Source organism: Chiloscyllium plagiosum, unplaced genomic scaffold, assembly GCF_037043375.1.
Source record: "Chiloscyllium plagiosum isolate Xiang-an unplaced genomic scaffold, Cpla_swu_hap1 HiC_scaffold_1, whole genome shotgun sequence".
Taxonomy (NCBI): domain Eukaryota; kingdom Metazoa; phylum Chordata; class Chondrichthyes; order Orectolobiformes; family Hemiscylliidae; genus Chiloscyllium; species Chiloscyllium plagiosum.
Genome location: NW_028270139.1, coordinates 157,551,068 through 157,695,246, shown reverse-complemented (window position 1 = coordinate 157,695,246; position 144,179 = coordinate 157,551,068). Strand labels below are relative to the sequence as shown.

Here is a 144,179-nt window from a genome sequence, read left to right as displayed (position 1 = left end):
GGAACCTCCAACAACCATTCCTGTCCCTCTTCTATCCACGTTTCCGTGATGGCCACAACATCATAGTCCCAGGTACCGATCCACGCCTTATTTCTGATACTCCTTGTGTTGAAGTATACACACTTGAACCCATCTCTGTGTCCGCAAGTATTCCCTGTCAGTGCTACCTTCTTCACAGCCTCCCTACATTCTTGGACATCCTGACAAACAGCTAGCCTACTTGTCATCTGGACTACAAGTCCGAATCCCATCCCCCTGCCAAATTAGTTTTAACCCCCCCAAAGAGTGCTAGCAAACCTACCCTCCAGGATATTGGTGCCCTTCTGGTTCAGGTGCAACCCGTCCTGCTTGTACAGGTCCCACCTTCCCCAGAATGCAGTCCAATTGTCCAAATACCTGAAGCCCTCCCTCCTACATCATCCTTGCAGCCACGTGTTCAACTGCACTCTCTCCCTATTCCTTGCCTCACTGTCACGTGGCACCGGCAACAACCCAGAGATGACGACTCTGTCTGTCCTAGCTTTTAGCTTCCAGCCTAACTCCCTGAGCTCTTGAATTACCTCCCCACCCCTCTTCCTACCTATGTCGTTGGGGCCAACGTGCACTACGACTTCTGGCTGCACACCTCCCCCTTAAGGATTCTGAAGACACGGTCCGAGACGTCTCGGACCCTGGCATCCGGGAGGCAACAAACCATCCGAGAATCTCGCCCATGTCCACAGAACCGCCTGTCCGTCCCTCTAACTAGAGAGTCTCCTATAACTAGCGCTCTCCTCCTCTCCCCCTTTCCCTTCTGAGTCTCAGAGCCAGACCTTCTTCATTGTCCACTACACCACCTATTTTGGTGTCATCTGCAAACTTACTTACCATGCTGCCTATATTCATATCCAAATCATTTATATAAATGGTAAAAAGCGTTGGACCTAGCAGTGATCCTTGCTGCATATTGCCGGTTATAAGCCTCCAGTCTGAAAAACAACCTTTCACCACACCCTCTGTCTCCTACCTTAAAGCCAATTTTGTATCCAAATGGGTAGCTCTCCCTGGATTCCATGTGGTCTAACATTGCTAGCCAGGCTACCATGCAGAACCTTATCAAATGCCTAACTGAAGTCCATATAGACAACCTTTCACTGCAAATGGTGAAGTGCTCTGTGAACCAATCAACTGCTGTGTTTCCTATGTTTCAGCCAATTTGGCATGTTGATCATATTTGTTTGGCTAAAGATGACTTCAGGGTATTTTTTGAGAATGGGAAATAGACAAAGTCAGTGCACTTTTGTTCCTATTATTACTATTACTGCACATCAGTCCTGAAACGAAGTTTTTAAATTCCTAATCTGGATTTTCATACCTTCCCAAGGCTTGGTTGCACCTAGGCTGCAAGCAGACAACCCATCCTCCTTGAAAGATAAACTTGTGGGTTGAGTCAGTACTTAGGAAGGCCTTGAATATAAACGCTGAGATGTACTTCAAAGGCTCTATAAGGCCCTGGTCAGACCACATGTGGAGTATTGCGCTCAGGTTTGGGCCCCATATGGGGCAACAGTAGTAGACTTGCCAACTTTAAGTACATTTAAGTCGTCATTGGACAAGCATATGGACGTACATGGAATAGTGTAGGTTAGATGGGCTTCAGATTGGTATGACAGGTTGCGCTGTAATGTTCTATGTTCTATATCTTAGGAAGGATGTACTGGCCCTGCTGCATGTTCAGAGAAGCTTCACGAGAATGGTTCCAGGAATGAAAAGCTTAACGTATGAGGACTCTGGGTTAATAGTTGGTGTTTAGAAGGATGAGGGTGGATCTAATTGAAACATACAGAATACTGAATGGCCTGGTGAGTGGATATTGGGAAGATGTTTCCATTGGTATGAGAGACTAGGACCCAAGAGCATAGCCTTAGAGTAAAGGGAAGACCTTTTAGAACGGAGATAAGGAGAAATTTCTTCAGCCAGAGAATAATGAATCTATGGAATGCATTGCCACAGAAGGCTGTGGAGGCCAGGTCACTAATGTAGATAGGTTATTGATTGTCAAGGAGATCAAGGGTTACAGGGAGAAAGTGGGAAAATGGGGTTGAGAAACTTATCAGCCAAGATTGAATGGTGGAGCAGACTCGATGGGCTGAATGGCCTAATTTCTGCTCCTGTGTCTTATGGTCTTATGGCTAACCCTCCCTTCTTCAATCTACAGCTTCTGCAATCTCTAGAGCTCCCTCTTCTGCCTTGCCCCGTCACATCAACTTCATTCCTGCTGTAAGTTAAAAGCCACTGGATGAGATCGACCAATTCTTATATTATGGGACTCTCCTCTTAGGGCAGAATCCAGTGGTAAAATTCAGCATCACATCCAGTGGAACAGTCCAGCCTTTGGTGCTGTCTGAACAGCAATATGTTTGATGACAAAAACCTTAAGCTCAACACAAAGGTCATGGTCAACACTGTTCTCCTTGACCTCCAAGGTCATAAGAAGCAGAAGCCAATACATTAGTTTGTTGGTCAGTGTGTGTATAGGACCTATTGTAACCATGCAGCTTAGAGGGTACAATAGTTATATACAGGAGTAGGGGATGTCCTAGTGGTATTATCACTAGATTATTAATCCAGATACTCAGCTAATGTTCTGGGGACCCAAGTTTGAATTCTGCCACAGAAGATGGTGAAATTTGAATTCTATTTTTAAAAAATCTGCAATTAAGAATTTACTGACATTATTGTCAATTGTCAGAAAAACCCATCTGGTTCACTAATGTCCTTCAGGGGAGGAAATCTGCCATCCTCACCTGGTCTGGCCTACATGTGATTCCAGTCCCACAGCAATGTGGTTGACTCTCAATTGCTCTCTGAAATAGCCTAGCAAGCCATTCAGTTGTATCAATCACTATAAAGTCTCAAAGAATTGTAACCGGACGGATCACCTAGCATCAACCTAGGAAACAGGAAAAGAGAACAGCAGAAACAGACTTGCAAACTAACATCGGAGAGTTAGTGCTAAAGGTGGGAGAGCTGTCTCCCAGACTAAAAACATTCCTGATGAAGAGCTCATGCTCAAAATGTCAGTTCTCCTGCTCCTCGGATGCTGCCTGACCGGCTGTGCTTTTCTAGCACCATACCCTTCGACCATGATCTCCAGCATCTGTAGTGCTCACTTTCTCCCTGTCTCACAAACTAGGCAAGCAACAGCCTGACATAGTCATACTCACGGAATCATACTTACAGGCGATGCCCCAGACACCCCCATTAACATCCCTGGATATGACTGTCCCAGCAGAGTGGTATACTGTCAGGAGGGAGTATATTGACATTGACTCCAACCCCATGAAGTCTCATGGCTTCAGGTTAAACACGGGCAAGGAAACCTCCTGCTGATTACTACATATCATTCTCCTTCAGCTGATGAATCAGTACTCCTCCATGTTGAATAACGCTTAGAGGAAGCACTGAGTGGAGCCAGGGGCACAAAATGTACTTTGAGTGGGGGATTTCAATGTCCACCACCAAGAGTGGTTCGGCAGCAGCAGTATTATGGATTGAGCTGGTTGGGTCCTAAAGGACACAGCTGCTAGGCTGGGTCTGTGGCAGGTGGTGAAGCAACCAATAAGAGGGAAAAACAGACTCGACCTCATCCTTACCATTCTGCCAGCTGCAGATGCATTTGTCCATGACAGTATCGGTAAGACTGACCACCACACAATCCTTGTGGAGACGAACTCCTACCTTCATCGTGTTGTGCGGCACTATCACTATGCTAAATGGAACAGACTTCGAGCTGATTTAGCAACTCAAGATTGGACATCCATGAGACGCTATGGGTCATCAACAGCAGCAGAGTTGTACTCCAGCACAATCTGTAACCTCACGGCCCGGCATATCCCCCACTCAACCATTACCATCAAGCCTGGGAATCAACCCTGGTTCAATGGAGGGTGCAGGAGGGCATGCCAGGAGCAGCACCATACATACCTGAAAGTGAGATGCCAACCAGGTGAAGCCACCAAATAGGACTACATACATGCCAAACAGCATAAGCAGCAAGTGACAGGCAGAGCTAAGCGATCCCACGACCAACAGATCTAAGCTCTACAGTCCTGCCACATCCAGTCGTGAATGGTGGTGGATGATTAAACAACTCACTGGAGGAGGAGGCTCCACAAATATTCCCTCCTCAAAGATGGAAGAGTCCAGCACATCCGTGTGAAAGATAAGGCTGAAGCTTTTTCAGCAGGCTTCAGCCAGAAATACCAAATGGATGACACAGCTCGGCCTCCTCCAGTAGTCACCAGCATTACAGATATCAGCCTTCAGCCAATTCGATTCTCTCCATGTGATAATAATAAATACTTGGAGACACTAAATACTGTAAAGGCTATGGGCCCTGACAACATTCCAGCAATAGTACTGAAGTTTTCCAGAACTTGCCGCTCCCCTAGTCAAGCTGTTCCAGTACAGTTACAACACTGGCACCTACCCGACAATGTGGAAAGTTGCCCAGGTACATCCTGCACATAAAAAGCAGGACAAATCCAACCCAGCCAGTTACCGCCCCATCATAAAGTGATGGAAAGTGTCATCAACTGTGCTATCAAGCAGCACCTGTTCAGCAATAACCTGCTCAGTGACGCTCAGGTTGGGTTCCGCCAGGGCCACTCAGCTCCTGACCTCATTACAGCCTTGGTTCAAACATGGACAAAAGAGCTGAACTCCAGAGGGGAGGGGAGAGGGACAGCCAGGCTGCATCAAGGCTGCAATCAACCATGTGTGGCATCAAGGAGACCTAGCAAAACTGGAATTGATAGGTATCGGGGACAAACTCTCTGCTGGTTAGAGTCATAGCTGGCACATAGGAAGATGGTGATGGTTGTTGGAAGTCAGGCATCTCAGCTCCAGGACATCTCTGCAGGAGTTCCTCAGGGTATTGTCCTCGGTCTGACCATCTTCAGCTTCTTCATCAATGACCTTCCCTCCATCATAAGGTCAGAAGTGGGGATGTTCACCAATGATTGCATAATGTTCAGCACCATTTGCAACTCTTCAGATACTGAAGCAGTCCATGTTCAAATGCAACAAGATCTGGACAATAGCCAGGCTTGGGCTGTTGAGTAGCAAGTAACATTTGTGCCACATAAGTGCCAGGCTATGACCATTATGAGACAATCTAACCACCACCCCTTGGCATTCAATGGTATTACCATTACTGAATCCCCCACTATCAACATCCTCGGAGTTATCATTGACTAGAAATTCAACTGGACTCACCACATAAACACTATGGCTAAAACAGCAGGTCAGAAGCTAGGAATACTGCAGCAAGTAATGCACCTCCTGGCTCCTCAAAGCCTGTCCACCATCTACAAGGCACAAATCAGGAGTGTGATGGAACATTCCCCAATTTCCTGGATGGGAGCAGCTCCAACAACACTCAAGAAGCTTGACACCATCCAGGACAAAGCAGCCTGCTTGATTGGCATCATACCCACAAGCATCCACTCCCTCCACCACCGACGCTCAGTAGCAGCAGTGTGTACCATTTACAAGATCCACTGCAGAAATTCATCAAAGATCATTAGACAGCACCTTCTAAACCCATGACCATTTCCATCGAGAAGAACAAGGGCAGCAGATACATGAAAACACCACCACCTGCAAGCTACCATCATTCTGACTTGGAAATATATCACTGTTCCTTCACTGTTGCTGGGTCAAAGTCCTGGAATTCCAACCCTAATGGAATGTGGGTCTATGTACAGCATACGGACGAGAGCAGTTCAAGATGACAGCTCACCACCAACTTCTCAAGAGCAACTAGGGATAGGCAAGAACTGCTGGCTATCAAGCAATGCCCTTATCTCACAAGTGAATAAAAGGAAATATCTACTGCCATGATTTCCATCATATTATAGTCAGAGTACTGCATGCAAACTTTAAAAAGCATCCAACTATTCTGTAAACTATTCTGAAACACTAAAAACTATTGGAGCATGTGATGTACACTGTGCAATTTATATCCTCTTAAAATATCATTTATTGTACATTTTAGTTTTTGGTTTCTCAGTTAGTAACATGTGGGTTTTCTGTGTGCCTGGAATTGATAATTAATGTGTCTGCATTTCTATAGCCATGGTGATTAATTCTAAAATAGTTTTAGAGTCTTAGCTTTAGAACTAATAGTTTTTTTGTCTACATTGGTAGGATTTATGACTGAACAAGATGAACATTAGAAGGTCACGAGAGGATATATTAAGCTTAATGGAAACACCCATAGCTTAGAGAGGGAGTTTTTTTTAGGAGTTGAGACCTAATTCTGGTATGTCTGCAGTGCAAAATAGACTGGTAATAAACTGGCAGAGTGTCAAATGCCAACCATGTTATTATGTTCCATTCACTTGGAAAATATTGACAAGATCTTACATTTACAACCAAGTCATAGTCACAGGAGTGGCTGTGTCAGTCTCGAGTGCCAACAAACACCAAAGCAAAAGCAAAAGGTTTGTATTGTCATGGAACAGAAGAACAGAAGGAACAGGAGCAGGTCATTTGGCTCCTCAAGTCTGCCCCGTAAGTCAATAAGAGCTGATCTGATTTGGGTCTTACTTCCATCGCCCAGTCAGTCACCGAGTAACATTAACTCCCCTGATGATCAAAAATGTATTTATCTCGTGTTTAGTGTTCGATTCATGCAGCACGGAAAAGGCCCTTTGGCACATCGAATCTGCACCAAATTACCTACACCAACTACTCAATGACCCAGCCTCCACAGCTTGGCAAAGAAGAGAATTCCAAAGACGTGTGACCCTTTTGGTGCTACAGTCACCCAGTTGTTAGCACTGCTGCCTCACGGCGCGAGGGACCCAGGTTCGATTCCAGCCTCAGGCGACTCACTGTGTGGAGTTTTGCACATTCTCCCCTTATCTGCGTGGGTTTCCTCCGGGTTCTCCGGTTTCCTCCAAAAGTCCAAAGATGTGCAGGTTAGGTGGATTGTCCATAGTGTCCAGGAATGTGCAGGCTTGGTGGATTAGCCATGGAAAATACAGGGTTACAGAAGTGGGGTGTGTCTGGCTGAGATGCTCTTCGGAGGGTCGGCGTGGACTCAATGGGCCAAATGGTCTGCTTTCCACTGAAGGGATTCTATGAAAACAGGAATCAGTCTAATAAACTTTCTCTGAACTGATTCCAATGCAAACTTGTCTCTCCTTCAGTAACATGACCAAAACTGTACATCACATTCTGGTGCAGTCTCACTAATGGTCAAACACAGTTATTCCTAGCCCATTGCTAATTTCATCTTCAATGAGTGTCTTTCACTGCAAATAGGCTAGAAAGCTCAGCGTTTTGTAATTATCACACAAAATGATCAAAACAAGAGTGGAAAGTCCTGTTGAAGGCAAGGAGGGGGTCAGGAAAACCAAAAAAGGAGCCTGTGCAGTTTTGGTGTTAATCTCTGCCTGACAGAATGAAGCAGGTGAAATTATCAACATATTGATACTGTACTTGTAATGACAGTAGCTCAGAATGATATCGCACATTTGATGCAAAGAAGTGCCCCAAGACACTTCACATTATAAACCAAGACTTGGAACCAAGCCACCCAAAGCAATACTCAGCCGACAGACCAGCAAAGAGGTATGTGATAAGGAGTAAAACAAAAACAGAAGTTGCTGGAAAAGTTCAGCAGGCCTGGCAGCATCTGTGAAGAGAGATCTGAGTTAATATTGCGGGCTCAGCGACCCTTCTTTCAAAACCGATGGTTGGCAGGAAAATTATTTTTATGCAGAAAATAGGGTGGGGGAAGGGGTTAAGGAGTCAACAACAGGTGGGGATACAGCTCAACTGAGCTATGGAGAGAGGCTGAACAGGCTGGGGCTGTTTTCCCTGGAGTGTCAGAGGTTGAGGGGTGACCTTATAGAGGTTTACAAAATCATGAGAGGCATGTATAGGATAAATAGGCAAAGTCTTTTCCCTGGGGTGGGGAGTCCAGAACTAGAGGGCATAAGTTCAGGGTGAGAGGGGAAAGATATGAAAGGGACCTAAGGGACAACTTTTTCACACAGAGGGTGGTACGTGTATGGAATGAGTTCCCAGAGGAAGTGGCGGAGGCTGGTACAATTGCAACATTTAAAAGGCATTTGGATGGGTATATGAATAGGAAGGGTTTGGAGGGATATGGGCCGGGGTACTGGTAAGGTGGGACTAGATTGGGTTGGGATATCTGGTCATCATGGACAGGTTGAACTTAAGGGTCTGTTTCCATGCTGTACATCTCTATGACTCTAAGATAGACGGGAGCAGTTGGTCAGACAAAGGAGTGGATAATGGTCAGGCTGGGACAATTAAAGGCTGCTAATGGGGACAATTAGTGGCTAACAGTGGGTTCTGTGTAACAGCAGACCACATGATAACAAGGTGTGGGTGTTGGGGTAAGGATATGGGAGAAAGTACTTCAAGCCCTAAAATTGTCCAACTCAATGTTGAGTCCAGAAAGCTCCAGAATTCCCAAATGGAAAATGAGGTGCTGTTTTCCAGCTTGTGAGATTCATTAACACTACCCAGTGTTACCCTTTCCAAGCAGTCTCTTTGAGTTGATTTGCCAGGATACCAATACCAGCACTGTCCATATGAAGCCCGCCCCAATGGAGCAGTTCCACTTTTCCCAGTGATTAATGGCAGAACTGGGTTGTCCCACACTAACGATGAGTCCTGATCTCGTGTGGCCTCTGAGGAGTTAACAAAACCTCCTTCTGTTGCAAGGAGAGAGATCACCCTGTGTTCAGCAGCTGGCATTCATCCAACCATCTGGATTGGCTTCTCAGCCAAGGTCCTGTCCTGAGTCTGGTGCTGCTGCCCCTGTTCAGATTGGCCATAATACATAGTGCATTCAAAAACTAATAAAATTTCATTGCTTTTAACATCCTCTGCTTTGAATTAGCTCCTGCCATTACTTCCACCCAAACGTGGTTATAAAATAATAGCCATTTACTCGGCTCCAAGTTGACTGTGCGCTAATCCTGTTTCCCTGGCTGAAATCTCAACGCCTTCCGTTTTTCTATCATCCTCTGATCAGCTTATTAAATGATCTTGTTTTCCCAGTGCACAGCAGAACACAAGAAAGCGATCTCATATATGGAAAAAATATATATATATAAAGAGACAGAAAGGACCTAATGGATTTTTACAAAGCAGGGAAACTGAGACGAGGCCTAATAAAAACAGATGCCCCTGGGATGTGTGGAAAGGATGAGCTAAAAATGTATAATTTAATAGAGAGCACAACTCCGCTGAGTGATAGATGTGGAGATATATTTTTATATTAAAAAAAACTGCATTGAAAAAATATACAGTTCAGTGCTGGGGCTTCCTGAGTCAGCCATTTTGTTTTTCTGTTTACTTCATAATGTTTTTAAAAAAAAATAATGTGGTAATTGCAGTAATAAAGAAGCAGGAAATAGTGTCTTTCTGAATCTTGGCACTTTACAGCTAACCATGTTTTTTTTTTGCAGTCACTGTTACAATGGAGGGACTCCCTACAATGCCAGGGTGTGTCTCCTCAGTAAGGGAACCAAAACTGTTCTCAGTATTCCAGTTGTGGCTTGATTAGTGCTTTATACAGTTTTACCAAAATCTCCCCATGTTTACAAAAGGACAGTTGGGCTCCTTGTCTAAGGAAAACATATACCGTCATTCGAGGAAATCCAGAGAATGTTCACTAGAATGTTCCCAAGTGTGCTTTATGATGAAAGATTGAGCAGATTAGGCCTGTACTCGTTGGAATTTATAAGAATGAGAGGTGACCTTGTTGAAACATACAAGACTCTTACAGAACTTGTCAGGGTAGATGTGGACTGGTTGTTTCCCACCTGTGGGAGAGTCTAAGACCAGAGGGCATAATCTCAGAAAAAAGGGGTCATACATTTACGACAGAAATAAAGAGGAATTTCTTCCCTCAAAGGGTTGTAAATCCATTAAGTTTTTAAAACACAGAGGATGATCAAGGCTGGGGCATTAAGCTTATTCAACGCTGAGATACACAGATTTTTAATCTGGAAGGGAATAAAAGATTATAGGGAAAAGGCAGGAAAGCAGAGTTGTGGAATTATCAGATGAGCCATGATGTCATTGACAGGTGAAGCAGACTTGATGGGCTGAATGGCCTGAATCTATTCCTATACCTTTTGATGTATGCTGGTCTTTATATCTAGAAGACTGGAAGTTATACTGCAGTTATACAAAACCCCTAGTTAGACTCCACTTGGAATACAGTGAGCAGATCTGAGCACTACACGTTAGGAAGGAGCTATTGGCTTTGGAACAGTACACCCAAAGGATTGGAGAGATTTGGAACTCTCTTTCATAAACGGCAGTAATGTTGGGTCAATTGTTAATTTTAAATCTAAGATAGGTAGCTTTTGTTAAGCAAAGATATTAAGGGATGTCGTCCAAAGGCAAATATGGCCACAGATCAGCTATGATCTCATGGAATGGTGGAGTATTTTCGAGGGGCTGAATGGTCTATATCTGCTCCTTTGATCTTATGGTCTGGAGACACATGGCAGCCAAACTGTGCATAGAAAGCTCTTGTGAACAGCTTCTAAATTCGTGATCTGGTCTTTTTAATTGGTGTTATTTAAGGGTTAAATGTTGGGCAGGACATCTGGGAGAACTCCAGTTTTCTTCAAACTAGTGGGATGGGATCCATCTTCACTGAGATCGCAAGCGGGGCATTGATTTGATAATTGCATCTGGAAGATGGCATGAGAATACCAAGTAAAGGGAAACAAAATCAACAAAATAGTGAGGAAGGATATTAACAGGAAAATCATGATGTAGGATCTCTCTGGTTGGAAATAAGGAACACTAAAGGGCAGAAAACATTGATGGGGGCTGGCTATACACTCCCAACCAGTAGCTGAGAAGTAAAGGAAAACATTACATAGGAGATTCAAGACACATGCAATAATGGCACAACCAAAATCATGAGTGACTTTAATCTACCTGCAGATTGGATAAACTAGCAATTATACTGTGGAGGAAGATTCCCTGCAATATACATGTGGCAATTTTTTTAGATCATTACATGAGCTTCCCTAGATTGGGTACTGCGCAATGAGAAATGATCAATTATCAATCTTGTGTGGGGTTAATTTGGGAAGAGCAATCATAAAATGATAGATCATTTTCATTAAGATGGAAAATGAAATAAGTGAAGCTGGACTTATAGTCGTGAATCTTATTAAAGGGAACAATGTGAGTGTGAGGTATAATGATGGATTGTGGAATATTACCAAAAAGGGTTGTCATTGGAAAGGCAATGATTAATATTGATGGAACATATGCATGAATTATAACTTATTTATTTTTATTTTTGCAAAGCAGAACAGGGAAGGTGGCTCAATCATGTTTTACAAAATGATTTAGGGATAGTACAAGATCCAAAGAGGAGAGCTGTAAAGTTGCCAGAAACAGCAGCAAGCCTGAGGACTGGGAGCAGCCTAGAATTCAGCAAAAGAGGAAAAGAAGATTGATCAAAGTGGAACAGAATATGGGTAAACTTGACAGTTTATCACACAGAGAGTGGTAGGGGCCTGGAATGCACTGCCAGAAGAGGTGGGAGAAGCAGGCACATTGGCGACATTTAGGGGACATCATGAATGGGTTCATGAATAGGGTGGAATAGAGCGATACAGATAGAATAAGGGCCAAAGGTTTCTTTTTCAGTTTAATCAGGGCATGGTGATCAGCACAGGCAAACAATGTGATAATGGCCACCAATTAGGGGCTCAATGGTGCAGTAGTAGTGTCATTACCCCTTATCTAGGAGGCATGGGTTCAACTCCTGCCCTCCTCCAGAGGTGCATATGAACATCCCTGAACAGGTTGATCAATGGATATTTGTGATTTTGATTGGGGGGATAAATAGTGGTCTGGAAATCAGAGATAACTCTCCAGTTCTATTTCAAAATAATGCCACAGAATCTTTTAAATTTACTTGGGCAGCCAGCTGGGCTTAGTTTAACATCTGATCCAAGAGGCAGCACTGCACTCCTTTCGTTCTGCACTGGATGGTCAGCCCTGGTCTTAGTGCACTCAAGCCCCAGAGGAGAATCTTGAATCCTGGAGTGTGCGGTTCAGAGGTGGGTGTGCTATCAACTGAGCCGCAGCTGATATATAGATTAGATTCCCCTACAGTGTGGAAACAGGCCCTTCGGCCCAACAAGTCCACGCCGACCCTCCGAAGAGTCACCCACCCAGACCCATTTCCCTCTGACTAATGCACCTAACACTATGGGCAATTTAGCATGGGCAATTCAGCTGACCTGCACATCTTTGGACTGTGGGAGGAAACCGGAGCACCTGGAGGAAACCCACGCAGACACGAGGAGAATATGCAAACTCCAAACAGACAGTTGCCCGAGGTTAGAATCGAACCTGGGTCCCTGGCGCTGTGAGGCAACAGTGCTAACCACTGAGCCACCGTGCCACCCCAAATATTCAGTGAGGTGAGGTGATCCAGCACTGGACCAGTTGCGCGAATTCAGCCTTCTGTAAAATACAGTGGGGTGTGTTTGACAAAAAAAACTACCACAGCTCAACAAAGTTGTTGTTGTCATCACAGTCCTGTAGCGCAGTGGCACTAAGAGGCGCTAGAAAAATTCCACCAGAAATGATTCCACCACATTCACAGAACCACAGAACATGATTCCCTCCCAAAGGGTACTGCGGATCTACCTACAGAGGTGGACTGCAGCGGTTCAAGGTGGTAGCTCACCACTACCTTCTCAAGGGGCAACAAGGGATGGGCAATAAATGCTGGGCCCAGCCAGCGACACCCACTTCCCACAAGTGAATATAAAAAAAGCAACACCAAGCCAACAACCTTTCACTCCCTCCTTAGCCCCCAGCAGCTTCTTTCGAGCCTTAGCAGCTCCCATGGCTTCTCCTGAGGCCTAACCCTGATTCTTAGCTTCACTCGATAGTTTCCAGGGTTTCTCTCAGCCCTAATGACCCAGAGGTAGGGAGTGAATATTTGTGGTAGGTTAAAAACAATGACTGCAGATGCTGGAAACCAGATACTGGATTAGTGGTGCTGGAAGAGCACAGCAGTTCAGGCAGCATCCGAGGAGCAGTAAAATCGACGTTTCGGGCAAAAGCCCTTCATCAGGAATAAAGGCAGAGAGCCTGAAGCGTTTGTGGATGTGATGCTAACCAATCAGGCTGCTTCCTCATGGGTAGTGTCAAAGTTCTTGAGCTTTGTTCAACAGTGATGGCTCCTCTAATGGACTACCTGAGTGAGTTTCACATGGAGCTGGTGGATTGGGCTACTGTGGTGAGGAGCAGCAAAACGGAGGACTGCACATACTGACTGAGCCACAGGATGGAGCCAATGAACCATCAAGGCCATGTCAAACACACTCAGCCTGAGTCAGCCTTGGCTCAGTTGGTAACACCCGCAACATTCCATTATGAGGTTGTGGGGTTTGTCCACCACATGGAACAAAGCACAATCTCTAACCTGACTTTCCAGTTCAGTACTCAACAAATATGTTGTCTGACCTGCCGTGCATTTCCAGCAGCATTCTGATCTTGACTCTAATCTCCAGCATCTGCAGTCCTCACTTTCGCCAAATATGCCTCACACCAAGATTCACCCCCTCAACCAAATTCCTCCAAAACAGATTAACTCATAATTTCGCTCATTTATTGCTTGTAGGAGCTTGTTTTGTACAAATTGCTGCATTTCTCTAGACTGTAACAGTGATGAACTTCAAAAGTACTTCATATGGGATTTGGGATTTTTAAAATTCAGTTGTGGGACGTGGTCATTACTGGCTGGCCAGTATTGATTGCCAATCCCTTGAAAAGATGGTGGTGAGCTGCCTTTTTTTTTTAACCGTTGCTGTTCTTTTGGTGCAGATTCACCTACATTTCAGTTCGGGATGGAGTCTGATTGAGGTCATTCCTTATTCTTCTAAACATCAGATTTTACAGGCCCAGTTTATTTAATCTCTTCACCACCCCAGGAATTAGTTTGGCAAATCTTCCAGTGAAGTGCTGGTGGGAGATGGCATTACGTACTGGAACAGTGCTTGCATTTCTCCATCCAGCGCACTGTGTTCTTATTAAGAGTGAACTAATTTGCAGAAATAGCTCATTGCAGATTTGTGTCATTTAGCTCCCTTTAGTGCAGATGAGACTTATCGGCCGCCTCAGAAACCGTCGAACCCGACTGGAACAGCAGGTCATCCTCAATCTTGGAGGATTGAGTTTGGAAGGTGCTGTCTGAGGAACCTTGTGGAGCATCACTGGAGGAGATTTAGATTACTTACAGTGTGGAAACAGGCCCTTCAGCCCAACAAGTCCACACCAATCCTCCAAAGAGCAACCCACCCAGACCCATTCCCCTACATTTGCCCCTTCACCTAACACTATGGGCAGTTTAGCATGGCTATTCACCTAACCTGCACATCATTGGATTGTGGGAGGAAACCCACACAGACACAGTGAGAATGCGCAAACTCCACACAGACAGTTGCCCGAGGCAGGAATTGAACCCGGGTCTCTGGTGCTGTGAGACAGCAGTGCTAGCCACCGTGCCACCCACTAAGTGGATGTTTCTGAATGTGGCGCCAATCAAACAGACTTTCTCCTGACTGACGTCAAGCTTCTTGAGTGTTGTTGGAACTGCACTCATCCAGTCAAGCAGGGAGTATTCCATCACATTCCTGACTTGCAGTTGGTGGACAGGGAGTCAGGAGGTGAACAACTTGCTGCAGAATTCTGACCTGTTCTTGTCGTCATTGTATTTATATGGTTAGTCCAGTTCAATTTCTGATCAATGCTAACACCTAAGTTGTTGATGGTGGGTATTGTGTGATAGTAATGCCATTGAACAAGGGGTGATGGTCAAATTGTCTCTTGTTGGAGATGGTCACTGTTGGGTATTCATGCAGTGCCGTGTTACATGTCACTTATGAACCCAACCTGGATATTGGCTGGGACTTGCTCCATTTAAACATGGGCTGCTTCAATATCTGAGAAGTTGTGAATGAGTGTAAAGTGGCTTTGAATTTCCTCAGAGGCCAACCTGATACATGCAAAGTTTATTTGTAGAATCCCTACGGTGTGGAAACAGGCTATTTGGCCCAGCAAGTCCACACCGACCCTCCAAAGAGTAATCCACCCAGACCCATTCCCCTACCCTATTACTCTACATTTACCCCTAACCACTGCATCTAACCTACACATCCCTGAACAAAATGGACAATTTAGCACAGCCAATTCAACTAACCTGCACTTCTCGGATTGTGGGAGGAAACCGGAACACCCGAAGGGAACTCATGCAGACATGGGGAGAATGTGCAAACTCCACACAGTCGCCCCAGGCTGGAATTGAACACTGGCCCCAAACGCTGTGAGGCAGCAGTGCTAACCACTGAGGCACTGTGCCATCTTCAAGATCCAACTGCGCTGACATTGTGAAAGTCACTGACTCTTTCTCTTCAATCCCATGCATTATGACAAAAAACTACTATCTACAAGACATTGAATGTGATCATGCCAAATTTGTTTCTCCTCTATTTTAGTAGTGTTAACCAGTCTGATAGTACACCAGTCACTGAAAGTAACTATGCAGGCGGTGAAGAAGGTAAATGGCATGTGGACCCTCAGAGCCCATGGTATTGGAGATAGTACATAGGCTTGGATAGATAATTGGCTAGTGGGCAGGAAACAATGAATGTGCACAAACAAATCTTTTTCAGGTCGGTAACCCATGGTCAGTGGAGTTTCACAGGAATCACTGCCGTTTCACAGGAATCACTGCCGTGACTGCAGTTGCTTTATACTATACATTAATGATTTGGAGAGTAGAAGTGAATATACTGTAGTCAAATTTGCAGACAACACTAAAGTAGGTGGAAAGGCAGGTTCTGGGTAGGATACAAAAAGTTAACAGAGAGATATCGATAGGTACTCAGAGAGTGGTAAGGGCCTGGAATACCCTACCTGCCAATGTAGTTAACTCAGCCACATTAGAGAGATTTAAGAAATTCTTGGATAAGCACATGGACGATGATTAGATAGTGTAGGGGGACGAGCTGAGAATAGTTCACGGGTCGGCGCAACATTGAGGGATGAAGGACCTGTTTTGCGCTGTATTGTTCTATGTTGTGTAAGTGGCCAAAATTCTGGTAAATTGAATGAGTGGAAATGAAAAAAAGTTGTTTATTTCGGAAGAGAGAACAAAAGAAAATAATATGGTTTAAGTGGAGAAAAGCCGCAGAAATCTGCAACACAAAGGGACTTAGGGGGGCACTTGTGCACAAAACACAGCAAGCTAACACACAGGTGCAGCAGGTAATCAGGAAGATTAATGGAATGTTGGCTCTTACTTCAACGGAATTGGAGTATAATAGTAAGGAAGTCTTAATGCAGCTGTACAAGGTGCTGGTGAGACCACATCTGGAATACTGCGAGCTGTTTGGTTCTCTTATTTAAGGAAAGATATCATTTCATTGGAGGCAGTTCAGAAAAGGTTCAGTAGGATGATGCTTGGCCTGGAGGGATTGGCTTATTAGCAAGGCTAAACAGGTTGGGACTCTACGCACTGGAATTCAGAAGATTGAGAGGTGGTCTCAATAAAACATTTTGGCTTCTTAGGGGCTTGACAGGACAAATGCCAAGAGGATGTTTCACCTCACAAGAGCATCTAGAACCAGACGGCACAATCTCAGAATTAGTGGGGCGGGGGGGACAATTTATGACTACGATGAGGAATTTATTCTCTCAAGAGGGTAGGGAGTCTTTGGAATTCCTTGCCACAGAGAGCTGTGGGGACAGAGTCCTTATGTATAAGGCTGAGATAAACAGATTCTTAATCAGTCAAGGGTTACAGGGTACGGGTAGGAAAGTGAGGAACATTTGATCAATCATGATCCCATTGAATAGGGCAGAGCAGGCTTGAGAGGCTGAATGGCCTACCCCCGTTTCTATTTCTTGCGGTCTTAGAGAGAGAAGATTCGAGTACAGGAGCACGGGTGTCTTGCTGCAATTGCACAGACCTTGGTGAGACCACACCTGCAGTTTTGGTCTCCTTATCTGAGGAAGGATGCAATGAAGGTTTGCCAGACTGATTCCTGGGATGGCAGGACTGATGCAAGAAGTGAGTTTGGATTGGTTAGGATTGCATTCAGTGGATTTAGAAAAATGGGGGATGGGGGTGAGCAGAATTGTACAGAAACCTTTAAAATTCTAACAAGAATAGACAGGTAAACACAGGAGGAGTGTTCACTTTGACTGGGAAATCGAGAATCAGGGTTTACAGTCTAACACTAAATGAGGAGAAATTTCCTCGAGTGAGTGGTGAGTCCATGGAATTTTCCACCACAGAAAGTGGTTGAGCCCAAAACATTAAATATTTTCACAAAATAGTTAGTTACAGTTCTTGGGGCTAAAGGGATCAAAGGGAAAATGGGAGCAAAGTACTGAACTGGATGCTTGGCCATATGGAATGGTGCGGACCCGAAAGCCCTATTCCTGTCCCTATTTTCTACGTTTCTAATGAGAATTGAAACAGTCTTCCTGCAAGTTGGGAATTTGATGCAAACATTGATCATAACATTCCTGCCAGTCATTTAATCTCAGGGGGAAATATCAAGTTGCAAACAAAGCTTCAGTTTTCCACTGTTCTACCCCTTGCTGGCCAGCTGTTTGCACATCTCCCAGATCCCAGGCTCTGTAGCTCAGGTAGCCAAGCCTTGATACTAGTCATTCCAGTCAGTTCCCAGGAGAACAGTTTGGACCTAAAGTGAAGCAGGGTGGGCGGGTGTGTGTGTGTGTTTGGGGGGGGGGGGGGGGGTGGTTGTTGTCTGAAGAAAGGTTTTCACTCAAGGCTCCAAATTCTATTTACTGGAGTTAATGCAGCTACCAGTTGAGCAGAGGAATCGAATCTAATGCTGGACAGAGCGAGTGGAGCAGAGCTAATCATTGCTGCCTGATATGATTTGACTGCTTTGAGGAGGAGTAAATGGCAGTTAATGGAATGAGGATGATCTCAGGGAACACGATGGGGGGGAAGGACACACAATTCATTTCTGGCAGAGAGCGATCTGTTCGAGCAGTGCTAATGGAGTGCAGTTTCATTAGAGGCCTATGCTTAATGCCCGCTTGCCAGACAATGGATAGGAGCAGCTTGCGAGAAGCAATGTGGTCAATACATAACTGCATTACAGCCATCGTTCACCATGAACATTCCCACTGGGGAAGAATTCACTTTCACACATGCACATACAGAAGGAAAGAAACAACTTGAATTTACATAGCGCCCTTGCAACCTAAGGCCACCCCAAAATGTGACCAGACTAATTCCTGAGGTGGCAGATTGACGAATAACGAGGGACTGGATTGCTTAGGACTATATTAACTGGAGTTTACAATATGGTGAGGGTGGGGATCTTGTAGAACCTAAAAAAGAACTTCTAAAGATCTCATAGGACTTTATAATGTAGATGCAGGAAGGATGTTCCTGATACTCAGGGAGTCCAGATCCAGGGGTATCTAAAGATACAGGGTAAGCCAGTAAGGCTGAAGATAAAGAGAGACTGATGAGCTGTGGGATCCTCTGTCACAGAAAGCCGTTAAGGTCAGAGTCCTGAATGTTTTCAAGGAGGGGTTAGATACAGTTCCAAGGGCTAAAGGGATCAATGGGAATGGGGAGAAAGTGGGTACAGCAGGGTTAGGAGTTAGATGATCATCTGTGACCATATTGAATGGTAGAACAGGTTTGAAGGACTGAATGGCCTACTCCTGCCGCTATATTCCATGATTCTATGCCTCACAGCCAAACAGGTATTTGTCAAAGGCGTCACTATTGAAATGCAATCATGAATGTAATGTCCAGCAGCCAATTTCCACATAGCAAGATTAACAATCAGCAATGATGTGTGTTTGATGAGACAAAGTAAATACTATGGATATATTCAGCAGTGTGGTAGTATCAGTGAAGACAGAAATAGAGTTAACAATTCAACTCACTGACCTTTCATCAGCATTGTCCTGAAATGTTCACTGTTTCTCCTCCACAGATACTTCCAGATTGGCACAATTCTTCCAAAACTTTCTATTATTACGCCAATCTAGTTCGAGGAATAACTAATCACCAAGACTCCAGCAAGAAAACTGGCATTCCTCTTTGAAACAATGTCAGGCCAACAGTTATAACCATTTGAGAAAGGGCAAATGACATGCAAGATCTTTGCTCTCTCCACACACTTTTTCCCCTACTCTCCCTTCTCCCGTTATCTCTTCTTGACCTCCTACTCTCCCCTCACTCCTGTTCCCTCCATGCTTCTGTTCTCTCTTCTTGACTTCCAGTTCTCCCCCTTTTCCTACTCTCCCTGTGCTCCTGCGCTCTTCATGCTCTCCCTTCTTGTCCTCCTGCTCTTCCTCTTTGTGACCTTCTGCTCTCCTCCCCGTGCTCCAGCTCTCTTTGTGCTCCCTTTTTGACCTCCTGCTCTCTTCATGCTTCTGTTCTCTCTTCTTGACCTCCTGTTCTCCCCTCCGTGTTTCTGCTCTCTTTGTGCTCCCTTCTTGACCTCCAGCCCTCCCCTTGCTTCCGCTCTTCCTTTGCTGGAACATAGTTCCATGCCCGCATTGGTAATGAGTTGATGTACCATTTCAAAAGGAAATTGCATTGCATCCTGAGGGAAGTGTATTTGCAGGTCTGCAAGGATACGGCAGAGGAATGGGATAGATTCAATCACTCTGAAGAGGGCTGGCACAGACTGGATGGGCTAAATAGCTACCATCTGTGACAATATGACCTTAAGATTGAAACTGACATTTCCTAAAGGGGCTAGCTGAGGTCACTTTAAGGCCAATTGAACATTGAGAAAGAAAAATCACATCCTCGGCCACGATGACTGGAACTGGAAATGGAGTGTGTATTTCATTTTGAGAAATTCTTTGTTGGTGCTCCTTCCTATAGGAGCACATCACAGCCTTCATTATGAGAGGATTTAATAGGAATATTAATTAGGTTGCCTTCTACCCACAGTGAATGACCTCACCCTCTATCTCGGAGATGGTATTGGCCGCAGAGTTCTTATTTGAATAGATTAGTACTTCAGAGACTTAGCTGAACTGTTCATGTATAAAAGTTTAAACCTCATCAAAGGTGCTGGGTAATTTAAATTCTGTTAACAAATGTGGAATTAAAATCTAGTCTTAGGTTAAACATGCAAGTATATTCGAATAAAACAAATCAGGATGGAAATCCACCATCCTGTGATGGTCTGGCATACACGCGATTTCAGACCCACAGCAACGTGCTCTTAATTGCCTGTTGAAATGGTCTGGCAAGTCACTCATATGCAATAAAGGTAACAGTTCACCACCTTTTGAAAGGCACAAACAGAACACGCAGGAATACCCACATCCTGTAAATGAATTAAAACAGACCCTCTTCAGTTGTGAGACTTCTGGGATATTAGGGATTCTCTAATTCTGACCTTTTGAACATGTCTATCTTGACCACTGGCAGCCATGACCTCAACTGCTTAAGGCTTTACATTCTGGAATTCTCAACTTCACCAGCTCCATAACAGCTTCCTTGAAAACCACTGTTTTGAAACTACACACCTTATGTCTTTAAATCGTCTTTGTTTTTGCTTCTATCTACTGCTGTCTCATTAAACTCCTACAATGCGCCTTCAACATAGTAACTAGGAACAGGAGAATGACATTCCGCCCATTGAGAATATAATCCTCTACCTGAAAAGCCACATTCCCACTTCTTATCCACACCATTGATGCGTTTAATATCTAAACATTTATCAGTCTCTTTTTTATATATTCAGTGATTAGGCCTCCCTAGCCTTCTGTGATAGGAAATTCATTAGGCTGACTACCCTCTGAGTTAAGAAATGTTTTAGCCTTTATAAATTGCCTACCTTATATCATTCGACTGTGACCCTGGCTTTTTTTAGATTACTTAGTGTGGAAACAGGTCCTTCGGCCCAACAAGTCCACACCAACCTGCCGAAGCGCAACCTACATTTCACCCCTTCACTACGGGCAATTTAGCATGGCCAATTCACCTAACCTGCACATTTTTGGAGTGTGGGAGGAAACCGGATCTCCCGGAGGAAACCCACACAGTCAGTCGCCTGAGGCGGGAATTGAACCCGGGTCTCTGGCGCTGTGAGGCAACAGTGCTAACCACTGTGCCACCCAGGTTTCCCAACCAGCGGGGAAACATCCTCCTTGCATTGTCCATCTAGCCCTGTTAGAATTTTATTTAAGTTAATTAGATCCCCTCTCATCCTTCTAAACTCCAGTAATACTAGCCCAGTTGAACCAACACGTCCTCATACGACAGTCCTGCCATCCTCAGTATCAGCCCAGTGAACATTCACTGAATTCCCCCTATGATAGGTACAGCCTCTCCTAGGTAGGAATATCAAACTTGCAAGATTAGAGTGGTGCTGAAAAAGCATAGCAGGTCAGACAGCATCCGAGGAGCAGGAAAAATCGACGTTTCGGGCAGGAGCCCTTCATCAGGAAAGACCCCTGAACTGTCGATTTTCCTGCTCCTTGGATGCTACCTGGTCTGCTGTGCTTTTCCAGCACCATTCTAATCTTGACTCTAATCTTCAGCATCTGCAGTCCTTACTTTCGCCTAGATCAAACTTGCATGCAATACTCTGGCTGTGGTCTCACCAAGGCCATGCATAACTGCAGCAAGACATCAGAACTTCTGGCTCAAATCCTCTTGCAACGAAGGCCAATACACCACCTTCTCATTTGCTTGTTGCATCTGTCTGCTTTGTTCATTCACACTTGCATTTAAATAATTCATTTTTGTTTCCCACACTGAAAGTACGTAACTTCCCATTTATTCAAGTTACGGCCATGTTTGTCCGTGCATTTAATTCATCTAATCGTCCTGGTTGAATTCTCCTCACAACCCCACCTTGTTTTGTTTCTACAGCAAATTTGGAAAAAATGCATTTTTGTCTGTCATCCAAATTATTTATATATGTTAGAAATAGTTGGGGCCCCAAAACACCACCTGGGAAAAGACCAATTTCTTCTCACATTTTGTTTCCAATCTGTCGACCAATTTTCAATCCACATTAGTAAATGACACCCAATCCCAGGTGCCCATTAGTCTCTTTTGTGGGACTTTATCAAAACATGCCAATACTTTATGTGGGAAAGTTCACTAGACTTGAAATGTTAACTGTCTTTTCTTCACAACAGCCGGCAGACCTACTGAGTTTCTTCAACAATGTTTTTTTTTTGTTTCAGATCTCCAGCATCCACAGTTCTTTATTTCACCAGATCCATTGGTTCTTCTTTATCTATTCATGAAGGGGAGGTCATGCCTAATGAATTAGTTAGCATTCTTTGAGGAGGTAATGAGGAGGTTTTGATAGGTGCTGCAGAACAGTCTGCTAAAAATGAGCCCATGTTGTTAAGGCCAAGGTACTGGCATGAATAGAGATTTGGCTGACTGGAAGAAGGCAGAGAGTGGGGATAAGGGAGCCTTTTTCAGGATGGCAACCATTTGCTAGCACAGTATGCAGGCTCAGAACCAAGATTACAAACAAAGAACAAAATAAAGAACAAAGAAAAATTACAGCCCAGGAACAGGCCCGTCAGCCCTCCAAGTCTGAGCCGATCCAATGTACCGTCTAAACCTGTCGGTCAATTCCTAAACACCTTCATTCCTCTGCTCCCCACCTACTAATGCATCTGTCCAGACGCATCTTAAATGAATCTACCGTGCCTGCCTCTACCACCTCTGCTGGCAATGCATCTCAAACGCCCACCACCCTGTATGAAGTACTTGCCGCGTGTATCACCCTTAAACTTTCCACCTCTCACTATTCACGTTACACATTAGGGTCTGGATGAAGGGACTGAAGGTATTGTTGCTAAGTTAACAGATGACATAAAGATGGGTGTAGGGATAGGTAGTGTTGAGGAAGTATGAGGGTGCAGATGGACTTGGACAGGCTGGGAGAGTGGGCAAAGAAGTGGTAGGTAGAATATAATGTGGGCAAGCATGAGGTAGGAAAAATAGGAAGAACTTTGCTTGGAAGAATAGAGACATAAGAAAACTTTCTAAATGGGGAAAAACTTCAGAAATCTGAAGCACAGAGTTTGGAAGTCATAGTCCAGGAATCTCTTAAAGGTTAGCATGCAGCTTCAGTTGGCAGGGAGAAAGTGACAACTGCAGATCAGAGTTAAGAGTGTGATGCTGGAAAAGCACAGCAGGTCAAGCTGCATCCAAGGAGCAAGGGAGTCAACATTCCGGGCATAAGCTTCACCTGGTAGTAAGGAAAGGCAAATGTAATGTTAGCGTTCATTTCAAGAGAGCTAGAATAGCAAAGATGTACTACTGACATTGTACATTGATCTGGTCATACATTCAGAATATTAAGATTTATTTTGGACCCCATATTTCAGGGAGGTTGGCTTTGGGGGATTCAGAGTAGATTTACAAGCATGATCCCAGAAATGAAGGGCCTGTCACATGAGGAGCACTTGAGGACTCTGGATCTGTACTCTGAGTTTAGAAGGATGAGGTGGAATCTTGGAAAAGCGCAGCAGGTCAGGCAGCATCCAAGGAACAGGAGAATCGACGTTTCGGGCATGAGAGGGCTCATGCCCAAAACGTCGATTCTCCTGCTCCTTGGATGCTGCCTGACCTGCTGCGCTTTTCCAGCAACATATTTTCAGCTCTGATCTCCAGCATCTGCAGCCCTCACTTTCTCTTTGAGAAACATCAGCCAGGACTGAATGGTGGAGCAGACTTGATGGGCTGAAAAGCCTAATTCTGCTCCTATATCTTATCGTCTTATTATCTTGGTTACATCTTCTGAAAACTCCAGTAGATTAGTTAATAGTTTTCATTTCATAAACTTGTTGACTTGATCTAATTATGCTTTCCACCAAGTTTTGCATCATTTGCAAATTTGGTAATATTACAATTGTGCCCACACTCAAATCATTGATATAGATCGTGAGACTTTTACAAATTTAGACATAGCTGTGAATATGTCTTGAGTGTTGGCTTCCCACAGCTGAACTTGAGGCTGTCCAAACACTGATCTTTGTGGTACTGGTCACAGGTCACAGCCTGTGAACCTCAGAATGATGCAGAATGCTTATTAAATGGGAACCATTTTTCATTTGAGGCAGGGTCATATCAGATTTGAAACATTTCTTTCTGCACAGATGCTGCTAGTCCAAAATTTGTGCAGCATTCCCTTGTGTTTGATTTTTAAGAAAGTTATTTCCGTTCTCTGCTTTCAGCCTGTTAACCAATCCACAACCTATGTTAACATATCATCTGCAATCATTAAAGGCACTCACAAGTTGTTCAAACATATAAAAAGTGTCCTGTATAAAGTTGACATGAACTAAAGGGCGTACTATCATCCTTTGAGGGTGAGGCGGAAGCAGCATAGTTACAGAGAACAAAGGCTCGAGACCCATGTAATTGAAAGAGGAACAACAAACAGAGGAAAAGGATTGAGAATCTGCAGACTACGGAATTGGCTTGTGGCCATATTTGAACATCTAATAAACACACTTAGCTGCCTTTTCTGACCCTGCTTTATATTCATTGTAAGGATCTAAAGAAATTCAAAATTGCAAGCAAATAAAAGGCTTTCATTGGACACGACAATGAAGGCAGGACAGCAATCAGTTGTAAGATCTTTATAAAGACTCCAAAAAAGGGACACAATCTCTTTTCAGAATATTCGAAATATCCAACAGATGAACATGCATGATTGCCATGCAGACCACTCTGCACTCTCCATCCTCCCTCCCCTCGATTATTTTAGTTGTAAAGTTTACCCATGAAACATCTTAAAAATCAGACCCATATTGCTGGAGAAATTTTTTCAAACAAAATAAACCAAAAAAAAAGAAAAAAAATTGTTCCGGTGCCATTTACACAGAGCTATGAACAGGAAACGAAGGGTGACATCTTGAATGCTGAGTTCCCGCAGCTGAACTCAAGGCTCTTCTGCCTGGCTCTCTTCAGTGTCGAGCTGCAATCCGTGCTTCTCTATGTACTGTCTGTCTCAGGAAGGGAGAAGGTGGTCAGATTACACAAGAACAACACTTGGGCCAGGCCACTGATAGACAGGGCTGCTCTGAAAAATGAACTACTTTTTCTGATCTCCAGCAGCACAGCAATTTATACTGTAAACGTACCTACAAACCATCATACACTACGCCCAATCACTGCTGATTTATGTGCAGCAACTAATGCTATGCTTCCCACCATATTAAGCACTGAGGTTATTTCTGCCAGGTCGGCTGTTTAGCTAACAAGCTCACGCAGTTAACGGACAGTGAGAGCCTTTTTCCTCGGATAGTGATGGCTTGCATGAGGGGACTTAGCTTTAAATTGAAGGGTGATAGATATAGGGCAGATGGCAGAGGTAGTTTCTTTACTCGGAGTAGTAGGGGTGCAGAATGCGCTGCCTGCAACAGTAGTAGGCTCACCAACTTTAAGGTCATTTAAGTGGCCACTGGATAAACATTTGGATGAAAATGAAAGTGTAGGTTAGATAGGCTTCAGATTGGTTTCACAGGTGGGCGCAACATTGAGGGCCAAAGGACCTGTACTACGCTGTAAAGTTCAGTGTTCATTACCACAGCGAATTAGCCCAAAACCCAACTTTTTGGGAGATGGGTACACAGCAGGGCAAAATATTTTAACCAGACAACGGCATGACCTGAAATTAACAGTACTTTTTTTTAAACTCATGGGGTGTTGGTATTTAAAAGCAAATTACTGTGGATGCTGGAATCTGAAACCAAAAGAGAAAATGCTGGAAAATCTCAGCAGGTCTGGCAGCATCTGTAAGGAGAGAAAAGAGCTGACGTTTCGAGTCTAACTGACCCTTTGTCAAAGCTTGGTATTTATTGCCTGCATTGAACTGCTATTGGCAAGGTGATGGTGAGCTGCCTTCTTGAACCACTGCTGTACATGGGTTGTAGGCTGACCCATAGTGCCACTACGGAGGGAATTCCAGGATTTTGACCCAGCGACAATGTAGGAACGGCAATATATTTTCTGCATATATTTCCAAGTCAGGATGGTGAGTGGCTTGGAGGAGAACTTGCAGGTAGTGGTGTTCCCATGTATCTGCTGCTTTGAGATGGAATAGTCATGGGCTTGGTAGATAGTAATGTCATTGCTGAATTTCTGCGATGTCTCTAGACAGTACACACTGCTGTGACTGAGTGTCAGCGGTGGAAGCTGTGGACACTAGACAAATGGGCTGGATGGTTTCAAGCTCTGAATGTTGTTGGAGCTGCACCCATCCAATCAAGTGGGGAGTATTGCATTCCTGGCTTATACTTTGTAGATGGTTTATGGAGTCAGGAAGTGAGCTACTTGCTGCTGTATTCCAAGACTCTGACCTGTACTTGCATCCACTGTGTTGATGGGGTGAGACCAGCTGAGTTTCTGGTCAATTGTAACCCCAAGGGTGTTGATAGTGGGTGATTCAATGATGGTAATGCCATGAGAGTTTAAGTGCGACACTTAAAAACAGTGGCAAAAGATCATCCTGAGGTTTAATATCTGCTGTGGTGGGAACTGCAAAGTCCAGAGTTGGGTGGGGATGGTGATATAGCGACAATGTCATGGGGCTAATAATCTCGAGACCAAGATGATGCTTAGAGAATGTAAGTCCATAACGGCTGGTGAAGTCCTGGAATCAGAGAGGTCTACAGCACAGAGGAAGGTCATTTTGCCTGAGGAATTTAAATTCAATTCATAAATCTGGAACTGAAAGCTAATTTTAATGGTCACCATGACAACTATTGTTGTAAAAGCCCATCAATTCACTGATGTCCAATAGGAAAAGAAATCTGCCACCCTTAAGGAACCTGATTTACATGCGACTTCAGGTGTATTGTAATGTGGTTACCTTTGAAATGGTAGTACAGGGGGAATTAGAAATGGACAACAAATGTTGGCCATACCGGTCATGTCCACATCCTATGACTCCAAGACACATACTTTAATGTATACAGACTGGAGTGGAGAAAGGTTGTGAGGTTGTGTTTGGCTTTTTCAGTCAAGGGTGTCTTAAATAAAGTTTGTGAAAACGGATTTATTATTTTATCTGGTGATTTGGGGTGAAGGCTGGAATGCCCAAGTTCAAGAAGAAGTACCCATTACCCACAGCCACATGAAGTGTGCGATAGAAGGTGTGAACAAGCAAGCGAAGGCTATTGTACTTTATAAAACCGGTACTGACCTCCTTGCGTAGGCATATAGGGCTTCTTTCCTTTCCTGTAGGGATAGGTGTCTGTCAACTGGTGATTTCTCAAACCTCGTTTTAGCAACAGGCTTTGGAAAATACGACAAAAAAAATGACAATGAGACTCAGCGATGGGCATCACAGTTACCTTACCCTGCACAATCTAGATTCAACTCCAACTGCTATCACAGATTTCCTTACCTGCAAATGAAGTCAATATTGTTCTTTCTGAAATGTGGTAGTTCTTGAAATAGATGTGGTTTAAACATATAGATTAATAGGAACTGACAGATCCTTTCATACAATAACACAAATTGTGGAAAGGATACTGATGATACTAGGGTAGTTTGATGCAATTCTGGACTGTATTGATGGCCAAGGTGAAGCCTGTCCAAATTGCAATTTGCACTAAGTTTCTTTCGCCTTCATCCCTCCCATTGAGCTACTCCGAGATATTGCCAGGTCAAAGTCATTTTAAAAATTCTCATCCTTGTTTTTCAAATGCCTCTATTCTCCCATTTCTTTCAATTTTTACAATCTCTTCAAGTCCCTGAAGCATCTAAGATCTCTACACCCAGCTTCATGTACCCTCCCTGATTAACATCAATGACTTTGGCTGTTCAGTCTTAACTTTGGAATTCCTTCCATAAACCATGCTCTTCCTTTAAACCACCCCACCTCCCTGATTCCAATTCACCTCCATGGCCCAGCTTTCAGCACTTGTCTTAGTGTGACTCAGTGTCAAATTGGTCAAATCACATCCCCCTCTGAAGTGTAACTAGATGTTTTACCATTTCAAGGTTGCTGTACAAATGTACATTAACCATACTGTCATAGGTATGCTGATCTCTGATAAACATCAATGGGCTTGTTAAGCCTCAAGATCACTTCCTGGTGTGGAAACTCACACAGCAAATATGAGGAGGAATGGCATTCAACCCAACAAGTTTGTCCTGCCACAGTGGAAGAGGTCTGCAATCCACCTCCAGTCCCTTCCCCTTCTTTTTCAAGAGCCCTGAAAATATTTTGTTTTTCATGATTTAACCAACTCACTTTAAATGTTACAGTCCAGATTATAAACGGCTGCATAACAAATTTCACTGCCTTCTTGGATTCTTTTGCCAGTTATCTTAAACCTATCCATTCTGGTTACCAGCCTCGCTGCCAGTAGAAACACGTTTTGCTTATTTATTTGACCAATCCCTCATAATTACAACCCTCATTAATTAAACCTGCCCTTAGTCATCTCTGATCCAAAGCAAACAATCTCAGCTTCAGCAGACTTTCTGCAGAAAAGAAGCTCCTGAATCTTTGGTACCATTCTGGTAAATTTTGCCTTAGTCGTCTTTTTGAAATCATTGCACTGCCAAATCCAATTGTTTTTTTAAAGTGTTTCCAGAGTTTTTGGTTTCACAACTCTATCCAGGAATCCATTCCACTGTAAGTGTAAAGAGCTATTCTTGATATTTTATTATCAGGCCTAAAATAGTCTTTTACTGGTTTGAAACTCTTTCTCCTTGCTCCTTTCTTGCAATCTGAACAATAAAGAAGTCTTGTTGAAATTGTCAGGGACTTTGCTGAGATTCAAAGTGAGGTACTGTGGACAGTTTTGGTCTCTTTAGTTAGAGAAGGACATGCTTGCCTTGAGGGCAAGGTGGAGGTGAGGAGAATCCCTTGCCATCCATCAATGATCCATCCTTAACTCCTCTTGCTGTCAGTATGTTGCCTCTGACCATCAGCCAAAAATAGAGCCGGTTTCCAAAAGTACATTGATGAAACTGAGTTGCATCTCATCACCACCATGGGCAATCTTTCCATTACTTCAAAGTTGGTCTGAGATCATGTCATGGGGCAGTTGAAAGTTTGGGAAGATCAACATCTTTGGTCCCTGTCACAAACTGTTTCCTTGCCCGACAGCATTACCTCGCTTGTTGGCAATTGCCTAAGCCTGAACAGGCTCACTCCAATCTTGGTGAATCAGCTTCCAACCCCATACCTGCACCAAGTTTGTCTATATCCACATCTGGGACATGGTCAAAATCTACCCCATTTTGTCACATCTGCTACTGAAACCACGATCTTAGTACCTCCTTTTTTTCCCACCAACCTCATCACAACTTGCATTATCATAACACCTTGGATGTATTAAAACGTCCAAACTGACATCGCAGGAATGTTATCAAACCAGAATGGACATCAAGCCTTATATAGAGATATTACGACAGATGACAAATACTTGGTAAAGATTAAGGTTGAGAGAGAGGTAAAGAAGTGAATACGTTTAGCAGAGAATTCAAAACCTTAGGACCTCAGTAGCTGAAGATATAACAGTTAGAACTGAGAATACTCAAGAGGACAGAATGGCAGAGCTTTACATGCCTCTGTTAAGATCACCTTTTGGGGATGCATTGCCAGTCTGAAAATTCAGAAGTCAGGTGTTGACACTAAGAATCATCTTACAGCCATTTCATGTGGATATAGAAAGTCTCCAGTGAGGGTACACATTAGAAAATAACTTGATTACCCTGCTTTCCTCCTCAAGGCAAGTGAATGAAGAGATTACAGTCCCACAGGAAGCACTTAACTGTGGGATGAGAACACATCCATTTCTTTTTGTGAAAAAAGGTGAATTGATAAGCAAAGACAAATAAAAAGTTACATGACTTTTACCAATGCTACCTTTGATTTATGGGGTCCATTCAGTCTATCTTAAGGTGATGCAAAGATTCCAGAATAGCAACAGCTCTGGTCAACGGTAGAAGGAAACTGGGATTAGACTGCGGGTAGCGCGTCTGTGATATTAACAGACACAATGGACTGACTGCATCTTTCTACATTGGTTATGATTCTAAGAATGTTTTGTTTTAAATACATTCATGGGATCTGGGAGATAGAAGTTAGGTCAGCATTTATTGCCCATCCCTAATTGTCCTGGGGAAGGTAGTAATGACCTGCCTTCTTGTACAACTACAGTTCACGTTGTGTCGGTGCACCAAAACAGCCATTAGTGAGGCAGCACTAAGATTATGACCCAGCAAGTGTGAAGGAACAGCACATATTTCCATGTCAGGATGGTGTATTGCTTGGACAGAAACCTAAAGGTGTTCCAATGTATCTGCTGCCCTTTTCCTGCTGGGCCGTTGACATTCCAGGTGCTGTCTGAGGAGCCATGATGAGTTACTGCAGTGCATCTTGTAGATAGTACACATTGCTATTGTTAGTGGAGAGAGTGAATGCTGAAGGTGGTGTATTGGAGGCTAATCATGTTGGGTGCCCTGTTCTAGATAGTGTCAAACTTCTTCAGTATTGTTAGAGCTGCAAATAACCCATGCAAGTAGAGAGTATTCCATCACTTGACATATGCCTTGGAGGGAGATGGTGGCCAGGCATTAGGGAGATCTTTTGTTGACTTAGTAATCCTACTTGAATGGTATTTGAGAGATGGGTGTGCAATTGTAATCAGGAGCTGCCTAACTTAAAATGATTGGAGCCAGCACTGACGTTTACCTTGGCAGTAGATGCGTCCTTTGGTGCCTTCTTCAGAGAGGTAACTAATTTACAAGACGCCAGTTGAGGCTTATTTGATAATGATATGCTGGAAGGACTGACTGACACTTCTTCTGGCGTGAACTGTACCCTTCCCTCCAGCAGATTCGTGATGGTTGTGTCAACACACTTCGTATTAACTGAGGAAGTGGAAAGGAAAGCAAAGTCAATGGGCAAGCTTAGGACATGTAGGCTGGTCGCTCAAACTTCAAGTCAATCTTCAAAAGGTTGCATAAAAACTGTATCACATCGGGACTTCTAAAGAATATTTCAACAGAAGATACACACAACTTCCAAATTATCAAAGACAGTAAAATAAAGAACTGACATTTATGCTGCACCTAGAGTCATCCCACAGCACTTAACAGTTGTAATGAAGCAAATGAAACAATTGGGAACAGCAATCTCCTGCAAACAGCCATGCTGTAATGACCAGTTAACTGGCATTTTATTGATATTGGTGGAATAAATGTTACCAGGGAAGAAATCATTCTGCTCATTTTTAAAACAATGCAATAGAATTTTTTAAAGCTTCCAGAGAAGACAGACAGGGGCCCCATTTTAAATGTTAATTCAACGGACTGAACAACCACAAGTGCAGCATTCCTTTCAATATTGCATGGAGTGTCAACTGAGATTCAGGTCAATGCCAAACACTGAATTCTCTTCAAATTAAATATTTATCTTCACTCACCTAAGTTATAAACTAGAAGATTAGCTCACTCACCCTTCAAATAATCTAATATTTTCATCAGAACAAAAAAGGAACACGTTCTTTAAAGAATGGGCAATCTGTCCGACCATACTATCACCCAGACTCTGAAGGTAAGAATCAACACTGCGTGAACTAGTATTTTTCAGATGTCAAATTCTCTTTCACTTTTGGACTTTAGTTTCAGAATGGCAACCTGTAACTAGTGGAATGCCAAAAGGATCAGAGGTGGACCGCAATTATCTCTAACATGCATTAATGACTTGGATGTTGAAGGTACATAGTACTATAGCAAAATTTTGGATTACATAAAATAGGTGGGAAAGCAAAGGGTAAAGATGACACAAGTTTGCAGAGGGGCATAGACAAGTTAGGTGAGTGGGCAAAATCTTGACAAATTGAATAAAATGTGAAAATGTGAGGTCTGCACATAAACAGGATTAATTCATGAGCTGAATGAAAATGTAAATGGAGAAAAACTGGAGTAAGTTTCAGCACAGAGGGATTTCGGGTCGTCACAATCTAGCATTTTGATTCCATGAGTAAAAGGGAAGGCAAATGGACAGATGGCCTTTTTTAAAAAAAAGGTGGGGACAGAGTGCAAAAACAGGGAGGTCTAAATCTATATAAGACACTTGTTAGACTAAAGTTGGAATACTGTGGATAGCTTTGGTCCTCTCATCTAAGGAAAGATATCCTGGCATTGGAGACAGTCCAGAGAAGGTTCACCAAATTGAACCCAGGCACGGAAAGATTTTCTTTTGAGGAGAGGTTGTGTACATTGGGCCTGCACTTTTAACATTGGAGTTTAGAGGAATCAGAGGTGACCTCACCGAAACATACAAGATTCTTGGGGAGCGTGAATTGGGAAATGTTGACAAGTTGTTTCCTCTGGGGGAAGGCGGCATAATCTGAGTAAGGGGTCAACTATTTAAGAAAGAAATGAGGAAGATTTATTTGTCTCAGAGAGTAGTAAACCTGGAAATCTTACATGCAAAAGGCTTTAGATTTTGAGTTATTGAGTATATTCAAGGCTGAGACAGACAGATTTTTAATCAGCATGGGCATCAAGAGCAATGGATAATAGGTAGGAAAACTGGAACTGAGGGTGATCAGATTAGTTGTGATCTCACTGAATGGTGGAACAGACTCAAAGGACAGAATAGCCTACTTCTGCACCTACATCTTATGGTCTTCATGTTATTGTAATGGTTTAACAGGTTCGAGAACAGAATCTCATCTTCCACGCTTCATGAACTTAAGTGGAGGCAAAATTCTGCTGCCTGTGTCCTAACCTACACCAAATCCTGTTTACTTATCATTCACTGACATTGGAGGGCAGTTTGACTGAGGCTCGATTTAAAAAATATCTTGCTTTTCAAAGCCATCTATGGTATTGTCCATTCCTATTATTATAACCTTGGAGAAAGTGAGGACTGCAGATGCTGGAAATCTGAGTTGAGTGTAGGGTGCTGGAAAGGCACATGAGGTCAGGCAGCATCTGAGGAGGAGAGTCGATGCTTCAGGCATGAAGTGACGATAGGCCAATGCCCAAAACGTCAACTCTCCTGCTCCTTGAATGCTGCCTGACCCACTGTGCCTTTCCAACACCGCAGTCTCACTATTATTATAACCACCATCACCTACAATCCTCTGATATCTTTGCACTACTCCAATTCTGCCCGTTTTACATTTCCAATAGCTTCACTAAAACTTGCAGTAGCCGAGGTTCTCAGCTCTTCAATTCCCTCTCAAAACCTCTCAAAGATTTTGAGGGGGAATTGTCTCTCAGCTTCAGGATGCTCCTTAAAACTCATGCTTTTGATTAATGACCATGGCACTTAATATCTCCTTATGTATCTCCCAATGCCTGACAGTGTCGCTGTTAAGGATACCTTACTACATTGACGACCCATATAAGTACTGCAGTTGTTGGTATTGGAAAATGATGGCACAGTGGTAATATCACTCAACATAATCCAGTGGCAGGGAGGTGAATCCAAATCCTACCATGGAGTTTGAATTTAATTCATAATTTGGAATGGAAAGCTGGTCTCAGCAATAGTGGCTGTGAAACTAACAGCAATTGCTAGCTCACCAATGATCGTTTAGAAAGCAAATCTGCCACCTTTACCTGTTCTGGCGTAGATGTGACTTGCAATGAGATTGACTCAACTCTGAATAGACTCAGCAATCTGATCACTTCAAGGGCATGTAGAGATGGTAACAAAGGCCACATACCATGCAAACAAAAAAAAATGCCTCTTTCTATCTGCTTTGCATTCTTAAAAGAATGCGCTTCCTGAAAAATGCAGCCCAATTAAAGCATATAATATTCTCACTGGAGTTGACCTAGTGTTTCATGTATGTTGAGCATGACCTCCTTGCTTTTCTATCCTATGCCTTTCTTTACAAAGTCCACAATCTTATTTGCTTTTGTTAATCTATCCAGACGCCTTCAAATATGTGCGCATGAAAGAAAAAAAAAGTCAATGCTTGTGGACTGACTTTCAATGTTGTAGCCTGAGAGGGATCCCTGAGTAGCAATGTAATGAGCGAAGGACCTACATCGTTGAAGCAACACAGCCAGCCTCTTCTTTCCACTGATTTTCAAACCACATACGTAAATGTCACACTGCCCTCCAATGGCAGAAAATGGGCAGTGAACATTACCAATAAATGCTGGTCTTCCCAATGATAAACATTCCGCAAAAACATTTTCAGAAAGTATTGTACAACTAAAGAAGCACTGTTGTAATGAAGGAAATGTTGCAGTCAATCTGTGCACGGCAAAGCATTACAAAGAACAAGGTGACAAAAATAGACCATCTTTGGCTTTTTTGTGATGTTGACAGAGGCATAAATATTGACGAGAACCCTGGTAGAACTCCCCCACTCTTTGAGATTGTAGCACATAATCTTAAACCTTACTTCAGTGAGCAGGCAGGACTGTCATGTCTCACTTGAAAGATTGCACTGCCTGAATAGTACTCTGGACATAAGAGCCTGGATTATTTGTCCAGTGTCTGGATTGTAGGTGTGAACCTAACATCCAATGATGTTCACCACACCAGTGTTCCCTCTAATTTTCCTTCAGGGTATGCAGGACTCCAAGGCTTCTGGAAGTAGAAGTCAATGTCGCAATTAGTGGACTGACAAGTTTCGCTGTACACAATACCTAGACCTCACAGCTCAGAGGGAATGTTGTTCCTGACTCGTGCCTTTTAGATGATGAACAGATTTTGGGGAATTAGGAGGCAAGTTATTTGCGAATGCATTCCTGGCCTCTGACCTTCTCTTGTCGCACTGAGTTATGTGACTATGATGAGGTGGTGCTGGTGTTGGACTAGGGTGGAGTTTAATTAAAAATCACACAACACCAAGTTATAGTCCAACAGGTTTAGTTTAAAGTACAAGCTTTCGGAACCCTGCTCATTCGTCAGGTAGCTATTGGGGCAGGATCATCAGACAGAATTTATAGTAAATGTTCAAAATTCTGGGCTTTGCATATTAATCAATTAAAACCTGTATCCCCATTCTAAGTGATTAAAATCTCAGTGATCCAGGCTTGTTCAATACTTCACATCAGTTGTATGACAGCTTGATCTTTTACTATAAAGTCTTGGTCCTATGATCCTGCTTCATTAGCTTCCTGACAAAGGAGCAGCACTCAAAGCTTGTACTTTCAAATAAATCTGTTGGACGATAACCTAGCATTGTGCAATTTTTAACGTCATTTGACTAGTTCAGCTCAGTTCCTGGTCAATGGTATTGGGGAATTCAGTGATCATAACAATATTGAATGCCATGGGCGGTGATTAATTGTCTCTTTGTCAGAGATGGTCATTACCTGGCATTTGTGTGATGCAAATGTTACTTACCTTTTATCAACTCAAGCTTGGATATTGTCCAGATTTTGTTATATTTGAACTCAGGAACAGGAGCAGGTCATTTGGCTCTTCGAGACTGATTCACCATTCAATATCATCATGGGTGATCATCCAACTCAGTACTCTATTCTTGGTTTCTCCCACATCCTTTGATCCCTTTCATCCTAAGAACAATATCTACATCTTTCTTGAAAGTCTTCAGTGTTTTGGCTTCAACAGTTTTCTGTAGCAGAGAACTGCATAAGCCTCACCACTTGCTGCATAAAGACATTTCTCCTCATCTCTGACCTATCCTCTGATCCTTAGACTGCGACGCCTGATTCTGGAAACCTTGGTCATCAAGAACACCATTCCAGCATCTCCTCGGGCAAACCCTGTTGGAACTGGAAAGGTTTCTATGAGACCCTCACTTCATTAACCCTAGTGGATATAGTGCTGACCGATCCAGTTTCCTGGTACGTCAGTCCTGCCATACCAGGGATCATTGTCGACATGGACTTGAGGGAAGAGTATTTGAGGAGTCACAAATGGTGGTGCACATTAAGCAATATCAGCAACCATTCCCACTTTGCTGCTCACAATGTGGTCTCCTCTACATTAGGGGGATGAAGTGTTGACTGGACAACTGCAGAATATCAGTGTGCTGTCCACAAAACTGACCGAGCTTTCAGTTGCCAGCCATTTCAATACAGCATTATGTTCCCTTGCTGACATCTCTGTCTTGAGCTTGCTACAGTGCTCCAGAGAAGCTCAGTGCAAGCTGGAAGAATAAAACTTCATTCTCCACTTGGGAACCCCGCAGCATTCTGGACTCAATACTGAATTCAATAATTTTAGGGCCTGAGCACATTCGCCCACATCCTTACCCCAACTCTCACACTTCAGGCCTTGTCAGTACATGGGCTTCTCCAACAAATAACCCACTGTCAGCTTAATGGCCCCCATCAGCAGCTATTCATTCTCCCAGGCCCACCTTTACCCATTTCTTTGTCTGCTCAACTGTTGTCTTGCTCTCTCTGGGCTCCATCTCCACTTACTGTTTACTCCTCCTCCCTCCCCCACCATCTTCAGCACATACCAACATTTCCCTAGCTACAATCAGTTCAGGAAAAGGGTCACTGGACCTGAAAAGTTAACTCTACTTTCTCTCCACAGATGCTGCCAAACCTGCAGAGTTTTTCCAGAGATTTCTGTTCTTGCTTCTAACAAAAGTAAAACTGGGCATCAGTGAATAGGTTACTACTGAGCAGATGTTGCATGATTGAATTGATAATGACGCATTCTATCATTTTACTGGTGATCAAGAGTATACTGATGGCCTGGACTGGACCTCATTTTTGTGCACAAGACTTACCTGGACAATTTTCTACATTGTCGGGTAGATGCCAGTATTGTAGCCATACTAGTATAAATTGGTATCTATGAAGCTGGGAACCTCTGAAGAAGGCCAAAATTGATCATGCATTTGGCACTTCTGGCTAAAGTTAATTGAAAATGCTTTGATTTACCTTTTGCATTGATGTGCTAGGCTCTTTCATCACTGAGGATGGGGATGTGTGTGTGGGGCCTCCTCCACCAGTGAGTGTTTTCATCGTGTAACACCATTCGCAACTGGATACGGCAGGATAGCAGAGCTCGGATCTGATCTGTTGGTTATTGGATTGCTTAGCTCTGTCTATCACTTGCTGCTTATGCTGTTTGGCACACATGTAGTCCTTAGATTAGATTACTTACAGTGTGGAAACAGGCTCTTTGGCCCAACAAGTCCACACCGACCCGCCGAAGCACAACCCACCCATTCCCCTACATTTACCCCTTTACCTAACACTATGGGCAATTTAGCATGGCCAATTCACCTAACCTGCACAATCTTGGACTGTGGGAGGAAACCGGAGCACCCGGAGGAAACCCACGCAGACACGGGGAGAATGTGCAAACTCCACACAGTCAGTTGCCTGAGTCGGGAATTGAACCCAGGTCTCTGGCGCTGAGAAGCAGCAGTGCTAACCACTGTGCCACCGTGCCGCCCGGTTTGGTAGTTTCACCACATTGACACCTCATTTTCAGGTATGCCTGGAGCTGCTCCTGGCATGCTCTCCTGCACTCTCCAGTGAACCAGGGCCGAACCTCTGGATTGATGCTAGTGATTGACTGGGGAATATGCCTGGACAGGAGGATGCAGATTGTTTTGGTCTACAATTCCGCTGCTGTTGATGGCCCACATTGTTTCATGGGATGTCCATTCTGGAGTTGCTAGATCTGTTCAAAACACGGTGGTAGTGCCTACAACATGTAGGTTATTCTCAAAGGGTATGCAGGACTTCATCTCAAGGACTGTGCACTAGTACTGCATCAACAGCTGGCAGATTGGTGAGGATGAGGTCAAGTATGTTTTTCCCTCTTTTTGATTCTCTCACCATCGACAACAGATCCAGTATAGCAGCTGTGCCCTGTAGGACTTAACCAGTTCATTCAGTCGTGCTACTGGTTTTGACTGTTTGAAACTATTGAAATTCTGCATCCTTGCTGCCATCAGTGCTTTCTCCAAGTGTTGTTCAACAACAGGAGGTTGGTACGTGGCAATCAGGCGATGTGCTTTGAGACTCAGTGTCCAGAGTAAACATTAAGGACTCCCAGGGCAACTCCCTCCCAGCTGCATAGCACTATGCGGCCACCTCTGCTGGGTCATTCCTGCTGGTGTGACTATATATGCAGGGATGGTAATGATGGTGCATGGAACATAATGTATAACGTATCAGTCCATGAATAAGACTATGTCAGGCTGTTAGGAGAAAGTGAGGACTGCAGATGCTGGAGATCAGAGCTTAAAAATGTGTTGCTGGAAAAGCGCAGCAGGTCAGGCAGCATCAAAGGAGCAGGAGAATCGACGCTTCGGGCATTCCTGAAGAAGGGCTTATGCCCGAAATGTTGATTCTCCTGCTCCTTTCTTGCTGCCTGACCTGCTGCGCTTTTCCAGCAACACATTTTTAAGCTATGTCAGGCTGTTACTTGGCGAGTCTGTGAGACAACTCTCTCAATTTTAGATCTAGTCACCAGCTATTAGTAAGGAAGAGCCTGCAAGGTCAATAGGGCTATTATTGTTAGTTCTCAGTTCTGGTGCCTAGATAAATACCAGGTGGTCCATCTGGTATCATTTTTTTTGAGACTTTCTAGCAATTGTTATAGCTGAGTGACTTGCTGGCTATTTAGAGTCATAGAGCCCTACAGCACAGAAACAGGCCCTTTAGTCCAAACTGGTCGATGCTGACCAAAATGTCTGCCTACGCTAATCCCATTTCCCTGCATTTAGCCCATATCCTAAATTCCGCTGGCTGCAATGGTGGAATATGAACCCATGTAGCCAGACTACTAGCTTTGGTATCTGGATTATTCACACAGTGACATAAGCACTATCTCTCGTTTACTACATCCTCCCTTCTCACATGGGAGAATGATGGGAAATTTCAATATGGAAATGAGAAAAAATGGAAGAGAAAATGGGGCAAGGGAAAGAAAAATAAACTGATGTCCTACCTAAATCCATTTTAATGACACTGAGTGGGATGTGAGGCAGCACTTCTTTGACTTGCTTGGCCATTCCCGTGATCCGAACATCCTCTGCAGACAAACTGCTAATGCTGAGCCCTGGGAGGAAGGTCCGAGCTCGTGCTCCAGATGGGTGACTGTTGGCTGCTGAAATAAAATGATCAGATGTCTTAACTTAAGTCTCTCCTCCAGTTGTACCCAAACTCTCACACACTTCACTGTGCTCGGCATTAGCTCTACAACTAAGGCTTGTCACAGGCAGTCTGCTGGTCATAATGTGGCCTATCAAGTAGTTCTGAGTATACGTGATGTGGAGGTGCCTGTGGACTCAGATGGAGAAGGTCAGAAGTCACAGGATGCCAGTTTATAGCCCAACAGCTTTATTTGCTCCTTCAACGGTGAATTCATCAGTGCTCCGAAAGCTTGTGATTTCCAATAAACCTGGTTGACTATAACTTGGTGTCATGTGACTTCTGACCTATATATGCGAAGTAGAAGAGAAGCTTCAGCAAGGAGATGCTTTTCTGACAAGAGACTATTTTCCTCCTGATGCTGACACATACACTATGAAGCTTAGAGGTACTGAGGGAAGAGATTCTGAGCTGGACAGTAGGTCAAGCTGTAGACAAGGCTCTCTGTCTTTTCTGTATAGCTGCCAGGCCAGTAAATGAGGCAGTCAAAATGGCTGATCATGGTATCAGGACCCAGTCATTTCAGAGGTCATTTTTATTAATTACTCATTCATTCTTCTGAAATTGGTGTTTTCAGTTGTGTTACATGCAACATTTCTGAAATTTGCTCATTGGTCTCCCAGGTGAGAGAAAAATTTAAATGTGGCCCCACTCACAGAACTATTATATCAAAATCACAAAAATACAGCATTTGCATCAAGTTAGCTACTTTAAAGTAGCCCAAGCAACTTCATAAGGGGAAAAGCCAATATAGAGTCAGATCACAGATCAGCCACAATTGCAGTAAATGTGGAATAGTTTCAAGAGGCAAAATAGCTTTCCTTGGTCCTAAGTCCCAACGTCCGCTGATTAAATTGCCACTCTGCCTTTTACAAAAATTATTTTAATGCTGCAGCTTCATCTCTCAGGTATTGAACAACTGATTTTGCGAACTTATCAGAACCTAACGTGTTTTTTTGTGTACAAGGAATTCTCTTGCAGTATGAAAACAGCTACACATTATGTGCAAATTAATGCAAGCAGCAAGAACACAACCCTGACCTGAGCTGGCCGCTTGTGGTGCCGTGTGTTTCATCCTTTTGAGGTATTCCACTTTATCAGACTTGGTATGCTGAGTCGACACAACACCAAGCTCTGTCGCTAAATGCTAAGAAAAAAATTACAATTAGATTTAGCAGCATATAGATGGCGACGAGCTGAATGTTGTTTATAGAACCCGCATTAACTATATTGAATCAATTCTTTCCAGGAAACAAAACTGTAGAGCAATGAAGCTTGACTTTCTAGAGTCACAGAATGATAACCAACACAGAACAAAACCAGTCAACCTATAACGCTGGTACTGAGCTCTCCAGTCTCTTGTTGTTCCCCACAACTCTAATTTATTTCTCTTCAAGCATTTATCCAATTCTCTATCAAAATTGAATCAGCTTCAAGCCATCTTTCAGGTAGTGTGCTCCAGCAAGCAATTTGCTGCATTAATGCTTTTAGCTCCTTATGGTGCTTCAGGTTCTTTTGCCAATCACCTTCAGCGAAGAGTAAACAGAAGGTCAGAGTTGGAGGAACTAAGAAAGCTAGAGTGAAGGAGATTACAGAGATAGAAAAAAAACAAGGACTCTGGAGGATTTACAAGAAAAATAATCTTGTACATTAGCCACCTATAGGGGTGTATCTGGGCGAATGAAGGTCAGCAAGACACGTACAGCTAGCTATCGGAGGTATCAGCATTAAGTTAATGAAACGGCAAAAGCCTCAGTTTTATCTTCAGTCTGAGAGGAATGAGCTAACCTTATATCGTGGCAATATTTGGGGTCAAGACTTGGCTGTGGCAAGAAGAAAAAAAGAAAAATAACCCAAGGTCTGGCTTCCAATCAGCAGCCCCAGCTGGGTGGATGTTCAGCAATATAAGGATTGGACTGGTGTGTGATGTCATAGCGATGTATAGTACCCTTCAGCCCAAGTACATAATCTTCACGTGAATAAAGGCATGTTAGTCTTCACCTCAACTGCTTCAATGAATCTCTGCTTCAGTCAGAGCAGAGATTTATTAAAGTACTCTTTTTTTAAATCAATATGAAATACTTTTATTTCTAATATAGAATATGAAGCATTACAAAGTAATCTTAATAATGAAGGTGATCATTCCATTCAAATTAGGATACTGGAACTCCCTTTCTAACAGCACTGCAAGTGACCCTGTTCCTCAGTGACTGCAACAGTTCAAGAAGGCGACTCATCACCATCTACTCCAGGGTAACAAGAGATGGACAAAAACTAGACACACCCACATACAATGAATGAACTTGGAAAAAAAATCAAATTTGTGGTGTTTCAGATTTGTAGCTCAGGTTGAGGTTCTGGAGGTAGGTTTGCTTGCTGAGCTGGAAGGTTTGTTTTCAGGCATTTCATCACCATACTAAGTAACATCTTCAATGAGCCTCCGAATGAAGCACTGGTGATGTATCCCACTCTCACTAGTATCCATACATACGAATAAGGAAGGACACCACTTCGACTGGGACAACACATCCATTCTAGAACAAGTCAAACAGAGACACCCACGAGAATTCCTAGAAGCATGGCATTCCAACCAGAACTCAAACACATTGACTTCAATCCCATTTACCTCCCCCGAGAAAAAGAACAGGAAATGACATCACCATAGGAAAAGACATCACTAACCCTAGGAAATCAAACATACAAATAGAAAGTTGGCTACACTACCAGTGCTTCCTTCAGAGGCTCACTGAAGATATTATCTAGTATGGTGACGAAACATCTGAAAATGAACCTTCCAGCTTAGCGAGCAAACCTACATCCAGAGTAATGTCTTTTGCACTATTTACAATATCTCTAGGTCCTTTATATACAATGGAAATGAGAACTATGCAGTCACTAAGGTTCTGCACAAATTTACATTTTATCTTCCTGTATTAATTCTCTCTCCAGCAATGAACCCAGTACCTTGTTTGCTTAAGAAACAGAGAAAATAGCAGAAAAATCATTCAGTCCACTGAGCCTACTCCACCATTTCTCATGATCATGGTTCATGCTCTCAACATCATACTCCTGTTCTCTCCGCATATTCCTTGACACCATAAGCCTTTATAAATCTATTATTTTCTTAAATCCATTGTGTACCAGCTCCCACAACCCTCTATAGTATCAACAGGTTGTGTATGAAGAAATTTCTCCTAATTTTTTCCAAAAAGGCTCATCTTGTAACTTGAGAACACAAAGCCTTGTTCTGGAAATCTCTCCTGGCCGGGAAAGCATTACCTCAGCATGCAGTCTATCCTGCCCTGTTTTAGTTTTACCTGTTCTAACACGATCCCCTCTCAGTCTTCTAAATGCCAGTGAACAAGGGCCTACACAATCCAATCTCTTCTCATATAGACTTGTCATCCCAAGAATCAGGCTTGTGAATCTTTGCCGCACTCCCTCTGTGGCAAGTATACCTTTTCTCCGTAAGGTGACTAGAACTGCACACAGTAAGTATGGTCTTTAAATTAAGGGGGGGTAGATATAGGACTGAAGTTAGGGGTAGGTTCTTCACTCAGCGAGTCGTAAGTTCATGGAATGCCCTGCCAGTAGCAGTGGTGGACTCTCCCTCTTGATGGGCATTTAAGCGGGCATTGGATAGGTATATGGAGGATAGTGGGTTAGTATAGGTTAGGTGGGCTTGGATCGGCGCAACATCGAGGGCCGAAGGGCCTGTACTGCGCTGTATTCTTCTATGTTCTATGTTCTATGTCTCACCAAGGCCCTGCACAGTTGCATTAAGACTTCCTTGCTTCTGTTTGGACTGATTATTCTAAATCACTACCTCCAGTGAGCAGATAAAAATAGAACACCTAATTATGCTAAAAGTCAGACTTGACTTAATTGGCAATAGAAAACAGAAAATAAATAAAACAAAGCAAAACAAAACTCAAAGGAACTTCAGAAAGCTTCAAGGCACAGCACCACGAACAAACCTGGATAAATATCACCCATAACACACATGGACCAAATACTTAACTTCAGAAGCAATCATCCCAACATCCACAAACTGAGTTGCATCAAGACATTATTTCAATGAGCTACATCACACTGCAGCACCCAAGAACTACAAAAAGCAGAAGGAGAATATCTATACAATGATTTCAAGAAAAACGGGTACCCAATAAACATAATCCGCCGATTCATCATAAACAAACCCCATCAAGCAGACACAACGCAACCAAAAACTATAGCCACATTAGGCATATCAGAAATGACTTCCAGACTACTCAGACCCCATGGCATCATGGTACCCCATAAACCTACCAATGCACTTAAACAGCGACTAATGAACCTAAAGGATCCAATAGATACCACCAGCAAAACTAACGTCATTTACAAGATACCAACGGTAAAAAGCACTAAATTGGACCAACTAGCAGGAAACTTGCCACCAGGATACATGAACACCAACTGGCCACCAAAAGGCACTAACCACTATCACTAGTTTCTATACATACAGACAAAGAAGGATAACACACTCATCCTAGGACAAGCAAAACAAAGACATGCATAAGAATTCTTCGAGGCATGGCATTCTAACCAGAACTCCCGAAATAAACACATCGATTTAGACTCTATCCACTTTCCCTTGAAAAAAAACAGGAAATGACATCACCCACCATAAGAACCAAGACCTATTAATAGAGAGGTGGGACATTCCACCAGCATTTCACTGGAGACTCTCACTAGTCTCACACACCTAGTATAGTGACGAAATGTCTGTAAACAAACCTTCAAGCTCAGTGAACTAACTTACATACTTCTTATCACCCACAATTTTTGCAAACCTCTGGGTGCAGGATTGCATGAATTGCTTTATATGTAGCCTTAAGATGAATGGATGAGTATAGTGTCAGCAGTCTTTTTGAATCATAGAAAGGACACAGATTGATCCAATACTTTCTAATTTCTAAGTTTACATTGTAGGCACTGCTGAAAACAGAGCCATATTCTCAAGCAGCTCGTGGAAGATATTGATCACCAATCAACTCACCTCCTGAACTCTGACTGCAAAATCTTCCACTGATTCTTCATCCATTTGTGACATGCTGGGCAGCCACCTACAAAAAAACCAAGAAACACACAACCGTTAGGAAGGAAAGGAATGCAGCAACCAATTACAATGAAATTCATACCAAGTTTTGCTTTCCAACCCAAAATATTTTGATAGCTGATAATCCTAAAACTGGTTATTATCAAAGTCACTGTTAAGACAGCTGTGTAAAGCAAGATTAAATTGATAACTGATTTGCATATTGCCTAAGGGAGGTCCTTCGACAGGGAAGATCACAATTTTGACTGGTAGTGACTTAGCCAATCTCAGTTCAAGTGTTTATAATTGGCCTCGGTCCTGGGCAAAGGCAAAAAGTGGCAAGGTTCCAACTTCCAACAGCTCTATATCTAGCTTGGCAGCAAACTCTACACATGGGGCAGTGAGAGCTGAAATGCAACTGAAACCCACTCATACTTCTCATCATTCACTGTCAACAACCAACTTCTTAACATTGAAGTAATAGGAAGTCTATATTGGATTAGTGTGACAAGAGTACACATATGGAAATAAATACAATCAAAAGGCACTTAATGTAGTTGAAGAGAACTTTTTTTTATAATGACGTGGTTATTAAAACATTGCTCTTTATTGCTTAACATGAAGTCACCCAAACTAATCAGATAGTGCAGATGTGGAGTGACATGCAGGCTAGAAATGCTAGGAAATGGAGTTCCCTTCTCTAAAGGGCATAGTTGAACAGTTTTCAACAACCTGGCGTAGTCGTGGTCACTAATTAGCAGATTTATTGAATTAAATTGACCTCTTGCTTGCCAAGTCCAGGACTATAGCCAATCTGCTACTAGACCAAAAAGGGAGATAATGCAAAGCATGCTTGAATCATATAAACCTGGACATATGGTAATCAAGAGTAAGAAGTGATAACTTTGCATAAAACCTGCATCAGGCTATTAGTGAGCACTGGCTTTTCAGATGCTCAATTGGAGAAAAGATTGAAGGCATTGAGCCTGTTCTGTGGCTTGACAGGAAAACCAGAATTGGAAGAGATATTTTTAAACTTGCGAGCATTTTTAAATTGGGAAATGGCCAGAACATGAAGAGTGAATACAGAAGAAAGTCATCAGAAGAAATGCTCACAAACAGCACAGAATGTTTGCCTATAGGTGACAGTTGAGGCAGTGCCTACTGCATTTTTCAAAAGGAAAATTAAAGGTATTTGCAAAAAATTAAGGTAAATATGTTACCACAGGAACAGCACTGAGGATTAGCTTTGCTTTATTCTTACAAGTTGCTAGAACAGACAGTTAAAGATAGCTTCAATTCAAGCTAGCAATTAGTAGACATTAAAAGATTTTAAGAGACTGATGATGTGGTGCCTCAGCATAGTCAGTGTCTTCAGAAAAGGAAGGAGAAATTTAGAAATTTACAGGCACTTGTTTGTCATCTACAGAGAAATATGAAAATCCTTTAAATGTGTATTATTACATACTGAATGTCTATGGCTCTAAACTCATATCTGACTGAAGTAGGGAGAAATAATACAAATTCAGTTATTGATGATGGAAAAAACTTTTTAACAATTTAACTTTTTCCATGGCATCGCATAAGTGCTTAATTGAGTCAAAGTTTCACAAACAATGATGAGATGAGTGACAATCTGTCTTTGATGCATAAGGTAGAGGATTGATCAGGACTCCAAAAGACATCCTTGCTCTTTTCCATCTACTTGAGGGGGATGATAGAGCATCTAAAGATTATAGCTTTAATAGGCTAGTGTCAGATACAGATCATTCCCTGGTACGAGGCTTGAAGCCACAACACTAACTGTTACCACTGACACTTGATTAGTTGGACAATCCATTCTGACTAGACAGTACTGTATACTGCTCTATTTGAGATCCTCAAGAAACAACCACATAAAGTGGATAGTGGTGATTGGTTCCTTGCCCTAGAGGATATTTGGGAACAAGTTGCGGATTTACAATAACCTGACAGTTTTCACAGTAACTTCCTTGCACATGGCAACACATTACTGAACGGAATTGGAGTGGATGTCCTGATCAGCCGTGATCTCACTAAGTTGGCAAAACACGCCTGAGGAAATGAATGGCCCAAACCTCTTACAATGTACTAAATCAATGGTGCAGTGGGTTCAAGGGACTTAACTACATGTGATTGCAGCATTTAAAATTGCAACATCTGGCTTGCCAGGTCAGCATCATAAACAGCAAACTGACTTCTTCGAGGCCAAAATAAAACAAATAAGATGCAATTAGAACATTTGCATATAGGAGCCAAATTCAATCCCAAACACCCTCTTCCTATGCACTGATTTCCACATCATTAAGTTTTAGCTACAAATTAGTTAAGTGTAGGAAGATTCTCTGGAAAAGTAAGATTTGTCGACAAGATTAACCCTGTGAATAATGCAGTGTTGCCACACTTCCGGTTTCACCGACCAGTTACTGAAATGGATATTCCTGACCTCTGCCCAAACCTGGAGTATTTAGGAATACATCCTAAATGTTTGCAATGAAGCTGGGCCAACATTTGTTGGGATGGAGTATGGAGTTGCAAGTCAAGAGTGTGTTGCTGGAAAAGCACCAGTCAGGCAGCATCCAAGGAGCAGGACGATCGACGTTTTGGGCATAAACCCTTCATCAGGAATGAAGTTGCAAGTATGAGTGAAATATAGCTCTTAAGGCTAAAGGGTTCAAAGGATATGGGGTAAAAGGTACAGAATATAACAATCAGCCATGAATATCTCATGGTGGAGCAGGCCTGAGGGGTCGAATGGCCTACACTTGCTACCATTTTCTATGTAATTGTGGCTTGGCTGAATTACAAGGATATACATGGCGGAAGGAGTTGGATGGCTGGAATGGCCTCTTCACACTTAGATTTTTAGGTGATTACATTCAAGTTAGGACACTGGAACAGGCAGCTCTGTTGAAGTTCAAGGGCAGATCCTAAAGCCAAGCAAACAGATGAGGATTCGCAAGCCAACAAGCAGTCTCCCAAGAAACACAACAGTGTTGCGTTCAATATTACCATGGGTCACTGCAATCAGACATGCAATATAGAGGTGGGGGACAGCGATGGGCTTATCATAGAGTCAGCCAAACACGAGCAACTTCACTCAACCTTACCGATTGTACCCCCAGTGATAGTTAGCGACAGTTACTACCTTACTTGGTATACGGTGAAGGGAATAAAAAACATCCACAGCAGCTCGGTAACCCAAGAGGACTCGACGACATTCTAAGGGAGAAAGGGGGGAAAATAATAGCATAACTTTTACAAGTGAGAATCCTTTTTGCTACCTTAACAAGGCTGGAAAGCATCAACTGAGAACCAGGAGGGTTCAAGATACGAGGGATATAACCATGTACAGTTCCATTTCAAATCCAGGTTGCTCTCATTAACAAGGAGAATGGGAATCAGTCCCTTATTCATGAGATCATGGAGACAGAATTCACATAAATTGCTTATTTCCAGGCTACCCATCTCCATTTAGTGTTACGCTTGTGTCCCCCAATATTCCTCTCTTCTACTCCTTCAGATGCCAACTGCAATGATGGTAATTGCTTGGAATAATGGGATATAGAAAATAAATTGGGCACTGGAATTAATCAAAGTCTGATGAGACGTCACAAAGGGAAGAAGGTACTGGCATAGACACAGTGGTGGAATAGTACCATTTGTACTTAATGTTTCTCATTTTTTTCACAAGTGCAGGCCATTTAACCCTTCCTGCCCTTTTCACCATGCAATGAGATCATGGCTAATCTGCAACCTAATTTCATGTACAAACTTTATCCCACATCCCTTAATGTCTGGTTAACAAATATCCAGAGATTGAGATTAAACAACTGACCGAGCATCAACTGCAAACTGTGGAACTATCTCTGCCAGCCTTTGCATGTAGATGTGTTGCCTAATCTTATTCCTGAAAGGTCTGTTTCTAATGTTTAGACTGTTCCTCTTAATCTTAGACTGCCTAACCAGCAGAAATAATTATTATCTACTCCATCTTTCTCCTTGAAAATTTCTATCAAACCACCTAACCTTTTAAATTTAGGGAACACCACCCACATCTGTGCAATCCTTCATTACGCTTTAATCCTTGGAAGCTGGGGATCACCATGATAAATGTACAATGCACCCTGTCCCCATCCAATATATAGATCCTAAGATGAGGTTTCCAGAACAGCTGTCAGTATCAGTGAGGTCTAAGCAAGGCTTTTCATTAGTATTGCATGACTTCTACCTCCTTGTGTTCTAGATATTAAGTCTAGCATCTCACATGTTCTCAATATATTTTCCACGAATGTATCTGCCAATTTTGAACCTAAATAAATCATTTCCAGTTACTGCAATGTTACAATCTTCATATCAGGCTTTGGGAAGTTACTTGTACTTTATCCAAGAGGTCATTTTCAGATAGGCATTTGAAAACAAGACTTATTATTCTATTTTAGGGAAAGGATAGACTTGCAGTTAAGCACATCCTGTAACTATCGGCTACAGCTTATCTCAACTGCATTTATATTCTGCTCTCCCATTGATTCATCTCCCCATGATTTTGTCACAGGGAGTCATTACTCCAGCCAACTGGCACTAGCATACAGGGTATGCGCTTAAAGTCCTACATTACGACAAAGAGCTGCAATGTGTGATGAGGCTGGGTAGCTCTTTATTTGGTAGGCAAAGATCAGATGGACAGAACGGCCTGCAACTTTTCAGTACTTTTATGTAATCAGGTCTCTGTCAAATTGCCCTTCTAAAAGGCATATGTATATATACAATTGAATAGCACCTACTTCACAAGCAAATATTTTACCCTACTTTACAAAACCATATTCTCTCAACAGGAACTGAGAGAAACATAATAGGAATATTCTTATTGTTGTCTTTTAGTCGAGTGTGACTGATATAATACACATTTTTTTAAAAGCTTTACATCTTGGAGTGCTCTGATGCACTCATCAAGACAACTCACAAGAAATACCAAAGTAAACAGAAAACAACATTTATACTGTTGAAGAGGAGAGTGCTGAGTGGTTGGCAAATGAACTCTGATGGTAGATGCATTACCACAATGCACCAGTTAATGATGGTTGACAGTTAACAGTAAACCTTGGCTTCAGTTTTAAATGAAACAGATTGACTGGTTGGTCAAGACACTGCCCTGAGGAACAAACTAGAGATTGGCTGTAACTTATTTAGTTGTATTAAAACAGGACTAATATGTGCATATGTTCTTACTTGGCTGGTGGACAGACGCAAACACTGCTTGGGTTCCTACTGTACAGTAGCTGCATGAAGCAGTTCAATCGTTTGAGGCACCTCAATTTCTCAGGGTAATTGGAGGTAGACTAGATACTTTTCAGGACCAAAAGTTAAGACCTTAGGTTTGTGCACTATTTTGTACAACATGCAGACAGAAATGTAATACAAATATAGCAATCTGCACATTATGGCTGTTTCAGCACAACTAAATAGTTGATGAGCATTCTCTGGCTCATTTTACAGGGCAATACCTTGACCAGAGTCAAACTGCCTTGTTCAAAATTTAAACAAAGTATGGCAGATAACTGTCAGCCATCATTAAGTGGTGCATTCTCCACATAAATGATTCTACCAGAGGCCACATGCCACAACCAATACTCTCGCGTTCAGTCTCTTCACATAAGTATTTCTTGCAAATTGCCCTGATGACTGCAAGGTAAACAACTTGGATAAAATGCATACTTTTTTAGCAATACTTAAAAACATTGTTATGCAATTCCATCCATGCTTTAAACAGATAAGACTTTTTAAAAATGGTGCTCAGCTGGGATCCAGAGATCCATTTATCTCAGAATACAGCTGTCTTTCCCCACTTTATTTGCCCTTCCATTTCTTGGGAGGTGACAGCAAGGAGCAGAGGGCTACTGGGAAGGTGAGTGAAGCCATTTTATTTGGGTAGCGGCTGAACCCGAGTGATTACACGGGTAGTTTCTCCTACCCGCCCTCCTCCTCTTCGATCTAAAGAAAAGGGACTCCGTGGTGAATTGATCACGTAAGGATTTTCTTTTTTTTTTAGTTAAAAATCACATAACACCAGGTTATAGTCCAACAGGTTTAATTTAAGCACGCTAGCTTTCGGAGCGTCGCTCGTTCATCAGGTGGTAGTGGAGGGCTCAATTTATAGCAAAAGTTTACAGTGTGATGTAACTGAAATTATACATTGAAAAGCTGATTGTTTGTTAAGCCTTTCATCTGTTAGAATACCATGACAGTTTCACTTCTTCCATGTGTAAGTCACAAAACCTTTTATTTTTAAATGTTGCATTCTCAGGTTAGCTGTTAGCAATGGTGATAGCTAGACAATATGTTGAAGGTGTTAGCCCCTTGTGTTCTCTGTCTATGCCATGATGTTTAGATTGATTCTAATCTAAAATATGAGATAACGGACAATCAGCAGACAGGAGTGTTCCCTCCCAGTTGGGGAACACTTCAGTGGTCCAGGACATTCGACCTCAGACTTTCAGGTGACCAACCTCCAAGGCGGACTTCGGGACAGGCAGCAGCGAAAAGTGGCCGAGCAGAGGCTGATAGCTAAGTTCGGTAGGAAGGGCCTCAACTGGGACCTTGGGTTCATGTCACATTACAGGTGACCACCATTGCACTATACACACACACAGATACTCCTACACACACACACAGGCACTCCTATACACACATATACACAGATGCGCACACAGACACCCACACATACCCTTACAGAAACACACACTCCCCCACACACACATGCACCCCCTCACAGACTTAAGACACTCTGCACTCACTACACACACACATACACTTTCTCACACTCAACCCCCAACCCAGAAAGACAAAGACCCTCATGCACGTATATTTTGTGCGGTGAATTTGTACTTTGCTCAAAAACTGCATGAAGTCATGTAAAACTCCGTTATCTCACTTTTTAGATTAGAATCAATCTAAACATCATAGCATAGACAGGGGGCTAACACCTTCAACATATTGTCTAGCTATCACCATGATTAACAGCTAATCTGAGAATGCAACTTTTTAAAAAAAAGGTTTTGTGATTTACACATGAAAGAAGTGAAACTGTCATGGTATTCTAACAGATGAAAGGCTTAACAGACAATCAATTCTTCAATGTATAATTTCAGTTACATCACACTGTAAATTTTTGCTATAAATTCTGTGTTAGGATTGTGCCCTCCACTACCACCTGATGAAGGAGCAATGCTCCGAAAGATTTCAATTAAACTTGTTGGACTATAACCTGCTGTTGTGCGATTTTTAATTTTGTACACCCCAGTCCATCACTGGCATCTCCAAATCATGACCACTATTTTTTAAAAATGGTTTTATTGAGTGATTTGGTAAAAACTTTCCTTTCTCGTTTACCTAAGCTAAGACGAAAGTTAAAGTTTAAGGTTAAAAATGGCAGGAGATCTCAGACTTGTGTAATGCTCCTCTTGCTCAACGTGGGAGCTTAGGGACACAGCGGATGCCCCTGGCTCCTACACGTGCAGGAAGTGTGTCCAGTTGAAGCTCTTGTTAGACCGCATGACGGCTCTGGAGCTGCGGATGGACTCGCTTTGGAGCAGCCGCGATGCTGAGGGGGTTGTGGAGAGCACATTTAGCGAATTGGTCACACTGCAGATTAGGATTGCTGAGGGAGAAATGGAATGGGTGACCAAAAGGCAGAAAGAGCAGGAAGGCAGTGTAGATGCCCCCTGCGGCCATCTCCCTCCAAAACAGGAATACCATTTTGGATACTGTTGGGGGAGCTGGCTCACCAGAAGAAGGCAGCAGTAGCCAGATTCATGGCACTGTGGTTGGCTCTGCTGTTCAGAAGGGTGGGAAAAAGAGTGGAAGGGCTATAGTCATAGGGGATTCAATTGTAAGGGGAGTACATAGGGGGCTCTGTGGTCGAATGTCAAAACTCTCGAATGATATGTTGCCTCCCAGATGCATGGGCCAGGGATGTCTCTGATCGGCTGCAGAACATTCTGAAAGGGGAGGGTGAACAGCCAGTTGTCGTGGTTCATATAGGCACAAACGATATAGGTTAAAAAAAAACGGGATGAGGTCCTACAAGCAGAATTTAGGGAGATAGGAGTCAAGTTAAAAAGTAGGACCTCCAAAGTAGTAATCTCAGGATTGGTACCAGTGCCACGTGCTAGTCAGAGGAATGATAGAATAAGCAGGATAAATGCTTGGCAGGAGGGAGGGGTTCAGATTTTTGGGACACTGGGACTGGTTCTGGGGGAGGTGGGACTATGACAAATTGGACGGTCTCCACCTGGGTCAGACTGGAACCAATGTCCTTGGGGATGCTTTTGCTAACGCTGTTGGGGAGGGTTTAAACTAATGTGGCAGGGGTTTGGTACCAAATGAGGTGAAAGGACAGTAAGGAGGCAGTAACTAAAGCCTGTAAGGAACTAGATAATGAAGTTAGCGTGACCAAAGGGAAGAGGAGGCAGGGAGCAGATGATGAATGCAAAGAGACTGGATGAACTTAGGGCTTGGATTAGTACCTGGGAGCATGATGTTATTACTGTTACTGAGACATGGTTGAGGGAAGGGCATGATCGGCAGCAAAAATACTAGGATATCTATGCTTGAGGCGGGATAGAAGTGGTGGAGGAGTTGCATTACTGGTCAAAGAAAATATCCCAGCTGTACTGAAGGAGGGCACAATGGAGGACTCGAGCAGTGCAACAGGATGATGGTGATAGGAGATTTTAATTTTCCCAACATTGACTGGGATTCATTTTGTGTTAGAGGTCTAGATGGAGCAGAATTTGTAAGCTGCATCCAGGAGGGTTTTCTAGAGCAGTATGTAAATAGTCCAACTTGGGAAGGGGCCATACTGGACCTGGTGTTGGGAAATGAGCCCACCCAGGTAGCTGATGTTTTAACAAGGGATTACTTTGGGAATAGTGATCACAATTCCATAAGTTTAGAATACTCATGCACAAAGTTGAGATGATTCGGAGATGCCGGTGTTGGATTGGGGTGTACAAAGTTAAAAATCACACAACACCAGGTTATAGTCCAACAGGTTTAATTGGAAGCACACTAGCTTTCGGAGCGACGCTCCTTCATCAGGTGATTGTGGAGGGCTCGATCGTAACACAGAATTTATAGCAAAAATTTGCAGTGTGATGTAACTGAAATTATACATTAGTGGGCGGCACGGTGGCACAGTGGTTAGCACTGCTGCCTCACAGCGCCAGAGACCCGGGTTCAATTCCCGCCTCAGGCGACTGACTGTGTGGAGTTTGCACGTTCTCCCCATGTCTGCGTGGGTTTCCTCCGGGTGCTCCGGTTTCCTCCCACAGTCCAAAGATGTGCAGGTCAGGTGAATTGGCCATGCTAAATTGCCCGTAGTGTTAGGTAAGGGGTAAATGTAGGGGTATGGGTGGGTTGCGCTTCGGCGGGGCGGTGTGGACTTGTTGGGCCGAAGGGCCTGTTTCCACACTAAGTAATCTAATCGGTTGTCTGTTCAGCCTTTCATCTGTTCGAATACAGTGATAGTTTCACTTCTTTCATGTGTAAATCACAAAACCCTTTTTTTTAAATGTTGCATTCTCGGGTTAGCTGTTAACAATGGTGATAGCTAGACAATATGTTGAAGGTGTTAGCCCCCTGTGTTCTCTGTCTATGACCTGATGTTTAGATTGATTCCAATCTAAAAAGTGAAATAACAGAGTTTTACATAAATTCATGCAGTTTTTGAGCTCAGAGTTCGACATGAATCTATGCGGTTTTTGAGCAAAGTGCAATGTAACTCTGAAAGTACCAAAAAAATTCACCACACACAATATATATGTGTGCATGTGGGTCTTTGTCTATGTGTGTGTGTGTCTGTCTGGGGTGGGGGTTGTGAGTGTGAGAAAGTGTGTGTGTGTGTGTGTAGTGAGTGCAGAGTGTCTTAAGTCTGTGAGGGGGTGCATGTTTGGGAGTCTGTGTGTCTATAAGGGTGTGTGTGGGTGTCTGTGTGCGCGTCTGTGTGTATCTGTGTCCGTGTGCATGTGAGAATGTGTGTGTGTGTAGGAATATCTGTGTGTATGTGTGTAGTGCAATGGTGATCACCTGTAATGTGACATGAACCCAAAGTCCCGGTTGAGGTCCTCCCTATGGGTACCGAACTTAGCTATCAGCCTCTGCTCAGCCACTTTCCTCTGCTGCCTGTCCCGAAGTCCACCTTGGAGGATGGTCACCCGAAGGTCCGAGGCTGAATGTCCTGGACCACTGAAGTGTTCCCCAACTGGGAGGGAACCCTCCTGTCTGTTGATTGTTGTGCGGTGCCCATTCATCCGTTGTCGTAGCCTTTGCTCAGTTTCCCCAATGTACCATGCCTCTGGGCATCCCTGCCTGCAACGTATAAGATAGACAATGTTGGCTGAGTCACATGAGTACCTGCCATGTACACGGTGGGAGGTGTTCCCACGCGTAATAGTGGTATCTATGTCCACAATGTGACACGTTTTGCAGCGTCCACCGTGACAGGGTTGTATGGAGTTTTTTGGTACTTTCAGAGTTACATTGCACTTTACTCAAAAACCACATAGATTCATGTCGAACTCTGAGCTCAAAAACTGCATGAATTTATCTAAAACTCTGTTATTTCACTTTTTAGATTGGAATCAATCTAAACATCAGGTCATAGACAGAGAACACAGGGGGCTAACACCTTCAACATATTGTCTAGCTATCACCATTGTTAACAGCTAACCCGAGAATGCAACTTTTAAAAAAAAGGGTTTTGTGATTTACACATGAAAGAAGTGAAACTATCACTGTATTCTAACAGATGAAAGGCTTAACAGACAATCAATTCTTCAATGTATAATTTCAGTTACATCACACTGCAAATTTTTGCTATAAATTCTGTGTTACGATCGAGCCCTCCACAATCACCTGATGAAGGAGCGTTGCTCCGAAAGCTAGTGTGCTTCCAATTAAACCTGTTGGACTATAACCTGGTGTTGTGTGATTTTTAACAAAGATGAGAGTGTTCCTTAACAAAGATGAGGTTGATTAAGAGTTCAGGAGAGGTACATTCCTGTGAAAATGAGGGATCAAAATGGCAAGGTTAGGGAACCATGGATGACAGTTGAAATTGTGAGACTAGCTAAGAGGAAAAAGGATGCAAACATAAGGTCTAGGCGATTGAAGAGAGACAAAACTTTGGAAGAATATCGGGAATGTAGGACTAATCTGTAATGAGGAATTAAGGAGGCTAAAAGCGGTCATGAGATATCTTTAGCAAACAGGGTTAAGGAAAATCCCAAAGCCATTCTTTCATATAGAGAAAGAGGTGGCCAACTCAAGGACAAAAGAGGAAAGTTATGCATGGAGTCAGAGAAAATGGGTGAGATTCTTAATGAGCAATTTGCATTGGTATTAACCGAGGAGACGGGCATGATGCATTTTGAGGTTAGGGTTAGACCTTGGGTACTCCAGGTCAAGTCGGCATAAGGAGGGAGGAAGTGTTGGATATTATAAAAGGTATTAAGGTAGACAAGTCCCCAGGTCTGGATGGGATCTAACCCAGGTTACTGAGGGCAGTGAGAGAGAAAATAGCTGAGGCTTTAACAGATATCTTTGCAGCATCCTTGAACAGGGGTTAAGGTCCCGGAGGATTGGAAAATTGCTAACGTTGTCGCCTTGTTTAAGAAGGGTAGCAAGGATACTCCAAGTAATTATAGACCGGTGAGCCTGACGTCATTGGTAGGGAAGCTGCTGGAAAAGATACTGAGGGATAGAATCTATTCCCATTTGGGAGAAAATGGGCTTATCAGTAATTGGCAACATGGGTTTGTGCGGTGAAGGTCTTGTCTTACAAACGTAATAGAATTCTTTGAGAAGGTTACAAAATTGATTGATGGGGGAAGGGCTGTAGATGTCATATACATGGACTTTAGTGAGGTTTTTGATAAGATTCCCTATGGTAGGCTGATGGAGAAGGTGAAGTCGCATGAAGTCCAGGATATTCTAGCTAGATGGATAGAGAATTGGCTGGGCAACAGGAGACAGCGAGTAAGAGTGGAAGGGAGTTTCTCAAAATGGACATCTGTGACCAGTGGTGCTCCACAGGGATCCGTGCTGGGATCACTGCTGTTTGCGATATATATAAAAATGATTTGGAGGAAGGTATCGGTTGCCTGATTAGCAAGTTTGCAGATGACACTAAGATGGTGGAGTAGCAGATAGTGAAGGGCACTGTCAGAGAATACAGCAGAACATAGACAGATTAGAGAGACGGGCAGTGAAATAGCAGATGGAGTTCAATCCAAGCAAATTTGAGGTGATGCATTTTGCAAGATCCAATTCAAGAGCAAACTATACAGTAAATGGAAAAGTCCTGGGGAAAATTGACGTACACAGACCTGGGTGTTCAGGTCCATTGTTCCCTGAAGGTGGCAATGCAGGTCGTAAAGTGGTCAAGAAGGCATACGGCATGCTATCCTTCATTGGACAGGGTATTGCATACAAGAGTTGGCAATCATGTTACAGTTGTATAGGACTTTGGTTCAGCCTCATTTGAAATACTGTGTACAGTTCTGGTCGCCACATTACCAAAAGGATGTGGATGCTTTGGAGAGGGTGCACAGGAGGTTGACCAGAATGTTGCCAGGTATGGAAGGTGCTAGCTATAAAGAGAGGTTGAATAGATTCCGATTACTTTCATTAGAAAGACTGAGGTTGAAGGGGGACCTGATTGAGGTCTGCAAAATCATGAGAAGTATAGACAGGATGGACAGCAAGAAGTTTCTCCCCCCTGAGAGTGTGGAACTCAATTACTCGGGGTCATGAGTTCAAAGTAAGAGGGGAAAGGTTTAGGGGACATATGCGTAAAAAGTTCTTTACGCAGAGGGTGGTGGGGACCTGGAATGCATTGCCAACGGAGATGGTAGAGGCAGGAGCAATAGCATCATTTAAGGCAGATCAAGCCCCAACAGTGTAACTGCATCCTTCTTATTTGTGGAGCTGAGAAATAAGAAGGGTGCAGTTCCACTGTTGGGGCTGTATTACAGGCCTCCCACCAGTGAGCGTGAGGTAGAAGAACAAATAGGTAAACAGATTAGGGAAAGAGGTAGAGACAATAGGGTAGTGGTGATGGGAGATTTTAATTTTCCCAACATTGACTGGGATACACTTAATGTCAGAGGTCTGAATGGGGTAGAATTTGTAAGAAGCGTCCAGGAGAGTTTTCTAGAGCAGTATGTCAATAGTCCGACGATGGAAGGGACCATATTGAATCTAGTACTGGGGAACGAGCCAGGCCAGGTGGTAGAAGTAGTGGTGGGGGATTTCTTTGAGAACAGTGACCACAATTCTGTAAGTTTTAGAATACTCGTAGATAAAGAAGAGAGTGATCCTAAGGGAAGAGTACTAAACTGGGCCAATTAGACAGGAGCTCGGAAATGTGGATTGGACACAGCTATTTGAAGGGAAGCCCACATTTGATATGTGGGAGGCTTCCAAAGATAGGTTAAAGATAGTGCAGGATAGGCGTGCCCCGTTGAAGGCAAAGGATAGGAAGGACAAGATTCATGAACGGTGGATGACAGGAGAAATTGTACAACAATTGTACAAGAGGAAAAGGGAAGCATACATAAGGTCTAGGCAGCTAAGAACAAAACGGGCCCTGGAAGAATATCAGAAGAGTAGGACAAGTCTTAAACGAGGAATCAAGCGGGCTAAAAGGGATCATGAAATAGCTTTAGCGAACAGAATTAAGGAGAATCCCAAAGCATTTTATTCTTATATAAGCAAGCGGGTAACTAGAGAAAGGACTGGTCCGCTAAAGGATAACGAAGGAATGCTGTGTGCTGAACCTGACAGAATGGGTGAGATTCTGAATGATTACTTTGTATCAGTGGTCACTGAGGAGAGGAACATGATGAATGTTGAAATTAGAGATAGAAGATGGTTTACTCTGGATTACGTTGACATGAGAGAGGGAGGATATGTTGGGTAGGCTAGACATTATTAAGGTGGACAAATCCCCAGGACCGGATGGGATCTATCCCAGGTTGCTGAGGGAGGCAAGAGAGGAAATAGCCGGGGCCCTGACAAATATCTTTGTGGCATCCTTAAATACAGGTGAGGTGCCGGAGGACTGGAGGGTTGCTCATGTTGTCCCCCCGTACAAGAAGGGTCGTAGGGATATTCCGGGTAACTACAGAGCAGTGAGCCTGACGTCAGTGGTGGCAAAGTTGCTGGAGAAGGTACTGAGGGATAGGATCTATTTATATTGAGCAAAGAATGGGCTTATCAGTGATAGGCAACATGGTTGCCCTCCCAACGTAATAGAGTTCTTCGAGGAAGTGACCAAGTTGTTGGATGAAGGAAGAGCTGTTGATGTCATATACATGGACTTTAGTAAGATGTTTGATAAGGTTCCCCATTGTAGACTAATGGAGAAAGTGAAGTCACAAGGTGTGCAGGGCGTCCTAGCTAGGTGGATAAAGAACTGGTTGAGCAACAGGAGACAGAGAGTGGTAGTTGAAGGGAGTTTCTCAAAGTGGAGAAAGGTGACCAGTGGTGTTCCACAGGGGTCGTATTGGGGCCACTGTTGTTTGTGATATACATAAATGACCTAGAAGAGGGCACTGTTGGTATGATCAGCAAGTTTGCAGATGACACGAAGATTGGTAGAGTAGCAGAAAGCATAAGGGACTGTCAGAGAATACAGGAGGATATAGATAGACTGGAGAGTTGGGCGGAAAAGTGGCAGATGGTTTTCAATCCAGACAAATGTGAGATGATGCATTTAGGCAAATCTAATTCTAGAGCGAATTATACAACGAACGGAAGAGCCTTGGGAAAAGTTGATGGGCAGAGAGATCTGGGAGTGCAGGTCCATTGTACCCTGAAGGTTGCTGCACAGGTGGACAGTGTGGTCAAGAAGGCATATAGTATACTTGCCTTCATTGGACGGGGTATAGAGTATAAGAGCTGGCAAGTCATGTTAAAATTGTACATAACATTGGTTCGGTCGCATTTAGAATACAGTTCTGGTCGCCACATTACCAAAAGGATGTGGATGCTTTGGAGAGGGTGCAGAGAAGGTTTACGAGGATGTTGCCTGGTATGGAAGGTGCTAGCTATGAAGAGAGGTTGAGTAGGTTAGGTTTATTTTCATTAGAAAAAAGGAGATTAAGGGTTACAAAATCATGAAGGGTATAGACAGGGGGATAGAAACAAGCTTTTTCCCAGGGTGAAGGATTCAATAATGAGAGGCCACACTTTCAAGGGGAGAGGTTGAAAGTTTAAAGGGGATTCACGTGGTAAGTACTTCACACAGAGGGTGGTGGGCATTTGGAACGCGTTGCCAGCAGAGGTGGTAGAGGCAGGCATGGTAGATTCATTTAAGATGCGTCTGGACAGATGCATTAGTAGACAGGGAGCAGAGGGATACAGATGTTTAGGAATTGACCAACATGTTTAGACAGTGGATTTGGATCAGCTCAGGCTTGGAGGGCCGAAGGGCCTGTTCCTGGGCTATAAATTTTCTTTTCTTTTCGTTTTCATGAATGGGCAGGGAGCAAAGGGCTACAGATCTTTAGAAAACAGGTGACAGGTTTGGATAGAGGATCTGGATCAGCGCAGGCTTGGAGGGCCAAAGGGCCTCTTCCTGTGCTGTAATTTTCTTTGTTTACTGGTTGATTATAGCAAATATAAGTTGAATCGTCTGTCCCTTTCATCACCCTCCCTTAGCTACTTCTCTTTTCTCCCAGTGTAGTTTCAAGGCAGCATGATGCTTGTGGTTAAGTGAGACAACAGTCACTCTAACTAGCAGAAAACCGTTTGTTGAGAACATCTAAATCCAATGGGAACAAAAAACAGGCTTCCACTACCTGGTTGCCAAAGAAGGTGATAGAGTATTGGGGAAACAATAGTTAAAAGGTTTGCTGAAACAATGATGTTCCATAAATTTTAAAACGTGTGACTGACAGCACAAACTGAAGGCTGCTGCTGTGGCTTGGGGTGCTTCCTCTATTCAATGGAGCATTGTTAACTACACTGCTTATCTGTTTATGACTCGTGAAAAGTATGGATTGAGAGATATGAGGGCTATAAACTGTACTGCTTTTATGCTATACACAGAGGTCTGGTGAGAGTCCACCAAGTGAGAGCTTGACTGTTACTTTGGTGTTGACTCCAGACCTCTCTCAGTCTATGCTAAAATAAAGAGATTAATGAAACTTTTGTGTGCTCCAGGAACTTTTTCAGTCAACATTTTAGTGCCGTGACTCGGATCCAAACATAGGGAATGTTTCTCTGGGCTGAATAAGTGACCGAGAGTTTGAATTGAGCATAGAATGGCAGGGCACCCCGAGGTAATTTACTTCAGACCATCCCTTGTATTCGGACAATCGATCTGTCTCTTGCCCAGTAAGGCTGGTACCTTGAAGGGATTGAACAAACTACCCACACCAGGATTATAAGGAAACAAAGTTTTTTTTAACGAGGTTGATCTAAGTTGCTGCGGGGTGACACTGGCTATTCTGCATTGTTCCTGAGATAAAGAGTTGAGACTGGGGACCGCGGTCAGGGAAGTGGTTGCTGCTACCTGATAGATTCGGTTCAGAGAGCTGCCTCCTTCAGATATAGCCGGTTGAAATGATGAGATAATAGAAAAACGAGGGCAGGCTCGGTAAATTTCTCACTCCGTAGTATTGATATGGCCAGTTGAAATTTGTTTATAGTACAGCAAGCAAGTATAATGGGACAATCCCTCGATGTAACTGGAAAGGTGACTCTCCTTCAGTGTGTGTGTGAAAGAATACCTGATCAGAAAAACGATTTACTGAAACTAAGTGCTGCACTTAAACGATTAGGTGACAAAATTTGGTTGCAAGGATGGGGCCTCTTGTGAACTGGAAACTGTGGGAAGAAGTGGAAATAATTCATTAAAGATTGGAAGGATACAGCCAATAGTAAGTGGAAAGATACCTCATTGGTCAGTTGGAGGAATAATGCATGTCATATAGAGGTATGTACAAAGGATGGAACTCCCAAAAGCTGGGAGATGTTAAAAGCTGAGTGTCAATGGGTAGACGGAAGGTGAAAAAGGGAACAGTAGAAACAGTGTAAAGACACCAAGGCTGAGAAAGATAGACAGGAAAGGTTAAAGGAACTGCGCTGTAAAAAGAATTTAAGTTCTACTTGGGATCCCAAGCCTATGTCTGGCATACCAATCCTGTTTGGTGAAGGGGATGAGACCGATAGAGATGAGGAATGGGGATGTTATTCTAGATTACCAGTACCTCCCATAGACCTGCCTGTGGCACTGTCCTCACTGTCGTTTCAGGCTCCCGAGGGATCCAGTGCTGCTGAACAGGTAAAAATAAATCTCAGAAAACAGGTATCATCCAACCTTTGTACCAGGGTTCGTGGACCCCAACTGGTCCCCAACTGCAGTGTCCAATACGGCAGTTACCAAATCCCAGAGCCACTGATGACAATCAGGGACCAACAATTGAAGTTTACGTTCCTTGGAAGCCCCAAGAAATGACAATGATAATGATAACGATAATGAATCAAGCTCTGGATCATAAGGGAAAACCAGCCCAATATATCCAAAGGACTATTCAGATGTTTTATGCCATTCCCCCCAAGATCTGTTTGCGCTGTGCTGTCTGATTTTAATCGCCTTGAGGAACAAATGGGTGACTGTGATCGAAGGGGACCAGTTTGAAGTTATAAGGACTTAGAGGAGAGATTTCCCAATACTGACACCTAAACAAACCATTTAATTCAATCATTAGAACGAGCCTTACAACAACCTATAAACATGAGTAAAGTACTGGAGTGCAGACCCAAACCTGGGGAGTCACACATTTTAAAATTTATGGTACATTGTTGTTTCAGCAAAACTTTTAACTATAGCTTCCCCAGTACTCTATCAAAGGAAGCAACTGTTGTTCAGAACTATGAACTCCACCCCTGAAGGAGAATGATTTGCGCTGGGCTGCTTTCATCGGCATCAACACTTCAGTGCTTGCAATAAGTCCACATAGGAGTGCTAGCAGCCACTTAGACTATGAATCCATTCTCACCGGCAAGCACATATGATAACTTTATAATCATCAGCTGGTTGAAGACAAATCCAAAAGCGGCTGAAGGATACTGTAATGACTATCCCCAGCTGAGGTAGGAAGCACAGAATGGTCTTGCAAGTGAGGGATTTGAGCCTTTCACAGTATCTGCCTAAAATGGCATGATCCAATAAGGCAAGGAAAATTTGAGACAGGAAACAAATGCTGACTTTGCCAGCAACACTCATCCTATTCACAAGAGGTAATGCATACAAACCATCTCTGCCAGATGTATGTCTATACGACTCTACATCTTCTATTCTGTACAAACCATGAGGTGAGGACAGGCGAAGAGTGGTTATGGACAATGACAAGAGATCCTGCAGGGGATCAGTGAGGGCCTAGCATGAAAAGAAAGCTTTGCATTAACTTGATAGACAAGTGCAACTTACCACAGATACGAAGGGTCTCTTTACAGTTAACACCAGGGGTTGAACAGTACTATCTATAGTAAAAGGCCAGGAGCTAAAACAGAAATGAAAAAATAGACAAATCATTTATACAGACACATTTAATGTATAATATAGACTGATAAAAAATAAATGTTTGTTTAATAGAATTTCTTCGCTGTTTCTGTCCAATCTAACTAGATGGGAAATGGGCCCCAATGTCATCTGTGGCTCAGTGTACAGCCCACAAGTTCAAGTCTCACTCGAGCAACCAGAGTACACAATCTAGGCTGATGCTTCAATGGCGATACGGGGGAGTGCTGCATTGTCAGAGATACCACCTTTCAGATGGGATAGTAAACTGACATTCCCTCTAAATGCCTATATGTGTAAAGGATCCACTGCAGTATTTAAACATTAACAGGTACACTCTTGCCAGTGTCCTGTTTAAACCGGATCCCAAACATGTAAAACAGATAATTTGGTCGTTACTACAGTTTCCTGATCCCTGTGGAGACCAGTAACTCAAAATGAATTCTGAACTTCCAATTAACACCTGAAAGAATGACACATCAAGATTTCCCATTTTAAAATATTTACTGAAGCAAATGTCAATAACTACAATGACCCACATGCCATCTTTGTAGGAAATGTATACGTTGAAACACAAAACTTCTAATCCAAGATCAAGTGAAACTTTTTTAGCATATTTGTCCGTTCTTCCCAGAATCAATTTAAAGGAATTCTAAGCACCCAATTGTTTATTCTCAGACTTTCATTTCAATTTTTAATCCAAGCTTGAGTTTCCATTCTTAGATCTTTTGAACTCCAGAGGCTCCCATTCTCCCAAATTTAGGGAGACTCCAAAGCTATAGCCTGTGATATTTTGGGAAAGTTTGCAATCTGACCTTTAGAGTAGCTTCCTGTGCATCTTTCCCCATTACAATTTGGGCCTTATATCTAGGTGAAATACTCATGAACCAAAGAGCTAAGCAGCCAAACTCTCTTACAAGGGCAGCTTGAAACTGTTTACAACCTGACATTGTCAACACCTTTTAAAAGTTTCACAGTCCCTCAGTATCCAATGTTACCACAGAGGCTTCCGTCATTGTTTCCAAGCAAAGGTTCCTTGCACCTTCTTTCAATTAAATGATCCTAAACCTACCTTTCATCGCTTGTAACACAGGGCTTCTCAAAGGGTTGCAAACTTAGAGAGGCAACAACTGCTGCATTTCATTTTTTTTAAAATTCACTCATGTGATGTGAGCATTGCTGACTGGGCCAGCACTTACTGCCTACCCCTAGTTGCCCTGGAGAAAGCAGTGATGGGCTGTCTTTTTGAACCACTGATGTTCACACGCCATAAGTTGTGGGAGAAGGAAAGACCACTCTGCCGAAAGTCCACTTGCTTACAGACACTATGGCTGTCTTGAGCCAAAGAGGGCCTGCCCATAATGCCACTGCTATCTCAGCTTGGCCACACTCAGGTACAGACAGCAAAAGAGCATTACCTAAGCCCTTGCTGACTGAAGGAACATGTTATCTATAAGACCATAAGACATAGGAGCGGAAGGAAGGCCATTCGGCCCATTGAGTCCACTCCGCCATTCAATCATGGCTGATGGGCATTTCAACTCCACTTACCCGCATTCTCCCCGTAGCCCTTAATTCCTGGGTGCAGGCATTCCTCCTCAACTCAGCCCAAAATGGCCTGTACTATATCCTGGTTATGGACTACTTGTTCATGGGAATGTCTTTCCTGTGTTTACCCCATCTAGTTCATAAGATCATAACATATAGAAGCAAAATCTGGCAATTCAGCCCATTGTGTTTGTTCTGCCATTCGATCATGGCTTATGAGTCTCAACTCCATTCTCTTGTCTACTCTCCATAATCCTTGATTCTCTGACTAATCAAGAGCCTATGTATCTTTGAGTTAATTGCAATGACTCAGCCTCCCCAGCCCTCTACAGCAATCAGTTCCACAGATTCATCACTCTCTGGCTGAAGAAATTCCTCTTCATCTCAGTTCTAAAGGGTCATCCCTTCGCTCTGAGGCTATACCTTTGGATCTTGGGGTCTCCTACTGGCGAAAACATCAAGTCCACATCCACTCAATCCAGGCCAGTCAGTATGCAGTAAATTTCAATCAGATCCCCCCTCATCCTTCTAAACTGCATTGAGTGGGGACCCAAAGTTCTCAACTGCTCCTCATAGGACAAGCAAGTCCTGTTAGAATTTTATGGATTTCTGTGAGGTCTCCCTCATTCTTCTAAATTCTAGTGAATATAGTTACAGCCAATCCAATTTCCTTTCTATGTCAGTACCATCCCTGGAATCAGTCTGATAAAATCTATTGCCAGGGCATTCTTCCTCAGAAAGGGAGACATAATCTGCACACAGTACTCCCAGATATGGTCTCACCAAGGCCCTTCACAGTTGCAGCAAGACATCCCTGCCTCAGTACTGGAATCCTGTCACTATAAAGATCAACATACCAGTTACCATCTTCATCACCTGTTACATCTGCATTCTTTCTTGCAGCAGCTGTTGTGCAAGAACACACCCAATTTCATTGCACCTTTCCCAATCTATCACTATTCAGAAAATATCTGCTTTCCTGTTTTTGCTACCAAAGTGGATAAACCCCTTCATCTGCCATACATTTGTCTCAATCACAATCACTCAACTTGTCTAAATCACAATGAAGTACCTCTGCATCCTCCTCATAGCTCTCCCTGTCACCCAGCTTCGTGTCATCTGCAAACTTAGTGATATTATATTTAATTCCCTCATCTAAATTACTAATAATATTATTATAAATAGCTGGGGTTCAAGCACTGATCCCTGTAGTAGCCCTTTGGGTCACTGGCTGCCACTCAAAGTGAGCTTTTTCTTCCTACTTGTTTCCTGTCAACCAACCAGTTCTTTATCCATGTCAGTACACTTCCCTCAATTCCACGTGTTTTAATTTTACATGCTGATGTCTTATGTGGGACCTTGTCAAAAAACTTCTGAAAGTCCATGTAATCCACATCCACTGGCTCCCCTTTATCAACTCCTAATTATATCTTCGAAAAAGCCCAGTAGATTGTCAAGTACGATTTCCCATTCGAAATCCATGCCAACTCTGTTCAACCAGTTGCTGTTTTCCAAGTTAGATGCTATTAAATCTTTTATACTGGATTCTAGCATTTTCCCCACTATTGATATTAGGCTAACTGGTCTATGATTCACCAACACATTGAGCTGCTGGGGATTGAGGTACATAGAGTTGTTTGAAAGTTGGGTCATAGGTAGATAGGGTGGTTAAGAAGGTGTTTAGCACACTTGCCTTCATTGCTCAGACCATTGAGTATAGAAGGTGAGATGTCATGTTGAGGTTATACAAGATGTTGGTGAGGTTGCTTTTAGAGTACTGTGTACAGTTCTGGTCATCCTGCTTTGGGAAGGATATTATTAAATTGAAGAGAGTTCAGAATAGATTAATCAGGATGTTGCCAGGACTGGAGGGTTTGTATCTAGATGACCTGCTCATGAGATTCACTGCCTCACAATGGCATTGCAGCTCCTGCAGCCCAAAGGGCGCTCCCTGTCTCCCCAGGAACCCAGTCATCCCACAATGCCCATGCTGACTCAATGGCACCAGGAGACTTGAGATGAATGCGCACAGCCCTATGAAATCATAGCAGCCAGAATGCTGAATATTAGCACCTATTTCCGTAGATTAACTGACCTACTGTCGTTATTGTTAACTGACCAATACTGCCGGACTAGCAGCATTGTTCCTATCAAAGGTTATTGAAACGGTATCGTCTTTTAATGAACATCGTTATCTTGTAATCCTATAAGAACTGACTGTACCTGGGGCTCAGGGAAGAGGGCTTTTGACTCAGCTATGCAGAGTGTCTGTTTTGCATATGTGCGGTCAATTTGCTTTCCCATGATATCGTGAAATAAACCAGTATTTGTCAATTTCACAAGATTCATGTATATGCCTTATTTGTAAGTGGACTATTATCCAACATAGGTAAACGACACTGCTGATACAGAAGGAATTCCAGGATTTCTACCAGTGACTGATATGGAATGATGGCATATTTCATATAAGGTTGGTGAATGGCTTGAAAAGATCTTGCGGATGGTTACGCTCCCATGTATCTATTGCCCTTGTCCTTTGAGATGAAAGTAGTCATGGGTTTGGAAGGTGTTGAGTAGCTATCTTGTAGGTGGTGCACACGGCTCCTGCTGCTGAGTTGCGGTGGCGGAGGGACTGGATATTTGTGAATGAGGTACCTATCAAGCAGGCTGCTTTGCCCTGGATAGTGTCAAGCTTGTTGAGTGTTGTTGGAACACCACTCATCCAAACACGTGGGAAGTATTCCATCACTCATCTGATTTCTGCCTTGTAGATGGTGGACAAGCTTTGGAGAGTCAGGAGTGAATTGATGCTGCAGGATTCCTAGCCTCTGACCTTGCTTGTAGTCATTTGTATTTATGACTAGTCGAGTTCAGTTCATGGTCAATGGTAATCCTAGGACTTTGACAGTCTGGGATAAGTGACGGTAATGCCATTGAATATTAAGGGATGATGGTTAGACTGACTCTTATTGCAGTTGGGTTTTGCTTGGCATTTGTGTGGAGAGAGTATTACTTGCCATTTTTCAGCCCAAACCCCACATCTGACCTTACATTGATGTAAGGTAATTGATGAAGCAGTTGAAGATAGTTGGATCTAGTTCACTATTCTGAGGAACTCCTGCAGAGATGTCCTTGACTTCTTTGACTGATAGCATAACTATCTTTCTTTCTGCCAGATTGGCCCAGTATTGGAATCCTATCTTTGAGGTATGATCCCTGCCCTGAAAAACCCTTTTCCTCCTGTGGCGATACAATGGATTTAAGAGGTGTATTGTATCCTTTTTTTAAAATGAAGAAACATTGAGACAGAGGTGCTGAGCAGGTAAAATAAACAGCTTTTGAGACCTTGGGTTTTTTTTTTTAAAACGTTGGAACAATAGAAGCGGCCTGAATGGGTGGGGTAAGGCTTCCACAGAACCAGGATTTTTAGTTCAGTAGCAATTACTGCCTGGGGCCCCGAAGCTGAACGTGGAAGTTGCTTTTCCTATCTCTGTTACAGCTAAAAGCTGGGGGGGCTCTCTTCCTGTTGCCAGAATCACATGTGAGACAATCTATTTTACTGAATTTCCCTTTCCCTTTTCTGGGAAGTCACTATATTGGAACAGTTACTGTTTAGTAGTTAAATAATCTATTATTCTGTTCAGTTTTCCAATAGAGTTAAGTTGTTCCAATTTCTTTTTACTTTTGTTATATTTTAACTACTGTGTATGAATAAATATTTTGCTTCAAGACTAGAAGTTTGATCAGTCAAATTGCATCCGGAACATAACACCTGGCACCTGCCTTTAAAATAAGAAAAAGTCAGAGTTTAGGCTAACTCCTTGACATGTTTCGAGGTGGTTTGGTCCAATCCATAACACTCCCAAAATAGGTCTTTCATCCAGTCACTCTCACAGTCCCAGCATCACAGTAATTTTCAAACATCAAAACCTAGTTAAAAACGAAAAAACATTCAGGAAGCACTCTCTTCACAAACAAAAACATAAATAAAAGTAAAACACTTTGGATGGTGAAGAAATGAAATAAAAACAAAGTGCTGGAGAAACTCAGCAAGTCTGGCAGCATCTGCGGAGAGAGAAATAGTTAAAGATTCAAGTCCAATGACTTTTCTTTGGCACACTGACCCCCAGGTTTACTCTCAGGATGACTTCGGAGCATTTTATATGACAACCTTAATTTCTACCTGAAAGTTAAAGGCCGTTCCAAAACATAACAATTGTAAAAATGCTGCTCCTTGGGAAACCTACTGCGTGGAAATTGGCTGTCACCTTCTCTTTGAATAGTCCTAAGTCAAAAACAAAAAAAGTTCCTTACTGGTTGCGAAGTGCTCTGGGATGTGCAGAGATTATGAAAGGTGCTATATAAATGGAAGTTCTCTCTATTTTCCAAAATGAACTACACCCCATGCCCCCACATTCTAAATATAATGATTTACGACCTGTACCTGAATTTCAGAAGTCCAACCTTTCCATTGGTAGTTTCATCTTCTGGAAACAGCAGCAAACCACGTGCTCCGTCCAGAGAGCTGTAATGTCTGAGTGCCTCAGCCAAGCGGGTCCGGTTGTCCAACCATCCCAGCTCCAGGTATCCACGGGCCCAGCTCACAAAGCCAGAATGTCCCTCTAGCAAGGGCTAAAGACAAACAACAAAATTATCTCACATGGAATATTAAACAAAGGCCTACAACAAGGCCACAAAAAGACATGACCCTCTCTCACTAGTATCCTCACACATGGATGAGGAAGGACACCACTTCGACTGGATCAACACATCCATCCTCGGACAAGCCAAACAAAGACATGCACGAGAATTCCTAGAAACATGGCATTCCAACCGGAACTCTATCAACAAACACAGAGTTAGACCCCATATACCACCCTGTGAGAAAAGGAACAGGAAGTCACTTCACCACAGGAAATGAAATCACCAACCCAAAGAAACCCAAACATATAAATAGAAAGCAGGAATTTTCAGCATTGCTTCGCCTGAGGCCCACTGAAGATGTTACCTAGTAGGGTAATGAAACATCTGGAAATGAACCTTGCAGCTCAGCGAGCAAACCTACGTCCAAAACCTCAACATGAGCTACAAATCTTCTCAAAACTCATTTACAGCACTCTTAAGAAATATCTCCTCACCCTAGTCTAGACAATACCACATCCTGACACAATGGGGCCCTAAATCTAAACTTACAAGAGAGAAAACATCCTTTCAGCTCGTCAAAAATGCTTAGAATTTTGTATATTTTAATACGATCACCCTTCCTCATATTTGACCATTTTCACTCTTGGAAAAAGACCGCATCTCAATCCATGCATCCAATTTAATATACTTCTATCAAGGTCACCCTTCAGGCTCCAATACAGTCTTTTCTCCAGAGTAGGGAAGTCCAAAACTAAAAGGTGAAATGGGAAAAATGTAGAAATTACTCAAGGGGCAACTTTTTCACACAGAGGGCAGTGCGTGTATGGAACAAGCTGGCAGAGGAGTGGTGAGGCTGATACAATTACAACATTTAAAAGACGTCTGGATGGGTATATGAATAGGAAGGGTTCAGAGAGATATGGGACTAGAGAAATTTAGGATAACTGGTTAGCATAGCCAAGTTGGGCCTGATTTCATGCTGCAAAGGAGAGGCAGAGGCAGACAGAGAAGTATAAACAGAGAGAGAGAGAGAGAGAGGCAGAGAGAAAGAAAGAGAGAGAGAGAGAGAAAGGGGGGCAGAGAGAGAGAGACAGAGAGAGAGAAGGACAGAGACAGAAGGACAGAGAGAGAGGTATAAAGAGGGAGAGGGAGAGAGGGAGAGAGGGAGACAGGCAGAGACAGACAGAGAGACAGGCAGAGAGACAGGCAGAGAGACAGGCAGAGAGACAGGCAGAGAGACAGGCAGAGAGACAGACAGAGAGACAGACAGAGAGACAGACAGAGAGACAGACAGAGAGACAGACAGAGAGACAGACAGAGAGACAGACAGAGAGACAGACAGAGAGACAGACAGAGAGACAGACAGAGAGACAGACAGAGAGACAGACAGAGAGACAGACAGAGAGACAGACAGAGAGACAGACCAGAATTATGTACAGTATTCCAAAAGTGGTCTCACCAATGTCCTGTAAAGCCAAATCTTGACATCCCAACTCCAGTACCGAATGTTCTAGCCAAGGACCAAATGCTTCATCCCTTTCTAACTGTGACTCCACTTTCAAGGTGGAGTCCCGAGGTTTCATTCGGCAACATGGCACAGGGACCTATCATTAACTGTATAAGTCTGGCCCTGGTGTACCTTACCAAAATGCAATAGCTCATATTTATCTAAATTAAATGCTAGCTGCTGCTATTTGATCGGATTAGTAGGTTTGCAGGTGAGACAAAAAATTGGTGAAGTTGTGGATAGTGAGGGAGGTTGTCAAAGGATATAGCAGGATACAGACCAATTGGAAAGTTGGGCAGAGAAATGGCAGATGAAGTTTAATCTGGACTAGTATAAGGTGATGCATTTTGGGAGGTCAAATGCAAGAGGAAAGTATAAAGTAGATGGCAGGATCCTTTGGAACATTGATATACAGAGAAATCTTGGGGTGCAAGTCCATGGATCCCTGAATGTGGCAACACAAGTAGGCAAGGTGATAAAGAAGGTATGCATGCCTTCATTGATTGGGCACTGAATGTAAACACTGGCAAGTCACGTTTCAGCTGTGTAAAACTTTAGTTAGGCTGCATTTGGAGTACTGTGTACAGTTCCAGTCACCACAGTACAGGAAAGATGTGGTGACTTTGGAGAGGATGCAAAACAGGCTTATGAGAATGTTGCCTGCATTGCAGTGCATCAGTTACAAGAAGCGATTGTACAAACTTGGACTGTTTTCGCGACAGCATCAGAGGCTGAATGATGACCTTGATAGAAGTATATTAAATTAGAGGAATGGATAGGGATGGGGTCTTTTACCAAAGGTGGACATGTCAAATACTAGTTGGTGATCTATTAAAACATACAAAATTCTAACCATTCTTGACAAGCTGAAAGAATGTTTCCTCTTTGATAAGTTTAGAATTAGGGCCCAATCACATCAGGATATTGTATTGTCTGGACTAGGGTGAGGGGATATTTCTTCACTTAAGAGTGCTGTAAATATTTAGAATTGCGTACTACTGTGAATAATCAGTGGATGCGTTTATATAGATCAGAGACTGAAAGATGTTTTTGGACAATGGGAGAATCAAGGAACATGGGCATAGTATTGAAAGGTGTACCCTAAGTAGAAGATTGGCAATAACTCGAGTGAAAAGTGTATTAGTTTCAAAGGTCTGAAAGGCTTACTTTTGCTCCTATTTCTGATCTTCAGAAATGCATTGTTACAACCTCAGATTCAAAGCAACATTCTGACCAATCACATCAAAAACTGGGCAAAATTTGTCTTCAGCCAACTTGTCATAAAGTTACAAAGGAAATTAATCAACAAAGCCAAAAGACTCAACTGGAAGACTTCAAATTCCAGTGCAGGCAAAATATAAACTAAGAGACTTATGCATGAAGGAATGAAGGCTGAGATGAGGGTACGGTTGAGTGGGGATTATTTTCACCAAAAGGAAAATGTGGAACAGACAAATTGAATAAGGCCAGTGAAACAAACAGAATAGTTCCCTTCAAAAAATGAGCCACTTCTGTAGGGGTGAGACAACAAATGACCGAAAGATTTTTTTTTAAAACTCGTCCTTTCCTGCTCCTGAAGATCATTTTTTGTGATTTGGAAACAAGGACAGCAAGTTCACAGACTGGTAGAATCAGCTTTTTGTTCGGTGCAAACATCCAGCATTTAGCAAGGGCTGTGCAAGTACAAATAAATACATATACAAGCTTGCTTAATAATACTTGAGCTTACCGTGTAACAGGCTGTGAGGAAGTTCAATATGTTGTGGTCAAACTGAGTGATGTGGTTGGAAATGTAAATTTTAATATTTTTATTTCGGTGCCTTGAGCCACGTTGTAAAACAATTACACCCAGAATCGTGCACATTGCCCGCACGATAACCCTGCATGGTAAGAAAAAGGCAGAAATCATAAATGTCACCTCGAATGTAAATAACAAACAATTTTTAGAGTTTCTTCCTATCAGGGACCCTGCTACAAAACTGGACACTAGGTCGACAAACTGCTCAGCCATTAGCCATTCAGAAGTTAAACATTCTTTCCTGGCCTTGTCTTTCTCTCTACTAAATACAAGACTGAAAGTGAAAATGCAAATTTAAAAAAATGACATTTGCACAGCACCTTTCATAGTGTCTCAAAACTGCTTTACAATCACGAAATACTTTATAGAAGTTAGTGTCATAACGTAAGAAAAGTTGGCAAGCAATTTGTTCACAGCAAGCTTCCACAAAACAGTAATAATTTATTTGATGTCTGTTCAGGCCAAGACATCAAGAAGCACTACTGTGTTCTTTGAAATAATGCCAGGTATGCTTTATCCAAGAACATGGGCAAGTTAAACAGCCCATCTGAAAGACTATCACTCTGACAGTGTTGCATTCTGTCGATATTTCACTCGGATTAGTGGTTCACAAGGCCATGAATCAATGCATCACAACAGAGTATTTTAATAGACATTCAGCCCTTTTCACATAGTCACCTTTCAGCACTTTCACAAATAGAAAATAAGCTTGTCGTTTATCAGATCAGAGAATTATTTTTTGATGAAGAGAAGAGGCTCACCATTGCAAGGTTGGAGACTGTAATGGAGAAGATCAAGAAACAGTGGTTAGATAATACCTTGCTTCATAACCTGCATCTGGCAGGAGAAACGAGGGGGGAAGAAAGGAGTGTGAGGTGTTTGGTAAAGAGTAAATTTTGTCCGGAGGCAGTGCTGAGTCCTGTGACAATGCAAACTTGCACAATACCAAACAGGTGAATTTCAAATGTTAAAAATCTTAATGGCACAATATCAGTTCAGATTGTAACAAATAGCATCAGTAACCAACATCAGAGTACAATTGTGGCTTTTTTGCTTTCTTCAGAGACTCGAAAACAAACCACAGACAAGTAATATGCACATACAAGTAGGAACACAATCATTTACTAAGTTCAGTGAACCTAGTCAAAGATGAGCTAGAACCAAGCACGACTTGTCGGTTTTTCAGACAACCTACTCCGACATTTTATTACACACCTCTGGAACAGTTGGGACTTGAACACTGACTCTCTGGTTCAGAGTTAGTGACACAACCACTGCACCACAAGAACATAAGCATTATATGTACGATCATAGTCGGTAGAGTTTACTCAAATTTAGTTACAAATTTGCGGCAAGATTCCCACCAGCATAAATACTGTCAGTTTCAGCCTGGCTTACACAGTCATGTGGAAACAATAAGAAGATATTCAGCTTCTAGCAGCACACCCAGTCCTCACATCTAATGAAAATCGCACACCAAATGTAGGTAGAGAATTCCGAGGTGTCGTTTAGTCAGACATTAACTTTAACAGAAAACACCTGCCCATGACATATTTCATGTGGAGAGTTATTTAACAGATTCCATAAAAATGCCATTCTACAAACACTTTGCAGTCCTTCCTGTTCTGCAAAATTTAAATTAATTAGCTTCAGCTTAACGCTATTTTCATCCAGTAGCTGCTCGTAGCATGCTGACTGTTCAAAGTGACTGTAAAGATCCTTAGACAGCATCTTCCAAACCCATGACCATTTCCACCTAGAAGGACATGGGCAGTAGGTACTTGGTAACACCACCACCTGCAAATTCCCCTCCAAGCCACTCACCACCCTGACTTGGAAATATACCACTATTCCTTCACAGTTGTTGCGTCAAAATCCTGGAATTCCCTCCCTACTGGCATTGTGGGTCAACCCACAGCAAGTGGACTGCAGTGAATAGAGAAGGCAGCTCAGCACCACCTTCTCAAGGGCAAATAGGGATGGACTATCAATACTGGCTGCCAGCGATGCCCAAGACCTACAAATGAATAAAAAAACCCAATGACATGCACAATTAAACACATCAACCTCACCTGTTCACCACTCAGGACATGACTGGATATCATTTTCCGTTTGAGCTTGTTTTATTTCCATGAAACTGGATTGGCTATTACAATCATCCCATCTGACCATGGTAACAGGTCAGAATTATAGAAATCCCACACACTGCATAAAGTTTCTGCAAATTCCATGATGCCATCCTTCATCAATTGAGGTATATCTCATTTTTACCGATAACAAATAAAGTGGTTCACCAACCACAATACATAGGGCAAAGTCAAAGGATGACAATATTGTAGTGTCGAGGGTGGGTTGCCTTTTGGATGAGATATTAAACCAATGATTTGGAGCTGCCGGTGTTGGACTGGGGTGTACAAAGTTAAAAATCACACAACACCAAGTTATCGCCCAACAGGTTTGTTTGGAAGCACTAGCTTTCGGAGTGATGCTCCTTCATCCTTGACAAACCACCTAATGAAGGAGCGGCGCTCCGAAAGCTAGTGCTTCCAAACAAACCTGTTGGACTATAATCTGGTGTTGCGTGATTTTTTTAATATTATACCGAGGATGACATCCAAGATTTCATGGCACTATGTTGCAAAGGAAAGAGATCAGCAGGTGACCTGCCTAATATTTATCCTTCAAACAAGGCCTAAAAAAACTTTTACTTAGTCACTGTTTAAAGGAGTTTGATGTGTGTCAGTTTATTATTATATTTCTTACATGATTGGGAAACACTTTGGGTGGCCCATGGTCTAGGCGGATGCTACTGAAATAGAAGTTTTTTCTTTTTATTCATCTCATTGTGACGGTAAAATCTTGCTTAGTATCAAATGATAGTTGCATGTGCTAACATTGCAAAAGAGGCTCTTCAAAAGATAACTTGTTTTTGGAAAGCACACTGGGACACCCAAAGGAAGTGGAAGTTACTATGATAAAAAAGATTTGACTACAGCTTCTCTAACATGCTTTAAAAATACATACCAGCACATATCTGGTAGATTCAAAGCTGCCATCAGTCTCCACGTGAACTATGCCTGGAAGCTTCATGCCTCTACGGTATAAACTTATAAACCAAGGACAGAAAAAGCTGAAAATACAAGGCAGACCCATCGGCACCTGAAGACAAAAGACAGGTCAAGGTTTCAGGAGGTCACTAGTTGTCTGAACCTAAAACATTGAGCTGCTGTTTCCTTCACTAGACAAGGACAGCACTGAGCACAGGTCTAAGGGAGACAATGCGTGGCAAAGACACAATGCACCATTTACCCCCACACCCACCCCAAGAACTTAGACAGCTTTCTCTAGCACTTCTGCTTTTCTGTCAGGTTTCCAATGTTTGCCTTGATTTTTCCATACTTGGTCCCCGAATTTCATAGACCGGTGCAAAGAATAAAAATGGATAAGATTTTGAGAATTCCACAGAATCCCTACTGTGTTGACACAGGCTATTCGGCCCATCAAGTTCACACCAGCCCTAACAAAAACCATCCCACCCAGATTCACCCCTCTACCCCACCCCTGCAACCCTGCATTTCCCTTGGGTAATCCACCCAGCCCACACATCCCTGGATACAACGGGCAATTTGGCATTGCCAATCCACCTAACCTGCACATCTTTGGACTGAGAGAGGAAACCCATGCAGGCACGGGGAGAATTTGTAAACTCCACACAGTCGCCGAAGGCTGGAATTGAACCCAGGTCCCTGGCACTGTGAGGCAGTGCATGTAGTTGGCCTGATCACATCAATACAGAGATTAATGGTTGCGAGAAACAGCTCTGACAGTCAAACACTGACAATTTTCTAACCACTTCAGCTGTCACATATTTCCAACGATTCCTGTCATCATTATCTTGTCTCTAAATTGTATAATGGAGTTTGTAAAGATAGTACAGCTGCTACTTAAGGCAGACGTCCATCTTTTCAAAGAAGACAACGTATTCCTGCAGCATCTTTCATAACTTTCTGAATTTGAAATGAGATCACTTTGATAATTTACAAAATGAGATGTAAGTTATAAGAAGCTCCACAAACACTAATACAACAATACTGTAAGCAACTGACTTTTAGTGATAGTCAGAAGCCATATTGGATGTGAAATATCAACTGTGTCTCTCCACAGATGGCCTGCTGAGTTTCTTCAATCCTTTCTGCGCTTATTTCATTTTGCTGTGATTTTTAGTGATGGTTGAGGAATAAATATTGGTCAGGACACCAGAGAAAAATCCATTGCCTTTCTTTAAAACAGTGCCTTGGGATCATATGCATTCAGCTGAGGGCAGACAAGGTTTAGCATCTCCTATAGAAAGACAGCATCTCTGACAGTGCAGCCCCACCTTATTAAGACCATAAGGCATAGGAGTGGAAGTAAGGCCATTCGGCCCATCGAGTCCACTCCGCCATTCAATTATGGCTGATGGGCATTTCAACTCCACTTACCCGCATTCTCCCCGTAGCCCTTAATTCCTTGTGACATCAAGAATTTATCAATCTCTGCCTTGAAGACGTTTAGCGTCTCAGCCTCCACTGCACTCTACGGCAATGAATTCCACAGGCCCACCACTCTCTGGCTGAAGAAATGTCTCTGCATTTCTGTTCTGAATTTACCCCCTCTAATTCTAAGGCTGTGTCCACAGGTCCTAGTCTCCTCGCCTAACGGAAACAATTTCCTAGCGCCCATTCTTTCCAAGCCATGTATTATCTTGTAAGTTTCTCTTAGATCTCCCCTTAATCTTCTAAACTCCAATGAATACAACCCCAGGATCCTCAGCTGTTCCTCGTATGTTATTACTGCACTGCAAGGTATAGCTAGAGTTAGCGATATTAAAACAAAGAAGAATCATAATGTTTTCTATTATTTTAATAAACATTCTTCCTTTTTACAATTTCATTCATCAAAGCTTGTCCATCATCCATAAGGCACAAGTCAAGGCTGTGATGGAATACTTCCCATTTGCCCGAGTGCAGCTCCAACAACAGTCAAGAAGCTTGACACCATTCACGACAAAGCAGCCCACTTTATTGGCACCACATGCTCAAACAAACACTCAGTAGTTTCAGTCTGCGTCATCGAAAAGATATATTGCAGAAAGTCACCAGGGTTCCTTAGAGAACAGCTTCCAAACCCATGACCTCTACCATCTTGAATGACAAGGGCAGCAGATACATGGGAAATATACCACCTGCTTGCTCACTTCCAAACCATTCACCATCCTGACTTGGAAATACAACATTCATGTCCCATAAATTAATTTTAAAAGTCCTCAATTTTTTAGATTAGATTAGATTAGATTAGATTAGATTAGATTAGATTAGATTACTTACAGTGTGGAAACAGGCCCTTCGGCCCAACAAGTCCACACCGCCCCGCCGAAGCGCAACCCACCCCTACATTTACCCCTTACCTAACACTACGGGCAATTTAGCATGGCCAATTCACCTGACCTGCACATCTTTGGACTGTGGGAGGAAACCGGAGCACCCGGAGGAAACCCACGCAGACACGGGGAGAACGTGCAAACTCCACACAGTTAGTCGCCTGAGGCGGGAATTGAACCCGGGTCTCTGGCGCTGTGAGGCAGCAGTGCTAACCACTGTGCCACCGTGCCGCCCATTTGTAAATTGAAAATAAATTGGACATTTACTGAAACGGAGATGATATTCTGAAATGAAAAGCCTCTCAGTGCAGGACATTGCTCCTGTCATTATTTAACTTTGCCAATTAATTTTAACGGTGTTTTAATCTGTACCCACACTTGAAGAACCACTTAAGGACACTATCAGTCTGGATACTAGGAAGGACACGTTCCCCTCCAAGTTACTCAACATCCTGAATAAAAACATGTTGCTGTTCCTTCATTATTGCTAGGTTAAGATCCTGAAACCCCCTCCCCAACAGTGTTGTGGATTTACCTACACCAAACAGACTGCAGTGGGTCAAGGAGACAGGTAAAAACAATGACTGCAGATGCTGGAAACCAGATTCTGGATTAGTGGTGCTGGAAGAGCACAGCAGTTCAGGCAGCATCCAAGGAGCAGTAAAATCGACGTTTCGGGCAAAAGTCTTTCATCAGGAATAAAGGCGGAGAGCCTGAAGAGTGGAGAGATAAGCTAGAGGAGGGTAGGGGTGGGGAGAAAGTAGCATAGAGTACAATAGGTGAGTAGGGGAGGGGATGAAGGTGATAGGTCAGGGAGGAGGGTGGAGTGGATAGGTGGAAAAGAAGATAGGCAGGTAGGACAAGTCATGGGGATAGTGCTGAGCTGGAAGTTTGGAACTAGGGTGAGGTGGGGGAAGGGGAAATGAGGAAACTGTTGAAGTCCACATTGATGCCCTGGGGTTGAAGTGTTCCGAGGCGGAAGATGAGGCGTTCTTCCTCCAGGCGTCTGGTGGTGAGGGAGCGGCGGTGAGGGAGGCCCAGGACCTCCATGTCCTTGGCAGAGTGGGAGGGGGAGTTGAAATGTTGGGCCACAGGGCGGTGTGGTTGATTGGTGCGGGTGTCAAGGAGACAGCTCACCGCCACTGTCTGAAGGATAACTAGGGCTGAGCAATAAATGCCAATGATGCCCACGTTCCATAAATGAACTGGAATTTAACAAACTCAGCTGCTGTTGAAATAGTGCCAAGTACCCTTCACAACTACCTAAAAAGGCAGAATGGGCTTTAGTTTAATGCGAGAAGCACAATTAAACATAAGACTGCAAAATGGTGTATGAACCCTCAAGGCATCAGTTAAAACTGCTTTGAGCTTTCACGATTTATAGCATTGTTTGACATGTGAAGTTCAAATCCAATGCAGTACTTGGGATCTGCTGACACAAACAAGATTTCTACTAGCACACGTGTTCTTTATTCTTGAATTATGGATGCCCAATGCAAGCTCCAATGTTCCTCCAGTATCCATACACATACTACTGGAATGTAAGGAATAAAAGCTGGAGTGTGCGATCATTAAGCCTGCTTCTCTCTTCAATAGAATCTTGCTGAGTTTCTACATCAACTCCAGTTTACTATATTCTGGACTCCCATTATTTTAGACTTGAACATCTTCAATCACATAGCAACTACATCTCTATGAGGAAGAGAAGTGCAAAGGTTTACAATCCAGTGAATGAGAAAAGGCACTCATCTTCATCTTAATCTTAAATGGGTGCCCCTTTATTCTAGGCTGTTCATCCTAATCAGCCTCTTAAACAAACACTGTCAGATTAAAGAATTTTATACATCTTAACGAGACCACTTCTTGTGTCTTTTTGAAACCCAGAATGCTGCCTTTACACATATTGGCACGGATCAGACTAAAATAAGTAGACAATGCATGCACAACATGGAAGGCAATCAGGTAAAGTCATTACCTCAAAGAAAACTGTTGCCTTTCTCTGGAGACACTCAAAACTCAGGTACATTTCAAGAAAAGCGAGTTAAATACATTTTTGAGAATGTCCAGAAGGATTAGATTAGATAATGTAAGGTAGGAGGTGGTTGCATGGTTAGGTAAACTGATAATCTGGTTCTGCAATGCACATTCCATGTAACATCTCCACTCTGTACGATCATCAGATATTTCTACCTTTTAAATTAAACCTATTCTCTTTTCACTTTTTATCTTTCCCACCCAATCCTGGACAATCATCACTTAATGTCTAACTGTTAAAAAGTAAAGAAAAATTTTCAAAACCCTCAAAGCCCCATCTTATCCTTTTCAAATTTCAGTTTAGAATAATTGAGGGAAAAGGAGGGGTGAGAAAAGCCTACCTTCTCAAAAGGCCATCTGGAAGAACACTGCTGACTAAAAACACATGAAGCCCAATAAATATCCTGAGAAACATTAAGCAGATGCCAAAAGGAGTATAGAGCACAAGAAGGGCAAGGATGAAGCCATCTGTCGGTAACCTGCAAATGGAAAAGAAACAGACACTCAGGAACATTGCATAAAATCTTCCAGGAAAGAAAGAAGGTAGTGACATTATTGGCAAATTAATCTTGGAAGCCGAACACCAGGAGAAGTTCCATCCCTACTACTGAGTACAAAATCCCTAATTTGGGTTTTCCAGTGAACTAGTGGGTGCCAAATTAAATTCCATGTCTGGCCATGCATTTACTTCATTGTTACACTTATCCTACTGTCATTCCAGTGTGATTACATTCCAGACCTTCATGAACCAAGTATTTCATTGCCCAGAGGTGAAATAGTCAGGGGGTAAGGTCAAAAAGAGCTCAGCAGAAATTTGGTTGAATGTGAAAACACACAGCAGGGAGAAAGAACATGTCTGGAACTAAAGTAAGTTAAAGTGAATCAACATAAATTGGTACCAAGGTAGCATTTGGTCATATAGCTGGTCAGAATGGACGAGTTGGACCAAAGGGTCTGTTTCCCTCCTGTACATCTCTCTGACTCTAGATTAAGAATCTGTGTGGACCCTGTGGCCAGTTGAAAGGTTTGCATGGACACTATGAAGATTAGTGTGCTCAGCGCAGCTGGTTTGAGTATCAGTGTGATCATGTTACGGGTTATTGAGATTAGAGTGAGGTTCAGTCTACTCGGTTTGAGGGTCAGTGAGGCCAGCTGGAAGGTCGGTGCGGCCAGCTGGAAGGTCGGTGTGGCCATTTGGAAGGTCAGTGTTGTCAGCTGTAAGGTCAGTGTGGCAATCTGGAAGGTCATAAGCCCTTCTTCAAGAATGAGGAGGGTGTGCCAAGCAGGCTAAGATAAAAGGTAGGGAGGAGGGACTTGGGGGAGGGGCGATGGGAATGCGATAGGCGGAAGGAGGTTAAGGTGAGGGTGATAGGCCGGAGAGGGGGTGGGGGCGGAGAGGTCGGGAAGAAGATTGCAGGTCAAGAAGGCGGTGCTGAGTCTGAGGGCTGGGACTGAGAAAAGGTGGGGGGAGGGAAAATGAGGAAGCTGGAGAAATCTGTATTCATCCCTTGTGGCTGGAGGGTTCCTAGGCGGAAGATGAGTCGCTCTTCCTCCAGGCGTTGTGTTGCCATGGTCTGGTGATGGAGGAGGCCAAGGACCTGCATGTCCTTGGCGAAGTGGGAGGGGGAATTAAAGTGTTCAGCCACAGGACGGTTGGGCTGGTTGGTGCGGGTGTCCCAGAGGTGTTCTCTGAAACGTTCCGCAAGTAGGCAGCCTGTCTCCCCAATGTATAGGAGGCCACATCGGGTGCAGCGGATGCAGTAAATGATGTGTGTGGAGTTGCAGGTGAATTTCTGATGGATATTGAAGGATCCCTTGGGGCCTTGGAGGGAAGTGAGGGTGGAGGTGTGGGCGCAAGTTTTGCATTTTTTGCGGTTGCAGGGGAAGGTGCCGGGAGTGGAGGTTGGGTTGGGTTGGTGGGGGGTGTGGATCTGACAAGGGAGTCGCGGAGGGAGTGGTCTTTCCGGAACACTGATAGGGGTGGGGAGGGAAATATATCCCTGGTGGTGGGGTCCGTTTGGAGGTGGCAGAAATGACGAAGGATGATCCGATGTATCTGGAGGTTGGTGGGGTGGTAGGTGAGGACTAGTGGGGTTCTGTCCTGGTGGCGATTAGAGGGGCGGGGTTCAAGGGCGAAGGAGCGGGAAGTGGAGGAGATGCAGTGGAGAGCATCGTCAACCACGTCTGAGGGGAAATTGCGGTCTTTCAAACAAGGGGCCATCTGGGTTGTTCGGTATTTTATCTTACCCTGCTTTACACACCCTCCTCATTCCTGAAGAAGGGCTTATACCTGAAACGTCGATTCTCTTAATCCTTGAATGCTGCCTGACCTGCTGCGCTTTTCCAGCAACACATTTTTACGCTCTGATCTCCAGCATCTGCAGTCCTCACTTTCTCCCAGCTGGAAGGTCGTTGAGGCCATTTGGAAGGTCGGTGTGGTCAGCTGGGAGGTCGGTGTGGTCAGCTGGGAGGTCGGTGTGGCCAGCTGGGAGGTCGGTGTGGCCAGCTGGGAGGTCGGTGTGGCCTGCTGGGAGGTCGGTGTGGTCAGTTGGAAGGTCGGTGTGGTCTGCTGGAAGGTCGGTGTGGTCAGCTGGAAGGTCGGTGTGGTCTGCTGGAAGGTCGGTGTGGTCAGCTGGGAGGTCGGTGTGGTCTGCTGGGAGGTCGGTGTGGTCTGCTGGGAGGTCGGTGTGGTCTGCTGGGAGGTCGGTGTGGTCTGCTGGGAGGTCGGTGTGGTCTGCTGGGAGGTCGGTGTGGTCTGCTGGAAGGTCGGTGTGGTCAGCTGGGAGGTCGGTGTGGTCTGCTGGGAGGTCGGTGTGGTCAGCTGGGAGGTCGGTGTGGTCAGCTGGAAGGTCGGTGTGGTCTGCTGGGAGGTCGGTGTGGTCTGCTGGAAGGTCGGTGTGGTCAGCTGGGAGGTCGGTGTGGTCTGCTGGGAGGTCGGTGTGGTCTGCTGGGAGGTCGGTGTGGTCAGCTGGGAGGTCGGTGTGGTCTGCTGGGAGGTCGGTGTTATCCTGAGTCTCTCTCACCTTTTGAATTCCAGCAGTTGCTGCACCTTCGGCCTCTCCATTGCTCCGTGACTTCAGCTCAGGCCCCGATCCCAGCTTCTCCTACTCCCTGTCCCCCAAGAGAGCTGGAAAGACTGCCAGTGCCTGTCTGTCCTCTCAGAGGCCACACCGTCCGCTCTCCGCCACCATCTCTCCTTCTGTCTCGGTCTGGCTCCGGACCTCACCACATCGCCGCCATGTTAACAAAACTGACCGTGGCGTAACGGCATTGGGTCGGCAACACGCAGGCGCGGGTCCGCGCACAACCTGCAGGGAGATGTAGTCCACCGTCGTCATCATCTCGTGGCTGCATCTCGACCAGAGAACTACAACTCCCAGCATGCACGCGGTGCGACCAGCCCGCACATTCCCACAGGTTCCGTTCAGTGGGCATGCGCTCCAGAACTACTCTTTTACACATGCCACAACTTTTGCTTCTTAAAGAATCACAGGGCATGGAAATAGACTTTTTGGTCCAAGTTGACCATGCCAACCAGACATCCCAATCTGACCTGGTGCCATTTGGCAGCACCTGGCCCATATCCCTCTTGACCCTTGCCATTCATATACCCATCCGGATGCCTTTTAAATGTTGCCATTGTACCAGCCTCCACCAATTCCTCTGGCAGCTCATTCCATACACGCACCACACTCTGCATAAAAACGTTGCCCACTTAGGTCCTTTTCAAATCTTTTCCCCTCACACCTTAAACCTATGTCCTGTAGTTTTGGCATCTCCTTCTCTGGGAAAATGACCTTGACTATTCACTCTGTCCATGCTCCTCATGATTTTGTTAACCTCTGTAAGGTTATACTTCAGCCTGCGACCTTCCAGGGAATGAAACCCCAGCCAATTCAGACTCTCGGTATAATTCAAATTCTCCAGTCCTGGCACCATCCTCGTAACTCTTTTCTTTCCCTCTGATTCTCCTCCAAAAACTTACCCACTACTGACATAAGGCTCACTGGTCTAGCTTCTTGGCTTTTCTTTGCAGCCTTAAATAAACAATGGCATCACAATAGCCAACCTTCATTCTTCTGGCAATTCACCCCTGGCTGTTGATAATATGATAATCTCAACAAAGGCAATATCTTCCCGAGCTTAGAGACAAAGTGTCCTACAGCACCGAAACAGACCCTTCAGCCCAACTCCTCCATGCTGATCAAGCTTCCCAAACTAATCTAGTACCACTTGCATGCATTTGGCTCATAACCCTCTAAACCTTTCCTATTCATGTATCCATCCAAATGTCTTTTAAATGTTGTAACTATACCTGTATTTACCAATTCCTCTGGCAGTTCATTCCACATACAAACTACCCTCAGGTCCCTTTTAAATCTTTCTCCTCTAACCTTAAAAATATGCCCCCTCAGGGAGTTTTGAATTCACCTAATCTAGGGAAAAGACCTTGCTATTCACCTCACAATTTTATAAACATCTATAAGGTCACCCCTTACCTCTTACACTCCAATGAGAAAAGGCCCAGCCTATCCAGCATCTCCTTATTATTCAAACCTTCCAGTCCTGGCAACATCTGGGTCGGACATCCATAATTATGAAGTGCTTCAAAAGGTTAGTCATTGCTCATATCAACTCTAGCCTCCCAGTCCTCTTCGATCCCATATAATTTGCCTGCCAGCGCAACAGATCCAGGGCTATCTGCTAGCCATATACTTATCACTGGAACATCATGATAATAAGGATACCTATGTCAGGCTTCTACTTAATGACTACAGCTCCACCTTCAACACTATAATCCCAATCAAACCCATCTCCAAACTCCAAAACTTGGATCTCTACTTCATCCTCTGCAACTTCCTGACATACAGACTGCAATCACTGAAGATAGGCAACAACACGGTGGGCGGCACGGTGGCACAGTGGTTAGCACTGCTGCCTCACAGCGCCAGAGATCCGGGTTCAGTTCCCACCTCGGGCGACTGACTGTGTGCAGTTTGCACGTTCTCCCCGTGTCTGCGTGGGTTTCTTCCGGGTGCTCCGGTTTCCTCCCACAGTCCAAAGATGTGCACGTCAGGTGAATTGGCCATGCTAAAATTGCCCGTAGTGTTAGGGGTAAATGTACGGGAGTGGGTGGGTTGCGCTTCGGCGGGTCGGTGTGGACTTGTTGGGCCGAAGGGCCTGTTTCCACACTGTGTGTAATCTAATCTAATCTAAACACCTCCTTCACAACAATCCTCAACATCAGCACTCTGCAAGGAGGCATACTCAGCCCGCTACTGTACTCCCTGTACTGTCATGACTGTTTGGCAAAATTTCATCCAAACTCTATCTACAAGTTCGTTGACAACACCATTGGTGCAGGCCAGATATGAAACAATGAAGAGTCAGAATACAGAAAGTGATAGAGTGCTTGATGACTTGGTGTAAAGATAGTGATCTCTCCTTCAACGTCAGCAAAGCTAAAGAGCGGATCATCGAATTCATGAAGCAAGGAGGAGGGCACAACCCTATCTACATCAATGGAGCTGAGGTGGAGATGGTTGACGAATGACGATCACCAACAATCTGTTCTGGTCCACCTACGCTGATGCAGTGGTCAAGAACACCTCTTCTTCCTAAGGAAATTCAGCATATTCATATGAATTCTAACCAACTGTTGCAGATGCACCATGGAAAACATTCTGTCTCGATGCAACGTGACTTGATATGGCAACTGCTCTTGTCCAGGATCTTAAGAAACCACAAAGAGTTGTGAACACAGCCCAGTCCATCATGCAAGCTGACCTTCCATACATTGACTCCGCCCACACTTCTCACTGCCTCAGAAAGGCAGGCAACATCATCAAAGACCTTCCCCACCTAGTTATAATGTCTTCAAATGTCTTTCATCAGGCAGGAGATAGCAAAGCTTAAACAAACATACCAACAGGTTCAAGAACAGCTTCTTCCCCATTGTTATTAGACTTCTGAATGGACCTCTCAAATTTCAATCTAATGTTGACCTTGCTTTTTGTGCTAGGAGAAATTGAGGACTGCAGATGCTGGAGATCAGAGTCGAGAATGTGTTGCTGGAAAAACACAACAGGCCAGGCAGCATCCGACGAGTAGGAAAATCGATGTTTCAGGCATAAACCCTTTATCAGGAATGAGGCTTGTGGGCCAAGAGCTTTTTGTGCATCTTGTCTGCAGTCATTCAATCACTCTATGATCTTTATATGATTTGGTGATGCCGGTGTTGGACTGGGGTGTACAAAGTTAAAATCACACAACATCAGGTTATAGTCCAACAGGTTTATTTGGAAGCATTAGCTTTCGGAGTGCTGCTCCTTCATCAGGTGATTGTGGAGTATAAGATTGTAAGTCACAGAATTTATAGCAAAAGTTTACAGTGTAACTGAAATTATACATTGAAAAAGACCAGGATTGTTTGTTATGTAAATTGCAGAACATTTAAAAGTTATATTCTCAAGTGAATTTTAACAATTGGTGTCATGTCGGCCCAGATAATGCATTTAAGGTGTGAGGTGTCCTGTGTGAGACTGTCTGTGCCACAATGGTCAGACTGATTCTAATCTAAAAAATGGATGCACAGAATCTTACATGGATTCATGCAGTTTTTGATCAAAGTGAAATGTAATTCTGCAAGTACAAATTCACCCCACAAACTTGTATGTGTATGTGTGCGTGTGAGTGTGTGTGTGTGTGTGGGGGGGGGGGGTGATGAGTATTTGTGAGAGTGTGTGTATGTAAAGGGGCATAAGTCTGTGAGAGGAAGCAAGTGTGCGTGTGGGAGTGTATGTGTCAGCGTATGAGAAAGGGTCTGTGTGAGTGTATGTTTCTGTAGGAAGTGTGTGTGTGCCTGTAAGAGAATGTGTGTGTGTGTGTGTGTGTGTGTGTGTGTGTGTGTGTGTGTGTGTGTATAGTGCAATGGGGTCACCTGTAATGTGACATGAACCCAACGTCCTAGTTGAAGCCATCCCCATGGGTGCCCAACTTGCCTATCAGCCTCTGTTCGGCCACTTCGGGACAGGCAACAACGAAAAGTGGCTGAGCAGAGGCTGATAGCCAAGTTCGGTACCCAAGGGGATGGCCTCAACCGGGACCTTGGGTTCATGTCACACTACAGGTGACCCCATTGCACTATACACACACACACACACACACACACACACACACACACACACACACACACACACACACACACACACACACACACACACACACACCAGAACTGTACACAGTAATCCAAAGTGGCCTCATCAACATCCTGTACAATCTCAACATGACATCCCAACTCCTATACTCAACGGTCTGAGCATTGTAGGTGAGTGTGCTAAATGCTGTCTTAACCACCCTGTCTACCTGTGATGCAACTTTCAAAGAACCATGTACCTGAACACTAGGTCTCTCTGTTCGACAATACAACCCAGGCCTCTTCCAGTAAATGTATAAATCCTGCCCTTATTTGTTTTACCAAAATGCAATACCTCATAATTATCCAAATTAAACTCTATCTGCCACTCCTCAGTCCAATACCCCAATTGTTCAAGATCCCTTTGTAATCTAAGACAACCTTCTTCACTGTCGACTATACCACCAATTTTGGTGTCAGCCGCAAACTTACTAACCATGCCTCCTGAAGTCACATCCAAATCATTTATGTAAATGACAAACAAAAGTAAACGCAGTGCTGATTCCTGTGGAACACTGTTGATCACAGGCCTCCAGTCCAAAAAACAGTCCAAACCACAAATCTCTGTTTCTACCATAAGGTGGAGGAGCCGGTATTGGACTGGGGTGGACAAAGGAAAAAATTCACACACATCATTTCAGTTGCATGATACTGTAATATTTTGCTACAAATTCCGTGTCTTATAGTCCTGTACCATGCTACCTGATGAAGGAGCAGTGCTCTGAAAGCTGTGCTTCTAATTAAACCTGTTGGTCTATAACCTGGTGTTGTGTGATTTTCAACTTCTACCATAAAGCCAATTTTATATTGAATTGGTAAGCTTTCCCTGAATCCCATGTGATCTAACTTTATTAATTAGTTTACCATAAAGAATTTTGCCAAAGGCTATACTAAAGTCCGTGTAGATAACATCTGCCATTCTGTCCTCATCTTCCTTTTGGTTCAGTCCTCAAAAAACTCAATCAAGTTTGTGAAACATGATTTCCCACACACAAAGCTTTGCTGACTATTCCTAATCAGTCTTGGCTTCTCCAAATGCATGTAAATCCTTTCTCTCAGAATCGCTTCCGATAACATATCTGATGTCAGCCTCACAGGTCTATAGTTCCCAGGCTTCTCCTTATGGATTTTCTTTAACAATGGCACATTAGCCACCCTTCAGTTCCCTGGCACCTCACCTGTGGCTGTAAATGATACAAATATCTCTACCTGGACCACAAGATTTTCCTGCTCCTCGGATGCTGCCTGAACTGCTGTGCTTTTCCAGCACCACTCTAACCCACACAATTTCTTCCCTAACTTCCCACAACGTCCTGGGATATATTTTATCAGGTCCTGGAGATTAATCTACATTCATGTTTTTAAGACCTATAGTACTTCCTCTTCTGTAGTGTGGACTGTTGTCAAAACATCAATATTTATTTCCAAGTTGTCTTGCCTCCATTTCTCAATAGTAAAAACCAGCGTAAAATATTTAATATCCCTCCCATCTCCTAAGGTTCAACACAAAGGTAACCTAATTGATTTTTAAGGGGTTCTACTCCCTCATTTGTTGTTTTGTTGCTCTTAATGTATTTATAGAATCTTTTTGGATTATCTTTAACCTTATTAGCCAAGGCTATCTCATATCCCATTTGCCCTCCTCATTTTGTTCTAAGAATGCCCCCATACCCCTTATACAATTCAACAGATTTTCTTATCCCAGTTGTCTACACCTAATGTATGACTCCTTCTTACTCCGGCTTGAGAAGTTGGTGGTAAGCTACCTTCCTGAACTGCTGCAGTGCACTTGCTGTACGTAGACCCGCAATGCCCTTGGGGAGGGAATTCCAGGATTTTAATTCTGCAACAGTGAAGCAATGGCAATGTATTTTCAAGTCAAGATGGTGAGTAACTTGGAGGGTGACTTGAAGGTGGTTGTGTACCCATGTATCTGCTGCCCTTGTCCTTCGAGATGGAAGTGGTCGTGGGTTTGGAAGGTGCCGTCTGAGGATCTTTGGTGAATTTCTGCATTGCATCTTGTAGATAGTACACACTGCTGCTACTCAACATTGGTGAAGGAGGGAATGGATGCTTGTGGACATGGTGCCAATCAAGTGGGCTGCTTTGTCCTGGATGGGGTAAAGCCTCTTGAGTGTTGTTGGAGTTGAACTCATTCAGCCAAGTGGGGAGTATTCCATCACACTCCTGACTTGCACCTTGAAAATGGTGGATAGAATTTGGAGAAACGTTACTCACCAGAGGACTCTGACATGTCCTTGTGCCATAGTACTGTTACATTATTAGGTACATGCCTGTCATAGAATCATAGAGATGTATAGCACGGAAACAGACCCTTCGGTCCAACCCATCCATGCCGACCAGATATCCCAACCCAATCTAGTCCCACCTGCCAGCACCCGGCCCATATCCCTCCAAACCCTTCCTATTCATATACTCATCCAAATGCCTCTTAAATGTTGCAATTGTACCAGCCTCCACTACATCCTCTGGCAGCTCATTCCATACACGTACCACCCTCTGCGTGAAAAGGTTGCCCCTTAGGTCTCTTTTATATCTTTCCCCTCTCGCTCTAAACCTATGCCCTCTAGTTCTGGACTCCCCGATCCCAAGGAAAAGATTTTGTCTATTTATCCTATCCATTCCCCCCATAATTTTGTAAACCTCTATAAGGTCACCCCTCAGCCTCCGACGCTCCAGGGAAAACAGCCCCCAGCCTGTTAAGCCTCTCTGTATAGCTCAAATCCTCCAACCCTGGCAACATGCTTGTAAATCTTTTCTGAACCCTTTCAAGTTTCACAACATCTTTCCAGTAGGAAGGAGACCAGAATTGCACGCACTATTCCAACAGTGGCTTGACCAATGTCCTGTACAACATGACCTCCCAACTCCTATACTCAATACTCTGACCAATAAAGGAAAGCATACCAAACGCCTTCTTCACTATCCTATCTACCTGCGACTCCACTTTCAAGGAGCTATGAACCTGCACTCCAAGGTCTCTTTGTTCAGCAACAGTACCTAGGACCTTACCATTAAGTGTATAAGTCCTGCTAAGATTTGCTTTCCCAAAATGCAGCACCTCGCATTTATCTGAATTAAACTCCATCTGCCACTTCTCAGTCCATTGGCCCAGATCCTGTTGTAATCTGAGGTAACCCTCTTCGCTGTCCACTACACCTCCAATTTTGGTGTCACCTGCAAACTTACCAACTGTACCTCTTATGCTCGCATCCAAATCATTTACGTAAATGACAAAAAGTAGAGGGCCCAGCACCGATCCTTGTGGCACTCCACTGGTCACAGGCCTCCAGTCTGAAAAACAATCCTCCACCACCACCCTCTGTCTTCTACCTTTGAGCCAGTTCTGTATCCAAATGGCTAGTTCTCCCTGTATTCCATGAGATCTAACCTTGCTAATCAGTCTCCCATGGGGAAGCCTGTGTTGGAACTGTATGGGATAGTTTGATGAGGGATGTGGACAAGTACCATCCATGATTGTATCAGTATGATACTACGGCACATTACTTTTATGGAGATGAATTCCCATATTCCCATCCTCCATTGTCGTGTGGCACTATCACCACTCAAGGACAGACTTCAAACAGACCCAGCAACTTAATACAGGGTATCCACGAGGTGCTGTGGGCCATCAGCAGCAGGAGAATTGTATTCAAATACAATTTGCAATCCTATATTGTACACTCAAATATTACCATAACAACAGGGAATCAAACCTAGTTCACTCAAGTACAAATGAATGAAGAGTGCAGAATGACATGCGGGAGCAGTACCAGACATGCCCAAAAATGAGGTCAACCTGATGAAGCTCCAAAACAGGACTTCTTAATGTTCGTGGCATAAGAAGTGTTATGAAAATGTGGGTGCACTGTACCTTTAAGAGAGTTAAAAGCTAGCAGAACTACCTGACAGCACCAAGTGTTCTGAATAAGATACAATGTAATATGTGCTCCAGCTACTGGGTAACTCGGGTAGCTGGTTGCCTGGAGACAATAAAAAAATTGAATTAGGCCAGTGAAACTATACCCCCAAAAATACCAAATTCCACTCAAGTTTTAATTGAATATATTGATAATCTTAAAAAGCCAATGACACAATCTGATGCTTTGGGGGTATAAGACTGGAGAAAATTGACTAGTTGGGAAGAGAACTGCCATGCCACCAGCATGTAGAGATTGCCTGAAAGTAACTCTCTTAAAGGTACCTTTATCGAACTGTGACCTTTACAGCATAATCCCTAAGAAGAAAAGAAGACAGAGGAAGATCCAAATAGAAGATTCAACAGCTGGCTGGTTTTGAAAACTTGAATTTTTGATAAATCTTAATCTGGGTGTTTTATTGGACTGGTATTATAGAAGGGAAGATAAAAGATAGGTTAGAGGAAGGAGTTGTAAATAGTGGTTAGTGTATTATTCTGTTATACTTTAAGAAATAAAGTTGTTAATTTTTACTTTAAGTAGTTCTTGGCCCCTCGAATTTTCACAGATTACTGCACGGGATAAATCTGGTGTAAATCTGGTGTTGCTGGTGTAAATTAAGCAGGAGGGTTTGTCCCATGTCGTAACAAGAAGAAAGTGACAAACAGGGCTAAGCGATTCCACAACCAACAAATCAGGTCTAACTAAGCTCTTCAGTCCTGCCGCATCCAGTTGCAAATGGTGATGGACAAATAAACAACTCACTGGAGTGAGAGGCTCCACAAATATCCCCATCCAGTGCTTAGCTTCTGAGCGTGGGATCTGCCACTCATGGGCTCATGTAATGTGACCTGCTGCCTACACACGGCTTCATCATTGTCTTTGCTGCTCGCTAATCTTTTTTTGTTTAAGCTGCCCTCGGGGCTCCTCCTAACATCCTCCTGTGGGAGACTGGGGCCCCACTTATCTCCATCCCCGCTCCACCTTGGGTGGCAGCATCGAAAGATGAGCCAAGTCCCATCAGTCAACGTCCAGCGTTGGAGAAGGTGCAGGACCCATGCGATGTGACCATCTCCAGCTCAGAGACAGTGAACATGGAAGTGAAGGTGGAAATAGGAAAGGAGCACATTGCAAGGAACCCGGGGACAATGTCGGATGGCGCCGTCTGAGAGCAGAGAGCTGAAGTCTACGGAAAGGGAAAGATTAACTTTTGAAGATGTTTCAGTTTCATAACATCAATTTAATATCATTTTATTCAGTAAGTTATTCTGTAATTCAAGACAGCGCCAGGGCTTGGCGACATTATCCATTTTTCTGGACACCAATTACAATATTAAATAAATTTAAATCAATCTAAATAAATCTTCAATAATAGGTAGGTGTATCACATTAGCGAAAAAGGTAAGGTGGAAGCATTTGCAACAATCTTCAGCCCAAAGTGCTAAATGGTTGATCCAATTTGGTTTCCCCAGTATCCCACAGGTTCCAATAAAAGGCCCTCAGATTGTTTTCTCGTGGCACACTATGATTTCTGGCAATTTCCAGCAGCAGAAGTCAATGTGTCAGCATGCGAATCAGCATCTACAAAATCTCAGGGGAATGGCAGGATTCTGGTCTCCAGCCAATTCAATTCACTCCATGTGATACCAAGAAACTGTTGGAGACATGGGATACTGCAAAGGCTATGGGCCCGGACAACATTCCAGAAATAGTACTGAAGACTTATGCTCCAGAACTTGCCCCTCTCCTGGCCAAACTATTCCAATACAGTAACAACACTGGCATCTACTTAACAATGTGGAAAATTGGCCAGGTCTGTCCTGTATACAAAAAGTGGGACAAATCCAACCCGGCCAATTACCACCCCATCAGTCTACTCTCAATCATCAGTAAAGTGATGGAAGGTATCATGAACAGTGCTATCAAGCAGCACCTGCTCAGCAATAACCCGCTCAGTGACGCCCAGTTTGGGTTCTGCCAGGGCCATTCAACTCCTAACCTCATTACAGCCTCAGTTCAAATCATGTGGGGCATAGATAAGGTGAATAGCGAAGCTTTTTCCCCATGGTCAGGGTGTCCAAAACTAGAAAGCATAGGTTTAAGGTGAGAAGGGAAAAGGGACTAGAGTGGCAACTTTTTCACACAGAAGGTACTGTGTATATGGAACGAGCTGCCAAAGGAGATGGTAGAGGTAGGTACAATTAAAACATTTAAAATACTTTTGGACAGATACACGGAGAGGAAAGGTTTAGAGGAATATGGAGCAAATGCAGGAAAATGTGATTATTCAGTTTAGGAAACATGGTGGGCATGGAGAAGTCAGGACGCAGGGTCTGCTTCTGTGCTGTATGATGAAGCAGCTGAGAGAAGGTGGTATGAGGTGATCAGTAGCATTCTTTGCCCATGTTTGACCTGATGCCACGAGACTTCATGAGTCAGGTCAGTTCTGCCCCATTGTACCAGCGCCTTAGCTGGATCTGTCCTGATGGTGGGCGAGCACATACCCAGGGATGGTGATTTCATTTTGTAGGACACTATCTGTGAGTATAACTCTGTCTGATGTTGCTTCAGTAGTTTGTGAGACAGCTCCCCGCATTTTGGCACTAGCCCCTAACTGATGGTGAGGGGGTCTTTGCTGAGTTTGCCATTGTCCTTTCTTGTATCTAGGTTGATGCAAGGTAATCTGGCTTTATTCTTTTTTTTCCAGTTTTCTTAAAAATCATTTTGAGTAGCTTGCTGGACCACTTCAGAACCACATGTAAGGATGACACAAGATAATTAGCAAACCAGATAGGTTTTTTATGACAATCAAGTTTCATGGTCATCATTTGACTTTTAGTTCCAGATTTTCTTTGATGGGACCTGAATCTGGGTCCCAGAGTATTGTCTATAACTAGTCTGGGGTTACTAGTGCAGCAACAATACCATTTTACTGCTGCCTGTACCTGAACACAAGCACTTGGCCGAAGATCTTAACCATTTGCCTCTCTCCATTCTAAGTACTCAGTAAGAATGTTGACCATTTCCCACACCTTGGAAATCCCTGTTCGAAGGAAGGTAGACACAGGTGATCATCATCACCTCCACGCTGCCAGCTCAGCCTGCAACCATTTGAGCACCAGGGTCTCAAATCTGAGATAAAAGTCACGACTTACTGGCCAACTGAGACCTCCAGGTCCTCACATACTTTAAAGACCTTTTTTGATTTGATTTATAATGTACCTAGGTCCAGTGAATGAGAGAAAGTGAGGACTGCAGATGCTGGAGATCAGTCGAAAAGCTGGAAAAACAGGTCGGGCAGCATCCGAAGAGCAGGAGAGATGAAGTTTTGGGTATAAGCCGTTCATCAGGAATATGGGGGGGGGGGGGGGGGGGGGAGGGTTGAGAGATAAATAGGAGTGTGAGTGGAAAGGTGGCTGGGAAATCGATAGGCAGATGCAGGTGGGGGTGATGTTGATAGGTCGATGGAGGGGGTGGGGCGGATAGGTGAGAAGGAAGATGGGCAGGTAGGATAGTTCAAGGGAGCAGGTAAGGGTCAACCACATTATGGTTCTGGAATTACATGTAGGTCAAACCAGGTAAAGCAACACATTTCCCTCCCTAAATAGATATTAATGAACCATTTGGATTTTTACAATGATTAATGATAGCTTTGTGGTCACCATTACTGAGACAAGTGTTTTCCCAGAGTTCTTTCTTGAATTTTAATTCCCCCAGCTATCATGATGGGATTTGAACCCTGTCTCCAGTTAGTCCCTTGTTTTCCATCATCTCATTCATTTGTCCACCACAGACATTGAAGCACCTATTCTATGTAGAACTCGTTCTTGGCAGATAGTGTGCAGAAGGACAATGGAAATGCTTTAAGGATGTCCTCAGGTCATACCCAAGAGGTCAAACAGCCTATCGGCATTCCTAGAAGTCCTGGTTTGTGACCAACAATTGAGAAGAAAGGTTATTCCAGGTTGGCCTCAATCACAAGCAGAGAATACAGCTGGAGCATGCAGAGTAAAGCTGAGGTAGTGAAGGGTGTGCACAAACCTCCAAACAACCGATTTACTTAACCCTTCAAGCACCTCTGACATATGTCGGAGTCTGCAAATTATCCATTGGATTTATCAACCATCTCAGAACACATTGAACTGGGATACAGACAAGTCATCCTTAATCCTGAGGGACCACCCATGAAAAATTCAGTTCCATCCATCACTGAAGGTGAAAATACAGACTAAGCTGACACTGTGCTAAAACAGTGATACTGGCATGGATAGGGTGAAAAGCCAAAAGCCTTTTTTCCAGGGTAAGGGAGTCTAAAATAGAGGGCATAGGTTTAAGATGAGAGGGGAAATATTTAAAAGGGACTTCAGGGGCAACCTTTTCACACAGAGGGTGCATGTATGTATGGAATGAGCTGCCAGAGGAAGTGGTGGAGGCTGGTACAATTGCAACATTGAAAAGGCATCAGGATGGATTTATGAAGAGGGCCAAATGCTGGTAATTGGAAAGAGATGAGGTTAGGTTACCTGGTCAGCATGGACAAGTTGCACTGAAGGGTCTGTTTCCATGCTATACATTTCTGTAAGCCCATTTGGAATGGCATAGCAAATTAGGACCCTTTTTATCTTTCGACCCAGAAGTGTTATCACTCACAACTGAGTGACATTCCCAACATCAAAATCACTGTGACATTTTCTATGTAAACTACTAACCATCATAAGTTATAAATCGCCTGTGTAGTCGATTCAATATTCACATGCAAAGCCTTTTAAGGCCAATGCACACCATCAAAAGTGAAGTCTTTTTCAATTATATTTAATGCATACCCAGATTAAATGTGCCTTCTTTCCTTATTATGTTACAAGTATGGTAACATAAACACCTGCTGTTGTATTTATTGATACAAGGCACGCCCAGACCACAAACTGAGTTGTATTTATTGGTGCAATTCAGCTCCAGCATTATGAAAGTAGATTCACTGTTGCAGAGAATAATCAGGGGAGTTTATAAGTGAATTGATTGACTTTAAAGTCTGAAAAAAAAACTAGTCCTATACATCCTGAAAACAGCTCTTTTGGACAGTACAAAATAGACATGTCCAATTGGGATACATCTTTGAAGATGCAACATTTTGCTGGATTACTGGATCAGGATATCCCTCAACCAAGCTAAGTTGATCAACCTATTGTACAGTTTGTTACTGTTTGAAGGCATTCACACCTTCCCTCCTAATTTCATGTGAATGACGCCCCAGTACCAGCCGCTTCAGAGAAGTGAGCTTGGCAGAACAGTGCAGGGTTCAGATGAGGTGTCTGCTCAGCTGTGCTGTGTGGTCTGCTGCTTCACGGGGCTCCTTATGATCCGGCCCTCCGTGTCAATGGCAAAGTTGTAATTTTTTGGATTGTCCAGAGCTTCTGCTATCCGTTGATCCAAATTTTCCAGCGTGATGAAATTCTTCACCTCCTCCTGTGAGACAGAAAGACAGAAGGTGAGATAATGATAATCTTGCCAACTTCCAAATATCTGAAGTGAGCCATAATATGTCTGAACAAGTTGATTAAAAATATCTGCAATCTTTGGATGTTTTAGATAGTTGGACACTTGAAAAACTGTCAGAATGCAGAACATTAACAGACAGCTAGGTGGGTATATGAATACTAAGGGTTTAGAAGGATATGGGCCAAATGCTGGCATACACGACTAGTTTAGGATAGCTGGTCGGCATGGATCGAAGGGTCTATTTCCGTGCTGTATATTTCTATGACTCCCTGTGGCAGACAATTTGCAAACTGCATATATTATCACCATTTTTGGGATTTAGATTCAAAATAGAGAGCAGTGGATTCTAGCCAGTCCTATAATGTTAATGGATAAAATATTTATAGTGTTGAGTTTATAACAGATAGAATAAACACATTAAGGCAGTTATCTAATTTTTGACTTCAGGTTAGAAGGACTCAAGACTTCTGTTTAAATGAGGAGAGTCTTTCTCTTCGAGGAAGCAGGTTTGTCAGTTCAATACAGATGAAGATTATGGACTGCAGCACTTCAAGAAGGCAGCTCACCGTCACTTTCGCAAGTTCAATGAGGGATGGGTTGCTCAGCCAGCCACACTCATCTCACGAAAGAACAAGAAATAGGTTATCTCAACTGAAGTGGTTTTCAATCTCTGGATATTCCAAGCCAGGAGAACGTGCATGGAAACCTTTTGGTTGTCAGAAGTGAGAATGTTCAGGACATCAGAACTGTGAAAGGTTCATGGCAGCGGTCTTGGAAATGAACAGGTAAAATCAGCCTCAGCCGAGGGAGAGTAACTGGAAAATGTCAGTTATATAGATACATAGAAGATAGGAACAGGAGGCCGCCATTCTGCCCTTTGAGTCTGCTCCACCATTCATCATGATCGTGGTTGCTTGTCCAACTCAATAGCCTAATCCTGCTTTCTCCCTATAACCGTTGACCCCATTAGCCCCAAATGCTAAATCTAGTTGCCTCTTGAATACATTCAATGTTCTGACATCAACTACTTCTTGTGGTAATGAATTCCACAGGCTCACCACCATTTGGGTGAAGAAATGTCTCATCTCTATCCTAAATGGTCTACCCTGAATTTTCAGACTGTGACCCCTGGTTCTGGATGCACCCACCATCGGGAACATTCTCCATGTATCGACCTTGTCTAGGCGTGTTAAGTAAAGATTTAAAAAGTTTAAGAGATATATTTCTTGGAATTTGGTTTCAGTAATGGATAGTGCTGATGATAGATTGACACCTTGTTTTGAAGTTTGTGCTAGAATGTTTCTAACTGCCTTCCATATACATTATAACGTTCGTCCTATTCGGTCATAAACTTAGGTCCTGTTAGAACATAGAACAGTACAGCACAGAACAGGCCCTTCAGCTCACGATGTTGTGACGACCATTGATCCTCATGTAAGGTAAACCTAATGTACGAACCCTCAAATTTCTTTTACTATATGCATGTCCAGCAGTCTCTTAAATCTCCCCAATGACCTCGCTTCCACAACTACTGCTGGCAACGCATTCCATGCCCTCAAAACTCTCTGTGTAAAGGACCCGCCTGTGACATCCCCTCTATACTTTCCGTCAAACAACTTAAAACTATGACCCCTCGTGTTAACAATTTCTGCCCTGGGAAAAAGTCTCTGGCTATAAACTCTATCTATGCTTCTCATTATCTTCTCATTATCAATTAGGTCCCCTCTCTTCCTTCTTTTTTCCAATGAAAAACGTCCGAGCTCAGTCAACCTCCATTCGTAAGATAAGCCCTCCATTCCAGGCAGCATCCTGATAACCCTCCTCTGAACCCTCTCCAAAGCAATCACATCTTTCCTATAATAGGGCGACCAGAACTGGACACAATATTCCAAGTGCGGTCTAACCAAAGTTTTATAGAGCTGTAACAAGATCTCACAGCTCTTAAACTCGATCCCCCTGTTAATGAAAGCTAAAACACTATATGCTTTCTTAACAACCCTGTCTACTTGGGTGTCAATTTTAAGGGATCTATGTACCTGCACACCAAGATCCCTCTGTTCCTCCACACTGCCAAGGATCCTGTACTCAACTTTCAAGTTCGATCTTCCAAAATGCATCACTTCGCATTTATCCAGGTTGAACTCCATCTGCCACCTCTCAGCCCATCTATGCACCCTGTCAGTATCACGCTGCAGGCTACAACAGTCCTCTATACCGTCAACGACACCTCCAACCTTTGTGTCGGGTGCAAACTTGCTAACCCATCCTTCAATCTCCTCATCCAAGTCATTATTAAAAATTACAAAGAACAGAGGCCCAAGAACAGAGCCCTGTGGAACACCACTCACCACTAACTTCCAGGCAGAATACTTTCCTTCCACGACCACTCGCTATCTTCTGTCGACCAGCCAATTCTGTATCCAGACAGCTAAATTTCCCTGTATCTCAGTCCTCCTAACATTCTGAACGAGCATACCATGGGGAACCTTATCAAATGCCTTGCTGAAGTCCATATACACCACATCCATCGTTCGACCCTCATCAACTTGCCTAGTAACATCCTCAAAGAACTCGATAAGATATGTGATGCATGACCTGCCCCTCACAAAGCCGTGCTGACTGCATTTAATCAAGCCATGCTCTTCCAGATGGTCATAAATCCTATCCCTCAGAATCCTTTCTAACACCTTGCAGATGACAGACGTGAGACTGACTGGTCTGTTATTGCCGGGGATTTCCCTATTTCCTTTCTTGAAAAGAGGAATTACATTTGCCTCCCTCCAATCCTCAGGTACGACTTCAGTGGAGAGCGAGGATGCAAAGATCTTCACAAGCGGCGAAGCAATCACATTTCTCGCTTCCCAAAGCAGCCGAGGACAAATCTGGTCTGGCCCTGGCGACTTATCAATCTTAAAATTTGTTAAAATTTACAGCACATCAGCTTCTTCAATCTCTATCTGTTCCAGCATGCTTATCTGCTCCTCAATGGGTTCATTCACTACAAGGTCCTTTTCTTTAGTAAAGACAGAAGCAAAAAACTCATTTAGGGCTTCCCTTATCTCCTTGGACTCTATACACAAGTTCCCTATGCTATCCCTGATCAGCCCTACTCTTTCTTTGATCATTCTCTTATTCCTCACATACGTGTAAAATGCCTTTGGATTCTCCCTAATCCTTCCTTCCAAGCCTTTTTCGTGCCCCCTCCTTGCTCTCCTCAGACCATTTTTGAGCTCTTTCCTCGACTGCCTGTAATCCTCTTGAGCTGAGTAAGACCCTTGCTTCCTCCTCCTTACATAAGCTGCCTTCTTTCTTTTGACGAGAAGCTCCTCTGCTCTCGTCATCCAAGGTCCTTTCTTGCCTGTCTCAGAGGAACACATTTATGCATCACTCTCAACAACTGCTCCTTAAACAGTCTCCACATGTCTATAGTGCCCTTTCCATGGAGCAATTGCTCCCAGTCAACGCTTCCCAACTCACGTCTGATAGCATCATAGTTTCTTTTTCCCCAATTAAATATCCTCCCATTGTGCCTGCTTCGCTCCTTCTCCATAGCTATGTAGAATGTGAGGCAGTTGTGGCCACTATCACCAAAATGCTCTCCCACTGCAAGATCTGACACCTGTCCTGGCTCATTGCCGAGCACCAAATCCAAAATGGCCTCTCCACGTACTGAGTTAGGAAACCCTCCTGAACACACCTTACAAAAACAAGTCCTTCCAAACCATCTGCTTGAAGGAAGTTCCAATCAATATTGGGAAAGTTAAAGTCTCCCGTTACAACAACCCGACTACATTCACACTTTTCCAAAATCTGCCGATCTATGCTTTCTTCAATCTCCCTGCTGCTATTGGGGGGCCTGAAGTAAACCCCTAATGAGATGACCCCTCCCTTACTGTTCCTAATTTCCACCCATACTGACTCAGTAGGCAGAGCCTCCTCGACAATGGTAACTGCTGTAGCTGTGATACCCTCTCTGATTAGCAGTGCTACACCCCCTCCTCTTTTTCCCCCCCATCCTATTCTTTTTAAATGTTCTAAACCCTGGAACATCCAGCAACCATTCCTGCCCCTGAGAAACCCACGTCTCTGTTATGGCCACAACATCATAGCACCAGGTACTGATCCATGCTCTAAGTTCGTCACTTTTATTCCTGATACTCCTTGCATTAAAACAAACACACTTTAACTAATCCCTTGGTTCTTTCCCAGGAAATTCCTTCCCACTGGCTGCGCCACCTCTTGCTATTGCCTCATCTCCATCAACTCTCACCTCCGGTATACAGCTCAGGTTCCCACCCCCCTGCCATACTAGTTTAAACTCTCCTGAACCACTCGAGCAAACTTTCCACCCAGGACATTGGTCCCCTTCCACTTCAGGTGCAACCCGTCCTTCTTGTACAGGTCCCACCTTCCCCAGAAGGCATCCCAATTATCTACATATCTCCCTCCTACACCAACAGTGCAGCCATGTGTTAAGCTGCACCCGCTCCCTCTTCCTTGCCTCGCTATCTTGTGGCACCGGTAGCAAACCCAAGAACATTACTCTGTTCGCCCTGCTCTGCAGCTTCCACCCTAACTCCCTGAAATCACTTTTTATATCCTCAATCCTTTTCCTGGCTATATCATTGGTGCCAATATGTAACACGATTTCTGGCTGTTCGCCCTCCCCTTTCAGAATCTTATACACCCGATCGGAGACGTCCCGGACCCTTACACCAGGGAGGCAACATACCTTCCGGGAGTCCCGATCCTGTCAATCTCCTGTCAATTCTCCTAACAATCGAGTCTCCTACCACGAGTACTTTTCTATTCTGCCCCCTTCCCTTCTGGGCAACAGTGTCAGGCTCAGTGCCAGAGAACTGACCAGTATGGCTTTCCTCGAAGGCTTACAGATTAGATTAGATTACTTAGTGTGGAAACAGGCCCTTCGGCCCAACAAGTCCTCACCGACCCGCCGAAAAGCAACCCCCGGAACCATTCCCCCACATTTAACCCTTCACCTAACACTACAGGCAATTTAGCACAGCCAATTCACCTGACCTGCACATTTTTTGGACTGTGGGAGGAAACCAGAGCACCCGGAGAAAACCCACACAGACAATACCTGAGGTGGGAATTGAACCCGGGTCTCTGGCGCTGTGAGGTAGCAGTGCTAACCACTGTGCCAATGTGTCGCCCTTAGGTCACAAATTAGTGAAGTTTGATCCAGCTTTTGGCACAAAGATTGCCAATTGCATGAGGTTTTGGGACTGCACACTTCCTTGAAGACAGACAGTGGAAATTTTGGCTGGAATGGCCAGCTTTAAAGCAGATTTCCCAAATCCAAGACTGCCTAACCATAGCAGAAGGACTGATCATTGGTAGGTGTCAGAGTGCACATGGCTTCACACTCTCCCCCTCTTCCCAGCTGAAACATACACACTAGGAACCGGAGTAAACCATTCGGCCCTTCAACTGATGGGTGATCTTCTATCTCAAAAGCTACATTCCTGCTTTCTTCCCATTCCCCTTGCCTACCTCTCTGTACTCGGTGGAAATAAGTAATCAGGGAACAAAATTTTCTGTAGCAAAAGCAAAAAATGCTCAGCAGGTCAGTCAGCATCTGGGCAGTTCTGATGTAAGGTCACTGAAATGTTGACTCAGTGTCTCTGTGCATTGGTACTGTACAGAAATCTGGATCAAGCTAACTTGTCATTCGGTAAAATCTAGACCAGGAATTGTCGCGTTGAAGAAAATAGCAAATCAGCTCACCCCAATGAGCAACATTACTGAACGCATAATCTGATCATTTAGCTGTAGAAAAGACGACGTGAAACATGATAGGGTTCAGAAAAGATTTACAAGGATGATGATGGGGTTGGAGGGTTTGAGCGACAGGGAGAAGCTGAATAGATTGGGGCTACATTCTCTTGAGCATCAGAGGTTATAGAGGTTTATAAAATCAGGAGTAGCATGAATGAATAGTCAAAGCCTCTCCCCAGAGTAGGGGAGTCCAGAACTAGACAGTGTAGATTTAAGGTGAGGGGGCAAGAGTTAAGGGTCTTAAGGGACAACTTTATCATGCAGAAGGTGGTGCTTCTTTTATCTTTATTAATTTATGGGATGAGGACGTTGCTGACTAGGCAGCATTTATTGCCCATCCCTAACTGCCAAGATTCAACTATATTGCTGTGGATATGAAGTCATATGTAGGCCAGGCTAGGTAACAATGGCAATTCCCTTCCCTTAAAGGACATTAGTAAACTAGATGGGCATCTTTCTGATACTCAAAAATGGATTCATGGTCATCGTTAGATTCTTAATTCCAGATATTTATTGAATTCAAATTCCACCATCTGCCATGGCAGGATTTGAACCCGTGTCCCCAGAAGGTTATCTGGATCGCTGGATTAACAGTCCAGCAAAAATACCATTAGGCCATTGCCTCCCTGTATGGAATGAGCTGCTGAAGGAGGTGGTGAGGCTGGTACAATTATAACATTTAAAAGGCACCTGAATGGGTTCAGTAATAGGAAGGGTTGAGAGGAATATGGGCCAAACGCTGGCAAATGGAACAAGATTAATTTAAGATATCTAGTCAATATGGACGAGTTTGACCAAAAGGTCTGTTTCTGTGCTGTACAGCTCTATGACTATCTCATTGCAGCATCCATGGAGTTTTGATGTAAGGTCATGGACAACTCGGTTTCTCTACAGATTTCCTGAGTACTTCCAGTGTCTTCTGTTTTTAGTTAAGATCTCAAGCAGTACGCCACATTTAAAGTATCTGTAGCAGCTCTTCTGGAACCATAACCATCCTCCACAGGCTCCATGTCTGAACAACTCCAACTCTTGTGCTATCCCCACCTCCTTTGCTCCATATCTTTATCTCTTGGGACACAAGCTCTGGAATTATTTCCCTGAACCTCTCTTCCCATCTCCATATTTGACCAGGCATTAAGTGCCTTGTTCTTACATCTCTGTTTTTAAAGCAATGTCATTGTTTATCTGATTATGTTCCTGAAAAGGTTCCTCGTGATGCTTTCCTATGTTGAGGGGATAATATGACGCAAGTTGTTATGACCATAACACTGGAAAACAGAGTCATAAAGCAGCATAGAGCTTTCACGCGACTGGTCTAATTGACAAACCAGCTGTCTATGGAGAAACTTGAAGTGAAATTTTGAAATATCTTTAATGATTATCGATTATAACATAACTCCATCAATGATTAATTAATACAAGTACACTTTCAGTGGTAAATGAGAGATATATTTCTTTGGTACAATCTATTTGGCAGCACAGTTTAAATCCAAGAGTTTGTGCAGATAAAAAGATTTTCTTTCTGTCTCGCAGCTTCCCCTGAACTTGAAAAAGTATGAGAGAACTCTGTGAAAATAAACTGTCAGAATTTGCAACTGAATCAAGGTTAGGCAATGGAAAGTGCAGTGACCAAATAGATAGAATGCTTACTTCTCAATTCCCCTTGGCTGAACATAGTGTGATAGAACAACATAGTGGATGTTTTGCTGTGTATCTAACACGTTTTACCCACCTTATCAATGTTTGATACAAGTGTAAAGGGGGCTTTACTCTCTCTAATCTCACACTATACCTGTTCCAGAAGCGTTTGATTGGGACAGTGTAGAGAGAGCTTTACTTTATAGCTAACCCTGTGCTGTATCCATCCAGAGAATGTTTGATGGGGGCAGTGTAGAGAGAGCCTTACGCTGTACCTAATCTGCTGCTGTCCCTTTCCTGGGAGTGTCTGATGGTCCAGTGTAGAGAGAGCTGTATTCTGTATCTAACCCAGTGCTGTCCTTATCTGGGGAGTGGTTGAAGTGACAGTGCAGAAAGAGTTTTAGTCTGCATCTAACCCCATGTTGTCCCTGTTCTGGGCATATCTGATGGGGACAGCATAGAGGGAGCTTTTACTCTGTACCTATTGCAGTGCTGTCCCTGTCCTGGGACTGTTGATGGGGACAGTGGGAGGATTACACTACATGTGTAACAGACTGGAGTTGTGACAATAAAGCTGTTTGTCACACCCACGCTCGCTGTTTACCTGAAGCTGTAGCACTTCCTGTTCCTTCTCCTTCAGGAATTCAATCTTTTTCTTTTCTCTGCTGATGGCTGCCTGGAGTTTCTGCTCCTGCTCCTCTTCTGCCTCTCTTTGGAGTCGCTCCTCACTGTCACACAAAGACAAAATACAAAGGCAATTATTTAAATATATTTAGGTGTTACTTTGCCTCATTGATTTGCCCTTTCTCTCAGTTTTAAATTGAAACAAATAAAGAAAGTGCTTTTAATACCAAGCCCTTTCACTACCCTGAGGTAACTCGAAGCACTGTGATTTCACACTCCTCCATTAACAACCTTAGAGGTTTTTAAAATCATGAATGATTTTCCATTTGTGGGAGGCAGCACAATAACAGACCAGCCTAAAACAGTCACAAAGAAATCAAATCAGGAATTCAGGAGAAACCTCTTTACCCAGAGATCAGGGAGAATATTGAACATGCTAGCATACAACAATTCATGCATAACAGGCCCTTCGGTCCTCAATGTTCGGCCCTAACACAATCCCTACACTGTGGAAGCAGGCCATTTGACCCAACAAGTTCACACTGACCCTCTGAAAGAGCATCCCACCCCCTACTTTATCCCTACATTTCCCATGGCTAATCCACATGGCCTGCACATCTTTGGACTGTGGGAGGAAACCCATGCAGACACGGGGAGAATGTGCAAACTCCACACAGGCAATCGCCAAAGGCTGGAATCAAACCTGGGTCCCTGGCACTGTGAGGCAGCAGTGCTAACCACTGAGCCACTGTGACACCATGGAGCAGTAGTCATGAATTAAAAGGGAGCTCGGTAATCATAAGATGGAAAGAATGGTCATACTGATAGGATGAGATGATGAATAGTGGGAGGAGATTTGAATGGAACATCATGTTGACAGATCGGTTGGACTGAATAGCCCATTTCTCTGCTGTGAATTCCCAGGAATAATGAGGCTGTGATTAAATACTGGTCAGTGAACTTCAAGGCTCAACAACAAATTATATTTATCTAGTTGTTTTAACATGAAGAAATGTTCCAAGCCTTTCAGGAGAGCATTATAAAACAGTCTGATATTGAGCTGACAAGGTGATATGAGGGCCAAATGCTTGCTCAAAGAGGTAGATATTCAGAATGGTCTTAAAGGAGAATAACAACAGAGAGGCAGAGAGCTTGGGACATAGGTGACTAAAGACACAGGCACCCAACAGTGGAGTAATTAAAGCTGGGAATGTGCGGAGTCCAGAACTGCAGGTATGATGGAGGATAAGGTGTCTGAAAAGTGAGAGAGATTGTGAGGGGTACAAAAACAAGGATGGGAACTTCAAAATCAAGACATTGCTTGACCAAGGTAAAATTGCACAAGGATGACGGGGAAATGAAACATGTTGTGAGTTAAGACACAGGCCACAGAGTTTTTGATAATGATAAAGCACTGGAGATCAGAAAACAAAAGTCATACAGCGCAGAAGAAACTCACCGAGTCTGCATCAACCTATTTACATTAGTCCCACTTTCCAGCATTGGGTCAATACTCTTGAATACTCTGACTTTTTAAAGACTGTGAAGTCTTGCACCTCAACCACCTGTCCCGGATAGTGCTTTCCACACCCTCAGCATCCTCTGGGTAAAAATGTTTGTCCTCAAATCCCCTTTAAACCACCTGCCTTTCACTTGTATCCCCTTGTTACTGATCTTTCAACTAAGGGGAACAACTCCTTCCTACCCACCCTGTCCATGCCTCAATCTTACAGACCTCTATCAGATCTCCTCTCAGCCTTCTCTGTTTTAAAGAAAACAACCCAAGCTTATCCTGTCCCCCTGAGGAACTGAAATGCTCCAATCCAGACAACATCCTGGTAAATCTCCTCTGCACTTCCTCCAGTGCAACCACATCATTCCTGGAGTGTGGTGACCAGAATTGTACACATTACTCCAAAGTTTTGTCAAGCTCCAACATGACTTCCCTGCTCTTATAATCAATGCCACAATCGATTAAGGTAAGTGTCCTGTATGCTTTCTTAACTGCCTTATTAACCTGTTCTTCCACCTTCTGGGATCTGTGGACAAGCTCCCCAAGATCTCTCTGTTCCCCTAAGCTTCCTAGTGTCCTGCCATTCATTGAATACCCCCTTGTCTTAGTCCTTCTTCCAAAGTGCATTGCTTCATACTTATCAGGGTTAAATTCCATCCGTCATGATCTTCTCAACTGAACAGTCCATCTCTATTTTCCTGTAACCTAAGACCTTATTCCTCATTATTAACCATCTGGCCAATCTTTGTGTCATCTGCAATATTATATATCACTGCCCCCTCATTCTCATCAACATCATTTATAAATATCATAAACATTAAGGGACGCAGCACTGATCCTTGGGGTATGGTACTGCACACTGGAATCCATTCACACAAATAGTGATCACCTTCTGTATCTTATCACTGAGCAAATTTGGATCCAATTTGCCAAGTTACCCTGGATCCTATGTGCCCTGGGTCCTATTTGGGACCTTGACAAAGGTTTTGCTGAAATCCACATAAGCTACATCAACTTCATCAGCCTCATCAAAACACCTGGTCACCTCCTTGAAGAATTCAATCAATCAATTTGTTAGGTATGATCTCCCTCTGACAAAGTTATGCTGACCATCTCTGATCAAATCCTGCCTCTCCAGTAGAGATTGATTTTCTCTTTCAGAACTGTCCTCAATTGTTTCCCTATGCTAGAGAAACTCAGCAAGTCTGGCAACATCTGTGAAGAGAAAAACAGAGTTAATGAATCAAATCCCGTATGACTCTTCTTCAGAACTCAGCTGTGGATGACCGCAGAAGTGGAATGTGGAAGACGAACTTGGAGTGAGTTGGAACAGTTGAGGCTAGTCGAGAGGCAAGTAAGGCACAATTTCAGCAGCAAATGTAGCAGACAGGTGAGGTTGAGTAATGTTACAGAGGTGGAACTAGACAGTATTCAAAATGGCAAAAGCAAGAACTTGGAAATTCACATCAAGAACAAATGTGACACCAAGACTGCGAACAGACTGGCTTCATCTCAGACTGCCACCAAGATGAGGGATGGGTCTGTAGTTAAGGAAAAGAGATTGGAAATGAGGAGAAAAAAAAAGTTTCAGTCTTCTCAATATTTAACAGGAGGAAAATTCTGCTTGTTCAATACTGGAAGTCAGAGTCATAGATAGAATCATACAGATACTTCAATCCAACTCGTCCACGCCAAGTTTCCTAAACTAAACTTATCCTATTTGTCTGAGTTTGCCAACATCCCTCTAAACCTTTCCTATTCGTGGGACCTGTATAAATGCCTTTTAAATGTTCTAACTGTACCTGCATCTACCACTTTCTCAGGCAATTTATTCCACATATGAACCACTCACTGAGTAATAAAGTTGTCCTTCAGGTTCCTTTTAAATCTTTCTCCACTCACCTTAAAAAATATGCCCCTAAGTTTTGAACTCCCCCACCCTATTTTGCTATTCAATTTATCTATGGTCTTGATTTAATAAACCCCTAAGGTCAGCCCTTAACCTCCCACACTCATTAAAAAAAGTCCCGTTTATCCAGCCTCTCCCTATAACTCAAACCCTCCAGTCCCAAAAACATCCTGGTAAATCTTTCCTGACCCCTGTCCAATTTAATAATATCTTTCCTCTAGCAGGGTGACTAGAACTGCACACAGTAATCCAAAAGTGGTTTCACCAATGCTGTGTATAACCTCAGCATGACATTCCAACTCCTACACTCAGTGGGCTGAATAACGAAGACAAGTGTGCTAAATGCCTTCTTAACCACCCTGTCTACCTGTGATGCATCTTTCAAAGAACTATTAACCTCAAACCCTAGGTCTCTCTGTTCGACAACTAAGCAGTCTGATAATCTTGTAACTCACAAGTGCTGAAGAAGTCATACCAGACTCAAAACGTTAACTGTTTCTCTTTCCACAGATGTTGCTAACTTTCTCCATGTTGTTGCATTAAAGGATGTTTAACTCACCGGATTTTTTGGAGTCGTTCATTCTCTAGTTTATTGAAAGCCATGAGCCTCCGATGTTCTTCAGCTTCTAGCTGTGCTCGTTCCTCAGCCAATGAGCCCACCTCCTCTTCATAACGCTTCCGAAGCATTTCCTCCTTAAACTCAGCCCTTCCATTCCAAGGGTGAAAGAGAAATATGGTCAAATTTTACTTACTTGACCTTTCAGATGTGGATGTATAAAACTCACCACCAGGTCTCAGCGACTCGAGCCCAATCTTGCAGCTTCCAGTTCCCTGACATAAGGAACGAACAGCATCAATGGTGGCTGACTGGGTAACACTCTCTTGTCAGAATGTGTGGCTATATAGCCCCATTCCAGAGACACGAGAAAAACATCTATACGGACATGACAAGTGCAACACTGATGGAGTGCTGCAGTGATGCAGGCTTCATGTTTCAAGTAATAAGTGAAACCAAAGCCCTATCTACCCACCCATAGGTGGAGGTTAAAGATCCCACCGGAATATTACAAAGAGCAAGGAAAATCCCTGGGTTATCACCAGCTTTTGTCCTCAAGAAACAGAAGATTAATATTCTTATAATGATCTGTATGCCCTTGTGGAGTATGTTGAATTTCCTTCGTGAAAAGTATGATCAGGCTTTAGGGAAACAGAAAATAGGAACGTGCATCAGCCATTGTGTCCAAACCTGCTCTGTCATTCAATAAAATCATAGCTGACCATCCAACTCAGTATCACATTTTAACTTTCTCCCCATATCCTTGATACTTTCAGTCCTAAGAAGTATATCTACGTCCCTCTCGAACACCTATTATTGACAAGGTCTCTACCTCACCACCCCCATCCCTGTCTATTATTGACCATGACCCCACATCCTCATCTCTTACTGATGGGGTCTCTCCCCTTCCAACCCATCGCTGTGGATTATTGATAGGGAACCACCAAGCCCGACCACCCAATCCTCCATGTCCATGACAGATGGGGTCTCCCCCACCTCTCGCCCGTCTATTACTGACGTGGTCTCCCCCCTAACCCCCACCTATTGTGAAACGGGGTCTCCTTCCACACACCCCAGCCCTGCCTATTACTGACAGGGTCTTTAAACCCCCCACCACCTTTAGTACTGATGGGGTGATGGGGTCTCTCTTTCCCCCCCCTCCCCTTTAATACTGATGGGGTCTCTCCATCCCCCCTCCCCCTTTTTATTACTGATGGAGTCTCTCCCTCCTCTCTTCCCCCCCCCCCCTCCCCTTTAATACTGATGGGGTCTCTCCATCCCCCCTCCCCCTTTTTATTACTGATGGAGTCTCTCCCTCCTCTCTTCCCCCCCCCCCCCTTTTAATACTGATGGGGTCTATCCCTCCTCCCCCCCCCGTTTAATACTGATGGGGCTCTTCTCCAACCCCCCCCCCTTAAATACTGATGGGGTCTCTCTCCCCACCCCCCCACCCCTTAAATACAGATGGGGCTCTCTTCCAACCCCCCCCCCCCTTAAATACAGATGGGGCTCTCTTCCAACCCCCCCCCCCCTTAAATACTGATGGGGCGCTTCCCCCCACCCCCCCCACCCCCCTTAAATACTGATGGGGCTCTTCTCTCCCCCCCCTTAAATACTGATGGGGCTCTCCTCCCCCCAACGTTAAATACTGATGGGGCTCTTCCCCCCCACCCCCCTTAAATACTGATGGGACTCTTCCCCCCCACCCCCCTTAAATACTGATGGGACTCTTCTCCCCCCCACCCCCGTTAAATACTGATGGGACTCTTTCCCCCCCCCCCCTTAAATACTGATGGGGCGCTTCTCCTCCCCCCACCGTTAAATACTGATGGGGCTCTTCCACCCCCCCCCCACCCCCCTTAAATACTGATGGGGCTCTTCCCCCCTCCCCCCCAACACCCCCCTTAAATACTGATGGGACTCTTCCCCCCCCAAATACTGATGGGACTCTTCCCCCACCCCCCTTAAATATTGATGGGACTCTTCCCCCCCCCCCCTTAAATACTGATGGGACTCTTTCCCCCCCCCCCCCCCACCCCCCTTAAATACTGATGGGGCGCTTCCCCCCCCCCCCCCCCCACCCCCCTTAAATACTGATGGGACTCTTTCCCCCCCCCCCCACCCCCCTTAAATACTGATGGGACTCTTCCCCCCCCCTTAAATACTGATGGGGCGCTTCTCCTCCCCCCACCGTTAAATACTGATGGGGCTCTTCCACCCCCCCCACCCCCCTTAAATACTGATGGGACTCTTTCCCCCCCCCCCCCACCCCACCCCCCTTAAATACTGATGGGACTCTTTCTCCCCCCCCCCCTTAAATACTGATGGGGCGCTTCCCCCCCCCCCCCCCACCCCTCTTGAATACTGATGGGACTCTTCCCCCCCCCCCCACCCCCCTTAAATACTGATGGGACTCTTCTCCCCCCCCCCCCCCCCCCCCCCCACCCCCCTTAAATACTGATGGGACTCTTCTCCTCCCCCCCCCCCCCCACCCCCCTTAAATACTGATGGGACTCTTCCCCCCCCCCTTAAATACTGATGGGGCGCTTCTCCTCCCCCCACCGTTAAATACTGATGGGGCTCTTCCACCCCCCCCCCACCCCCCTTAAATACTGATGGGGCTCTTCCCCCCCCCCCCACCCACCCCCCTTAAATACTGATGGGACTCTTCCCCCCCCCCCCCCCACTTAAATACTGACGGGACTCTTCCCCCCTTAAATACTGATGGGACTCTTTCTCCCCCCCCCCCCTTAAATACCGATGGAACTCTTCTTCCCCCCCCCCCACCCCCCTTAAATACTGATGGGACTCTTCCCCCCCCCCCCCCCCCTTAAATACTGATGGGGCGCTTCTCCTCCCCCCACCGTTAAATACTGATGGGGCTCTTCCACCCCCCCCCACCCCCCTTAAATACTGATGGGGCTCTTCCCCCCCCCCCCACAAATACTGATGGGGCTCTTCCCCCCCCCCCCACCCACCCCCCTTAAATACTGATGGGACTCTTCCCCCCCCCCCCCCTTAAATACTGATGGGACTCTTCTTCCCCCCCCACCCCCCCCCCCCCCCCCCCCCCCCTTAAATACTGATGGGACTCTTCTTCCCCCCCCACCCCCCTTAAATACTGATGGGACTCTTCTCCCCCCCCCCCCCCCCCTTAAATACTGATGGGGCGCTTCTCCTCCCCCCACCGTTAAATACTGATGGGGCTCTTCCACCCCCCCCCACCCCCCTTAAATACTGATGGGGCTCTTCCCCCCCCCCCCCCACCCACCCCCCTTAAATACTGATGGGACTCTTCCCCCCCCCCCCCTTAAATACTGATGGGACTCTTTCTCCCCCCCCCCCCTTAAATACTGATGGAACTCTTCTTCCCCCCCCCCCCCCCACCCCCCTTAAATACTGATGGGACTCTTCCCCCCCCCCCCCTTAAATACTGATGGGGCGCTTCTCCTCCCCCCACCGTTAAATACTGATGGGGCTCTTCCACCCCCCCCCACCCCCCTTAAATACTGATGGGGCTCTTCCCCCCCCCCCACAAATACTGATGGGGCTCTTCCCCCCCCCCCCACCCACCCCCCTTAAATACTGATGGGACTCTTCCCCCCCCCCCCTTAAATACTGATGGGACTCTTCCCCCCTTAAATACTGATGGGACTCTTTCTCCCCCCCCCCTTAAATACTGATGGGACTCTTCTTCCCCCCCCCCCCACCCCCCTTAAATACTGATGGGACTCTTCTCCTCCCCCCCCCCCCCCTTAAATACTGATGGGGCGCTTCTCCTCCCCCCACCGTTAAATACTGATGGGGCTCTTCACCCCACCCACCCCCCTTAAATACTGATGGGACTCTTCCCCCCACCCCCCCCCCCCCACCACCCTTAAATACTGATGGGACTCTTCCCCCCACCCCCCCTTAAATACTGATGGGACTCTTCCCCCCCCCCCTTAAATACTGATGGGACTCTTCCCCCCCCCACCCACCCCCCTTAAATACTGATGGGACTCTTCTTCCCCCCCCCCCCCCCACAAATACTGATGGGACTCTTCTCCCCCCCCCCCCACAAATACTGATGGGACTCTTCCCCCCCCCCCCCCCCCTTAAATACTGATGGGGCGCTTCTCCTCCCCCCACCGTTAAATACTGATGGGGCTCTTCCACCCCCCCCCACCCCCCTTAAATACTGATGGGGCTCTTCCCCCCCCCCCCCCCCCCACAAATACTGATGGGGCTCTTCCCCCCCCCCCCCCACCCCCCTTAAATACTGATGGGGCTCTTCCCCCCCCCCCCCCCACCCCCCTTAAATACTGATGGGGCTCTTCCCCCCCCCCCCCCCACCCCCCTTAAATACTGATGGGACTCTTCCCCCCCCCCCCCTTAAATACTGATGGGGCTCTTCAACCCCCCCCCCCACCCCCCTTAAATACTGATGGGGCTCTACCCCCCCCCCCACCCCCCTTAAATACTGATGGGGCTCTTCCCCCCCCCCCCCCCCCCTTAAATACTGATGGGACTCTTCCCCACCCCCCTTAAATACTGATGGGACTCTTCCCCCCCCCACCCCCCTTAAATACTGATGGGACTCTTTCCCCCCCCTCTTAAATACTGATGGGACTCTTTCTCCCCCCCCCCTTAAATACTGATGGGACTCTTTCTCCCCCCCCCCTTAAATACTGATGGGACTCTTTCTCCCCCCCCCCTTAAATACTGATGGGACTCTTTCTCCCCCCCCCTTAAATACTGATGGGACTCTTCCCCCACCCCCCTTAAATACTGATGGGGCTCTTCCCCCCCCCCCCCTTAAATACTGATGGGACTCTTCCCCACCCCCCTTAAATACTGATGGGACTCTTTCCCCCCCCCTCTTAAATACTGATGGGACTCTTTCCCCCCCCTCTTAAATACTGATGGGACTCTTTCTCCCCCCCCCCTTAAATACTGATGGGACTCTTTCTCCCCCCCCCTTAAATACTGATGGGACTCTTTCTCCCCCCCCCCTTAAATACTGATGGGACTCTTTTTCCCCCCCCCTTAAATACTGATGGGACTCTTTCTCCCCCCCCCTTAAATACTGATGGGACTCTTCCCCCCCCCCCCCCCCACCCCCCTTAAATACTGATGGGACTCTTCCCCCCACCCCCCCCCCCCCCACCACCCTTAAATACTGATGGGGCTCTACCCCTCCCCCCCACCCCCCTTAAATACTGATGGGGATCTTCCCCCCCCCCCCCCACCCCCCTTAAATACTGATGGGGCTCTTTCCCCCCCCCCCCCCCCTTAAATACTGATGGGACTCTTCCCCACCCCCCTTAAATACTGATGGGACTCTTCCCCCCCCCACCCCCCTTAAATACTGATGGGACTCTTTCTCCCCCCCCCCCTTAAATACTGATGGGACTCTTTCCCCCCCCTCTTAAATACTGATGGGACTCTTTCTCCCCCCCCCCTTAAATACTGATGGGACTCTTTCTCCCCCCCCCCTTAAATACTGATGGGACTCTTTCTCCCCCCCCCTTAAATACTGATGGGACTCTTCCCCCCCCCCCCCCACCCCCCTTAAATACTGATGGGACTCTTCCCCCCACCCCCCCCCCCCCACCACCCTTAAATACTGATGGGACTCTTCCCCCCACCCCCCTTAAATACTGATGGGACTCTTCCCCCCCCCCCCACCCCCCTTAAATACTGATGGGACTCTTCTCCCCCCCCCCCCCACCCCCCTTAAATACTGATGGGACTCTTCTCCCCCCCCCCCCACCCCCCTTAAATACTGATGGGACTCTCTCTCCCCCCCCCCCCCCCCCCCCCCCCTTAAATACTGATGGGGCGCTTCTCCTCCCCCCACCGTTAAATACTGATGGGGCTCTTCCACCCCCCCCACCCCCCTTAAATACTGATGGGGCTCTTCCCCCCCCCCCCCCCACAAATACTGATGGGGCTCTTCCCCACCCCCCTTAAATACTGATGGGACTCTTCCCCCCCCCCCGCCCCCTTAAATACTGATGGGACTCTTCCCCCCTTAAATACTGATGGGACTCTTTCTCCCCCCCCCCTTAAATACTGATGGGACTCTTCTTCCACCCCCACCCCCCTTAAATACTGATGGGACTCTTCCCCCCCCCCCCTTAAATACTGATGGGGCGCTTCTCCTCCCCCCACCGTTAAATACTGATGGGGCTCTTCCACCCCCCCCCCCACCCCCCTTAAATACTGATGGGACTCTTCCCCCACCCCCCTTAAATACTGATGGGGCTCTTCACCCCCCCCCCCCCACCACCCTTAAATACTGATGGGGCTCTTCCCCCCCCCCCCCACCCCCCTTAAATACTGATGGGACTCTTCCCCCCCCCCCCCCCCTTAAATACTGATGGGGCTCTTCACCCCCCCCCCCCACCCCCCTTAAATACTGATGGGGCTCTTCACCCCCCCCCCCCCCACCCCCCTTAAATACTGATGGGGCTCTTCCCCCCCCCCCCTTAAATACTGATGGGACTCTTCCCCACCCCCCTTAAATACTGATGGGACTCTTTCCCCCCCCCACCCCCCTTAAATACTGATGGGACTCTTTCCCCCCCCCACCCCCCTTAAATACTGATGGGACTCTTTCCCCCCCCTCTTAAATACTGATGGGACTCTTTCTCCCCCCCCCTTAAATACTGATGGGACTCTTTCTCCCCCCCCCTTAAATACTGATGGGACTCTTTCTCCCCCCCCCCCTAAATACTGATGGGACTCTTCTCCCCCCCCCACCCCCCTTAAATACTGATGGGACTCTTCCCCCCCCCCCCCCCCCACCCCCCTTAAATACTGATGGGACTCTTCCCCCCCCCCCCCCCCCTTAAATACTGATGGGGCTCTTCACCCCCCCCCCACCCCCCTTAAATACTGATGGGGCTCTTCACCCCCCCCCCCCCACCCCCCTTAAATACTGATGGGGCTCTTCCCCCCCCCCCCCCCTTAAATACTGATGGGACTCTTCCCCACCCCCCTTAAATACTGATGGGACTCTTTCCCCCCCCTCTTAAATACTGATGGGACTCTTTCTCCCCCCCCCTTAAATACTGATGGGACTCTTTCTCCCCCCCCCCCCTAAATACTGATGGGACTCTTTCTCCCCCCCCACCCCCCTTAAATACTGATGGGACTCTTCTCCCCCCCCCACCCCCCTTAAATACTGATGGGACTCTTCCCCCCCCCCAGCCCCCTTAAATACTGATGGGACTCTTCCCCCCCCCCCTTAAATACTGATGGGGCGCTTCTCCTCCCCCCACCGTTAAATACTGATGGGACTCTTTCCCCCCCCCCCCCCCCCACCCCCCTTAAATACTGATGGGACTCTTCCCACCCCCCTTAAATACTGATGGGACTCCCCTCACCCCCCCCCCCCCCCCACCCCCACCCCCCTTAAATACTGATGGGACTCTCCCCCCCAAAATACTGATGGGACTCTTCCCCCCACCCCCCTTAAATATTGATGGGAATCTTCCCCCCCCCCACCCCCCTTAAATACTGATGGGACTCTTTCCCCCCCACCCCCCACCCCCCTTAAATACTGATGGGACTCTTTCTCCCCCCCCCCCCTTAAATACTGATGGGACTCTTTCCCCCCCCCCCCCTTAAATACTGATGGGACTCTTTCTCCCCCCCCCCCCACCCCCCTTAAATACTGATGGGGCTCTCCTCCAACCCCCCCCCCCCCTTAAATACTGATGGGGTCCCCCCCCCCCTTAAATACAGATGGGGTCTCTCTCCCCACCCCCCCCTTTAATACAGATGGGGCTCTCTTCCAACTCCCCCCCCCCCCCCCTTAAATACTGATGGGGCGCTTCCCACCCCCCTTAAATACTGAGGGGCTCTTCTCCCCACCCACCCCCCTTAAATACTGATGGGACTCTTCCCTTCCCCCCCCCCCCCACCCCCCTTAAATACAGATGGGACTCTTCCCCCCCCCCCCCCCAAAATACTGATGGGACTCTTCCCCCCACCCCCCTTAAATATTGATGGGACTCTTCCCCCCCCCCCCCTTAAATACTGATGGGACTCTTTCCCCCACACCCCCCCCCTTAAATACTGATGGGACTCTTTCCCCCCCCCTTAAATACTGATGGGACTCTTTCTCCCCCCCCCCCCCCACCCCCCTTAAATACTGATAGGACTCTTCCCCCCCCCCCTTAAATACTGATGGGGCGCTTCTCCTCCCCCCACCGTTAAATACTGATGGGGCTCTTCCACCCGCCCCCCCACCCCCCTTAAATACTGATGGAACTCTTCCCCCCCCCCCCCCCCTTAAATACTGATGGGACTCTTCTCTCCCCCCCCCCCCTAAATACTGATGGGGCGCTTCTCCTCCCCCCACCGTTAAATACTGATGGGGCTCTTCCCCCACCCCCCTTAAATACTGATGGGACTCTTCCCCCCCACCCCCCTTAAATACTGATGGGACTCTTCCCCCCCCACCCCCCTTAAATACTGATGGGACTCTTCCCCCCCACCCCCCTTAAATACTGATGGGACTCTTCTCCCCCCCCCCCCCTTAAATACTGATGGGACTCTTCCCCCCCCCCCCCCACCCCCCTTAAATACTGATGGGGCGCTTCTCCTCCCCCCACCGTTAAATACTGATGGGGCTCTTCCCCCCCCCCCACCCCCCTTAAATACTGATGGGACTCTTCCCACCCCACCCCCCTTAAATACTGATGGGACTCTTTCCCCCCCCCCTCCACCCCACCCCCCTTAAATACTGATGGGACTCTTCCCCCCCCCCTCCCCCCACCCCACCCACCTTAAATACTGATGGGACTCTTCCCCCCCCCACCACCCTTAAATACTGATGGGACTCTTCCCACCCCTCTTAAATACTGATGGGACTCTTTCCCCCCCCCCCCTTAAATACTGATGGGACTCTTCTCCCCCCCCCCCCCACCCCCCTTAAATACTGATGGGACTCTTCTCCCCCCCACCCCCCACCCCCCTTAAATACTGATGGGACTCTTCCCACCCCACCCCCCTTAAATACTGATGGGACTCTTTCCCCCCCCCTCCACCCCACCCCCCTTAAATACTGATGGGACTCTTCCCCCCCCCCCCCTCCCCCCACCCCACCCCCCTTAAATACTGATGGGACTCTTCCCCCCCCCCACCACCCTTAAATACTGATGGGACTCTTCCCACCCCTCTTAAATACTGATGGGACTCTTTCCCCCCCCCCCCTTAAATACTGATGGGACTCTTCTCCCCCCCACCCCCCACCCCCCTTAAATACTGATGGGACTCTTCCCCCCCCCCCCCACCCCCCTTAAATACTGATGGGACTCTTCTCCCCCCCCCCCCCCCACCCCCCTTAAATACTGATGGGACTCTTCTCCCCCCCCCCCCCCCACCCCCCTTAAATACTGATGGGACTCTTCCCACCCCCCTTAAATACTGATGGGACTCTTCCCCCCCCCCCCCCCACCCCCCTTAAATACTGATGGGACTCTTTCCCCCCCCCCCCCCACCCCCCTTAAATACTGATGGGACTCTTCCCCCCCCCCCCCCCCCCACCCCCCTTAAATACTGATGGGACTCTTCCCCCCCCACCCCCCCACCCCCCTTAAATACTTATGGGACTCTTCTTTCCCCCCCCCCACCCCCCTTAAATACTGATGGGGCTCTTCCACCCCCCACCACCCCCCTTAAATACTGATGGGACTCTTCCCCCACCCCCCTTAAATACTGATGGGACTCTTCCCCACTCCCACTCCCCTTAAATACTGATGGGACTCTTTTCCCCCCCCCCACCCCCCTTAAATACTGATGGGACTCTTTTCCCCCCCCCCACCCCCCTTAAATACTGATGGGACTCTTTCCCCCCCCCCCCCACCCCTAAATACTGATGGGGCGCTTCCCCCCCCCCCCCACCCCCCTTAAATACTGATGGGGCGCTTCCCCCCCCACCACCCCCCTTAAATACTGATGGGGCGCTTCCCCCCCCCCCCACCCCCCTTAAATACTGATGGGACTCTTCCCCCCCCCCCACCCCCCTTAAATACTGATGGGACTCTTCCCGCCCCCCCCACCCCCCTTAAATACTGATGGGACCCTTTCCCCCCCCCCACCCCTAAATACTGATGGGGCGCTTCCCCCCCCCCCCCCCACCCCCCTTAAATACTGATGGGGCGCTTCCCCCCCCCCCCACCCCCCTTAAATACTGATGGGACTCTTCCCCCCCCCTTAAATACTGATGGGGCGCTTCTCCTCCCCCCACCGTTAAATACTGATGGGGCTCTTCCACCTCCCCCACCCCCCTTAAATACTGATGGGACTCTTTCCTCCCCCCCCACCCCACCCCCCTTAAATACTGATGGGACTCTTTCCTCCCCCCCCACCCCACCCCCCTTAAATACTGATGGGACTCTTTCTCCCCCGCCCCCTTAAATACTGATGGGGCGCTTCCCCCCCCCCCCCCCCACCCCTCTTGAATACTGATGGGACTCTTCCCCCCCCCCCCCCCACCCCCCTTAAATACTGATGGGACTCTTCTCCCCCCCCCCCCCCCACCCCCCTTAAATACTGATGGGACTCTTCTCCCCCCCCCCCCCCCCCACCCCCCTTAAATACTGATGGGACTCTTCTCCCCCCCCCCCCCCCCCCCACCCCCCTTAAATACTGATGGGACTCTTCTCCCCCCCCCCCCCCCCCCCACCCCCCTTAAATACTGATGGGACTCTTCTCCCCCCCCCCCCCCCCACCCCCCTTAAATACTGATGGGACTCTTCTCCCCCCCCCCCCCCACCCCCCTTAAATACTGATGGGACTCTTGCCCCCCCCCCCCCCCTTAAATACTGATGGGGCGCTTCTCCTCCCCCCACCGTTAAATACTGATGGGGCTCTTCCACCCCCCCCCACCCCCCTTAAATACTGATGGGGCTCTTCCCCCCCCCCCCCCCCACCCACCCCCCTTAAATACTGATGGGACTCTTCCCCCCCCCCCCCCCCCTTAAATACTGATGGGACTCTTCCCCCCTTAAATACTGATGGGACTCTTTCTCCCCCCCCCCCCTTAAATACTGATGGAACTCTTCTTCCCCCCCCCCCCACCCCCCTTAAATACTGATGGGACTCTTCCCCCCCCCCCTTAAATACTGATGGGGCGCTTCTCCTCCCCCCACCGTTAAATACTGATGGGGCTCTTCCCCCCCCCCCCCACCCACCCCCCTTAAATACTGATGGGACTCTTCCCCCCCCCCTTAAATACTGATGGGACTCTTCCCCCCTTAAATACTGATGGGACTCTTCCCCCCTTAAATACTGATGGGACTCTTTCTCCCCCCCCCCTTAAATACTGATGGGACTCTTCTTCCCCCTCCCCCCCCCCCCACCCCCCTTAAATACTGATGGGACTCTTCTCCCCCCCCCCCCCCCTTAAATACTGATGGGGCGCTTCTCCTCCCCCCACCGTTAAATACTGATGGGGCTCTTCACCCCCAGCCCCCCCCACCACCCTTAAATACTGATGGGGCTCTTCCCCCCCCCACCCCCCTTAAATACTGATGGGACTCTTCCCCCCCCCCCCCCTTAAATACTGATGGGGCTCTTCACCCCCCCCCCCCCCCCCACCCCCCTTAAATACTGATGGGGCTCTACCCCCCACCCCCCCACCCCCCTTAAATACTGATGGGGCTCTTCCCCCCCCCCCCCCACCCCCCTTAAATACTGATGGGGCTCTTCACCCCCCCCCCCACAAATACTGATGGGGCTCTTCCCCCCCCCCCCCCCTTAAATACTGATGGGACTCTTCCCCACCCCCCTTCAATACTGATGGAGCTCTCTCTCCCTCCACCCACCCTTAAATACTGATGTGGCTCTCCTCTTCCCCCCCCCCTTAAATACTGATGGGGCTCTTACCCCCCCCCCTTAAATACTGATGCGGCTCTTCCCCCCCCCCCCGCTTAAATACTGATGCGGCTCTTCCCCACCCCACCCCCGTAAATACTGATGCGGCTCTTCCCCACCCCACCCCCGTAAATACTGATGCGGCTCTTCCCCACCCCACCCCCGTAAATACTGATGCGGCTCTTCCCCACCCCACCCCCTTAAATACTGATGCGGCTCTTCCCCACCCCACCCCCTTAAATACTGATGCGGCTCTTCCCCACCCCACCCCCTTAAATACTGATGCGGCTCTTCCCCACCCCACCCCCTTAAATACTGATGCGGCTCTTCCCCACCCCCCCCCCTTAAATACTGATGCGGCTCTTCCCCCACCCCCTTAAATACTGATGCGGCTCTTCCTCACCCCCCCCCCCTTAAATACTGATGCGGCTCTTTCCACCCCCCTTAAATACTGATGCGGCTCTTTCCCCCCCCTTAAATACTGATGGGGCACTTCTCCCCCCCCCTTAAATACTGATGGGGCTCTTCCCCCCCCCCCCCCTTAAATACTGATGCGGCTCTTCCCACCCCCCCCCCCCAAATACTGATGCGGCTCTTCCCCCCCCCCCCCCAAATACTGATGCGGCTCTTCCCCCCCCCCCCCTTAAATACTGATGCGGCTCTCCCCCCCCCCCCCTTAAATACTGATGCGGCTCTTCCCCCACCCCCGTAAATACTGATGCGGCTCTTCCCCACCCCACCCCCGTAAATACTGATGCGGCTCTTCCCCACCCCACCCCCTTAAATACTGATGCGGCTCTTCCCCACCCCACCCCCTTAAATACTGATGCGGCTCTTCCCCCACCCCCGTAAATACTGATGCGGCTCTTCCCCCACCCCCGTAAATACTGATGCGGCTCTTCCCCACCCACCCCCCTTAAATACTGAGGGGGCTCTTACCCCCCCCCTTAAATACTGATGCGGCTCTTCCCCCCCCCCCCCCGCTTAAATACTGATGCGGCTCTTCCCCCACCCCCTTAAATACTGATGCGGCTCTTCCCCCACCCCCTTAAATACTGATGCGGCTCTTCCCCACCCCACCCCTTAAATACTGATGGGGCGCTTCCCCCCCCCCTTAAATACTGATGGGGCGCTTCCCCCCTCCCCCCACCTTAAATACTGATGGGGCGTTTCCCCCCCCTTAAATACTGATGGGGCACTTCTCCCCCCCCTTAAATACTGATGGGGCTCTTCCCCCCCCCTTAAATACTGATGCGGCTCTTCCCCCCCCCCCTTAAATACTGATGCGGCTCTCCCCCCCCCCCCTCCCCCCCCCCGTAAATACTGATGCGGCTCTTCCCCCACCCCCGTAAATACTGATGCGGCTCTTCCCCACCCCACCCCACCCCCTTAAATACTGATGCGGCTCTTCCCCACCCACCCCCCTGAAATACTGATGGGGCTCTTACCCCCCCCCCCCCTTAAATACTGATGCGGCTCTTCTCCCCCCCCCCCCCTTAAATACTGATGCGCCCCCCCCCCCCCTTAAATACTGATGCGGCTCTCCCCCCCCCCCCCCCTTAAATACCGATGCGGCTCTTCCCCCCCCCCCCCTTAAATACCGATGCGGCTCTTCCCCGCCCCCCCCCTTAAATACCAGTGCGGCTCTTCCCGCCCCCCCCCCTTAAATACTGGTGCGGCTCTTCCCGCCCCCCCCCCCTTAAATACCGATGCGGCTCTTCCGCCCCCCCCCCTTAAATACTGATGCGGCTCTTACCCCCCCCCCTTAAATACTGATGCGGCTCTTCCCCCCCCCCTTAAATACTGATGCGGCTCTTTCCCCCACCCCACCCCCGCTTAAATACTGATGCGGCTCTTCCCCCACCCCCCCCCCTTAAATACTGATGGGGCTCTTTCCCCCCCCCCTTAAATACTGATGGGGCTCTTTCCCCCCCCCCTTAAATACTGATGGGGCGCTTCCCCGCCCCACCTTAAATACTGATGGGGCGCTTCTCCCCCCCTTAAATACTGATGGGGCGCTTCCCCCACCCCTTAAATACTGATGGGGCTCTCCTCTTTCTCCCCCCACCCCCCCTTAAATACTGATGGGGCGCTTCTTCCCCCCCCCCTTAAATACTGATGGGGCGCTTCTCCCCCCCCCCCCCACTTAAATACTTATGGGGCTCTTACCCCCCCCCCCCTTAAATACTGATGGGGTGCTTCCCCCCCCCCCCCTTAAATACTGATGGGACGCTTCCCCCCCCCCTTAAATACTGATGCGGCTCTTCCCCACCCCCCCTTAAATACTGATGCGGCTCTTCCCCACCCCCCCCTTAAATACTGATGCGGCTCTTCCCCACCCCCCCCTTAAATACTGATGCGGCTCTTCCCCACCCCCCCCTTAAATACTGATGCGGCTCTTCCCCACCCCCCCCTTAAATACTGATGTGGCTCTCCTCTTCCCCTCCCCCCCTTAAATACTGATGGGGCTCTTACCCCCCCCCTTAAATACTGATGGGGCGCTTCCCCTTCCCCCACCCCACAATACTGATGGGGCTCTTCCCCCCCCCCCCCCTTAAATACTGATGGGGTGCTTCCCCCCCCCCCCCCCTTAAATACTGATGGGACGCTTCCCCCCCCCCTTAAATACTGATGGGGCTCTTACCCCCCCCCCCCTTAAATACTGATGCGGCTCTTCCCCACCCCCCCTTAAATACTGATGCGGCTCTTCCCCACCCCCCCCTTAAATACTGATGCGGCTCTTCCCCACCCCCCCCTTAAATACTGATGCGGCTCTTCCCCACCCCCCCCTTAAATACTGATGTGGCTCTCCTCTTCCCCTCCCCCCCTTAAATACTGATGGGGCTCTTACCCCCCCCCTTAAACACTGATGGGGCGCTTCCCCTTCCCCCACCCCACAATACTGATGGGGCTCTTCCCCCCCCACCCCTCCATAAATACAGATGGGGCGCTTCTCCCCCCCCCCCCCCACCTTAAATACTGATGGGGCGCTTCTCCCCCCCTTAAATACTGATGGGGCTCTTACCCCCCCCTTAAATACTGATGGGGCTCTTCTCCCCCCCCCCCTTAAATACTGATGGGGCTCTTACCGCCCCCCCTCCTTAAATACTGATGCGGCTCTTCCCCCCCCCCCCTTAAATACTGATGGGGCTCTTACCCCACCCCCCCTTAAATACTGATGGGGCTCTTACACCCCCCCTTAAATACTGATGGGGCTCTTACCCCCCCCCTTAAATACTGATGCGGCTCTTCCCCCCCCCCCCCCCTTAAATACTGATGCGGCTCTTCCCCCCCCCCCCTTAAATACTGATGCGGCTCTTCCCCCCCCCCCCCTTAAATACTGATGGGGCTCTTCCCCCCCCCCTTAAATACTGATGGGGCTCTTACCCCCCCCCCCACTTAAATACTGATGGGGCTCTTACCCCCCCCCCTTAAATACTGATGCGGCTCTTACCCCCCCCCTTAAATACTGATGCGGCGCTTCCCCACCCCCCCCTTAAATACTGATGCGGCTCTTCCCCATCCCCCCCTTAAATACTGATGTGGCTCTCCTCTTCCCCTCCCCCCCTTAAATACTGATGGGGCACTTCCCCCATCCCTTATATATTGATGGGGCTCTCCTCTTTCTCCCCCCCCCCCCCCCCCTTAAATACTGATGGGGCGCTTCTTCCCCCCCCCCTTAAATACTGATGGGGCGCTTCTCCCCACCCCCCTTAAATACAGATGGGGCTCTTCCCCCCCCCCCCTAAAATACTGATAGGGCTCTTCCCCACCCCCCCCTTAAATACTGTTGCGGCTCTTCCCCACCCCCCCCTTAAATACTGATGCGGCTCTTCCCCACCCCCCCCTTAAATACTGATGCGGCTCTTCCCCACCCCCCCCTTAAATACTGATGTGGCTCTTCCCCCCCCCCCTTAAATACTGATGGGGCTCTTACCCCCCCCCCCCCCCTTAAATACTGATAGGGCGCTTCCCCGCCCCACCTTAAATACTGATGGGGCGCTTCTCCCCCCCTTAAATACTGATGGGGCGCTTCCCCCACCCCTTAAATACTGATGGGGCTCTCCTCTTTCTCCCCCCCCCCCTTAAATACTGATGGGGCGCTTCTTCCCCCCCCCCCTTAAATACTGATGGGACGCTTCTCCCCCCCCCCACTTAAATACTGATGGGGCGCTTCTCCCCACCCCCCTTAAATACTGATGGGGCTCTTCCCCCCCCCCCCCAAAATACTGTTGCGGCTCTTCCCCACCCCCCCCTTAAATACTGATGCGGCTCTTCCCCACCCCCCCCCTTAAATACTGATGCGGCTCTTCCCCACCCCCCCCCTTAAATACTGATGCGGCACTTCCCCACCCCCCCCCCCTTAAATACTGATGTGGCTCTCCTCTTCCCCCCCCCCTTAAATACTGATGGGGCTCTTCCACCCCCCCCCACCCCCCTTAAATACTGATGGGGCTCTTCCCCCCCCCCCCACAAATACTGATGGGGCTCTTCCCCACCCACCCCCCTTAAATACTGATGGGACTCTTCCCCCCCCCCTTAAATACTGATGGGACTCTTCCCCCCTTAAATACTGATGGGACTCTTTCTCCCCCCCCCCCTTAAATACTGATGGGACTCTTCTTCCCCCCCCCCCCCACCCCCCTTAAATACTGATAGGACTCTTCTCCTCCTCCCCCCCCCCCCCCCCCCTTAAATACTGATGGGGCACTTCTCCTCCCCCCACCGTTAAATACTGATGGGGCTCTTCACCCCCCCCCCCACCACCCTTAAATACTGATGGGGCTCTTCCCCCCCCCCCCCCACCCCCCTTAAATACTGATGGGACTCTTCCCCCCCCCCCCCCTTAAATACTGATGGGGCTCTTCACCCCCCCCCCCACCCCCCTTAAATACTGATGGGGCTCTACCCCCCCCCCCACCCCCCTTAAATACTGATGGGGCTCTTCCCCCCCCCCCACCCCCCTTAAATACTGATGGGGCTCTTCCCCCCCCCCCCCTTAAATACTGATGGGACTCTTCCCCACCCCCCTTCAATACTGATGGGGCTCTCTCTCCCTCCACCCACCCTTAAATACTGATGTGGCTCTCCTCTTCCCCCCCCCCCTTAAATACTGATGCGGCTCTTCCCCCCCCCCCGCTTAAATACTGATGCGGCTCTTCCCCCACCCCCTTAAATACTGATGGGGCTCTTCCCCCCCCCCCCTTAAATACTGATGGGACTCTTCCCCACCCCCCTTCAATACTGATGGGGCTCTCTCTCCCTCCACCCACCCTTAAATACTGATGTGGCTCTCCTCTCCCTCCACCCACCCTTAAATACTGATGTGGCTCTCCTCTTCCCCCCCCCCCTTAAATACTGATGCGGCTCTTCCCCCCCCCCCGCTTAAATACTGATGCGGCTCTTCCCCCACCCCCGTAAATACTGATGCGGCTCTTCCCCACCCCACCCCCGTAAATACTGATGCGGCTCTTCCCCACCCCACCCCCGTAAATACTGATGCGGCTCTTCCCCACCCCACCCCCGTAAATACTGATGCGGCTCTTCCCCACCCCACCCCCTTAAATACTGATGCGGCTCTTCCCCACCCCACCCCCTTAAATACTGATGCGGCTCTTCCCCACCCCACCCCCTTAAATACTGATGCGGCTCTTCCCCACCCCCCCCCCCTTAAATACTGATGCGGCTCTTCCCCCACCCCCTTAAATACTGATGCGGCTCTTCCTCACCCCCCCCCCAATAAATACTGATGCGGCTCTTTCCCCCCCCCTTAAATACTGATGCGGCTCTTTCCCCCCCCCTTAAATACTGATGGGGCACTTCTCCCCCCCCCTTAAATACTGATGGGGCTCTTCCCCCCCCCCCTTAAATACTGATGCGGCTCTTCCCCCACCCCCGTAAATACTGATGCGGCTCTTCCCCACCCCACCCCCTTAAATACTGATGCGGCTCTTCCCCACCCCACCCCCTTAAATACTGATGCGGCACTTCCCCACCCCACCCCCTTAAATACTGATGCGGCTCTTCCCCACCCCACCCCCTTAAATACTGATGCGGCTCTTCCCCACCCCACCCCCTTAAATACTGATGCGGCTCTTCCCCACCCCACCCCCTTAAATACTGATGCGGCTCTTCCCCACCCACCCCCCTTAAATACTGAGGGGGCTCTTACCCCCCCCCCTTAAATACTGATGCGGCTCTTCCCCCCCCCCCCCCCCCCGCTTAAATACTGATGCGGCTCTTCCCCCACCCCCTTAAATACTGATGCGGCTCTTCCCCCACCCCCTTAAATACTGATGCGGCTCTTCCCCACCCCACCCCTTAAATACTGATGGGGCGCTTCCCCCCCCCTTAAATACTGATGGGGCGCTTCCCCCCTCCCCCCACCTTAAATACTGATGGGGCGTTTCCCCCCCCTTAAATACTGATGGGGCACTTCTCCCCCCCCCTTAAATACTGATGGGGCTCTTCCCCCCCCCCCTTAAATACTGATGCGGCTCTTCCCCCCCCCCCTCTTAAATACTGATGCGGCTCTTCCCCCCCCCCCTCTTAAATACTGATGCGGCTCTCCCCCCCCCCCCCCCCATAAATACTGATGCGGCTCTTCCCCCACCCCCGTAAATACTGATGCGGCTCTTCCCCACCCCACCCCACCCCCTTAAATACTGATGCGGCTCTTCCCCACCCACCCCCCTTAAATACTGATGGGGCTCTTACCCCCCCCCCCCTTAAATACTGATGCGGCTCTCCCCCCCCCCCCCCCTTAAATACTGATGCGGCTCTTCTCCCCCCCCCCCCCTTAAATACTGATGCGGCTCTTCTCCCCCCCCCCCCCCCCTTAAATACTGATGCGGCTCTTCCCCCCCCCCCCCCCCCGCTTAAATACTGATGCGGCTCTTCCCCCACCCCCTTAAATACTGATGCGGCTCTTCCCCCACCCCCTTAAATACTGATGCGGCTCTTCCCCACCCCACCCCTTAAATACTGATGCGGCTCTCTCCCCCCCCCCCCCCCCCCCCCCTCTTAAATACTGATGCGGCCCCCCCCCCCTTAAATACTGATGCGGCTCTCCCCCCCCCCCCCTTAAATACTGATGCGGCTCTCCCCCCCCCCCCCCCTTAAATACTGATGCGGCTCTTCTCCCCCCCCCCCCTTAAATACTGATGCGGCTCTTCTCCCCCCCCCCCCCCTTAAATACTGATGCGGCTCTTCCCCCCCCCCCCTTAAATACCGATGCGGCACTTCCCCCCCCCCCTTAAATACTGGTGCGGCTCTTCCCGCCCCCCCCCTTAAATACTGGGGCGGTTCTTCCCGCCCCCCCCCCCCCTTAAATACCGATGCGGCTCTTCCCCCCCCCCCCCCTTAAATACTGATGCGGCTCTTACCCCCCCCCCTTAAATACTGATGCGGCTCTTCCCCCCCCCCCCTTAAATACTGATGGGGCTCTTTCCCCCCCCCCTTAAATACTGATGGGGCGCTTCCCCGCCCCACCTTAAATACTGATGGGGCGCTTCTCCCCCCCTTAAATACTGATGGGGCGCTTCCCCCACCCCTTAAATACTGATGGGGCTCTCCTCTTTCTCCCCCCACCCCCCCTTAAATACTGATGGGGCGCTTCTTCCCCCCCCCCTTAAATACTGATGGGGCGCTTCTCCCCCCCCCCCCCACTTAAATACTTATGGGGCTCTTACCCCCCCCCCTTAAATACTGATGGGGTGCTTCCCCCCCCCCCCTTAAATACTGATGGGACGCTTCCCCCCCCCCCTTAAATACTGATGGGGCTCTTACCCCCCCCCCCCTTAAATACTGATGGGGCTCTTACCCCCCCCCCCTTAAATACTGATGCGGCTCTTCCCCACCCCCCCCTTAAATACTGATGCGGCTCTTCCCCACCCCCCCCTTAAATACTGATGCGGCTCTTCCCCACCCCCCCCTTAAATACTGATGTGGCTCTCCTCTTCCCCTCCCCCCCTTAAATACTGATGGGGCTCTTACCCCCCCCCTTAAATACTGATGGGGCGCTTCCCCTTCCCCCACCCCACAATACTGATGGGGCTCTTCCCCCCCCACCCCTCCATAAATACAGATGGGGCGCTTCTCCCCCCCCCCACCTTAAATACTGATGGGGCGCTTCTCCCCCCCTTAAATACTGATGGGGCTCTTACCCCCCCCTTAAATACTGATGGGGCTCTTCTCCCCCCCCCCTTAAATACTGATGGGGCTCTTACCGCCCCCCCTCCTTAAATACTGATGCGGCTCTTCCCCCCCCCCCCCCCTTAAATACTGATGGGGCTCTTACCCCACCCCCCCTTAAATACTGATGGGGCTCTTACCCCCCCCCTTAAATACTGATGCGGCTCTTCCCCCCCCCCCCCCCTTAAATACTGATGCGGCTCTTCCCCCCCCCCCTTAAATACTGATGCGGCTCTTCCCCCCCCCCCCTTAAATACTGATGGGGCTCTTCCCCCCCCCCCCTTAAATACTGATGGGGCTCTTACCCCTCCCCCTTAAATACTGATGGGGCTCTTACCCCCCCCCTTAAATACTGATGCGGCGCTTCCCCACCCCCCCCTTAAATACTGATGCGGCTCTTCCCCACCCCCCCCTTAAATACTGATGCGGCTCTTACCCCCCCCCTTAAATACTGATGCGGCGCTTCCCCACCCCCCCCTTAAATACTGATGCGGCGCTTCCCCACCCCCCCCTTAAATACTGATGCGGCTCTTCCCCACCCCCCCCTTAAATACTGATGTGGCTCTCCTCTTCCCCTCCCCCCCTTAAATACTGATGGGGCGCTTCCCCCATCCCTTATATATTGATGGGGCTCTCCTCTTTCTCCCCCCCCCCCCTTAAATACTGATGGGGCGCTTCTTCCCCCCCCCCCCTTAAATACTGATGGGGCGCTTCTCCCCACCCCCCTTAAATACAGATGGGGCTCTCCCCCCCCCCCCCTAAAATACTGATAGGGCTCTTCCCCACCCCCCCCTTAAATACTGTTGCGGCTCTTCCCCACCCCCCCCTTAAATACTGATGCGGCTCTTCCCCACCCCCCCCTTAAATACTGATGCGGCTCTTCCCCACCCCCCCCTTAAATACTGATGTGGCTCTTCCCCCCCCCCCTTAAATACTGATGGGGGTCTTACCCCCCCCCCCTTAAATACTGATGGGGCGCTTCCCCGCCCCACCTTAAATACTGATGGGGCGCTTCTCCCCCCCTTAAATACTGATGGGGCGCTTCCCCCACCCCTTAAATACTGATGGGGCTCTCCTCTTTCTCCCCCCCCCTTAAATACTGATGGGGCGCTTCTTCCCCCCCCCCTTAAATACTGATGGGGCGCTTCTCTCCCCCCCCCCTTAAATACTGATGGGGCTCTTCCCCCCCCCCCAAAATACTGATAGGGCTCTTCCCCACCCCCCCCTTAAATACTGTTGCGGCTCTTCCCCACCCCCCCCTTAAATACTGATGCGGCTCTTCCCCACCCCCCCCCTTAAATACTGATGCGGCTCTTCCCCACCCCCCCCTTAAATACTGATGCGGCACTTGCCCACCCCCCCCCCTTAAATACTGATGTGGCTCTCCTCTTCCCCCCCCTTAAATACTGATGGGGCTCTTACCCCCCCCCCACTTAAATACTGATGCGGCTCTTCCCCCCCCCCCTCCCTTAAATACTGATGGGGCTCTTACCCCCCCCCTTAAATACTGATACGACTCTTCCCCCCCCCCCCCGCTTAAATACTGATGCGGCTCTTCCCCCACCCCCCCCCTTAAATACTGATGGGGCTCTTTCCCCCCCCCCCTCCCCCCCTTAAATACTGATGGGGCGCTTCTCCCCCCCTTAAACACTGATGGGGCGCTTCCCCCACCCCTTAAATACTGATGGGGCTCTCCTCTTTCTCCCCCCCTCCTTAAATACTGATGGGGCGCTTCTTCCCCCCCCCCCCCCTAAATACTGATGGGGCGCTTCTCCCCCCCCACTTAAATACTGATGGGGTGCTTCTCCCTCCCCCCTTAAATACTGATGGGGTGCTTCTCCCTCCCCCCTTAAATACTGATGGGGTGCTTCTCCCTCCCTCCCCCATTAAATACTGATGGGGTGCTTCTCCCCCCCCCCTTAAATACTGATGGGGCGCTTCTTCCCCCCCCCCCTTAAATACTGATGGGGCGCTTCTTCCCCCCCCCTTAAATACTGATGGGGCGCTTCTTCCCCCCCCCCTTAAATACTGATACGACTCTTCCCCCCCTCCCCCGCTTAAATACTGATGCGGCTCTTCCCCCACCCCCCCCCTTAAATACTGATGGGGCTCTTTCCCCCCCCCCCTCCCCCCCTTAAATACTGATGGGGCGCTTCTCCCCCCCTTAAACACTGATGGGGCGCTTCCCCCACCCCTTAAATACTGATGGGGCTCTCCTCTTTCTCCCCCCCTCCTTAAATACTGATGGGGCGCTTCTTCCCCCCCCCCCCCCTTAAATACTGATGGGGCGCTTCTCCCCCCCCACTTAAATACTGATGGGGTGCTTCTCCCTCCCCCCTTAAATACTGATGGGGTGCTTCTCCCTCCCCCCTTAAATACTGATGGGGTGCTTCTCCCTCCCTCCCCCATTAAATACTGATGGGGTGCTTCTCCCCCCCCCCTTAAATACTGATGGGGCGCTTCTTCCCCCCCCCCCTTAAATACTGATGGGGCGCTTCTTCCACCCCCCTTAAATACTGATGGGGCGCTTCTTCCCCCCCCCCTTAAATACTGATGGGGTGCTTCTCCCCCCCCCTCCCCCCCCTTAAATACTGATGTGGCGCTTCTCCCCCCCCCCCTTAAATACTGATGGGGCGCTTCTTCCCCCCCCCCCCAAATACTGATGGGGCACTTCTTCCCCCCCCCCCCTTAAATACTGATGGGGCACTTCTCCCCCCCCCCCCTTTAAATACTGATGGGGCGCTTCTCCCCCCCCCCTCCTTAAATACTGATGGGGCGCTTCTCCCTCCCCCCCCTTAAATACTGATGGGGCGCTTCCCCCACCCCTTAAATACTGATGGGGCGCTTCCCCCACCCCTTAAATACTGATGGGGCGCTTCCCCCACCCCTTAAATACTGATGGGGCGCTTCCCCCACCCCTTAAATACTGATGGGGCTCTCCTCTTTCTCCCCCCCCCCTTAAATACTGATGGTGCTCTTACCCCCCCCTTAAATACTGATGGGGCTCTTTCCCCCCCCCCTAAATACTGATGGGGCTCTTCCCCCCCCCCTCCTTAAATACTGATGCGGCTCTTCCCCCCCCCCCCCCCCCCCGCTTAAATACTGATGCGGCTCTTCCCCCACCCCCCCCTTAAATACTGATGGGGCTCTTCCCCCCCCCCCCCTTAAATACTGATGGGGCTCTTTCTCCCCCCCCTTAAATACTGATGGGGCTCTTTCTCCCCCCCCTTAAATACTGATGGGGCTCTTTCTCCCCCCCCTTAAATACTGATGGGGCGCTTCCCCCCCCACCTTAAATACTGATGGGGCGCTTCTCCCCCCCTTAAATACTGATGGGGCGCTTCCCCCACCCCTTAAATACTGATGGGGCGCTTCCCCCACCCCTTAAATACTGATGGGGCTCTCCTCTTTTTCCCTCCCCCCCCTTAAATACTGATGTGGCGCTTCTTCCCCCCCCCCTTAAATACTGATGGGGCGCTTCTCCCCCCCCCTTAAATACTGATGGGGCGCTTCTCCCCCCCCCCCCTTAAATACTGATGGGGCGTTTCTCCCCCCCCCCCCCCCCCCCTTAAATACTGATGGGGCACTTCTCCCCCCCCCCCCTTAAATACTGATGGGGCGCTTCTCTCCCCCCCCCCTTAAATACTGATGGGGCGCTTCTCTCCCCCCCCCCCCCCCCTTAAATACTGATGGGGCGCTTCTCTCCCCCCCCCCCTTAAATACTGATGGGGCGCTTCTCTCCCCCCCCCCCCTTAAATACTGATGGGGCGCTTCTCTCTCTCCCCCCCCCCCCCCTTAAATACTGATGGGGCGCTTCTCTCCCCCTCCCCCCTTAAATACTGATGGGGCGCTTCTCTCCCCCCCCCCCTTAAATACTGATGGGGCGCTTCTCTCCCCCCCCCCTTAAATACTGATGGGGCGCTTCTCTCCCCCCCCCCCTTAAATACTGATGGGGCGCTTCTCTCCCCCCCCCCCTTAAATACAGATGGGGCGCTTCTCTCCCCCCCCCCCTTAAATACAGATGGGGCGCTTCCCCCACCCCTTAAATACTGATGGGGCTCTCCTCTTTCTCCCCCCCCCTTTAAATACTGATGGGGCGCTTCTCCCGCCCCCCCTTTAAATACTGATGGGGCGCTTCTTTCCCCCCCCCCTTAAATACTGATGGGGCGCTTCTTTACCCCCCCCCTTAAATACTGATGGGCGCTTCTTTCCCCCCCCCCCCCTTAAATACTGATGGGGCGCTTCTTTCCCCCCCCCCTTAAATACTGATGGGGCGCTTCTTTCCCCCCCCCCCCCTTAAATACTGATGGGGCACTTCTTCCCCCCCCCCCCCTCCCTTAAATACTGATGGGGCACTTCTTCCCCCCCCCCTCCCTTAAATACTGATGGGGCACTTCTTCCCCCCCCCCTCCCTTAAATACTGATGGGGCACTTCTTCCCCCCCCCCCCCTCCCTTAAATACTTATGGGGCACTTCTTCCCCCACCCCTTAAATACTGATGGGGCGCTTCTTTCCCCCCCACCCCTTAAATACTGATGGGACGCTTCTTTCCCCCCCACCCCTTAAATACTGATGGGACGCTTCTTTCCCCCCCCCCACCCCTTAAATACTGATGGGGCGCTTCCCCCACCCCTTAAATACTGATGGGGCGCTTCCCCCACCCCTTAAATACTGATGGGGCGCTTCCCCCACCCCTTAAATACTGATGGGGCGCTTCCCCCACCCCTTAAATACTGATGGGGCGCTTCTCCCCCCCCTCCCCTAAAATACTGATAGGGCTCTTCCCCCCACCTTCACTATTACTGACAGGGTTATCCCCCATCCCGCCCTCTATTGCTGACGGGATCCCCTCAGTCCCGGTGGCACTGACCTGAGGGCCCCGATCACAGCCACGTGCTGCCGGTACCGCTCCTTCAACACCAGCAGCTCCGCCGGGTCCACCGGGGTCGGGACCCGCCGCCGATCGGCCTTGGACTTGGCGGGAGGGTCGTTGCGGGACTTGCGGCCCCGGGAGGGGATGGAGAGGGCGGGCCGACAGCGGCCGAGCAGGAGGGGCCGGCACTGAGCCCACATCCTCCGGCGCGGAGGAACCGTGTGTGTGTGTGTGTATGTTCGAGAGGGAGGGAGTAACGGCCTCTCACATGGGCGCAGCCATCTTACCGGAAGCCGGCGAGTCACTTCCGTTGGTCGAGGGCCTGAAGGCTGCCTTCCCCGACCCTCGCTGCGAGGGGGGAGGGAGGGAATCACCTTGACAACCGGGAGCGGGACCAACAATGCCCTTGATTTGAACCGCCTGAGCGAGCCAGCGACCGTTACAGGTGAGCGCCGCGAGAACACGCGTTCCATCAACGCGAATCGGCTTTTACGCGATCGCTGAACGGGCCGGTTCTCCTCAAACGCCCGTTTAATAACACGCGAATTCGGCTGCAACGCGACCTGTGAACGGCTGGGCCTTTTCCTCCTGCAACGCGATTCCACCCCCACCCTTCGCCCCAGCAGTGGCTGCGGAGCAAAATCCAGCCTCACCTTCCTCTTGTCTTGCAAAGTACAAATTCAGATCTTCACAAAAAAGCTGTGCCAAAATCCAGGCTCAGGATCCCCTTGCTTGTAAAATACAAATTCAGTGTCAGCTGTAAGATCTTCACAAAATCTGTATTCAGTGTGCTCAGTTAAAAATCACACAACACCAGGTTATAGTCCAACAGGTTTATTTGGAAGCACTAGATTTTGGAGCACTGAACCTTTATCATGTAATTAATGGGGCAGGATCATAAGACACAGAATTTATAGCTAGACATATCTGTCAGGCAATGAAAACGATACATTGTGCAAACCCAGATTGCTTTTAGGTCTTTCATCTTTTAGAATGGGTTGCAGGTTTCGGTTCATTAATATGTAAATCCCAGAACTTCTTTCAAATCACATCCTGGAGAGAAATTAAGGTTTTATAAAAAAAAGTGACGTCTCAGTTCAGACAGTGCCTGAAAGGTGTGAGGTTAGAGTCTGTCTGTATCCCAATTTTCAGTCAGACTGGTTCTATTTCCAAAGTAGGAGTTCATAAAATGTTCCATGGAGTGACTGCATGCAGATTGTGTTTTTTTTTAACAAAATAGAATGTATCTGCAAATATAACTCTGCAAATGCAAATTCACCCGATAGGCTTATGTGTGTGTGCATGCATGCGAGGGAGAGAGATCTCTCTCTCTCTCCCTGACAGACTCTAATCTCACACCTTTAATTCAGTGTCTGAGCTGTCAGTTTATCAATGACAAATGAACTTTACCTCAAACAGCTGTCAAGTTATCTCAAAAAGGTGATTTGAAAGAAGTTCTAGAATTTACATATAAATTAATCAAAACCTGCAACCCATTCTAAAAGATGAAAGACTTAACAGCAATCTAGGTTTGTTCAATATATTGTTTTCATTGCATGACAGAGATGTTTTGCTATAAATTATGTATCTTATGATCTTGCACCACAGCCACCTGATGAAGGAGCAGTGCTCTTAAAGCTCATACTTCGAAATAAACCTGTTGGACTATAACCTGGTTGTTGTGTGATTTTTAACATTGTCCACCCAATCCAACACTGGCATCTCCACATCACAGCTAAAACAGGGATGTTCAGGTGTCCGTGTTGGACAAGGTCAAAGCTCAGTCCACAGCAGGTCACAGTCCAAGAGATTTCCAAATAAAACCTGTTGGACTACAACCTGGTGATTTTTTTTAACCAGCTAAAATCAGAAATTCAATCGGTTCTGCAAGCCTTGAAACTGGGAATTGTAGCCGACATTTAGAAGGAAACTTTACCTCAAACTGCGGAAGAATCTCGAGGAGGACTGATATCAGTGATTTTAGTGTTAAAATTTTGAAATTACTGTATCGGTTTATTAAAATGTACCTTTAAAGATTTACCTAGACTGTGCTGTAGTTTGTGTTAGGCTAACAACCATTTTTGTTTTGACTTTTACTGGTATTTTTGGTGATTCGCACACCCCCCCCCCCCTCCAACCCTATTTTTCCCATGGGACCCATCGTTTATATTGCGCGACTTCCTATATCACAATGTCACACGAGAACGCAACTGCCACGTTACAGGAGAGTTACTCGTATAAGTCTGTTTTGATATAGTGCAATAGAGCTGTTCCCATGCAATCCCGCGTTATAGGAAAATTGCATTATAGCACCATTTAAATCAATGGGACCAGGATCACGTTATAGCCAGTACAGGTAAAGAAAGTTGCGTTCTACAAATAATGGTCTAAATTCTTCAGTCGCCTTATAGCCAATTTGCGTTGAAAAAATGCACGTAACAGCAGAATCGACTGTAGGTGAACAATGTTTTTAAAACATGAAATTCTGCATGTGCATGGTGGCTAATATGTGATTCCACTCCCATCAGTAGATATCCTGATGCGTAGAGGAAGACAAGTTAGCTCTGTTATAACGCAGGTTTCGGCCCAATTAATTCAAATGGCGCAGCTATTGTGTGACTTCCTTATAGCGCGAGAGTGGAACTATTGCGTTATATCAGAACCGAATTGCACTCAGTAATTTTCGTTCTTGTTGTTGCAGTTCTTACTGTGTTTGCTGTAAATATGGGAGGACAACATAACAAGAATGTCTACAGGAAGCGTCCAGGTGAAAGAATCGTGGGTGGTGACCGTAAAAGAAAGGCTATAACACTTGAAGAAAAGCTAGGTGTTATAAAGCGTTTTGAGCGGAATGAAAGAACATGTGATATTGCTCGTGCGACAGGAATAAAGGAGTCTACATTACGCACCATTAGAGACAATGCAGAAAAAATTAAAGCAAGCTGTATTGCAGGGACAAGCCTGAGTGCTAGCAAACTGGTGCGATCACGGCCAAAGGAACTTGAGGAGATGGAACGGCTTCTATGTGCGTGGCTAGAAGATCAATTGAAAAAGCAATCTGGAACCAGCTTTATCGCCATAAGACACAAAGCCTTATCAATTTATGAGGGCCTAAGGAACAAAGCTGAAAATCCTGCAGATGTGCCTTCCTTCAGTGCTAGTAGTGGCTGGTTTGCTGGATTTAAGAACCGCTGTTTTCTAACTAATAAATTATGTGGCGAAGCTGCAAGTACAGATGAGGAATGTGCGATGGTATTTCCTCACATGGTGAAAAAATTTATTGAGGAAGAAGGCTACACCTTAGATCAAATCTTCAATTTGGAAGAGACAGGTTTATACTGGAAGCGAATGCCATCAAGGACCTATATTTCTAAGAATGAAGCACAGGCTCCAGGCTTTAAGGTGGCAAAGGATCGTATGACAGTGCTGCTGGGTGCCAATGCTAGTGGAGACTTAAAGCTTAAGCCTGTGGTGGTGTACCACTCTGCCAATCCGCGAGCCTTAAAAGGTTACCTTAGGTCCACTCTAGGTGTCTACTTTAGGTCAAGCAAAAGAGGTTCGATGACAGGGCAAATCTTTTCTGACCTTATTGTTGACGTTTTCAAAGATATTTTTAGAAATTATTGCAGAAGAAAAGATTTGGATTTCAAGATACTCCTCATTCTGGACAATGCACCAAGCCATCCTCCCACCGTTGGTGAGCTGTCTGAAAACATTAAAGTGCTATTTCTACCTCCAAACACAACCTCTCTCCTTCAACCCATGGACCAGGGTGCAATAGCGGCTTTTAAAGCTTACTATTTGAGGCGCACATTCAGGAAGCTGATTGCAGCTACTGAGGGGGATAATAAGGACAGTGTTCTTCAATTTTGGAAGAGTTTTAACTTCAAGAATGCTATTGACATTATTGTGGAGGCCTGGGGAGATGTCAGTAAGGACTGCTTGCGTGCAGTTTGGCAGAAGCTTCTCCCAGATTTTATTCATGATTTTAAAGGAATTGAACTATCAGAGGAGCTCCCAAGAATTAAAGAACACTGCATTGCTCTTGCAAAGCAAGTTGGATTTGAAGAAGTGGAGAGTGAGGATGTTGAGGAGGTGCTTGAGTCCCATTGCGTAGACCTATCTACAGCTGACCTACAACAACTTGAAGCTGAGGGGAAAATGGAAGCTGGAGATGAAGAAGATGAAGCCCAGGATGCAGCACCACGAGAGCTTTCCACTTCTCTCTTGTCTTCTATCCTGAGGGAAGTTGAGAAACAGTTGCAGCTCTTAGAAGATAATGACTACAATGCAGAACGCAGCGGGATAGCAGTTCGTGGCATAAGGTCTTATTTGGCACCCTATGAACAGCTTCTTCATGAAAGGAGAAAGATGGCACAGCAGCAAAACCTTTTTAAGCCAGTCCCCAGGAAACAGTCTGAGGACAATGAACTAAAACCATTCATTTCTGGACTAAGTATTTTTCGGCATAACCCTGCATCCGGAATTGTACTTAAAAGTGATGATGATGATGATGATGACCCTCAGCCCTTGTCTTAATACAGTTAATTCAAAATCCCCGTCAAGTTATCTTTAAAACTTTCAGGGTAAAGTGGTAAATTTACTGTATTATTTCATGAAAATATATGAATTTAACATTTATTTAAACTGTGCTATCCTTTGTGTTAGGCTAATTATGATATTTGTTTCGATTTTGAGTGATATTTTGGGTGGCCTGCCCCAACCCTATTTTTCCCATAGGCTGTGTTATTTCTATTCTGCGATTTTCTGTAACGTGAGGTTACACAAGAACATCGCTGCAATGTTCTAGCAGAACCGACTGTATTTTGAAAATAACACCTCATTGTCATGGATTTCAAATTAGAATTGTGCACTTATAAAGTGCAAACTGTGTAAAGGTAAACTTGCATTTTTATAGAAATTGAAACAGCTGGAGGAATTCAACAGGCCTGGCAGCATTTGCGTGGCGAGAAAGCAGTTAACCTTTCAAGTCCATTGACCATTGTTCAGACTCTAAATGTTAATTCTGTTTCTTACTCCACGGATGCTGCCAGACCCACTGAAGTTTCTCCAGCTATTATAGTTCTCCTTTCAGAGTTCCAACATCGACAGTTCTTTGTCTTGTTAAGATGTTGCATTTGTATAGCGCCTTTCTCCAATCACGGCATCACTTCACACCCAATGGTACACATTTTGCAGTGAAGACACAATTGTAATGTTGGAAATACTTACGCACAGTGACAACCTAATAATCTGATTATTGATTGAGGAATAACCGTTAGTCCATGCAAGATAGGAAATAAAATACCCTTTCTCTTGATTGATAACAAGCATGAGAGAGTTTGGATCTTGATTAAGCCTCTTATCTGGAAAATGCTTCCTCTGCACTGCTCTCCCAAAGGGGGAAACCATAAAAAAAAACTTGGAAATGAACATACGCATTATGCCAGAGTCCCATTTTGAGGTACACAAGATGAATAAGACTGGCATAGAAACGTAGTAAATAGGAGCTGGCCATTCAGCCCTTCGACCCTGCTCTATCATTCAATATAATCATAGTCCATCATCCAAATCAGTGCATGATATTTGCAAGTTTTACTGCTTTTATCTCGGGTTAGGACTACCATCCTCAACTCTGTGCTGACATTTCAAAACCCTATTTGTTACAGTGTGAAGATAGAGGCCAATTTGAACCATGGCCAGAATGCCAGGAGACTCAACCATCACAAGGTCAATGTCAGAGTGAATATTAGTTTGGGAAGGAAGGGTCTCTTGGACTATTTCCAATCAGCTAATATAGGAAAGAGAAGTAAATCTTAAATATTTACCTTACAGTTATGTCTGAATTTCTTATAGAGTCATATAGCATGGAAACAGACCCTTCACTCCAACCATTCCATACTGACCATAATCCCAAACTAGACTAGTCCCAGCTGCCTGCTCCTGGCTCATATCCCTCCAAACCTTTCCTTTTCATATATCTATCTAAATATCCTTTAAATGTTGTAATTGTATCAACATCCATCACTTCCTCAGGAAGTTTATTCCGCACATGAAACTGTATAAAGTTTTGCATCTTAAGTCTTTTTTAAATCTCTCTCCGCTCACCATAAAAATGTGCACCCAGTCTTGAAATTCGCCATCTTAGGGAAAAGACAACTACAATCCACTTTATCTATACCTGTCATTATTTTATAGACTTCTATCAGGTCTACCTTCTCTTAGGAAATAGGGCAGGAGAGGTGAAGGAGGTGACAGTGGGGGAACACTTTGGGACCAGTGACCATAGTTCTATTAATGTTAAAATAGTTATGGAGCGGGACAAAACTGGTCAGTAGGTTCTAAATTGGGGCAAGGCAAATTTTGATGGAATTAGACAGGAGCTTGCAGAGGTTGATTGGAGTAGTTTGTTTGCAGGCAAAGGGATCTCTGGCAAGTGGGAGGCTGTTAAAAATGAGATAGCTAGATTTCAGGGTCTATATGTTCCTGGGAGGAAGGGCAAGGTTGGCCAGAATGGGGAACACTGGATGACTAGAGATACTGAGGCTTTCACCAGAAAAAAGGAGGAGGTGTAGCTCAGGTAGAGGTAGCTGGGATCAAGCGAACCCCTGGAGGTATATAGGGAATACAGGCATTTATTGAAGAAGGAAATCAGGACGGCGAAAAGAGGACACGAGATAATCTTGGCTGATAAGATTAGGGTGAATCCAAAGAGGTACTTTAAGTGTATGGAAGGGAAAAGAATAACTAGGCAGAGAATAGGGGACGTCAAGGATAGTGGTCATGTATGTGCAGAAGCACAGGAAATGGGTGAGGTTGTCAATGAATATTTCTCCTCTGTGTTTACCATGGAGAAAGACATGAAGCCTTAGGAATGTAGGGAAGTTAGTGATGATGTTTGGGGACAGTCCATTCACAGTTGAAGCAGTGTTGGATACATTAGATTGTATGACGGTGGATAAATCTTCTGGTCCTGATTGTAAAAGGCTAGTGAAGAAATTGTGGGGGTTTTGGCTGATATTTTTGCAACATTGTTAGCCACAAGTGAAGTCCTGGAAGACTGGAGATTAACGAATGTTGTGCCATTATTCAAGAAGGGCTGCAAAGAAAAACCTGGGAACTAAAGACTAGTAAGCTTAACATCTGTAGTGGGTAAATATCTTGAGAGAATTCTGACGGATAAGGTATACATGAATTTTGTTATGACACGGGGTAAACCCCTCTGCTAATTTAAACCTGACACACAGAGGAACTTACCAATTTTATTCTTTAAATCCAAAAGAGATCATTAAAACAACAACTATTTACAACCCCTTTCCCTTAAACCTGTCTTTTACCTCCCACTCTACTGATCTGATTTTTAAAAAATCCGATTAAGATTTACAAAATAAAATCGCATTTCAAAACCAGCCAACTGTCTAATCTCCTCTGGAGATTTTCCTCGGTCTTTTTTTCGCCCTTCTGCTGCAAAACCATTCTTGTGGACAGGTACCTTTCAGAGGGCTATTAGGCTAGCAATCTGCACTTGTTGATGCTCTTTGCAGTTCTCCTCCAACTGTTCAAAATGTCTGATTTTATACCCCAAAACATTGATCATTTCATTGATTTGATGTCATCCCAAATAGTAAAATTCAAATTTGATTGGATTTTGATATCTGGGACATAATTTAAACTGATTGGCTGAATTTAAATTTGTCTTTGTTCCATGGCAACGCAACTCCAGCTATTTGTTTCAACCAAATGTTATGTTTTTAAATAGTTCAGCCCAATCTGTGCTTTCAGCCAGTCCTTGCTAGCTTCCTTTCTTTCTTAAAGGTACAGTACACACCTCCACCTTCATAAGACCTTACCCCTTAGGAAAAAAAGTGAACCAGCATAATGAAAAGATGGCTTAATTTTTTTTCTCTATTCCTTAACCACATTATCATGACGTACACATGACTTTAATCTAAGTTCATATTAACTTCTTCCCACATGTATAAAACATTGAATAAATACTGATCTCATCTGTACTTTATCAGTTAAATCAGTGATAATGCATCTGTGATTACATTCTTACGACCTGCAACATGTACGATTTGTAAATTAAAAGTTTGTAACAAGACTCCAACAAAATAGTGTCATATTCTTGTCTTTAAAGCATTCCAAGAATGTATGAGGTGTGTGATCTGTGTACACAACCGTCTCTGACACATTGTTCATGACATACACATTAAAATGTTGTAAGGTCAGTACCAAATTCAGTAGTTCGTTTTCAGTTGTGGAGTATTTCCTTTGGTGAATGTTGAGTTTCTTCAAAAAGTAACCAACTGGCAATTCAATCCCATCATCGTCTTCCTGTACAGCTCCAACTCTTGTGTCACTAGCATCGATGGCAACTTTGAAGGGTTTCAAAAAGTTTGGTGCAGCTAAAACTGGTGCAGTGATTAATATTGCTTTAAAATGGTCAAATGCCTCCTGGCATTGTTCTGTCCACTGGGCGTTAGTGCTGGTAACAGTGCCACTATACTGCTGAAGTTTGTAACAAACCTCCAAACTTAGTCCCAAGAGTCAAAGCACCTCTTTCTTCGAGGAAATTCCTTGATGGCGTTCATCTTTGTGTTCAATGGGGTCAACCTTCCATGACCGATGTCATGTCCCAAGAATGTCACCTTTGCTTTTGCGAATTCAGTTTTGTTTTTAAGTTTATTACCAGTTTTGCTTCTCGTAGTCAGAGCTATGCCAACTGTACCATGTGATCTTTCCAGGACTTAGTGAAAATCACTATGTCGTCCAAATAGACTGCACAGTTTGTTAACCCAGCCACAACTCTGTTCATGAATCTTGGAATGTGGCGGGTGCATTCTTCATTCCAAAGGGCAATACTTTAAACTGATATAGCCCATTTGGGGTTACAAATGTAGAAATTTCTTTGCTGTCTCTGATAAAAGTACCTGCGAGTAACCACACAGTAAGTCCAACTTGGTGATGTAACTGGCTCATCCAACTTTCTTGATACAGTCCTCCAATCCCGGTATTGGATATGAGTCTGATTTTGTAATGGCATTGACCTTCCAATAATCCATGCAAAATCATTGAGTCCTGTCAGGTTTGGGAACTAAGACGAGTGGCAAACTCCACTCACTTGACTCAGTTGGATGATAGTGGTGCTGGTGCTGGAAAAGCACCACTTTAACCTTGAAGCTAATCTCCAGCATTTGCAGTACCCACTTCCGCCATGGTTCGATGATATCTTTGTTGAGCATGGCCTCCACCTCCTTGTGGATCTGTCTGGCTTTGAAAGGATTATGCTGATAGGGGTGTTGTTTATTGGAACAGTATTCCCTACGTCTATTTTATGTACAATTGCATTAGTCCTCCCCATCTGATTTCTACATATGTCTTCATACTGCAGTAACAAACCTTTCAACTGCATTCTTTGTTCCTGAGACAGATAGTTTACTAACCTATCCCACTCCTCAAGGGCGTCTTCATTTTTAACATATTTTGAGGAACATCAAAATCCACAACATCTGGATCTGATTCCTCACTCTGCGGGGCAGTAACTAACACCTTTTGCTCCAGTTCTTTCTCTCTAGTATAATAACCCTCAAGAATATCCTCTGCATCCTTTTCGGAGTACGCATCAGCATGTATATCTTTTATTGACTTGTCTCTCTGTTGCAAGTCCATTCGCTTTTCAGTACTAAACACTCCTGTCTGACCTTCTGCCTGTTGGGGATTTTCCTGCACCATTATGTCAAACAGGGTGTCCGCTAACTGAACCTCAACTCCTTCATCTTTCTCTCTAGTTTTTGCTTCGTGCTGTGACTTACGATAGTGTGATCGTGTTATCACCCACTCTGGGAAAATACCAGAATATTTTTCTCTGAACTCCTCAGCTTCTTGGTCTTCCCTGGGCTTCTCCACAACAAGGAGTGTCACTCCTACCTTGGACCCTGCTAAATCGTTCCCAAGAACAAACTGGATTCCTGGAACTGTCACTCTGTCAACCACTCCTACTAACTTCCCCAATCTTGAGTTGGCACTCCGACCTGATCTTATGTAGGAAAATGCTAAATTTCTGTCCATCTATCCCACAAATTACCACACTTTCGGGTAACAGATCAGAAAGAGTGCAAATTCACTCATCCCTTACTATTAGAGACTGATTAGATCCTGTATCTCTCAAAATTATAACTTCTTGCCCTGTCCCCCTGTTCTTTCTGAGTAAAGTTTACCCACAGAAGTGAATTCTTTGTAGAGATAAGGAACTAACTCCATACCCAGCCCTTGCCTAGGCCATGCACGCTCCTGCAGCTCCTCGGCTCTTCTTGGGATTTCCTTTACTACATTCACTAAGGCCACTGACTTAGCTTCTTTTACCACATCCTTTCCCACAGTGCCTTTCTTTAACGACCAGCACTGTGACTTTACGTGTCCCACTTTACCACAGTGGAAACACCTGAGGCCTTTCACCTCCTTTCCACCCTCTTGGACTTCTTTTTTAACCTGTGGTAAACAGTGTTCTCTACTCTGTGTTTCATAGTGTAGGATCTCCCCTTCTCCCAACCTCTATCCCTCATAGGACGAAATACTAGCCAGAAGCTTGTCTTGTGCACCAACATGTATTTATCTGCTAATTCTGCTGCCCTTCTCACTTCCTGAACCTTCTGTTCCTCCACGTGAATTCCTATCATCCCTGGAAGTGAGATTTTAAGCTCCCCCAGCAGAATAATCTCTCTTAGAGCCTCATAGATCTTACCTATCTTTCAAAATG

General features: G+C 46.0%; 2 protein-coding genes across 5 annotated transcripts; both read right to left on the bottom strand.

Annotated features, from left to right (window-relative positions):
- Positions 1-24,708: 24,708 nt before the first annotated feature.
- Positions 24,709-83,057, bottom strand: aup1 (AUP1 lipid droplet regulating VLDL assembly factor). 4 transcript variants are annotated; one of them, XM_043693565.2, is made up of 12 exons: positions 82,836-83,057; positions 80,154-80,291; positions 72,291-72,441; positions 68,855-69,042; positions 62,773-62,845; positions 47,422-47,495; positions 44,217-44,283; positions 40,220-40,325; positions 38,976-39,134; positions 30,801-30,979; positions 27,291-27,382; positions 24,709-25,089 (listed from the first exon to the last, which is right to left on the bottom strand). In XM_043693565.2, the coding sequence occupies exons 1-12, from the start codon at positions 82,874-82,876 to the stop codon at positions 25,026-25,028; spliced, it is 1,332 nt and encodes a 443-aa protein (XP_043549500.1). In that variant the 5' UTR covers positions 82,877-83,057; the 3' UTR covers positions 24,709-25,025. The 4 variants fall into 4 exon arrangements, with proteins under 4 accessions (XP_043549500.1, XP_043549591.1, XP_043549781.1 ...); XM_043693656.2 differs by having other exon boundaries at positions 38,976-39,131; XM_043693846.2 differs by lacking the exon at positions 82,836-83,057 and adding an exon at positions 73,038-73,137 and having other exon boundaries at positions 80,154-80,292.
- A 12,801-nt stretch (positions 83,058-95,858) lies between these two features.
- Positions 95,859-133,696, bottom strand: LOC122551743 (small ribosomal subunit protein mS26). The gene is made up of 4 exons (XM_043694186.2): positions 133,418-133,696; positions 108,487-108,633; positions 104,486-104,609; positions 95,859-96,408 (listed from the first exon to the last, which is right to left on the bottom strand). Exons 1-4 carry the CDS (start codon positions 133,618-133,620, stop codon positions 96,259-96,261), a joined length of 624 nt encoding a protein of 207 aa, XP_043550121.2. The 5' UTR covers positions 133,621-133,696; the 3' UTR covers positions 95,859-96,258.
- Between the last annotated feature and the right edge of the window lie 10,483 nt (positions 133,697-144,179).

Excerpts from the sequence above, each read along its gene's own strand:
- aup1 (XM_043693565.2), bottom strand. The coding sequence starts at position 82,876 with ATGGAGAGGCCGAAGGTGCAGCAACTGCTGGAATTCAAAAG. Across the intron at positions 72,442-80,153 it reads CCAGATGGCCTTTTGAGAAG|GGTTATCGTGCGGGCAATGT; the intron begins GTAGGCTTTTCT and ends CTTACCATGCAG. Across the intron at positions 27,383-30,800 it reads AGGACGCATCTACTGCCAAG|CCTGTTGCTAAAACGAGGTT; the intron begins GTAAACGTCAGT and ends TATTTTCCAAAG.
- LOC122551743 (XM_043694186.2), bottom strand. The coding sequence starts at position 133,620 with ATGTGGGCTCAGTGCCGGCCCCTCCTGCTCGGCCGCTGTCGGCCCGCC. Across the intron at positions 108,634-133,417 it reads GCTGTGATCGGGGCCCTCAG|GGCTGAGTTTAAGGAGGAAA; the intron begins GTCAGTGCCACC and ends TTGGAATGGAAG. Across the intron at positions 96,409-104,485 it reads AGGAAGTGCTACAGCTTCAG|GAGGAGGTGAAGAATTTCAT; the intron begins GTAAACAGCGAG and ends TCTGTCTCACAG.